The sequence below is a fragment of the Castor canadensis genome, unplaced genomic scaffold (genome assembly GCF_047511655.1).
Source record: "Castor canadensis unplaced genomic scaffold, mCasCan1.hap1v2 HAP1_SCAFFOLD_161, whole genome shotgun sequence".
Lineage (NCBI taxonomy): Eukaryota > Metazoa > Chordata > Mammalia > Rodentia > Castoridae > Castor > Castor canadensis.
In genome coordinates, this window is record NW_027395378.1 from 1 (window position 1) to 104733 (window position 104733).

The 104733-nt window shown below is 35.7% G+C and overlaps 1 protein-coding gene across 1 annotated transcript; it reads left to right on the top strand.

Annotated features, from left to right (window-relative positions):
- Positions 1 to 27337: 27337 nt before the first annotated feature.
- On the top strand, positions 27338 to 92873 carry LOC109675387 (A disintegrin and metallopeptidase domain 3-like). The gene is made up of 11 exons (XM_074064614.1): positions 27338 to 27558; positions 28260 to 28342; positions 39842 to 39897; positions 42099 to 42177; positions 58318 to 58394; positions 58822 to 58990; positions 68036 to 68101; positions 71569 to 71640; positions 71874 to 72040; positions 79876 to 79957; positions 92733 to 92873. The coding sequence occupies exons 1-11, from the start codon at positions 27369 to 27371 to the stop codon at positions 92871 to 92873; spliced, it is 1182 nt and encodes a 393-aa protein (XP_073920715.1). The 5' UTR covers positions 27338 to 27368.
- The last annotated feature ends 11860 nt before the right edge of the window (positions 92874 to 104733 follow it).

Sequence of the window (104733 nt, forward strand, 5' to 3'; positions counted from 1 at the left end):
ATTCTGATGGGAATTGCATTAAACATGTAGATTGCTTTTGGTAGTATAGCCATTTTTTCTATGTTTATTTTTCTAATCTGTGAGCATGGGAGATCTCTCCACCTTCTTTAGTCTTCCTTGATCTCTTTCTTCAGGGATTTATAGTTTTCCTTGTGGAGGTCATTCACATCCTTTGTTAAGGTTACTCCAAGGTATTTGATTTTTTTGAGGCTATTGTAAATGGAATTGTTTTCATATACTCTTTCTCAGTTTGTTCATTATTAGTGTACAGACAAGCTAATGATTTTTGTAAGTTCATTTTTGTATCCTGCCACCTTGCTGTAGTTGTTGATGGAGTCTAGGAGTTTTTGGGAAGAGTTTTTTGGGTCTTTAAGGTATAGTATCATGTTGTCTGCAAATAAGGATATTTTGGCAGTTTCTTTACCTATTTCTGTTCCTTTTATTTCTTCTTCTTTCCTAATTGATCTGGCTAGGAATTCCAGTATTATGTTGAGTAGGAGTGGGGATAGTGGGCATCCTTGTCTCATTCTTGATTTTAGAGGGAATGGTTTCAGTTTTTCACCATTAAGTATAATGTAGACTGTAGGTTTGTCATAAATAGCTTTTATAATATCGAGGTACATTTCTTCTATTCCTAGCTTTCTTAGAGCTTTTATCATGAAGTGGTATTGGAGCTCGTTGAAGACTTTTTCTGCATCTATTGATGTGATCAAGTGGTTTTTGTCTTTGCTTCTATTAATGTGCTGTATTATATTTGTAGATTTGCGTAAATTGAACCACCCCTGCATTCCTGGGATGAAGCTGACTTGGTCATGGTGTAAGATCTTTTTATGTGATGTTGAATTTAGTTTGCCATTATTTTATTGAGTATTTTCTCATTGATGTTCATTAAGGAGATTGGCCTGTAGTTCTTCTTTTTGGAGGTGTCTTTGCCTGGTTTTGGGATGAGTGTAATATTGGCTTCATAAAATGAGTTAGGCAGTTTTCCTTCCCTTTCTATTTCATGGAACAGTTTAAAGAGGGTTCGTTTTAGTTCTTCTTTAAAGGTCTGATAGAATTCAGCAGAGAAACCATCATGTCCTGGACTTTTCTTTTTTGGGAGACTCTTTATTGCTGTTTCAATTTCATTTTGTGTTGTTGATCTATTCAGGTGAAAATGTCCTATTGGTTCAGTTTTGGATGGTCATAAATATCTACAAATCTGTCCATTTCTTCAAGATTTTCAAATTTATTAGAACGTAGGTTCTCAAAGTAGTCTCTGATGATTTCCTGGATTTCCATGGTGTTTGTTGTTATTTCCCCTTTTGCATTCCTGATTTTACTGGTTTGGGTTTTTTCTCTCCTCATTTTAGTCAAGTTTGCCAGGAGTCTGTCAATCTTGTTTATTTTTTCAAAGAACCAGGTTTTTGTTTCATTAATTCTTTTTATGGCTTTTTAAATTTCTATTTCATTGATTTCAGTTCTTATTTTTATTATTTCTCTCCTTCTATTTGTTTTGGGATTTGCTTGTTCTTGTTTTTCTAGGAGTTTGAGATGTAGCGTTAGGTCATTGATTTGAGATCTTTCTGACCTTTTAAAATATGCACTCCTGGCTATAATCTTTCCTCTCAGAACTGCCTTTGCTATGTCCCATAGGTCTGGTAGGTCATGTTTTCATTTTCATGAACTTCCAGTAACCTTTTAATTTTCTCTTTTATTTCATCAATGACCCATTGATCATTGAGCAATTTGTTGTTCAGCTTCCAATTGTTTGCATGTTTTCTACTGTTGTTTCTGTTGTTGAGTTCTAGTTTTAATGCATTGTGATCAGATAGAATGCCTGGGATTATTTCTATTTTCTTATACTTGCTGAGGCTTACTTTGTGTCCTAAGATATGATCAATTTTGGAGAAGGTTCCATGGGCTGCTGAGAAGAAGGTATATTGTGCTGTTGTTGCATGAAACATTCTGTAGACATCAACTAGGTCCATTTGATCTATGGTGTGATTTAGTTGTAGGATTTCTTTATTGATTTTTTGTTTGGATGATCTATATACCAGTTATGGGGGGGTACTAAGGTCTCCCAATACCAGTGTGTTGGAGTTTATATATGTTTTTATGTCCTTCAGAGGAGGTTTGATGAAATTGGGTGCATTGATGTTTGGTGCATATAGGTTGATAATTGTTATTTCCTTTTGGTGTATTTCCCCTTTTATTAGTAGGGAATGTCTTTCTTTATCTAGGTTTGATCAATGTAGATTTGAAGTCTACTTTGTCCAAGGTAAGTATTGGTACTCCTGCCTGTTTTCTGGGACCATTGGCTTGGTAAATCTTCTTCCAGCCTTTCACCCTAAGCCTATGCTTATTTCTATCAATGAGATGGGTCTCCTGTAAGAAACAAATTGTTGGTTCTTTCTTCTCAATCCAGTTTGCCAGTTGGTGTTTTTTGATGGGGGAATTAAGTCCGTTAACTTTGCGGGTTAGTTGATAGGTATGTGGTGATTCCTGTCATTTAGTTGTCTTAGTTGTTAAATTGATTATGTGTAGCTAAATTGATGTTAATCTCTACTTTCTTGTCTTATCTTCTCCTGTGGTTTGCTACTGCCTGCCCTCTCATGGTTATGTTGGCTTTCACTTTCTGTATGCAGGATCCCTTGAAGGGTAGTGGTGGTTTTGTGGTCATATATTGTTTTAGTTTCTGCTTATCATGGAAGAATTTTATTGCTCCATCTATTTTGAGTGATAGTTTTGCTGGGGAGAGTATCCTAGGGTTGAAGTAATTTTCATTCAGTGCCCTGAAGACCTCACCACATGCTCTTTTTGCCTTTAATGTTTCCATTGAGAAGTCTGCTGTGATTTTGATGGTTTACTTTTGTAAGTTATTTGTTTTTTCTCTCTTACAGCCTTCAGTATTCTTTTGCTCTACTCTGTGCTTGTTGTTTTAATGATAATATGTCATGGGTTAGTTCTATTTTGGTCAAGTCTGTTTGTTGTCCTGGAGGCTTCCTGTACCCGAATGGGCATAGTTTTCTCTAGATTTGGGAAGTTTTCTGTTATTATTTTGTTGAATGTTACGAATTCCTTTTGTTTGCACCTCTTCTCCTTCTTCAATGCCCATGATTCTCAGGTTTGGTCTTTTGATGGAGTTCTTGAATTCTTGCATATTCCTTTCACAGGTCTTGAGTTGTTTAACTAGTAGTTCTTCAGTTTTTCCTTTAATTACCATTTCATATTCAAGTTTTGAGGTTCTTTCTTGTGCTTGTTCTAGTCTTCTGGAGTGGCCTTCCATATTGTTTTGCATTTCTGTTTCATTTTCTGTTTGTGTTGCTTTTTCTGAGGTTTTCCATATTATGAGTCACTTCCTCTTTAATATTGTCAATTTTCATCCTGAGTTTATTTATCTCTCTATTTATGGTGTTCTTTATTTTATTTTGGTGTTTATACAGTGCTTCTATGGGTTCTTTTATTTGTTTTTGTGTGTTCTCATATTTTTTGTTGTTGTTGTCTTTGAATTTCTTGAGGGTCTCCTATACATTTTGGTTGACCATATCCAGTATCGTTTCTATAAAATTCTCATTGATTACTTGCAGGATTTCTTCTGTCAGACTGTTCTTGTGGGCTTTGTTGGGTTCTTTGGCTTTGTTTATTTTATTTATTTTTTTTGGAGTCTGGATCTGGGTATCTGATTTCTTCATTTCCCTCTGTTTCCTGTACTAATTTATTATTGGGGGGGGGAAATGGTTTCCATCCTTTTTTGTCTTCACATCATTCCACTTGGTGCTGCTACTGTCCCTGTACTGTGTGTAATTTAGCATTATCTAGCTTGTAATTGTAAAAATAATATCTAGAATGGAAGGGTAAGAGGAGAAAGAGAGCAAAGAAAGAAAAGAAAAAAGGAAAAGAAAACACCACCACCACCACCAACAAAAAAATAGCCAAAGAAATAAACATGGAGAGATAGTGTACTAATTAACAGTGAACTGAACAAGCATTGGAGAGACAGAACAAAAAGAAAAGAGAAAAGAGATAAAAAAGAAGAAAAAAAAAGAAAAAAATTCCAGGTTCAAATGCAATAAAGTTCCAGTGTTAATAGTTCTGGTGTTACTCCTTCAGTATCCAGTCCTGGTGTTGGTGTTTGAGTAGTAGCTCTGATGTCTCATCAAACAAGAAAAGAGAAAATAAAAAAAATTATAATAATAAAAAGAAAAAAAATAATCTGAGAAAAAATAGAAAAGATATATAAAACTATAAAAGAATAAAAATTTCAGGTCCACAAACCATGCCGTTTCAGTCTTAGCAGTTCTGCTATTGCTCCTTCAGCATCCAGTCCTGGTGTTGGTATTTAAAAAGTAGCACTGTGGTTGTCTCGTCAGGTGGTTGGGTCTGGAGACAGCTTTGTGAACCTATATCTACTCTGTTTCAGGCTGCGGCTAATCTGCCACCTACTCCAGCTGGCTGCTGCTGCAGGCTTTATTAATTGCAGTTCACTGGGGGGGAGCCATCATACCCACCTACTCCAGCAGGCTTTGTTTATTTAGGGTTTTCTCGGGCACCTGCCCCTCCCCTTTCCTCCAGTGTGTAGTCCTACCAGCCTGCTGCAGTTGCAGTCCTTGCTTATTTAGAATTTGTGTGGGCAATGGAATTTTATGCAGCCATGAAGAAGAACGAAATGTTATCATTCACTGGTAAATGGATGGAATTGGAGAACATCATTCTGATTGAGGTTAGCCTGGCCCAAAAGACCAAAAATCATATGTTCTCCCTCATATGTGGACATTAGATCAAGGGCAAACACAACAATGGGATTGGAATTTGAGCACATGATAAAAGCGAGAGCACACAAGGGAGGGGTGAGGATAGGTAAGACACCTAAAAAACTAGCTAGCATTTGTTGCCCTTAACGCAGAGAAACTAAAGCAGATACCTTAAAGCAACTGAGGCCAATAGGAAAAGGGGACCAGGAACTAGAGAAAAGGTTAGATCAAAAAGAATTAACCTAGAAGGTAACACCCATGCACAGGAAATCAATGTGAGTCAATGCCCTGTATAGCTATCCTTATCTCAACCAGCAAAAACCCTTGTTCCTTCCTATTATTGCTTATACTCTCTCTACAACAAAATTAGAAATAAGGACAAAATAATTTCTGCTGGGTATTGAGGGGGTGGGGGGAAGAGGGAGGGAGCAGAGCGGGTGGTAAGGGAGGGGGTGGGGGCAGGGGGGAGAAGTGACCCAAGCCTTGTATGCACATATGAATAATAAAATTAAAAAAAAAGAAATAAAAAAAGATAAAAAAAAAAGAATTTGTGTGGGGAACTTCCCTTCTTCTACTCTCCAGCGGAGTGTCCTGCACATCAGCTACTTTTGCAAGCCTAGTTCTCCCACAGCTCACTGGGGGGCACTGCCAAACCCACCTCCACCATGCTTGTTTATTTACAGGTCATGTGGATGACTGTCCCTCCTTCTCCAGAGCTCAAGGTGCCCCACACTCTTTGCTACATGTCTTTTTCAATTCTTTGTTTATTATTCAGTTTTTTTTTTCATGAGGAGGAAGGTCAGTCTGTCCATGGGGCTATGCTGGTTTATCCCAGGGGTGGCTGTAGGAGTACCATGTGCCGCTTATTTGCTCACCTGTTGGTCTGTGTCTCCCAAGCAGGTTAGGAGCTGGCATCTGGCAGCACAGGAGCCCTCCTTGTTTCTCCATATGATGTGGTGTGGGAAAGCAATGTGCAGGCTGGGGGTTCAGGGGTGTTGGATTTTTGCCTCTTCTTGATGGTTTTTCCTGCCAGGTATGTCTCCAGAATCTCAGCAAGATTTTTACTTTATGGAGCTCATGCTATCTGCTTCCTCCCTCTAGTCACCATCTTGGAACCTCCCTCTGTCAGATATTCTTGTTTGGTAGGAATTTTTTTTCCTTTCAGCAATTTCAATGTATCATTCCATGTGTCTCTAGCTTGTCAGAATTCTCTTGAGAATGTTGCTGATGGGTTCATTGAGTTTCCTTTACATATGACATGTTGCTTTTCTCCTGCTGTTTTCAAGAGTCTTTTAGTTTTTTCAAGTTGACTACAAGCTGTTTTATGGATCTGTTTGGTTTGAACCTTTCTGGGAAACTTCAAGCTTCATTGATCTATGTGTCTTGCTCCCAAGATTTGGAATTGTTGATACATGATTTGCCTAAATATGCTTTTTTCTACTATTTTCTCTTTCTTTTCTGCTAAGATCCGGGGCATCAAGAGGTATGGCCTGCTGGAATGTGGTTAGGTCACCCTCAGAATGCATTAATGTAGTTTTCATAGAATCCTGGTTAGTACCTATGAGAGTGAGTTATAAAAAGGTTAAGCCCAGCCCTGATTCTCTCTGTTTTCCAGTCTCAAATTGGGCCTCTTATGCATGTGTTTCCACCACCAGTAATGCATCTGCCATGAGGAACCCCTGGAGTTTGAATAGATGCTAATATTGGACTTTCACCCTGCAAAACTGTAAGCTAAATAAACCTTTTATTCCTTTATTCATATGTGCATACATTGTTTGGGCTATTTTGATGGGGGAACTAAGTCTGTTAACATTCAGTGTTAGTATTGATAGATATGTGGTGATTCCTGTCATTTAGTTTTTGTTGTTTAAGAGTTTGATTGTGTGCATCTAAATCAATGTTACACTCTGACTCCTTGTCTTTTCATCTCCAGTGGTTTGGTATTGCCTGTCCTTTCATGGTTTTGTTTGCTTTCATTTTCTGTGTGAATTCCATGAAGAATCTTTTGTAGTGGTGGCTTGGTGATCATATATTGTTTTACTTTCAGCTTATTATGAAAGGGTTTTATTGCTCCATCTACTTTGTTTTTTTATTTCTTAAATTTTTAAAATTATTTTATTATTCATATGTGCATACAATGCTTAGGTTATTTCTCCCCCCGCCCCACCCCCTATCTTACCATCCTCTCCGCCCCCTCTCTCTCCCACACACCTCCTCGATACCCTGCAGAAACTATTTTGCCCTTATCTCTAATTTTGTTGAAGAGAGATATAAGCAATAATAGGAAGGAACAAGGGGTTTTGCTAGTTGAGATAAGGATAGCTATACAGGGAGTTGACTCACATTAATTTCCTGTGCGTGTGTGTTACCTTGTAGGTTAATTCTTTTTGATCTAACCTTTTCTCTAGTTCCTGGTCCCCTTTTCCTATTGGCCTCAGTTGCTTTAAGGTATCTGCTTTAGTTTCTCTGCGTTAAGGGCAACAAATGCTAGCTAGTTTTTTAGGTGTCTTACCTATCCTCACACCTCCCTTGTGTGCTCTCGCTTTTATCATGTGCTCAAAGTCCAATCCCCTTGTTGTGTTTGCCCTTGATCTAATGTCCACATATGAGGGAGAACATATGATTTTTGGTCTTTTGGGCCAGGCTAACCTCAATCAGAATGATGTTCTCCAATTCCATCCATTTACCAGCGAATGATAGTATTTCGTTCTTCTTCATGGCTGCATAAAATTCCATTGTGTATAGATGCCACATTTTCTTGATCCATTCATCAGTAGTGGGGCATCTTGTCTGTTTCCACAACTTGGCTATTGTGAATAGAGCTGCAATAAACATGGGTGTACAAGTGTCTCTGGAGTAACCTGTGTCCCATTCCTTTGGGTATATCCCCAAGAATGGTATTGCTGGATCATATGGCAGATCTATGTTTACATTTTTAAGAAGCCTCCAAGTTTTTTCCAAAGTGGTTGCACTGGTTTACATTCCCACCAGCAGTGTAAGAGTGTTCCTTTTTCCTCATATCCTTGAACACCTGTTATTAGTGGTGTTGCTAATGATGGCTATTCTAACAGGGGTGAGGGAGAATCTTAGTGTAGTTTTGATTTGGATTTCCTTTATGGCTAGAGATGGTGAGCATTTTTTCATGTTTTTTTTTGGCCATTTGAATTTCTTCTTTTGAGAAAGTTCTGTTTAGTTCACTTGCCCATTTCTTTATTGGTTCATTAGTTTTGGGAGAATTTAGTTTTTTGAGTTCCCTGTATATTCTGGTTTTCAGTCCTTTGTCTGATGTGTAGCTGGCAAATATTTACTCCCACTCTGCGGGTGTTCTCTTCAGTTTAGGGACCATTTCTTTTGATGAACAGAAGCTTTTTAGTTTTATGAGGTCCCATTTATCTGTGCTATCTCTTAGTTGCTGTGCTGCTGGGGTTTCGTTGAGAAAGGTCTTACCTATCCCTACTAACTCCAGAGTATTTCCTACTCTTTCCTGGATCAACTTTAGAGTTTGTGGTCTGATATTAAGATCCTTGATCCATTTTGAGTTAATATCGGTATAGGGTGATATACATGGATCTAGTTTCAGTTTTTTGCAGACTGCTAACCAGTTTTCCCAACAGTTTTTGTTGAAGAGGCTGCTATTTCTCCATCGTATATTTTTAGCTCCTTTGTCAAAGATAAGTTGCTTATAGTTGTGTGGCTTCATATCTGGATCCTCTATTCTGTTCCACTGGTCTTCATGTCTGTTATTGTGCCAGTACTATGCTGTTTTTATTGTTATTGCTTTGCAATATAGTTTGAAGTCAAGTATCGTGATACCTCCTGCATTGTTCTTTTGACTGAGTATTGACTTGGCTATTTGTGGCCTCTTGTGTTTCCATATAAACTTAGTGGTAGATTTTTCAATCTCTTTAATGAATGTCATTGGGATTTTGATGGGAATTGCATTAAACATGTAGATTACTTTTGGGAGTATCGACATTTTTACTATGTTGATTCTACCAATCCATGAGCATGGGAGATCTCTCCACTTTCTATAGTCTTCCTCAGTCTCTTTCTTCAGAAGTTTATAGTTTTCCTTGTAGAGGTCTTTCACATCTTTTGTTAGGTTTACACCTAGGTATTTGATTTTTTTTGAGGCTATTGTAAATGGAATTGTTTTCATACATTCTTTTTGAGTTTGTTTATTATTAGTGTATGGAAATCCTATTGATTTTTCTATGTTGATTTTCTATGCACCTACCTTGCTGTAGCTATTGATGTTGTCTAGAAGCTTCTGAGTAGAGTTTTTTGGGTCTTTAATGTATAGGATCATGTCATCTGCAAATAGGGGTATTTTGACAGTTTCTTTACCTATTTGTATTCTTTTTATTCCTTCTTCTTGCCTAATTGCTCTGGGTAGGAATGCCGGTACTATGTTGAATAGGAGTGGAGAAAGTGGGCATCCTTGTCTAGTTCCTGATTTGAGAGGGAATGGTTTCAGTTTTTCACCATTAAGTATAATGCTGGCTGTAGGTTTGTCATATACAGCTTTTATAATGTTGAGGTACTTTCCTTCTGTTCCTAGTTTTCTTAGAACCTTTATTATGAAATGGTGTTGGATCTTATTAAAGGTTTTTTCTGCATCTATTGAGATGATCAAGTGGTTTTTGTCTTTGTATTTGTTAATGTGCTTTATTATGTTTACTGATTTTCATATGTTGAACCACCCCTGCATTCCTGGGATGAAGCCTATTTGGTTGTGGTGAATAATCTTTTTGATGTGTTGTTGAATTTGGTTTGCCATTATTTTGTTGAGGATTTTTGCATCAATGTTCATTAAGGAGATTGGCCTATAGTTCTCCTCTTTGGAGGTGTCTTTGCCTGGTTTTGGGATAAGTGTAATACTGGCTTCATAAAATGTGTTAGGCAGTTTTCCTTTCCTTTCCATTTCATGGAACAGTTTAAGGAGGGTTGGTATCAGTTCTTTAAAGGTCTGATAGAATTCAGCAGAGAATCCATCAGGTCCTGTACTTTTCTTTTTGAGGAGACTCTTGATTGCTGCTTCAATATCATTTTGTGTTATAGATCTATTCAGGTGATTAATTTCCTCTTGGTTCAGTTTTGGATGATCTAGAAATCTGTCCATTTCTTTAAGATTTTCAATTTTATTTGAATATAGTTTTTTGAAGTGGTCTCTGATGATTTCCTGGACTTCCATGGTGTTTGTTATTTCCCCTTTTGCATTCCTGATTCTACTAATTTTGGTTTTTTCTCTCCTCATTTTAGTCAGGTTTGCCAGGAGTCAATCTTTTTTATTTTTTCAAAGAACTGAGTTTTTGTTTCATTAGTTCTTTGTATGGTTCTTTTGGTTTCTATTTCATTATTTCAGCTTTTATTTTTATTATTTCTCTCCTGTTTGTTTTGGGATTTGCTTGTTCTTGTTTTTCTAAGAGTTTGAGATGTATCATTAGGTCATTGATTTGGGATCTTTCACTCTTTTTAATATATGCACTCATGGCTATAAACTTTCCTCTCAGGATTGCCTTTGCTCTGTCCCATAGGTTCCAGTAGGTTGTGCTTTCATTTTCATTGACTTCCAGGAGCTTTTTAATTTCTTATTTTATTTCATCGATGATCCATTGTTCATTAAGTAATGAGTTATGTAGTTTCCAACTGTTTGCATGTTTTTTATCTTTACTTTTGTTGTTGAGTTCTAATTTTACTGCATTTTGATCAGATAGTATGCACAGTACAATTTTTGTTTTCTTATATTTGCTGAGGCTGATTTGTGCCCCAGGATATGATCTATTTTGGAGAAGGTTCCATGGGCTGCTGTTTACTTACAGTTCTGGGAAGGATTCCCTTCCCCCCTCTTTGGCACTCAGGGTGCCCCACCCTCTTTGCAACGTGTATTTATTGTTCTTATTTCTTATTACTTAGTTTCTCTTTTTTCCCCAGGTGGAGGTCAGTCTGTACAGGGGGCTATGATGCTCTGGCCCAGGATTGTCTGTGGGAGTACCATGTACCAGTTAGCTCACCTTGTCCATGTCTTCCCAAGCTGTCTGGCCACAGGCAACTGGCGGCCCAGGGGCTCTCCTGCTTTCTCTGTTTAACGTGAAGTGGAGATTCTCTGTACTGGCTGGAGGTGTGGAGGGGTTAAAGTTTTGCCTCTTCTGGGTGGTTTTGCCTGCAAGTGTGTCTTCAGCATCTCTCCAAGATTTCACTATAGGAGGCATGCTTTCTGCTTCCTCCCTCTAGCCACTAACTTGGAATTCCACCTCCATCTCTTTTGAATTGTAGTTTGCTCAGTAGAATATCCAAGAGTTGAAGTTATTTTTATCCAGTGCCCAGAACACCTTACTCCGTGCTTCTCTTGCTTTTAAGCTTTCTGTTGAGAAATCTGCTGTGATTTTAACTTTGTAAAAGAGAAATCTGCTGTGATGGGTTTGCTTTTGTATGTTACTTGTTTTTTCTCTTACAGCCTTCAATATTCTTTCTCTATTCTCTGTGCTTGTTGTTTTAAGAATAATATGTCATGGAGTAGCTCTTTTTGGTCAAGTCTGTTGGGTGTCTTGGAGGCTTCCTGTACCTGAATGGGCATAGCTTTCTCTAGATTTGGGAAATTTTCTGTTATGATTTTGTTGACTGCATTATGAATTCCTTTTGCTTGTACCTCTTCTCCTTATTCAATGCCTATGATTCTCAGGTTTGGTCTTTTGATGGAGTTGGTGAGATCTTGCATATTCCTTTCCAGGTCTTGAGTTGTTTGACAATAGCTCTTCAGTTTTTCCTTTAATTTCCATTTCATCTTGAAGTTCAGAGATGCTGTCTTCTGTTTGGAGTGGCCTTCTATTGTGTTTCCTATTTCTGTTCCATTCTTTTTTTCTAAAGTTTTCCATATCATAGGTCACTTCCTCTTTAATATTGTCAATTTTCATCTTATATTCACTTATCTCTCTATTTATAGTGTTCTCTGTTTCAGTTTGGTGTTTATTTAGGACTCCTATGAGTTCATTTATTTGTTTCTATGCCTTCTCATATTCTTTATTTTTGGTGTTTTGGAATTTTTTGAGTGCCTCTTATACATTTTGGTTGATCATGTCTAGTAACATCTCCATGAAATTCTCAGTGATTACTACAGGATTTGTTCCTTCAGGGAGTTCTTGTGGGCTTCATTGGATTCCTTCGTGTAGTTTATCTTTATTTTCTTAGAGTCTGGAACTGGGTAACCATTTTCTTCTATTCCCTCTGAATCTTGTATGAAATTATTTTTGTGGGGAGAATGGTTTCCAGTCTTCCCATCCCTCTACTTGGTACTGTGTAGCTATGCTCTTGATAGGCTATTGGTGGTTTCAGGCATCTGTTTTGTTTCCCTTGGTTTAATTTTGTTTTGTGGGTGTGTTGGGTTTTAGGTTAGTGTATGTATGCTATTTCTGTCCCTGGTCTATGTGTAATTTAGCATTATCTAACTCACAATAGTAAAACTAACAAAGCATAATAAAACAAAACAAAACAAAAAAGCTATTTCTTAGAGGTGGGGATAGAGGAATGTTTGAGTATATGTGTACATCTGCTTATGTCATGTGGATTTTCAAAGTCTTTTTTTTTTTAAACAAGTGATAATCCACAAAGTATATCTCTGCTTATAAATGTTACTATAGAAATCTTTATTCTGTATAGGTAGCCTATTTAATAGGGGATCTACTTAACTCCATGGGACTTTTAAAAAAAGAGCTATTGTAAGGAATTTACTTGGTATTACTGCTTTGCTTTAGCTTTTAAATACCTTGATTTTAAAGGAGAAATTCTATTTATTAATGAAAGTGTCATTTGGTGCTAAGCAGAAGAATCCACAGTTACAGCTGGGTGTTTAGAATTAGGTTATCCAGAATCCTGCATCCTTTTTTTTTTTTTTAATGTGACTGATTTGTGAATCCTTCTGTGATCTTTGCTTTTTGATGCATTATATGATTGCATTTGGAAGCCCTTACTGTTCTTTTCAGAAATACAGCTGCTTGCTCAGGTCTCCTTGAGCCATATTTATAGTTGGTCCCAGCATTCCAGATTTCTCTTAAATGGTTAAGGGAGTAAAAACTTATTGTGCCAGGCAGATGAATCATTTTCACTCACTGTCATCTGGAAACCATTTAATTTTTAGCGTGTGTTTGTTCATTTTTTTCTTTTTAAACAAGTACTTTGGTCAGTCTTTCTGGTGCCTATGGAGGTAGATTTTTCCAGCTCTCACTACTTAAGCAAAAGAGATTAGGGTTAGTTACAAGAAGGTATGACCTCTATTGTAGTTGAGATTTTGAACAAACAAATTATCTTTTTAATTACAACAGTTATTGCTGTTGTGCTGCTTCATTTAATGCACTGTGGAACAAAACAAAGGTGTGGATGGGATGTGATTATAATGTGAGGCTTTTAGCATTCAACAAGTTGAGGTTAAAAACATGAAAGGTGAGTTAAAATTTGTGTGTATGATGTGACTTAACTATGCAGAAAATGTTTAATTTGAATGTACCTGTTTTGTGTACTTCTGTTGTGTAACATCTCTCAGTGTTCAGGTTATCGAGAGAGAAGCCATGCTTTACTGCAGGACTAGATTGCTCCTTTGAAATACTCGAGCATGGTTTGAGGAAATCTGATGATAAAGAAGTATGCTGATATGCAATAATATACTTCCATTGCTGCATTTTTAAGAAGCTATATGAGAACAGTAGTTGTGTTGTCTTCATTTTGTTTTATGTGTTTGAGAGGTAGGTCTTAGAATTCACTTTTAAATGTTTTTATGTTCCAACCATGTGTGTTCCAAGGTGCAGTGCACTGTGAATCTTTTTTTTTTTTAATTTTTTAGGTGCTTTTATGTATAACTTTAATGATTCATAGGATATTAAATGAATTGTTTTTTGTACTTAACCATTGTAGTCCAAAAGATATGGGTACAGTTTACATGCTTTTCATAAGTTTTTTTTGTTAAGAAATAGCAAATGAATGAGTATAGAATTTCAAATAGTGATGCCCTCCTGAAACATGACCATTTGGAGAGGTCTGACAACCTAGTAAATCTCTGTTAGCTTGGGTGAAATTTGGTTAACCATGTTGGAAAATTTAAGTTCTATTTTTGTAGTAATATATAAAGAACAAGTCTCCTAGTACTGTCAAAAGGAATTGTGGTCACTACTTGCTGTTTTGAGCTTTGAATATCATTGTTTTTGTATTAAATATTAATTAGTAAATACAAAAAAAAAATAAAACAAAGAAAAAAACCCCAAAGAAATCAACAGGGAGAGATGGACATACACACACAAACAATCAAACAGGAAACAAAACAAACAAACAAACACACAAAAAATTCCAGGATCAGGAACAACAGAATTTCAGTCTTAGTAGTTCTGGTGTTACTCCTTCAGCATCCAGTCCTGGTGTTGGCATATAAGCAGAGGCTCTGTCTTGGTCTCACCAGGTCATTGGGAAGTCTCACCAGTTTTTTTTTTTTTTCCTGTCTTTCAGCAGCAGCTGCTTAGTCAGCTCCTCCCTCAATAATGTGTGGCTTGTCCTCGGGTTCTGGAAATCAGCTCTGTGGCCCACTAGCCATCCTGCTTTGGAGTTGGGTTTTCACTGTGTTGGTTTATTGGGGGCTTGTTTCTTTGCCTCGCCCCCTTTCTCTGGGGAAGGTCAGTGATCCTTCAGCCAGCCCCATGCTGTCAGTGTGTTATGATGGTTTGCTGATTGCTTTACAATTTTGCAGCATTGTTTGACTTTGGATGTTACTTACTGGCTCAGGAGATTAGCTTTGTGGACCACTACCTGGCGTATTTCAGGCAGTTCTTATCACCCACCCACTGTCAACCCTTCTGCCTTAACAGTCTTTGTTACTGAATGTTTGTGCACAGATCAGCTCCCTGCTCTTCCCCCCTTCTCTGGTGTGCTTAAAGCACCCACCCTCTCTGCTGTGTGTTCCTTTTCAGTTCCTTGTTTATTATTCAGTTTTTTTGTGTGTGGGGGGCAGGGGTCAGTCTGCCCAGGGGCTATGCTGGTTTATTCCAAGGGTGGCTGGGGAAATACCACATGATGCTTGGTACTCACCTATTGGTCTGCTGAATGTCTCCTAAGCAGGTTTGGAGCCAGTGTCTGGTGGCACGGGAGCCCTCCTGTTTTCTCAGTGTAACATGGCTTGGAGAAGATTTGTATGGGCTGGGGGTCCAGGGTGTGAAGTTTTGGGTCTTCTTGGTGCTTTTTTTCTGCCAAGTGTGGCTCCAGTGTCTCAGCAAGATTTTTGATTTATGCAGGTCATGTTGTTTGCTTCTGCACTCTAGTTGCCACCTTGGATCCTTCCAATAAACCTTTTTAAAAAACTAAATACCCTGTTGTGCTTCATCTGTTTTCCTGTTAAATTACTAGCTTGTCACTCCATGAATTATTGAGTCTTAATTGCTCACCATCAAAATTCCATTGTTTTCAGTTAGTATTCTTTGGTTTAAATTTTACCATGTTAATTTTTTTAGAAATAAAATTAGTTGAGTTCATGATCACTGTTGAGGTTCCTATTCTTTTTTAAAATTTTATTTCATTGTTTTTACATTTACTTTCACGTATATACATTATTTGCCTGCCTCCACCCCTGCTTCCAAGCAGAAGCTGTTCTGCCCTCATGTTCTCCAACTTTGTTGAAGAGAAAACATAAGAGCTAATAAGAGGTCTCTATTCTTTTAGCCTGCTTCTCTCCCTGTGCAAAATATCCACATTGCTTGGGACATGGGTGATGGATCCATTTTTCACTTCTTTCAAAGTGAAACCTTGTTTTAGGAGTAGTTGTTTGGCTGGTATATAGAGTCTGGTGTTCTCAGTTTGTCTCTCCCAGGGCAAGGCTTCTGTCTATGAATTTGAAGGAGAGAAATTAAAGTCCACTTTCTATTTGGAGTACAGCTTGTTTCCTTGGAGTTGGGGCTAAATGGAAAAAGCAACCTTATAGATCTCAGTCTCTCTTGTCTGGAATAGAGTTCTTCAGCAAGCTCTGGTGGGGAAGGAAGGAGAGAAATGCTGGGAGCCCATCCCTCTTAGAGAAAAACTGAGGCCACAAAAAAGGAGCTGGGACTCCACTCATTAACAACAAGAGTTTCTATCTCAGCTGAGGGAGTGTACAGATGATGACTCAAATGCACGGACTCTTGCAGAGACTAACTAGAGTTTCTTATTTATTTATTTATTTTTGGCAGTACTGGGGTTTGAACTCAGGGCCTAATGCTTGATAGGCAGGACTCTTACTGCTTGATTCACTCCACCAGCATTTTTCAAAATAAATTTTTATTATGATATATTTGCTATGCATAGGGGGATTCATAGTGACAATTCTGGTGAGACTTATCTTGTACATTATTTACATTGCCCCCATCGTCTCTCCCCCTCAACCCCCTACTTGCCCCACCTAAAGCAATTGCAAGAGGTTTCTTAGTTCTGTTTCATACAGGTATATGAAGTCTATCAACCATATAGCCTCACCTTAATCTCCTTTATTCACCCTCCCCCCTTACACTAGTGCCCCCCCACTGTACCTATTTTATAGTTCTGTTTTTCATTATTAATATTTAAGTTGATGTTCAAAGGAGTTTCTCAATGTATGCCTACTGTGGGTGTACTTTACTTTGGTCTGTTCAACCCCTTCCATTACTCCTCCTTACCCTTTTACCTCCCACCCCCCATTTTCAACAGCTTTCAATACACATCCTTATATCCTCTATCTTCACATATTATGTTTTATGATATTACTGATGCTCTGTCATTCTCTTTTCTTTTCCCTCTTTCCTTGAGTTCCATAGAGTAGTTCCATTATTACAAACATGTTCTACATCTGAGTTTATATATGGTCATGCTTGTTTTTGTGTGTATGTTTATCTTTTGGATCTATCTCCCATGTATGAGAAAAAACATGTGAACTTCGTCTTTCTGAGTCTGCTTACTTCACTTAACATGATGTTCTCCAATTGCATCCATTTACCTCCAAACCACATGTCATTATTCCATATGGCTGAGTAATACTTCATTATATATATATATATATATATATATATATATATATATATATATATATATATATATATATATATAATATATATATAATATATATATTATATATATATATATATATATATATATATATATATAAACCACATTTTCTCTATTCCTTCATCAATTGTAGGGCACCTGGGTTGTTTCTATAGCTTGGCTATGGGGTATACTGCTGTGATGAACATCATTGTAAAGGTGTCTCTATTGTATCTGTCTTATGTGCCTTTGGGTAGATGCTCAGGTGTGGCATCACTGGATCATATGACAGGGTTGTCTTTAAGCTTTTTGAGGAATCTCTGTAATGCTTTCCATAGTGGCTGTACTAATTTGCATTCCCACCAACAGTGTATAAGGGTTCCTCTGCTGTTATTGCCCTTGATTATGGCCATTCTAACTGGGGTGAGATGAAATCTAAGTGTTGTTTTGATTTGCATTTCTTTTATAACCGGGGAAGTTGAACACTTTTTCATGTATTTACTGGCCATTTATATCTCTTCCTTTGGGAATTCTCTTTTTAATTTGTGCACCCATTTCTTCAATGGTATATTGGTTCTTTGGGGGTTAAGTTTTTTTGCACTGCCTATAAATTATGGATATTAGTCCCTTAATAAGTAACTGGCAAAGATTTTCTTCCATTCTGTGGGCTGTCTCTTGAGTCTGGTGACTGTTTCTTTTGCTGTGCAAAAGCTCTTTAGTTTGATGCAGTCCCTTTTGTTCATTGTTTCTCTTAGATGCTGAGGCTTGAGTTCTATTTAGGGAGACATTCCTTTTACTATGTGTTCCAGTGTATTTCCTACTGCTTCCTGGAGTCATTTGTTTTCTTTGAGATAGGAACTTACAAACTTTTGCTCTGGGCTGGCTTCAAACTCTGATCCTCCTGATCTCTGCCTTCTGAGTAGCTAGGATTACAGGATTTCTCCATTTTCTGAAAGCCCAAAGGATAATTTACAGACTTAAAAAAAATTTCACCTACTATGGTTGTTTTGCTGGTGACAGGGTTTGTGTGTCTCTTCATGTCATCCTTCCAGCATATCTCTTCCTCACAAAATCTCAGAACTAGTAAGTGAAATCATCAAGGTTGTAGCACAAAAGATCAACACAAAAATCAATTGAATTTCTATTTCCTAGTAATAAATGTGTGAAAATAGAAATGAGACACTCAATATTACTTATAATTTATAATAAATTAATGCACTCTTCCGAATCCATATGTAAGAAATTGCAACATGGTGATCAAAGAAGTAGAAGATCAAATAAATGGCCATGTGTGGTGGCTCACAACTATAATGCCAGCTACTGGGGAGGCAAATATCAGAAGGATCACAGTTTGAGGTCAGTCAGGCAAAAAGTTGGCAAGACCCCAGCTCAATCAACAAAACAGTTGTAGTGTTTGTGTTTGTCATCCTAGCTATGTGGGTGGTGTAAGTAGGAGTATCAATGTCTGAGGCTGGGTGGCCCAGACAAAAACATGGGACCCTATCTGAAAATTAACTAAAGCAAAGAAAGGGTAAGGGAGTGGATCAAGTGGTAGAGCACTTTCTTAGCAAGCACAAGGCCCTGAGTTCATACCATAGTACTGCCGGATGCGATGCGGGTGGCTCATGCTTATAATCCCAGCTACTCAGGAGGCAAAGATCATGAGAATCATGGTTCAAAGCTAGCCCCAGGCAAATAGTTCACAAGGCCATATCTCGAAAAAACCCATCACAAAACAGGGCTGGCAGAGTGGCTCAAGTGGTAAAATCACCTGCCTAGCAAGCATGAGGCCTTGAGTTCAAACCCCATTGCTGCCCCCTCAAAAAAGAAAGACCAAATAAATTGACAATGTCCTTGTACTCATGAATTGGAGTACTAATATAGTAAACATCAATTCTTATCAAAGTGATCTGTAGTATAGGAAGGGACTTGGAGAATTTGGCAAGCTTCTTATAAAATTTATATATGAATGGATCTGGGTGTGGCTCAGTGCTAGTTTGAGCAAGCCCTAAAACCCAGAAAAAAATGGACTCAGCTGGGTACAGTGGGATGTGCCTATAAAACCAGTTACTTGGGAAGCTGAGGCAGGAGTACAGCAAGTTCAAGACCAGCCTGGATTACCCCATCTCAAAAAAAAAAAAAACAACAAATAAATGAAAAGAATCTAAAATAGCTAAAGCAATCTATACAGTGACAAAAATTAGGAATTATTCTACATAGTGTAAGTTTTTGTCTATAGCTATAGTTATCAAGACTGTGTGATATTGGGTAAATATGAGAACAATTTAACAGAATGGAGAATCCAGAAGCAGAGCTACTCAAATGGGTCCAACTTGTTTTTAAAGCAACCAAATGGGTAAATGATGGTCTTAAATAAAGGTGCTGGAGCAATTAGATATCCATAGTTAAAAGAGCAAAACATGGCCTCAAAATTTATATAAAAAAATAAAAATGATATAATGATACAATGCTAGTAGTAGTCAAAAGAATGCTAGAGATTTATGTCACTTAATTTTATGTTTTAAGAGGATTATTTCATAGTGATTATAATAGTCAAATCAAGTGAATTTAACAATCCTTTCAGTCCTAAAACTACTGCTTCTGTATTTTAAATTTCTGTTGTTAGTCATATAAGAGAAGCCACAAATACCTTTAGCTATTTTGATATCCTACTCTCAACCATCAGCAGAACAAGTCAACAAAACAAAAAGAATATAGAATTGCTAAATCTGCATTATTATCATGCCTTTTATGTATGAGAAATTTATAATAAATCTTGGTATTTGTCAGGAAATTTCCTCCTACTTTGTTCTCCTTTAATAGTATTCTGGTAATTCTTGATCAATTCTGACAAATGTATAATCAGGTTATAAAGTTCTGTGAAAATTCCTATAAGAACTTTGGTAGAAATTAAACTAAACTGTGAACCAATTTTGTGAATTGACACTTGAGGACATGTTTATGTCATTAGTCATAGCATTATATGTAAGAAATTGAAAATCAATTACCTAGGTTTCTACTCAAAGGAAAAAGGAGAAAAATGAAAAGAAGAGAGAATTCAAACCAAAGTTAGAAGAGCAAAAGAAATTTAAAGATTAAAAACAATAATAACAAGCACATTATGATTTATATCAGCACCCCTCCAAATAATGTCTAAATCTAACCAAAATATGTATATGATCAGCAGGAGATGATTATTCACATTTTATCAAAACTCTGATAAAAGGAATCAAAGAAATAAATAAATGGAAATATATAGACACCAATCATCAGTATTGGAAATGAGAGGATCCATCATTACTACGTCCATGGATAATAAAATGATGCTGAGTGAATATTATAAATAAATTTATTGCAATAAACATTTTAATTTACATTATATTGACATTACTGAAAGACACAAGCATTGCTCAAGAAGAAATACATAATTTTAGTGACCTTATATGTATTAAAGCATTTAATTTGTTGTTAAATACTTGCATAGGGAAAATAAAAAGACATCAAGAATTTTAAGGCTCACATAACATCACTGTTCAATTCCACTGTACACTAGGGGAAGAGATAATGTGAATTCTACACCAAATCAGTGAAGTATTTGAGGGGAATGATGCACTTCATTCATAGAGCAAGACCAGCATTATCCTGATATGAAAGCCAGGCAAAGAAACAAAAAGAACAGCAATGTACATATCCAGATCCTTCATAAACACAGAAAAATATTAGCAGAATACTGATAAAATCCAAAAATATAATTGAATTTTGATAAATCAAATATAATATATAAAAAGAATATAGGTCATGACCAAGTATGACTTCCAGGGAACAGAAGGTGAACTCCACTTTAGAAGTCCCTCAATATATTTTATCATCTTAACACATAACAAGAGTACATATAATCAGCTCAAGAGACAAAAGGAAATATTTTACAAAAGTCAATGTCCACTTATGAATAAAATACACACACTAGGAATAGAGGAGGATGTTCTTAATCTGATAAATTACATCTATAGAAAACATACTTCTATTCTGCTCAATAGGGAAAACAATGTCTGTCATCCTCTCACCCTGTAATTTGGAAAAGACAATGATGTTTGATCTTGCTATTTGTATCTAACAGTGTCCTGGGGTACCAGCCAGTTCAATGTGGCAAGGAACATTAATTAAGTTCAGATAACCTCATAAGGAAGAACCAAAACAGTCAAAGTATCGGGGATAAAAGCATCGATTTTTAAAAGGAACAGCATTGCAGAACCTAAAATATCCAAGTTCGAGACAATATAAATTTAGAGTAATCATCATAGTGTGTCATTTGTATAAAGCTAGATCTCTTGATCTAGAAGTAGAGCAGCACACATGATATCAATCATTTGCAATAAACAGACCAGACTAAAAACTCTTTACTCACTTCACATCATATGCACAGATTGACTCAAAGTGAATCAAGATTAAAAATGTTGGAGCAAATACTATGAAACTTCTAGAAGAAACACATCAAACTCTTAGGGAACTTGGATTATGCAAAGTGTTAAGGAAAAATTGGTAAGTTGGGCTTATTAAAATGGAAGTTCTGCTTAAGCAGCATTAAAAAAAGCAATGTTAAACATAATGGCAAACCACAGACTAAGAAAATTAAGTTCTATATTTAGTCAATAACTTATCAAAAAAACCTTTTTATAGATCAAAAATTTGTACACAAACAACCCAAGTAAACTGATTAACAATTTGAACAGATATTACTAAAGGAAATATATGGATGTTAAATAGATCACCAAAAAGTGATCATTAACCATTGTGTAAATGCAAAATTAAACCACAACAAGATATCATTATAACCCATTTTGCCTCAGTAAAAAATAATAACCATACCAAGTATTTAGAATAACTGCGAATCATTTGCTGGAAAGTAGATAAACTGTATAGTCATTATGGAAAGCAATTTGGAAGTTTCATATAAATTAAAAACATGTGACTAACTTTTTGACTCAGTCTTTCTACTCTTCAATATTTTCCCTACAGCAGAGAGATGACATTTAGCCATACAAACATAGTATGTGAAAATTAATGGTAACTTTATGTGTATAATAAAAATGACATACATGCTAATTGCCATGAACACATGAATGGATAAACAAATGATGTATTCATAAAATGGAATACTACTTATCCCTAAGCAGGAAGGAAGTATTAATACATACAACATGGATGAATCTTAAAATACTTTATTATACGAAACCAAGTAAAAAATCATATATTCAGTATGATTGACTTCACATACAATTCTAATGTATCTATATACACAGAAAGCAGACCAGTCAGTGGTTGCCTTGGGGTGCAGTCCCTGTGCAAGGAATAGATTATAAAAGTGCATAAGCAAACAACTTTGGGGGCTGGAAGTGTGGCTCAAGTGGTAGGAGCACCTGTTTAGCAGGTATGAAGCCCTGAGTTCAAGCCCTACTGCCACCAAAAAAAAGAGAAAACAACTTTTGGAGGTGATAAATATACTTACTATTTTGATTGTGGTTTCAGGACTCTACATGTGAAAACTCACAGATCTGTAGATTTTAAATGTTTTCAAATATAATATACCAATTATATGTTAATAACCCAAATGAGAAAATATAATAGGCAGAGTCTCTGAAGTCATCTAAAAATTTAATGCTTATTTATAATTTAGGTTTATATCCATCTTCACTTTTTGCTCTTGAGTATTTCTTTTACTTTCTTTGGTATATGCATTCGAGATTATACTTGTAACAGTATTATCAAGAATTTTAATTTACTTTGTACCCTAGGATATTTTTCAGAATACGTCAGTCTCTATATTTCAGAAAAGATGCCTACATTCTTTCACTAGCTACCTTAGTAGATTCAACTATGTGGTAGCTAAGATTCTTTCTAAGTTAAATGAGACATTATAGTTATGATGTGGAATAATAGCTTATAATTTCTTGACAAGAAACTTTTAATTTCGCCATTTGCATATTTTGGAGAAAACTGAAGCTCCATGTAAGTCCAGGTGCATTCTGTTCCACCATCCATAACTCTGACTTCACATAGCATTGCTTCAGCAACATTCTATTTTTCTCTGCATTTGCTATCAAGGACATGTGAAGAACCAGGGAGAAATATGCACATTTACTCCTATAAATTCCAAACTGCCCTTACATTGGCATCTTTTTCTCCCTTGCCTCAATTACTTATATGTCCCTTGTGTCCATAGCAATGCTTTCACTTCCTACTCACTAAACATTGTTGGAGAATTGGCACAAGTATGTATTTTATACTCTACTTTCTCACTGTTCATCTCAAACTATGTTTTCCCCTTGCATATAACACAGTTTGTGTGGCTAATTAATTGAGTAATTAAATATTTGTTCAGGCAGCTTGTTGTTATGACTCTGTATGCACAGTGAGAAAAATAGAAGTAAAAAATAACAAAGTCATCCTGTCTCTATCAATTTTCATTTTAATTGGGAAAATGGTACTATCTTTGTACTGTAGCTCACAGTAGGTAACACCTATTAACATTTGCACTGCTACTATTTATCATCTTCTATATATGAAATCTTCTGGCATAATATTTTCTTCCCTCTTTAGTTTTTAAAAGCTGCAATAGATTATTAATTTAATAATGTCTCCTCTCACATTTGCCTTAAGTTGCTTTATAATTTCGTATTTGATTTTCTAATACTTCATTCTTTTCTATCTTTTCTCTTGCTAAAGGTTTCTTCTTTCCTAAATCAGTCTTGCTAAAAATATTGGCTACTTCTTCCATCTATGTTGTATACCTCACTTTTCCTCCTAATTATTTGGATGATGGCTACTTTATCTACTCTTCTGACAGGCTTTAAAAACCTAGCAAAGGTCTTTTGAGAAATGCACCCTCCCCAGATCTCCCTCCAAGAAATAGATTGTTGCCAAGTGGATGAGTGGAAGATGACAGCCACACTAAATTCTTAGCTCTTTTAGGGGCTGCCTCAGCTTTTGAACAAACTACATGACCTTTTTGAGGGGGGCATCCACCTAATTACTGAGCAAGACAGGGTACCAGCCTACACTGTTCAGTTCTCTTTCATGAGCATTGGGGTTTTCCTGTCCTTGCTCTAGAAACTCACTTTCTCTGGAGCAGCCCTTCTGGGTTGGCAGAATCTCTGTAAGGTTTTGATTCTGGTCCTAGCCTCCCTTTATGCAATCCTGCTTCCTCCTTTCTGTTACAGGTGTTGGTCCCTTAAAAACCTTTGGCTCTGTAACTCTTCCTTAACATCTGCTTCTTGTAGAGTGCAATTGATCCGGATATTCTTTATTTCATTACAAATAATACAATAATCACTTTCTCCATTCTCATTCTACTTGATCTCTGAGAAGACAGGAAGTTGCTGATCAATCGCCACTCTGAAATTCTATTCTTTCTTCTTTCCTTTTGGTATTGGGGAGAAAACTGAGGGCCTGTACATGTTAGGCAAGTGCTCTACCACTAAGCCACATCTCCAGTCCCTATTTTATTTTTAATCACCAAAATATTACCGTCTTTTAATTCCTTAATGATCTTAATCTTTGTTAGTTTCCTTTCTTTCTGTATTCTTTCTCCTCTCAGTCACCAAGTCAACTGTATTACTCACAATTACACTTGAAATTGTTTTCTTTCCACATGTTCTTTTGGATAATCTTATTAATTTGCATTTTCCTGCAAATCCCTTTTTTATGTGTTCATGAATATGCATTTTCAACTGAAACTCTGGGGTTCTGGATTCCTATTTCCTACTACCCTTTGACTATCTAGACCTGCTGTTTTTGGAAGCACCTGAAGCAGCTGAGAGTTAATATATCTTTAGATGTACTTATTCCCTCCCATTCACTGTTCCAATCTCCTTGTTCTAAAATTGGTGTCCATATCATCAGCCTAGCTGCATAGTCATCTTAAGAACTGCATCAATCTCCATGTCAAATTATTCAGTTAAACTGTTTTTCAACCTAAGTATATCTTAGATATCCTTACTACTTAGAATTTTCTTCCTATTCTGTAGTGTAGAGTATGCAGACATTTCTTACAGGTCCTTTGTTCCTGTCTATTTTATTGGTTTTTTTTTTTGCTTTTTAGTTAGTATATTTAATAAACATTCATACATTTCAAGAATTGCTTAAATGCTGATATCCAGATTTAAGTATGATGACTTTAATCATGCAATTAAAGCTATTCAGCATAATTTGCTAAACTACCAACATTAAATTACAGTTACTTTGGAGCCTTAGTCAAATCGTTTAAAGTAAGCCTGTAACATACCTAAGGAACATCCACCTACATCACACATGCAATTTACTTCTCCACATACAAGTCTCTTCCTCTGGAAGTCACTATTCGAGGGCTTTCACATGGTCCAAAGAGAAGGGAAAAGGAATTTAACCAGGATATATGTAAATAAATATATATATATATATATAAACATATAAATATGCATATACTATATATATATAAAATAGAATGGAAGGGAATAGAACTCTATAAGGTCAAGCCTTTATGAAGCAGCATATTACTATATAAATGTCTTCTTTAGAATGGTATAATTTTTATCACTGATAGCACAGACTAAATTAAAAGGAAGTCACTTACTCATCCAGCTATGACTCACATCCCAAATGTGACATCCATTCTGTAATTACTGTTGATATGTGTAGAGAAAACTAAACTATCTTAACGTATTCCCACAAAAATTTGTACATTGTCCTTCCAATCAATTTATAATTTCTGGATATGACATAAATTGTACATGGCTGCCTTCCTGCGTGCGTCTGATCTATTTGGACACAGGCATAGTATCTCGTATATATTTTGATACCCCAGACCCAGTTGAATTCCCTATTTAAAGTATTTGAAGTCAGGCAATTCTACTTTTGGATTTTGGGGACCACCATACTATGTTCCTTAGCAGTCATAACATTTTACATTCCCATCGGCAGCACACACAGTGCTCCATTTCCCCGCACATCCTAGCCAACACAGTACTTTCTGGTTCTTCATCCTCCTTCTTCTTTCCCTCCCTCTTCATCCACCTCCTTTTTCTTCCTCTCCTTTTCCTTCTCTTTCATCATTGTTTTGTGATTTTGTTTGAGATAGGGTCTCAGTATGAAGCCCAAGCTGGTCTGGAACTTGCTATGTAGCCCAATTCAGCCTCAAATTCACAATCTTCCTGCCTCAGCCTTCTGAGTTCTTTCTTCTTTTCAAATAGTTAGTGGGTGAAGTTACTATTGATTACCTGGTCAACTTATTTGGTTTCATGACAATAGAGTTACTATTTTTCTCTTTGCAACTAATAATCTCTGGGGAGACATGTGCTGGGGTTTTTTAATTGGTGGGTAGTTTTTGTTATTTTGGGACAGGTTCAACTTGAGATCCTCCTACTTCAGTCTCCTGAGAACTGGGATTAAAGGCATGCACTGTACCCACTTATTGGATGTGAAGCACTAGCTCTCTGTAGTTTGGTTTGCATTTTCTTAGTGATTAGTGATGTGAGCACTTTTTCTTGTTCTTTTTGGCCATATGTACGTCTTCTTTGGAGGAATGCCTACTCTAATCCTTTACTCATTTTTTAATCAGTCTTTTTTTCTATTATCACTTGTTAAATAGTCAAAATAATTGAAAGCAGAGTTTTGAAGAAATATTTATATACCCAAGTTAAGAGCAGCAGTATTTACAGTAGCTAAAATGTGGAAGGAACTCAAGTGCCCAAAGATGGACGAATGATCAGAAAAATGCAGAAAAACATATAATGGAATATTATTCAGCCTTAAAAAGTAAGGGAAATCTGATATATTCTGCAGCACAGATGAGACTCGAGGATATGATGGTAAGTGAAATAAGCCAGTCATAAAAAGATAAATACTGTATGATTCAACTTATGTGAGTTACTCATTGTAGTCAAACTCAGATAAAAAGAAAATAGACTCGACAATGCTGGGGACAGACATAAAGAGTTATAGTTAATGGGCTTTTAATTTTTCAAAATGAAGAACTGTGTAGATGGATGGTGGTGATGGCTGCACAACAATGTGACTGTACTTAATTTCACTGAAATGTGACCTTAAATTGTTAAGATGCTAAAATTTATATTACTTATTTTGGTGACACACTTTTGTGTCACCAAAATAAATGTGCAAAATTGAAAATAGGTAAATCATGAAGTAAAGAAATAGTTATCTCCACCTTAATTGTATTGACTTTCCCCGTGTGAAGTTTATGTTGACTGGGAAAAAATTTATGTCTCCCTCTTCAATTAGTCTAAGGTTTTTCTAGGAAACAAAAATATACAAGAGTGAATAAATAGATTTTAATTGTTTTAGCCATTTCATAGTTGTAAATTTTGTTTCTCTGATATTTGATAAATCAACACACTTACATGTTTATATGTAGCTTTTTATCTGGACATTAATTTTCTAAAAAACAAACTTTTCTCTTAAAGAATTGATTTTTATTTGTGTGTGCATTTTCACCTGAGTCAAAGGAGAAAACTGGTGGTACATAGGGTAAAAATAGGCAATTGAGTAGTTTGAATTTCCACTGTTTTCTGTTTTCCTTCACTTAGGGAATCCGTCCGTTGTCCTAGAATAATGTAAGGTGAAATGCTGGCTCTGCCGGGGAACCTCAGCAGCAAACACGCTGACAGCGTGGGAAGCGCGCGGCTTGGTCCACAGCTGCCGCCTTCACCGTTGCACCCCAACGGCTGTCTCAGTGGCAAGACCGGGGCCCACACCATGCTGTCCCTCCTCCTGGTCCTGTCTGGCCTGGGCCGGCTGACCTCCACCGGCCTGTGTAAGTGAGGAGGAGGCCATGGCCGCAGGGCCCGCCCTGCCCTAGGCCACCAGGGCTGCCTGGGAGGGGACCTGCTGCCCACAGCCCCAGAGTCTGCACCATGGCGGATTCTGTCCTGCAAGAGCCGCCTCCTGCAGTCAGGGTGACAGTGTGTGCCTGTAGCTGTGTGCATGTGACAGTGTGTGAACGACAGTGTGTGCGTGTGACGGTGTGTGCACGTTTGCGCACAGTTCCTGCCTGCCCGTGACAAGTGTGTGCCTGTGAGTGTGTGCTCTGTGCAAGTGTATTTGTGATTGCACGTGCCTGTTGCAGAGTGTGGGTGTGCACTGTGTGTTGTGTGACAGTGTACATGATGGTGTGTGTGTGTGTGACTGTGTATGCATGTAGGACAGTGTATGTATGTGTGACAGCATGTGCTTGTGACAGAGTACATGTGTGTGATGGAGCGTGTGTGCCTGTGACAGTGGGTGTCCAGCAGGGTTTGGATATTTGACAGTACACACTGTCCTGTATGTGTGAGTGACAGAGCACATGTGCATGTGTGAGACAGAGTGTGAGTGTGCTTGTGACAGTGTGTGACAAAGAACACCTGTGTGTGAAACAGATGGTGTGTGTTATGTGTGTGTATGCCAGTGTCACCAGCAAAGAGTGTGCCACTGTCCATCAGGAAATGCTAACCCCGCTGGCTTTCCTCACTGCAGACTTTGAAACACCACTTCTACAAATCACAGTGCCACGGAAGATTGAGACAAACACCAAGGATGGCAAGGAGCCAGAAGCGCATGTAATTAAGAAATTAATTTTATTTTAAAATGGGTATTTTCCTCCAGCATAACCTTGGCCACACCTTGGTTTTGAAATTTTAACTTCAGTAACTCTGAAAGAATAAATTTCTGTTGCCTTAAGCCAAAAAAAAAAAAAAAGAAAGGTATTTTCTTCTTAATCTACTACTGGCCCAAATCAATTCATATACAGCCAATTGTCAAATTTTCTTTGTGTCTTAATTAACCACGCTGAAGTGTCTTTTAGTGTTAACGAAAGCAAGTATTTGATTTTTCTCTCATTTTCCAAGTAACATGTAACTATTTTAAAACAGAGACTCAGAAAAAAAAGTTCAGAATTCCTGTGATACAAATGATATGTAAAGTTTACTGGATTCTTTTAAAAAAGAATTTGTGTACATATATAATATATATTAGGGCCATACTTACATTTACCTTGTATCATGGTCTTAAACTGTCACTTTTATAAAGGAATATCTTCAAGTGTGTGTGTGTGTAAGTCCTTTGGAAGATGGAAGTAATGTTAATTTAATCAAAATACTAATACATACACATCATAATATTAAATCTAGAAAATACAGAGCTCTGAATGAAGTCAATGTCCCAGGCTCTAAAGATGGGAAATTTGAAGTAAGTGAATATTGAAGCATGTGCATACACATGTTTTTAATGACTCTGTGTGAGTGCATTGTTTTTTATTTATACCTCATTATAGTGCATAACATTTTTGATGTGTAAGTAGTTTTATAGACTGTCTTTGAGAGTCATCTCCATAGGACTAATGAGGAAGCAGTTAAAATTTTGGGAGGATAAGTAGTTCAAAATGTCCTCAGATCTTTCCAAGTGTGTCCTCTCACCTTAATTGTCATTGTTTCAAAGACTTAATTAGCTGCTCTTAATTATTTTGTCTATGATAGGTCATTTCTCTTTATATACAAAACCTAAACATACTCCTGGAATTTAAAAGTGGTTCATATCCAATCTACAAATCAAGTTGTGATTGAAATGAAATTTCAATAATATTGACCTTTCCAAATCATGAGCTTGGTATTATTTTTTGCCATTTATTTGTCTTATTTAATTTTTCTGTACTATATTTTGTAGTTTTTATTGTAGCACTCCTACATATCCTTTTGTGTTTTCTTATGCTATGGAAAATGGCATTTGTAAAGTTTATTTTTTAATTGTTCATTTCATTTTATAGAAATAAAATGAATGTGAATATATATATACTCTATGAATTCTGCAAATCATACTATCATTAATAATAACAATAGTTTTCTTCTGTTTCTTTTACTTTCTGTGTTTTACACTCTTTATTTGCAAATTAGGGCCATTTTGTTTCATTTTTCTAATCTCCATTTCTCTCTTTCTCTCTCCTCTTTGCCTCCCTCCTTCTTCTTCTCCTCTCCCTCTCTTTCTCGCTTCCCTCATTTCCTCTCTCACTCTCTTTCCTTCTCTCTTTCTCTTTTTCTCTCTCTCTCTCCCTCACCTTTGCCAGGAATCCATGGATTTTTCTTCTTTGTGTTTTGTTTTTCTTTTACTGTAAGAGCAAACTCAGCATGACAAAAATAAGTATGATACTGGCTGTAGGTTTAATAAATGACATAAGTTTATGGAAACTGTTATTTTCGAATAGGTTTGTATATACTCATGTGTGCAGGTGTGTCTTTTTCTTGGGTGTAGTGAATCAGCCTTTCATTCTGGAGATAACCCCGATTTTTTAGTGATTTATTTTATGTTCATGGGATTTAATTTGCTGTTACTTTAGGGCTTTGGAATTGGAGTCATGAGAAATATTTTACTTCCCTAGAGCATGGTTGTTGCGATATGTAGATATAATGCCTTATAAAATTACTTGGGAAGTGTGCTAACTTTCTGTGCCCCTGTGTTTTTGCAAGATTAGCATTTTTTTCTAAATTCAAATACTTTTACAATTCACCCTAGAGGCCCTCTATAACTGAAGCGTCCGTTGTGAGAAGATTTTAATTAATTAATTAATTAATTATTTTTTATCAATTTTACATTTACTCGCATGTGTATACATTGTTTGGGCCACCTTCCACCCTCACCCTCCCGCTTCTGGGCAGAAGTGAGAAGATTTTTAATTACAAAGTCAAATTCTTGCTAGAATTTGGTTTAAACCTACCAACTTTTAACCTATATATTCCCTTTGTTTATTTTACATTTTTCTGTTCTTCCATGTTTTCTTTTTAATTATTGCAACTTCTCTTGTTAAATGGTCTTTAGTCATTTCTCAGTGATAAAGCTCATTTCTTATAACTGGGAAGAGGAGAACAGCATAGAGAATCCAATGTCTGCATGTTGATTGTGCTAATTCCTACTGTATGTCACTATTTCTACTACCGTTCTGTGTCTCAATTCAGAAAATGAGTGTGTGCACACAGACACAGACAGCTGCAGGGTGTGGAAGCACATATATGTGAGGATGTGTTTCAATATGCATGCATGTTTATATTAAACTATAAATTCCTATTGATATTTTCAATATCAAACTACAAGAGAAGGTGGAAAAAACAGGTGAGGGGAGTAAGCATGTTATGTCAAAAATAAGCAACAAGATAGTAGGCTTGTGCTCTAATACAATAACTTTCATCAAACATAGTAAATATAAACTTTACAAATAAAATCAGAGATTATCATAGTGGATGACAAAACTGTTTAGAAAATTTGCCTTTTTGGTATGAGTCATGAAGAGGTTGAAAAATTGAACAGATTAAAGGAATTTTAAATAGAAATAAAAGAATATGTTTTGTTAAATTCCCCAAAATAGGGAAGCAAGATTAGATAAGTATCCTAGGGAATATAAGACAAAGCAAGAATACTGCCAGGATAAAAAATTAAAGGCATTATAATCCTAGAAATATTATATGCAGTAAGATTGCATTGACAAAATGAATCATGAAGGTACTAGAAGAAAATATTTAGTATATTGGTTGGGGCAAAGATCTTTTTGTTTTGATATAACCCTTAAGAGCAAAGAGAAAAAAAGTAAAAACTGACAAAAGAAACAAAAATAATTAACATACAATCTGCTGAGTAGCAGAAGATATTTGAAAGCTATTCTTCTGACAGGGAATTATTATCCAGAATAGATCCAGATTATATAAGGAACTCAAACAACAAAAACAAATTAAAATGCAAAGTGATCTAAATAAACATTTCTCCAAAAAAGATATACAAATGGCCAAAAAGTATGTGAAAAAAATGCTCAACATCACTAACCAAAACCACAATGATATGTCATCTCTCTCCAGTAAAGGTAGCTACGTGCTCCACTGTTAATAGGAACCTAAGGTCATACAGCCACTATGGAAAAAAGTATAGAGGTTCTTCAAAAAACTAGAAAAAGAACTACCATATCATCCAGCAATTGTACAACAAGGGGTCATATATTAAGTGAAAGGTGTCAAGCACAGAAAGTCAAATTCCATATGTCCTCGTTCATATTTGGAAGCCAAATAGTTGATGTCATAGAAGTGATAGTGGCTACCAGAGCCTAAAGAGGAGAGTTGGGAGTGGGGGATGAGACAGGATGGTTAACAGACATGGGGGTACAGCTGGATAGGAAGAATCTCTCCCATTGTTCTATTGCACAGTAGCACAACCATGGTTGGCAATATTTCAAAAAAGGTATTTAAGATGCCCCACTACTGACGAACGGATCAAGAAAATGTGGTATCTATACACAATGGAATTTTATGCAGCCATGAAGAAGGACGAAATGTTATTCTCTGGTAAATGGATGGAATTGGAGAACATCATTCTGAGTGAGGTTAGCCTGGCCCAAAAGACCAAAAATCCTATGTTCTCCTTCATATGTGGACATTAGAGCAAGGGCAAACACAACAAGGGGATTGGACTATGAGCACATGATAAAAGTGAGAGCACACAAGGGAGATATGAGGATAGGTAAGACACCTAAAAAACTAGATAGCATTGTGTTGTGCCCTCAACACAGAAAAAAAAAAAGAGGATTTTGTAGCCAGGGAAATTAAGCACTTCTTCTTCATGTATTTATTGGTCATTTGTACTCCTTTTTTTGAAAATTCCCTGTTCAATTCCTGTGCCCATTTCTTCATTGGAATGTTGATTCTTTAGGGGTTGAGTGGTTTGAGTTTCCTGTAGATTCTGGATATTAGTCCCTTATTGGATGAATAGCTGGCAAAGATTGTCTCCCATTCTGTGTGCAGTCTCTTGAGTCTAATGACTGTTTCTTTTGCTGTGCAGAAGCTTTTTAGTTTGATGCAGTCCCATTTGTCCATTCTTTCTCTTAGATGCTAAACTGTTGGAGTTCTCTTTAAGAAGTCATTACCTATGGGTATATGTTCCAGTGTATTTCCTATTATTTCCTGTAGTAGTTTCAAAAAGTTTCAGGCCTTATATTCAGGTTTTTGATCTGCTTTGAGTAGTTATTGGTACAGGGTGAGAAACAGGCACCTAGTTTTAGTCTTCTACATGTGGATATCCAGTTTTTCCAACAACATTTGTTAAAGAGGCTGTCTTTTCTCCATTGTGTACTTTGGGTTCCTTTGTCAAAAATCAGTTGGCTATAGCTGGAAAGATAAAGGTCACGTGTTTTCTCTCATATGTGGAAGATAGATCCAAAAGATAAACACAACAGCAAACATGATCATTTAGAAACACATATGTAGAACATGTTTGTAATAGAGGAGCTACTCTATAGAACTCTGGGAAGGAGGGAAAGGAAAAGGGAATGATAAGGTGTCGAAATATAATATACAATATCTGTGAAGGTAAAGATATAATGATATGTATTGACACCTGTTGAAAAATAAGGAGAGTAAAGGAAGGGGTTGAACTGACCAAGTATATTATACTCACAGCAGGAATACATCAAGAAACCCAATGAACATCAACTTCGAATTAATAATGAAAGACAGGGCTGTAAAATAAGTACAGTGTGTATGTGTGGAAGTACTTATAGGAAAGGGAGGGTGAATGAAGGAGATTAAGGTGAGGGAATACGGTTGATGGACTTCACATACTCATATAAAATAGAATAATGAAACCTCTTGCAGTTGATTTAATTGGGGTGGGAGGGAGTTGCAGGGGGAGAATGGTGGGGGCCATCTAACCAATCTACAATGTCAGCCTATTTGGAATGGTCACAATGAATCTCCCCTGTGCAACAAATATATCTTAATAAAAAATACAGAAAAATTTCATTAATAGTATAAAGATTTTGAACAACAGCAAAGAGGATTTTGAATGTTCCCAACACAAAAGACTAACGTGATATGTATACCAATTACCCAGATCTAATCATTACATATTGTATTATGTATTCTATCACACAATATTTTGTACAATTTGCATGTATCAGTTAAAAATTTTAAAGCTTCATGAATTAAAAACTATAGGAATAAAAACATAGATAGATCTATAATTAAATATAGAGATTTGAACACCTCTCAATAAATAATACAGAAATACATGGATGATTAATTGAAATACAACAGACTTAAAATGCTAATAGTCCTATCTTGACTTTAACTGACCTGTGTAGAACACTGGAAATTGGTATTAAAATGTTATCAAGTTTTTTTTCTGCAATTATTCATGTGGTTTGTTATAAGTCTGTCATCTGGGCATCTGTTTTTAAATGTTATCCCTAGATATTTTGATTCATGAAGAAATTCAGCATCTCACTGCACTTTATTATTGTGAAAGTATTTAAATACCTAATTTAAATAAGTTGTTCACATATAATTCTGTTAGTCAAATGGTTTAAAGGCTCTAGATAATATTTAAAGAAAAATGATTAAAAAATGAAAAATGATAAATATCCTTTTAGAGGATTTTATATAATAACTAATTTTCAGACTAAAAAGATATTAATATAAATTTGATGTAGGTAGGGGAGGAAAAAGTTTAAGAGAGGAGAATTATAGATGCCATCACTTAGTAAATATTAAAAATTTTAAAATAGCAAATAATTACAAAACATTATAACCACCTAGGCTTCCTCTCTATAGATAAAAAGATAACTTCATTCTAGAAAACAATAACTCAACCATACTAATGTAATTTTTAAAAATCAATAAATGTATTCAGAAAGAGAAAATAAAATCAGAAAGAATATTCCAGAAAATTACTCACACATACACAACCAAATGCATATGTAGTATCTGATTACAGAATGAAAGAACTGTCTCAATTTGATTTAAATGAATCCAAACTAAGACAGCAACAACAAAGGCCAAACAATAACAAAAACATACTTCATAGTTTGGTCTGAGTGTTTTTTCTCCTCCAAAATTTATGTTGACATGGGTGTGGTAGTGTGCTTCTATGATGCCAGCATTGGAAGGCTAAGGTAGGAAGGCTGCAAGGTCAAGGCCAGCCTGGAGTGTGTATTGAGACTCTGTCTCAAACAGCAGCAACCACACTCATGGTAAAACTTAATTGCCAATGCACTGATAAGAAGTGAGCCTTTAGGAGGCAGTTAGTTCCCGAAACCACATTTGTGAATGGGATTAAAGCCCTTATAAACATAATGTTTGGAATTTTTCCCTGTTTTTGTTCTTCTTTCCCTCCTTTCATGTAAGGACACAGTGTTCCTTCTCTCTTGAGGACATAGCAACAAGACACCATGATGGAAACACAGAGCAGCTCCTCATCAGACACCCTTGATTTTGAACTTTCCAGCCTCAGGCACTGTGAGAAATAAATTTCTGTTATTTATAAATTACCAGTCTCAGACACTGTGTTGCAGTAATACAAACAGACTAAGATATTGATTTTTTAAACATTTAAAACATTCCACGTAAGTCCAGAGTAAACAGGGATGCCTGCCATTTACATTTTATTCAACAATTAATGATATAGAAAATAAGGAAAAGAAATAGAAAATGCTCAAATGGTGAGATATAATCCAGTCATTTGTTGAATATTATATGATAGTTCAGATTGAATGTCTGAGAATTTCACACACAAATTGTTAGAGTTAATTAGAAAGTGTGGCAAAGGATACTCAGAATATAAAAATGCATTTGCCTCTGGTAATGGTGAGAATTTGCTAAAGGTGGCTATGGTTCCAAGCATTTATCACTAATTGCATATGTATTTGGGACAGTATAAAAATAACTTCTTTATATCTTTGATTTCTCCAAATGTAAGATGGGCATAATAACAATCAGCCTAACTAACATTTGTACGGTGACAATTGAGAAGGAATTTTATGAAGTGCTTAGGTCAGGTAAACAAAACTTACCTCTATATATTTATCCATAAGGTATAGAGAAATATTGAAACTTAGTCATCTGTCTTGAGTAACTGGGTATAGGTTGATGCCATTGTGTGATAATTCAGAATGTAGAAGGCAAATTATACAGCTTTATTCTGCACAAATAGACTAGAGTAGGACACAAGAAGAATTACTATGAAGGTTGTAGAACATACAAATACAGTCATAAAACCCATCATGAATAAATAAGACCCAGGAAGAGAGTCCTGGAAATTGAAACTTGCTTTTATCTTGTAGATAAAATTCTCTAAAATTTTCATGAATACGAGAAAGAAAACTGCTATGTTAAACTAAATTCCAAATATGAAGAGTAAGCTGGTACCAGTTTCAGAGAGAACAGAACTAAAGTAAGAAGCAGTTCTTGACTGTATCAAAAAGATGACAAGGCAAGAGACCCTAGGCTGTGTCCCTCCATGAAAACCACCAGTTAGAAAGCTACCTATTATGGTTTGGCTATAAAGTGCCCCTAAAGTCTCCTGTATTAAAGTCATATATTAAAATCTTGGTGGGGTGATAGTTGCAATTGGCTCATGAGAGCATTAACCTCATCAATACTTTCTCTTGTTTTGCCCTTACTGGCTTAATCCAGTTGATGAGTTTATAACCAAATATCCTAATAGGAGGAGTGGCTTAACTGGAGGAAGCAGATCACTGGGTGTGTGCCCTTGAAAGGTCTGTCTTGTTCCATCCCCCTATTGCCCTGAGGTGAGCAGCTTTGCTGGGCCATGCTTTCCCCACCATGATATTTTCTGCCTGGCTACAGCTCCACAGTGATGGGGCCGAGTGACCATGGACAGAAGCCTCTGAAAGTGTGAACCAAAGTGAACCTTTCCTTTTTTTTTTTGAGCTAGAATCACATAAGGTAGCCCAAATTCCCCTTGAATTTGCTATGTAACCCAGGCTGGCCTCAAATTCAAGATCCTTCTGCCTCAACCTTCTAAGTGCTGCAATCTTAGGGATGTACCACCATACCAGGCCCTTTTTCTTTACTTGTTTTCCTCAAGTATTTTGTCACAGGGACAGAAGTACTTAATACATTACCCTTAAACAGAAATAGCTCTAAATAGCTTTAAAGTCTATTTAAGAAGCTGCCATGATACAGTGGAGCAAAAACCTGAGAATAATGGTATTGATTATTAACAAATAATTGTATTTATTATATACAGAACTGGTGTGGGAAGAGCAGTTTCATTTTGCTTGCACCATCCACAATCCTGACTAAGAATCATCCTGTTCCATGAGTGCCCCATACAGGGTGAATAACTGATTTTCCAATCTTTGGGGATGCTGGAAAAGGACTCAATTTGGTTTTATCCTTCCTGGTTTTCTGGGGTGACTGGCATAGCTGAGACATCTGGACATGGATAGGAACACATGAAGGGAGGGGCTATCAGTGTTAGCTTATATTGCAGGCATTACTGCAATTGCAGTGGCCTGATCTACTGAGGACTCTGACACTCACCACTGAGGACTTCAACACCTTTCTACAGTTTACCTTACAAAAGATTGCCTAATGCTTGATACCACGAATCCTTGTTGTCTGATCCACAGAGGACCTCAGAAGGCACTAGGGAAACCAATAGCCCTGGAGCTATTGTGGAACTCCAAAGCCTTTGCTTCCAAGCAATGAATATTTTTTATTCCAGCTTTATAAGACATCGACCTTTTTTTGCTCTACTTTCTGGACACTTGTCCCCAACCAGTGGTGCTTCAGATGGCTTGACCCAGGGTCCCAGAGGGGCAAACATACACAATCACCAATGATCCAAGTGTTTCCAACACTGTGCACGTCTTCAGCTGGCTCATGCAGTGTGAACATTCATGTGGCAGTACTGTCCCCCGCCATCAAATATAGCCAGCATCAACTCATGTTACTAGCTCCACTGCCACATTTGTCCCCACTGCTGGACCTTGTGGCTACATGTGTACATGTTGCCAGCTTCTAATCCCACTATTACTCAAGTGCCTGCAGTCAGCTGTGCCATCATGCATGCACCTAGTCACAGCTCCTGAAGCGAAACAACTGAGCAGTACAAGACAGATCATCACCTCAATAGACACAAAAAACCTAGACAATATTCAATAATAATACCCCCAAAATTATGTATAAAAAGAATATACCGTGAAACAATAAGGGGCATGTATGATGAGTTTACTGCTCATATCATAATGTTGAAAAGCAGGATAATTAGGCAAGAAAAATAAATAAAAGGCCTTCACAGTGGAAATTAACAAATTCACTCTTTTCAAATGATCCTCTGTATAGAAAATGCTAACAATTACACATGAAAGGTACTGTTAGAAATGACAAAGCTGCCTAGCAAGCCGAAGGTACTGACTTCAAACCCCATGCAGAAAAAGAAAGTAAGGGCTGGGACATGACTCAAGTAGTAGCGTGCCTACCTGACTAGAAAAGAAAAAGCAAATTCAGTGAAGTTATAGTGTACAAAATCAATATAAACACTATCAAAGCCAGGGGTGGTGATGCACACCTATAATCCTAGCATTTGGGAGGATTACAAGTTCAAGGCCATCCTCTACTACAAAGTGAGTTCAAGGCCAGCTTGGGTTACAAGCAATATCCCATTTAAAACACACACACACACACAATCTGTAACACTAACAATGAACTATATGGAAAAGAAATTAAGAAAAAAACTGTAATTTATAATAGCTTTGAAAAGAATAAAGTACCTATGAGTAAATTTAATGAGGTAAAATTTGCATATTAAAAGCTATAAAATGCCAAACAAAATTGAAGAAAACAGAAGCAAGTGGAAAGATATCCTTTATTCATGGATTTGAAGAATTCATGTTGCTAAAATGTGCATGCTATCCTTAGGAGATGTACAGATTCACTGCAATGCCCCATCAAAATTCAATGGCATTTCACACAGAAATGGAAAAAGAACCCAGAATTCCTGTGGAATTACAAAAGACTTCAAATAGATAAAGCAAACCTGGGGAGAAAAGAAAAACTGGGACAATACACTACTTCAAATTATATTATAATGAATTCAGTACTTCATAAAGACATCTGCACTCCTGTGTTCATTGCAGCTTGATTCACAATAGCCAAGATGTGGAAATAAAAATGTCATTGTCAGATGTGTGGATAGAGACACGGAGGGAAATATATTTCATATCTCAACAAAGGATCTTTATTATGGATACAAGAATTGGCTTGTGGGTAAAGATCGATCCATACTTAATGCATTTCACTCAACAACAAAGCTCCATTTAATGGAAGGGCTTCTAATTAAATGATGGCTGTCCAGAAATCTGTGACATGTTGATGAGGCAGTTCTCAAAGGAAGATGGATAGCAGAATGGGGAATAAATCCTTTGATCAAAACAGAAAGTTGTGCTGTCTCATATGATTGCCAATTTATTTGTGCTGCAAGCTGAAAAATAGAAAAAAACCCAAAATTCAAGTTTCTATAATGATTATCATTTTCAAATGAAACAATTTTAAATTCAAATCTCATTATGGATTTAATAAATGGTAATGATGACTGCTCTTAGCTTTTTAATTTTTTCCCTTTATTGTTGTGCTGGGTGGAGGTACACTGTGGCATTTATACAGGTTCTTACAATGTATCAAAAATATCATACGTGTAATTCACTCTTCCATCATTCTCCTTTATCCCTCCCTCCCCCGATTCCTGGAATGGTTTCAACAGATAACATTTTTGCATTTACATACATATGTACACATTTTTGCATTGTATTCACGCCCCACCCCCTTTCCGCACACCCTCCCCCCAGCTACTGCTACCAACCTTCAACTGGCAGGACATCTTCTGCCCTCATGTTCTCCATCCAATTTTGCAGAAGAAAAAAATGACATTTTTGTTTGTTTGAGATAAAGGTAGCTACACAGCGAGTTTCCTTGTGATATTTCCATGTATATATGTATTTTAACTCCAGTTGGTTTATCTCCTCTAATTTTCTTCCATTCTACCTTAATCTCTTTTTAATGGTGGCTTCAGGGGGTTTAAGACTTCTAAATTCATTCTTGTATAGAGAGTATTAGATTCCTTGATTTAATTTGAATTTAATATGATTAATGCTGTCAATTATTTCAATTTTGAGACATGAATGATATAATCTGTGTTTATATGAAAAGTGCATATCTGTAAAAAATTATAGCTTTTACTTTTAAGGAATTGAAATTTCTTACAATTACTCTCTGAATACTTTGTGGCAGGTTACCTATCTGATCAGTTTTGAAGGGAAAACATACACACTCCTTCTTAAAAAACAGTAAGTAACCATTTTCCTACAGTTGTCTTTGAGTGTAAAGTCACTACTCTATGTCTTTCTTATCATCTCATGTTTTCTCTTCAACAAAATTGGAGAAGAGTGTGGAACAGGTTCTGCCTGGAAGCATGGGTAGGGAAGAGGTGGCCCAAACAATGTATACACATTTGAGTAAATGTAAAAATGATATAAAATAAAAAAAGTCACTGCCCTAAACTGAGTTTAAATAAAAGCATAAATGTTTCATTTACTAACACATCATATCTTGTTTGGGACTCATTTTAGGCTTGAGGTTCAAGCTTTAGATTTAGTGATCTAGTCAAATTCTAATTTGATGATAATAGATATTAATGTGTATCTAATAAATGACAACCACTCCACATAAATCCTTAAAAGTGTAGGCACCAATTGTATGTTTATTATTTGTCCATGTGTAGTTTTTTCACATCCACTTATCATTCTACATACTCACACGATGTTAAGCATCTGACTTAATATTACACATGCTAAGGCAAAGTTAAAATGGAAACCAGGCCTGAAAAATTTCTCAGTGAAGAGCCAGGTAGATCTTGGAAACACCCTTAATGTGGCTTAAACTAAAAATGTAAGCAAAATTTACCCTGGGCCATTCCTGGTAATGCATGCGGTGGGTGAAAAAAACAAAACAAAACAAATCTAATATCAGCCACCCAAAGCAGTGAAGTAACATGTAATCATGTGATTGTGGCAAACTGAGAAGGAAAATTTATAACTGCAGTCAATCACTTCAATATTCACAAAATTAACAGTTGCCCTTGACTATTGGAGCACTAAATCTTGTTTGGTTTTATGATTCCCAATTCATGAGTTACTGCCTCCTGAAATTAACCCTCTACATTCTTTTCAAAAATTGGTACTGCGGTTTTGAAATAAGGGCCTTGCACAAGCATGACACCACTTGAGCCATGCCCCCAGTCCCTTTTGCTTTGGTTAGTTTTCAGATGGAGTCTCACATTTTTGCCTGGGTCAGCCCAGGATTGTGACCCTTCAACTTCCATTTCCTGTGCAGCTGAGATTATAGGCATGGATAATCACCACACCTGCTTGCTCTTGGACATAGTCTTGCTAACATTTTTTTTTTTTTGGCCTGAGCTGGCCTCAAATGGCCATCCTGTAATCTCTACCTGTAATCTTTTTTCCAGAGCACTACTCTGCATTCCATTTCCACAGCCTTTGCAAGAATTCATTATCCAGGAAATTGCACCTAAACTCAGAGATTTTCATTTTCCTCAAATGAAGTGATTAATAACACTCCTCACTTTTGGCTTATCAATCAAGGAAAAGGAAAATTTGTCACAAATGAGAGAAAATTAAGCAGGTGTGACAAGAGAAGTAGTGAGGATAGAAAGCACTCTGTGAATGCTCCAGTCCCTATTCTAATCTGGTCTTGACCTTCCTCTGGGTGTTTGGAATCCTAGAAATATAACAGGTTCCCTACAATGTGTAATGATGGTAGCCGGCTGCTTAATATTCACTATCATAGAACGATTATACTTCCCAAACACATTCATCAGGTTTATCTACAAAAACGATTTGGTTTACAAAATTTGAGCAACACACAGGGTCTCCCATGGACCCCTGTGGACTAGCATGTGCTATACAGTTTCCTTTACTCTTTCTTTCCAAGGATTGGGATTCAGGGTGGAGCACCCCTTTTCCTGAATTCCAGAATGAGGTAGCAGGGAGCAAAATTGTCAGTAAAATTGTAAAGGACATTCATTGTTCTTTTGGTGGGCACAGAATTTCAAGGTAGCTTTTACCACAGTATAGTTTCATAAAAACTACTTAATGCATATAAATATAATCAGACCATTCAACTGAGCAGCAAATATTAAGATATTTATATCATGAGATTTGTTGATGACTGATGTAAAACAAAGTTTTTGAAATCTAGAAACATAAAATATTACTGTACATATGTGTGTGCTCTCGGTTTATTGCTTTGAATTCATCATCGCCTCCAAACTGATCCCTGCCTATACTGGAAATTATTTTTAGGTTTTTCCTTATGCATACAATATACTATTAGAAAACAAGCTAAATAATTTAATTCCATTTAGTTTTTGGATGTATTGGCTTATGAAATTAAAAGTAAATTTTGTTTAATTTCATTATTCAATAATGAATATGAAATTACAATGAAATGTCATTATTTTGTTTAATAGGTCATTTTTACACCCAAATTTCCTCACATATTCATACAGCAAATTAGGAGCATTGCAAACAGAGTCTTCGTTTATAAAGGTAAGTTTTGGTTTCTGCTGTGTAGATCATGATTTTTTAGTGGTTCGGGTGCCATTGTTGAAAGAACATGAATGCTTTGTAGTCCGAAGTTTACTGTATGAACAGATCACAAGCCCAAATGTAATGCAGCAATTACTATGAAATCATATTGAATAAGACAACTACTTTTAAGTCTGGAACTCAGGAATCATTTGTCCAAAAAGGAATTTAAACTAGGTCTGGAAGTATGTACAGAAGTTAGAGAGGCTGAAGAAAATGTGGGTCAAATGCTTAGACACAGTGAGAAGTTTTTTTTTGAGATGGTCTTGCTATGTAGCCCTGGTATGCCTCAAACTCCTAATCCTCCTGTGTGAGCCTCCAGAGTGCTGGGATTATAGGTATGCACCACTTCACAAGGTAAGACTAACAAGCCTTAAGTGATATATCATAGGCCTGAGCAGTAGATGACATCTCTCACAGGAAAAGTCAGAGTGAGAATGCAAAAGTCGATCATGTAGAGTCCAAGTAGGCTCAGGTGTGGAACTGTGGACATCAGGCAGGATCCAAAGGTGCTTAGGAGTGGAAATGATTGACAATATGTGAGGATGTACTATTTGGGGGAATAGATAATTGGGAAGAAGCAAATGAAAGTGGTCAGATTCTATTGTTATTTTGGAAATAAGAGATAATGAAATTAAAGCTACAGTAATTGGTGCTATGGCTCTGACATTGTGAAATCTCCAGTATAAAAAAAAAAAAAAAACTCCAGTATTGCTTTTTGCTCAGGATTGCTTTGGCCTCTCTGGGTCTTTTGTGCTTCCATATGAATTTAGGATTGCTTTTTTCTAGATTTATGGAAAATGTCATTGGAAATTTGTTCCTTTTTAAAACATTTAGATGGGTCATGTTCTTAAATCCACTTGGACACCTACTCTGTGTGTCTTTAAATTCTATCACTCTATCTGTGGTAATTATTTTTATGTTAGGGCTTTTATTTACCATGAAATTATTATTTTATCTGCGTTTTACTTTGTTTCTCCTTCCTTTGTTCTTCTCTTCCCGTTTTGTTCTAAGTTACTGAAACATTTTTAGGTTTTCATCCTGATTTACATTAATATTTTAAAATACATTGCTAATTATAATTTTCTTAGTTTTTGACTTAGAGTTGTACGGGGAGATACATTATGATATTTACCTATGTTCTTATAATATATCTTAGCTACATTTACCTCCTCCATTGTCCTCTCTCCTCCTCCCTTCTTAGAACAACAGGTTTCATTAATCTATTTTCCATATGTAATTACTTAGAATGCCTTACTATTATGGATTTTAAAGCAAAATACTGAAGTTCTACCTCCATTTGTCTTCTATACTTTTGTTATGGCTTGAATCTAAAATTGTCCCCTGAAGGCTTATATGCTAAAGGCTGCTAGGTTTTCAGAGGTGATTGGGTAATGAGGGTTTGTCTTCATCAGTGGATTGATGATTAATGGATGAGTTCATGGTCTAGTGGACTGTTAGGAGGTGGGCCTGTTTGGAAGAAGGAAGTCCCCTGGACAGGCATTTGCAGGGCGTATCTCATCCTAGATCTCTTCCTGTTGGTCTTGCTCTGTTTCCTGGCTCTCATGAGGTGAACAGCTGTGTTAACTCAAGCCCTCTCCACCATGATGTTCTGACTTGCCTCAGTCCAAAGCAATGAAGTCAGATAAGCATGGTCTAAAACCTTCAAAACTGGGAGTCAAACTATCTCCCCTCTTTTAAAGTTCCTCTCAGGGATTTTGTCACAGTGATGAAAAATGATGATCAAAGCTTTTAAAATATATTTACTGAAGAATTTATTGTATTAAACATTGACCATCACATGAAATTGTTATAAGTCATGATTTAGCCATCAAATGATATTTTGGAATCTCATGAGGGAAAAGGGCAGTGCAGTATTTGTACCCATTCTTTTTTCTTTAACTCTTTGTAATGTTCCAAGCTTAAAGCTATCATTTCCTTGTATTTTAGAGTTTCTTTTAGCCATTCTTTCAACATAAATATTCTATTGACACAATCCCTTAGTTTTCCTTTGTCTGAAAAAGGGTTTGTTTTTTTCTTCATTCTTGAAGGGTGAATTTAACAAACAGAATTTTTTTTTTTTACTGTATTATTATTCTAGAACTTGAAAAATGCAGTGTCACTACTTTTTGCCTCCATGAGGCACTCAGTGTCATTCAGATTGTGTTTCCTTAAAGATTTTGGGTCATTGTTCTCTGGTCACTTAAAGATATTTTTATTGTCTTCATTTAATTGTGATGCTTTGCTGTGGGTTAGTTTGGACTCTTTCCCTCTGGAGTTTTTTCAGCTTCTGGAACCTATATGTTTTATATTTGCATCAATTTTGTGAAGAATTTTTTTAAGCCATTGAAAAAATTTTCTTGTGGTAAAAACATTTAGCATAAAGTGTAGTCTTTTAACAAATTTTAATTTTATATTATAGCTGACTATAGGGACAATGTTATACTGCATACCTCTAAAACTTTCACTCATCATGCAAAGGTACAACTTTATACCTATTAAAAATACCCCTTTTTTGTCTCTCTCAGCCTCTGGCAACTATCATTCTACTTTGATTCCATGAATTTGACAACTTTAGATATTTCATGTAGATGAAATTACATAGTATTTGTCTGTAACTGGCTTATTTCACTTAGCATAGTATCCCAAAGTTTGATTTATGTTGTCACATATTAAAGAATTTCCTTATTTCTTTAGCTGGAGTGCTTTGCATTATATGTGCATACCACATTTTCTCTCTCCAGCTGTTAATGGGCATTTAGGTTGTTCCCACATCTGGTCTTGAGTCTAACAAAAATATAAAGGTCAATCTCTATATAAAAATATTTTATTTTGTCAATAACAAAGAGTAGGATCACAATCTGGAACACACATCCACAGGCTGGAGTAGCCTCTGGGGAACAAAGGAATAGTTGAGTTTCGTTGGTAAAATGGGAAAACTACACAAAGTATTTTGGTAGACTGCTGTTTGGCACCTGTGGTGTTCTGCAAGAAATAAGCTCAGATTTGTGAGTGGCTTCAGCAACTATGAAAATCTACTCTTAAAATCGATGTAGGTTGTTCTGTTAGACTGGTCTAACAGAACCAGGGAAGTCAGAGATATTTTCCTGTATAAGTGGCTACATATCTAAGTCCCCTCTTCATAGTCTTCCCAGCCCTATATTTCCAGTTTTCCCCAGCTCCATTTTGTCAGGGTTGACACAAGATCTGTCTCTGAAAGCTCTACTGATCAACATTCTGTAGTTAGGTTTTGATTGTCTCTTGGTACTTGAATGCATCTGTCCTGGTTGTTCCAGTTTCACACAGAGGGAAGTGATTGGTGACAAGAATCAGTGTCAAAACACTCTTACTACAGGTGAGCTACAAGGGTGGTTTGGAGGAAATGGATCCCATGGCAAGTCTACCTGAAATCCATTGTGAAGTTCAATTTTGTCAGTTTTGTAGGTGTTGGCTATAGTTTGGTAAATAGCTTGTTGCTTTAACTTAGTGTTCTAATCAGTGCATTATTGTGCAATATTCAGAAAAAACCTCATAAATAAAAATATTAATTTTACTAGCTTGATTATACATGAATTTTTTGTCTGTTTTTTGTTGGGAAATAAACAGGTGCTTGCAAAGCAGGTGCTCTACCACTTGTTCCCGTCCATTTTGTTCTATTACTTTAGAATTGGGGGTCTCTCGAACTGTTTGCTTGGGCTGGCCTTGCAGCTTGATCCTTCTAATCTCAGCCTCCTACATAGCTAGGATTACAGGTGTGAGCCACCAACATCCAGCAACACACATTTAAAAATAAGATTTACCTTTTATAAACTCCATTGATTTTTTTTAACTAAAGGCCTACTTGAGCCTTTAGTTTGTTCTATATTATTTTGTTTGTAAGTCTCTGACAGTCTAGTAATTCTATTTTAGGACAGAAATTTATATATTTTTTTCTTGTTTTATTTTTTTGCTGGGAGGGGCTACATTGAATTCACCCCCTCCACCATTCTCCTTCATCTTCCCCTTCCCCCAATCCTGGAATAGTTTCAACAGGTATCATTTTTCCATTTACATTCAAGTGTACACAGTATTTGTACCATACTCACCCTCTTTCACTGACTCCCTACCCCCTCTCCCTTCCCACCAGTACCAACCTCCCAGGCAGGACCTGTTCACAATTTTTTTATATAAATTTATGTTTTTGTTTTTATTTATGTTTATATTTCAACTATTTTTGTTTTTTAACCTTCTTTATAAAAATACATCTGTATAACATTTGGGGGGATTTTTCTTTTACTTACTGGCTTCTCTCTGCGTGGTTTCTATTTTACTTTCATATTTATTTTTAGAAATAGCCTATAAAGGGCTAGAGATGTAGCTCAGTGATAGAACACTTGCCCAACATACACAAAGGCCTGGATTCAATCTCCACCAACGAAAATAAGTAAGTACACAAATAAACAAATAACCCCTCAAGAACCTCTGAATTTGATTTTCTTTTGTCTTTTTTTTAGCCCAGGGCCTTGTGGTATGCTATGTAAATGCTCTAATACTGAGCTACATCCAAGCCCTTGATATTTTTTTAATCAGGTCTGATTGGATATTATAAAGATAGTTATTTTTGCATGCTTTGTAATTATGCACATTAATTAAAATTTTAATGTAAAGCTAACATATGGTGAAAATATAGGAAGCAAGCAATTTTGAATTGTCATATACCAACATTTTATAAGTATACATTTTGTAATTACTGGAATAAATAAATGCATAGAATTGTTTCCTTTGTTAATATGTATTGACATCTTTATCTCTTGTGACTAATTTTGGCTTGAAGTCTACTTTGTTAGCTATAAGTATAATAGCTACTTTTGCTTGTTTTTTTCTTCTGCTTGCTTGGTTAATAGTTTTCCATTATTTCACTTTCTTTCAGTCTGTGTGTCTTTGCCTCTGAATTGTGCTTCTTGTAGTCAACAAATTGGATCATACTTTCCAATGTATTCAGCCAATCTATGTCTCTGGATTAGAGTGTTAAGACCACTTACAATTAAAGTTATTATTGAGTGATATTTGCTGATTCCTGTAATCTTGTCAATCATTTCCCTAATTTATTTGAGCACTTTTTATTCTTTACTTTTGTCCTTGTTCATCTTAGGATTTTGCAGGTTTGCTGAGTTGAACTTGTTCAATTCTGTCCTGATGCTTATGTGTTAATGTGTTCTTCTTAGAAAATTTATTGTTTCCTGGGCTCTAATTCTGAGACTTTCTTCCTCCTCTGAGTGTAATACCCCTTTAAGTATCTTTCACAATGCTACTTTAGTGGTCATGAATTGCTTTTGCTTATGCTTATATTGGAAGACCTTTATTTCTCCATCAGCTTTTAATGATAGTTTTGGTAGATTCAGTTGTTTTGGTTTGGCTTTGAACTTTTTTTGATTCTCCTACCTCAGTCTCCTGAGTGCTATACTCATGCACCACCATGCTTAGAACCTAGTTTATTTTTGACAATTGTACCCAGAGTATTTATGAAAGCTCTGACAGTAGATGAAATTAATGATCACTTCAAATTCTTTCCTCGTCAAAGAAAAACTGTAACTTTACATTGCTGGGCTTGACATACAGGAAACACGGGATGCTGAATTGCATCTCATTTGTAACTTATGCTTTCCTGACTATGAATATCTGACAGAAATGATCATAAACCTGTCTTTATTAACTTTAATGCTGACAATATTGAAGATATGACTGCTTTAATTAAGCCAGCAATATTTTTCTAAGGTATGTGAAATTGAAAGCATTTGGATTAATTGCATTAATTGCCATTTTTCATGAGAAAACACTTGCCTTAAATATTTCTTTGTTTATTTTTAGGAGGTCTTGGGGATGAAACGTAGGGACTTGTGCATACTAGATAAGTGCTCTACCGCGAGCCCGCCCCAGCCTTTTTTTCCCTTAAACATTTTTCTAAAACTTAGTCAATAGAACTTTTTCATATATTTTGATAGAAAAACCGTACACACATAATATAAAGAGGTAAAAACAAAAAGATGGAAATTTTATAGTTTTACTTAAAAGGTTTGGTCACAAGTAAAATATAGTGACATGGATGTGCTTGCGTATAAGAAAAGATATTTGGATCTAAATTATCTCTCTTGACAAAATGACACAAGAGCAAACAGACTTTTCATTTGACCTATTAGGGAATCTTATGAAGATATAATAAGCTTTGAGGGAAAGTGGTTTGAAGTATGCACATGAAAAATAGAAATCTCTGAATGTTAACCATATAGTTACAGTTTTAAATTTTAGCTATGAAAAAACTAGCTCATAACTTACCAGTTGATATAAAAATGTGAACAACAAAAATGAACCACAGTTTTTACAGTTGTCAAACTGTTTGTATTGCTGGTGTTTTGGTTTTTTTTTAATCAAGTTGGTTAAGATCAAATGACTGCATCTCATGAGTAATTTAATGTAACATAGATTAACAAGAGTAAAATAATAACACAAGTTTTATGTGGCATGCAAGCACAGCCATATGGAAACAAAAATTAGATGGAAACTATCAAGTCAGATACAAACACACCGACTGGAACAAAGGACAGTTAACTGTGAAAAACATGACATGATCATGTGACAAGTTTTGAAAGATAAGAGTTGCTCAATATTTTCTTGGTCTTACCTTTTTATTCTTGAACAAAAAGACATTGCATTTCTTCTAGTAAAGGGAGAATGGCTTTTAACAGGGAATTTAATATTTTTCTTTAAAATATTAAAAGAAATTAAAATATTAAGAGAAGAAATTAGACTATTAAAAGAAAATATTAAAAGAATATTAAAGAAATAGCACAAACTGTTTTAAAGTATCTTTTCTTAAGTAGTTGCTATGCCAGTATAGCCTATTTTAACTTTATTTTTCCTCTCTGGAATTTTTCTACTATTATTACTTTTTCAGAAACAAGGTTTTATTTTAACTTTTTCCCTTTTTAAAAAATATCATATTATTGTCATACTGGAGGTACATTGTGACATTTACAAAAGTTCTTACAATATATCATAGTGAAATTTACCCCCTCCATCATTCTTTATCCTCCCACCCCATTCCTGGAAAAGTTTCAACAGGTCTCATGTTTTCCATTTTCATACATGAGTACATAACATTTCTACCATATTCACCCTCCTATACCCTTTCCTTATATCTTCCCTCCTCCCACTGGTACCTATCTTCCAGACAGGACATATTTTATCTTCCTGTTCTCTATTTTGAAAAAAGACATTTTTGATTGTTTAAGATAGCTATACAGGGAGTTTCATTGTGATATTTCCATATATATATATATATATATATATATATAATGTATATATATATATATATATATATATATACATTATAGCCCAAATTAGTTCATTCTTCCATTTTTCTCCTTTCTATCTTAGTCTTCTTCTTCTGGTGATATCAACAGGTTTAAAAATTCTAATTCATTCTTTTTTTTTAAGCAGGAAGCAACATTTTATTGTGCCAGCACAGACTCAGTGAACGTGTGCCAAAGGCTGAGCCCCGAGAACAAAGGGGTATCACCTTATGTGCCCTTGCAAGCAGGTTACAGAGGGAATAAAATAAAAAACAAGGTTTAACCCATATATGGTTACATGCAATTCTATAGGCTACTTCACCTAGTGTTAGTGCCCTTCTACCCCTACTCTCTATATTCATTCTTGCATAGACAGTCCACCAACCATATTCACCTTCTTAACTTCCTTTGTTTACCCTCCTTATCCCATTAGTGACCTTGCCTTGGAGTGGCCTGTTTTTCATAATATTGCTTGTATTTGTATTGGGCCCATATTCTACAAATGAACCTGGCTAACTTACTTAAGATGATGTTCTTTTGTTCCATGCATTTACCTTCAAATGATAAAATTTTATTTTTCTTTGTGGCTGAATACAATTCCATTGTATATAAATGCCATGTATTCTTAATCCTTTCATCAGTTGTGAGTCATTGTGCCTGTTTCCATAGTCTGGCCATTTTGAATAATGCAATAAACATGGGTGTGCAGTTGTCTTTACTGTAATGTGAGTCACATTCCTTCGTGGTATATCCCTAGGAGTGGTATTTCTGGGTCTTATGGTAGTTCTACGTTTAGTTTTTTGAGGAGCCCCATAGTGTTTTCCATAGTGGTTGTATAATTTACATTCCCACCAACAGTGTATAAGGGTCCCTTTTCCCCCCACATTCCTGCCAGCATTTGTTATTGTTTGTGTTCTTGATGGTAGCCATCCTAACAGGAATGAGGTGGAATCTTACCCTGGTTTTGATTTGCATTTCCTTTATGTCCAAGAATGTGGAATATTTCTTCATGTATGTTTTGGCATTTGGACTTCTTTCCTTGAAAAAGCTCTGTTCAGTTCATTTATCCATTTTTTTCATTGGTCACTTTTTTTTGGAATTTAATTTTTTTGAGCTCCCTGCATATTCTGGTTATCAATCCCTTGTCAAATGTGTAGCTGGCAAAGACTTTCTCCCATTCTGTGGCAGTCTCTTCAATCTGATGACCATTTCTTTTGTTGTGTAGAAGAGGTTTTAGTGTCATGTAATCCCTTTTGTCATTCCTTTCTCTTAGTTGCTGAGCCAATTGAGTTTTATTTAGAAAGTCATTGCCTATACCTCAAAGTTTCAGTGTATTCCCTGCTCTTTTCAGCACTAGCTTCCAAGTTTCAGGTCTTATATTAAGGTTCTTAGTCCACTTTGAGTTGCTACTTGTGAAGGGTAAAAGACATGGATCTACTTTCAGTTTTCCACATGCAGACATTCAGTTTTCTCTGCAACATTTATTAAAGACGTTGTCTTTTCCCCATTGTATGTTTTGGGAGCCTTTGTCAAAAATTCCATGTAGTTGCATGGACTCATATCTGAGGTTTCTATTCTGTTCCATTGGTATTATTTTCTGTTTTTGTGCCAGTACCATGCTGTTTTTATTGCTATGGCTCTAGTATAGTTTGAAGGCAGGTATTGTAATAACTCCAGCATTGCTCTTTTTGCTTAGCATTGCATTGACCACTCATGGTCTTTGTGCTTCCAAATGAATTTTAGGGTAGATTTTTCAGTCTCTGTGATAAATGTCATTAGAATTTGGATGGAGATTGAACTGAACATGTACATTGCGTTTGGTAGTATAGCCATTTTTGAAATATTGATTCTGCCAATCCATGAGCATAGGGGATCTTTCCAATTTTTTTCAGTGATTTGTAGTTTTCACTGTAGAGGTCTTTCACTTCCTTTGTTAAGTTTATTTTGAGGTATTTTTTGAGGCTACTGTAAATGGAATTGTTTTCCTATATTTTTTCTCAGTCCTTTCATTGCTGGTATATAGAAAGGCTACTAATTTTTGTGAATTGATTTTGTACACTGCTGCATTGCTGAAGGTGTTTTTGATGTCTAGGAGTTTTTCTGTGGAGTTTTATGGGTCATTTTGCTATAAAATCATGTCACCTACAAATAGTGATAGGTTGACTTCTTACTTTCCTATTTGTATTACTTTTATTTCTCCTTCCTGTCTTAATGCTCTAGCTAGGAATTCCAAGACTATGTTGAATAATAGTAGAGAAAGTGAGCACCCTGGTATATTTCCTGACTTTAGAGGAAATGATTTCAGTTTTTCCCCAATTGTTATGATGTTAGTTATAGGCTTGTTCTATGTATCCATTATTATTTTGAGGTACATTTCTTTCATTAGAGATTTTATCAGGAAAGGATGTTAAATTTTGCAAAGGATTTTTTTTGGGGCATCTATTGAGAAGATCATGTGGTTTTTGTCTTTGTTTCTGTTAATATGCTGTATTACATTTAATGATTTGTATATGTTGAATCATTTCTGCGTCCCTGGTATTAAACTGACTTGATCATGTTATATAATCTTTTGGATATGATGTTGAATTTGGTTTGGCAGTATTCAAAATTTTTGCATCTAAGTTTATTAAAGTCTGACCTATAATTCTCTTTTTTTGTGTCCTTTTCCTGTTTTTGGATGAATGTAATACTGGCTTCATAGAATGATTTTGCAGTGTTCCTTCCCTTTCTATTTCACAGAAAAGTTTGAGGCGTGTTGGTGTTTGTTCTTCTATAAAGGTCTGATAAAATTCAGCCATTAATCCATCAGGTCCTGGATATTTCTTTTTTGGGAGACTCTTTATTCCTGCTTTAATTTCATTGCTTATTATAGATCTATTTAGGTTATTTATATCCTCTTGGTTCAAATTGGCTTAGTCATATGTGTCTAAAAATTTATCTATTTCATCTAGTTTTTTCCAATTTATTTGAATATAGGTTTTTAAAACAATCCCAAATGATTCCCTGGATTTCCTTAGTGTTTGTTATGATCTCCCCTCTTTTGCTTCTAATTTTATTAATTTGGATCTTTTCCCTCCTCATTTTAGTCAAATTTGCCAGGGGGTTATCAATCTTATTTATCTTTTCAATGAACCAAATTTTGTTTTGTTGATTCTTTGCACTCCTTTTTTTTTTTGTCTATATTTCATTGATTTTGACCCATATTTTTATTATTTCTCTCTTTTTTCTCATTTTGGATTTAGCTTGTTCTTGTTTTCTAGGAGTTTTAAATAAAGCATTAGTTTATTTATTTGGGATCTTTCTGTATTTTTAATATAATCATTCATGGAAATAAGTTTTCCCCTTATCACTGCTTTTGCTGTGTACTGTAGGTCCTGGTAGATTGTGGTTTCATTTTCATTAAATTCCAGGAACTTTTTGATTTCCTCCCTTATTTCTTCAATGACCTATTTGTTATGGAGTAATGTGTTGTTCAGTTTCCAGGTATGTAGTATTTTCTGCTGTGTTTCTTTTGTTGTTGAGTTCTAGTTGTAATCCATTGTGGTCAGATAGTCTGCAGGGGGTTATTATAATTTTCTTATGTTTGTTAAGAGTTTCTTTGTGACCTAAAATATGATTTGTTTTGGAGAAAATTCCATGGGCTGCTGAGAAGAATGTGTATTATGCTGTTGCTGGATGAGATACTCTGTTGATAGCTGTAAGCTCCATTAGGTCTATGGTGTTATTCAATTCTAGAGTTTCTTTGATGAATTTTTTTGTTTGGATGACCTATGTATTGGTGATAGAGGAGTATTGAAGTCTCCCACTATCACTGTGTTGAGGTATGTCTGTATTTTTAAGTCTAATAGTATACGTTTGATGAAGTTGGGTACACCAACATTGGGTGCATATAAGTTAAGAATTATTTCCTTTTGATGTATTGCTCCTTTTTATTAGTATGAGGTGACTTTCTTTTTTTCTTTTGACTAATTTAAGTTTTTTTATTATCATATTATTGTACTTGGGGTACATTGTGACATTTACAAAAGTTCTTATAATATATCATAATTGAATTTATCCCCTCTATCATTCTCCTTTATACTCCTTGCCCTCTATTTCTGGAATCATTTCAATATGTCTCATTTTTATTTTATCAGATATACGTATAGCTACTCCAACTTGTTTTGAGGAGCCAATATCTTGGTAAACCTTTTTTCCACCATTTCACTTTAAGCCAATGTTTATTTCTGTTTGTGAGGTTGGTTTCTTGTAAATAACTAATTGTTGGGTCTTTCTTTTTAATCCAGTTTGCCAGTCAGTGTCTATTGATGGGGGAGTTGAGGCCATTAACATTCAGTGTTTATTTTGAGAGGTATGTGGTGATTCTTTCTATTTAGTTCTTTTGTTGCATAAAGGGGTGTGCGTGTGTGTGTGTGCATGCGCAATGCTATGCTACTCTGTAATTACTTGTCTGCTCTTCTTTTGAGATTTAATAAATTCCATTCTTTTATGACTATGTTGATTTTCATCTTCTGTGTGTAGATTCCTTTGAGTATCTTCTGGAGTGCTGATTTAGGGGTCATGTTGTTTTAGTCTCAGTTGATCATGAAAGGTTCTTATTCCTCCTTCAATTTTGAATGATAGCTTTGCTGAGTAGAGTATCCTGGGATTGAAATTGTTTTCTTTCAGTGCTCAAAATACCTAACTCCATGCCCTTCTTGCTTTTAAGGTATCTGTTGAAAAAATCTGCTGTTATTTTGATGAGCTTACGTTTATATGAAATTTGATTTTTTTTCTCTTTGAGCCTTCAATATTCTTGTTCTCTGTGCTAATTCATTTAACTATGGTATGCCATGGAGAGATTTTATTTTGGTTTTATCTGTTTGGTGTCCTAGAGACATTGTGCAATTGGATGGGTATCTGTTTCTCAAAATTTGGGAAGTTTTCTTCTATTATTTTGTTGATTATGTTTCATATACCTTTAGCTTACACCTCTTCTTCTTCTTCTTCAGTGTTCCTGATTTGTAGGTTTGGTCTTTTGATGGAGTTACTGAGTTCGTGCATGCTCCTTTTATAATTCTTCAGTCTTTTGCCTAAGTATTCTTCTGTTTTTTCTTTAATATCTATTGTGTCTTTGAGCCCTAAAGTTATTTGTTTCATTTGTTCTAGTCTGCTGGAGTAGTTTTCAACTCTGTTTTTCATTTGAATTAAAGAGATTTTTGTTTTGGGGGTTTATATCTGATTCCTTTTTTTTCTTTGAGACTTTCCATATCTTGGCAGAGTAGCCAGATTCCCCTATTCTTGCTATCAAGAACATAAAGTTTTCTTTTAGGCTTGTTAGAGCTCAGAGATCGGGGTCTATCAACTCTTGGTCATCTTGCCTAGAATTTTTATATTAAAAGCAGAGTTGTGATGGTAGAGAGAAGAATCAGGTTAACAAACAAGAAGCTATAGGGAGAAGAGTCAGAGGAAGGTATTTCAGCCAGCCTTGAGACCACATTTACAGTGAGACAATTTTTTGAGCTGTGAATGAACTTTAAAACTTTGATATGCTAATTGGTGTATATAGTCCATTAAATTGTTTTATGTTGTAGCTATGGCCTTTTAATTTAGTGCTAAAATAAATGAGCTTGGGGAGTTGGAAAGATATCTATCCAAACTAGAAACCCAAGAAAGCACTGAAACTATTTTGTCATGCCCTTGAATTATGGAGAGCCCATATTGTAAATACATTTACCTAGGTCATTTATTTTAAATAAAATACACAAAAGTCAAAATAAAAAAGTCAGGTATGCAACATGAAGATTAAAATATGTACTTACCACATAGGTTGGAAATATTAATGAACAGTAGGGGAGTGATCCATCTCAAAATAGACTTCATGAATAGATCACAAATGCAACCAGAGAACTCAGACCAAAAAAAAAAAAAAAAAAGGAGGGAGTTGGAGTGCAGAGATGTTCACTAAGGCAAGAGAAGTTGACTCATAGGAAAGGACTTTCTCAAAGGGCCCATATGGGTAACTAGCACCATAATTCTAAGGACTACTAATCAGTTGTGAGACTGTTGTGAATCCATTTTCTAAAATCATGTAATGTCAAACAAAAACATAGAGACCAAGACCAATCTTTTTTTTAAAAGTATGATAAATCAAAAATAAAATAAAAAATTTAAAAAACAAAAGTGGTTTGGGAATTTTAGATACCCACATGCTAAAGAATGAAATTGGGCCCTTGTTTTATAGCATATTCTGAGACTATATCAAACTGAAAGACTTATGTACAGTGGAGGAAAGAACACTGTGAAAGGCAACCTTCAAAATGGAGGAAAATATTTGTAAATAATTTATCTGTAAGGGGTTAATACCTGAAATGCATTTTAAAATCACACCTTTGCATAATAACCATATTAAAAGTAGGCTAAATATTTAAATAGGCATTTGTCCAAAAATGGACAACTAGAATAAAAAAGAAGGCATTGTTCACAGAGACAAGGGAGCCCAGCTTTATAGTGGATGAAACAAAAAGATTTTTTTGACAGTATTGGGGTTTGAATTAGGGCTTCACACTTGCAAGGCAGGCACTCAACATTGAGCCATGCATCCAGCCTTCATTAAAAAAATTTAAGCAACTTCAATCTTAAAAAAAAGACTAGTTTTATCTAGCTGCTGAAGCCACTCACAAATCAGAGCTCTCCAGCGCTCACAGCACCATAAATGCCAATCAACTTTCCTTCAAGACTACTTACATAGTTTTTCTTCTTTTCCCCAATAAAATTTCACATTTCATCTCTCAGACATACTAGAGGTCACCTCAGCATGTACATGTAGGATTTTTCGTGGCACTGAGGTTTGAACTCTAGGCTTCATGCTTGCTAGGCAGGTACCATACCACTTGAGCCACTCAGCCAGTCCTAGCACATTATTAATACGAGGGGATTTCATTGTGATAATCCCATACATGTGTACCTTGAACAAGTTTACTCCTTTCGTTATATTCTATTCTCCCTCTCCCTTTTCCTCCCCACACCACTTTTGAATAGACTGTCATTTCTCTTTTATATATTCTTGGCACTTTTATCAGGGATGAGTTGACTAGAATGTGTGGATTTATTTCTAGGCTCTCTATTATGCTCTGTTGGCTTGTGCATCTGCATTTATGCTGGAACCATACTATCTGATTACTGTAGCTTTGGAATGTATTTTGAAATAAGAAAATGTGCTGCTTCCAGCATTGTCCTTTTTCTTCAAGACTGATATTACTGCTCTTGGTCTTTTGTGTTCCCAATGTAAATTTCAGAATTGTTTTTTTTTCTATTTCTGTAAAAAATGTAATTGGGACTTTGATAGGTGTTGTCTTGAATCTGTAGAATGTTTGGGATTTGTGGACATTTTAGCAATATCAAGCCTTCCAATCCAGGGTCATATGATGTATCTTTTCATCTGCTAATGCCCTTTCATCAATAGCACCTTAGTATACAAGTCTTCCACTTCACTGAATTTATTCCAAGGTGTATTATTTGTTTTTGGTGCTATTATAAGTGAAAATATTTACTTATTTTCTTTTCCCAGTACTTCAATAAGCAAATAGAAATTCACTTGACTTTGGGATATTGCCTTTTCTTTTGAGACAGGGTCTCAGTGTGTCCAAGAATTCCTGATGCTTCTTCCTCAGCCTTCTGAATGCTGGGATTACAGGCATGGGTTACTATGCCTGGTGAAATGTTGACTTCTTATCTTACAACTTTACAATATTTGTTTTTAACACTGATAATTTTAGAATGGTGTTTGTAGTGTTGATTTCTCTATGTAAGTTCATGCCATACACAAACAAGGACAGTTTTATTTCTTGCATTCCAATTTGGATGTCTTTTATGTTTTTTTCCTTGCCTAATTGCTCTGGATAAGATTTACAGTACTATCATGAATAGAAATAGTGAGAGTGAGTATCCTTGTCATTATATATATATATATACATATATATATGTATTAAGTAGGGTATGGATTTAATGTGTGGATCTTGCTGTTTGGAAATAGTCAGTGGTGTAGGTGGATCAGACATTTTGCTGCCATTGTGTATAGATGGAGATGGTTGTCCTACCTGGTATCTTCTGACTGCCACTTGGGGTACATCTAGCCTGCGACTGGGTAAGGGTGAGGACTATGTATAAAAATTTTAAAAGTAAGTGACCATTGAGGATATGTATGCCTGGAAGGTAATAATGTATAAGTAAATTCATAAGGAGCAGTGTGATGACAATAAAGTTTTCATAGGGCAGGACCAGTGAAGGAACAGAACTTAAAATAGAAGTCGTTAGAATTTAAAGTGATAGGAAAGGCAATGCACTAAAAGAATGTTAGGGCAAGTCTGGGAAGGTCATTGAAAAGAGAGTTTGAACTCCTGATGATCACATATCTATCAAGTGAAATATTAAAAACAATCAAAGTGAGGAAACATCAATTAAGATACTTTTGCATAGTCCAGCAAAAATGAATGAAATATTGAGTTGAATTACAAGGTAGCAGGTATAGACTATACACTTAGGAAATGTGGCTGATTAAAGAAAAGATGTAGATAATTTAGAACTTTTGGGGAGATGATGGTAATCATGATTGTTCATAGAAGAGAAAGTTTAGAGGAAGAACCTGCAGATAGACAGCAAAGAATTTAATATCCAATAAATAGTATGATATTGGCTAAATATGAATGTTTGATGATATCTTAGAAGTAAGGATAAAATTGAAGACTTAATTTAGAAATTAATTATGATTACATCTTCTTATACTCCTTCTTAGAGTCATTGTTTTTACCAAGGACATGCTGCAGAGATTCCAAGATCAGTTGTGACACTAAGTACCTGCTCAGGACTCAGGTAATAGCATATTCTGTAGGTATGCATTGAGATCTTAGGTCAACCCTTAATTTTCAGAATCTTTTTGAAGGATAGAGTGATATGAAGACATATAGACTTTGTCTTTCAACTCATGTACTTTCCTTACCTCCTCCACTTCCTCCTACTCTTTCTCATATTTTCTTTGTCTTCTTTATTGTTTACAATCATAACATTTGTACAGAATGACCTTCAACTAACAAGAAGAGTATAGCCACAGCAGAACCACAACTCTTCTTAAATATTGTATAGAGGAAAGATAGGTATAAGATTTGGCTTGAAACCTAATCAAATAAGATGGAATGATTTGTAAGATTAGATTACAATGGGTACTATAAAATTTATATTTCTCAGGGGGAAATCTATACTAATTATATTTTTATTTCTTTTTTTGTTGGTGAATACTTAGGGGATTATTGCAATTAGAGAATTCCAGTTATGGAATTGAACCATTAGAATCTTCAGCTACATATGAACATATGTTTTATGAAGTAAAGAATAATAAAATTGATTATTCCCCCTTGAAAGAACACTACCCTAAGCTTGATCAGTCCTACCGGATTCTTGTGAAACCTGAAGTGAGTAACCACTTTTATCATCTTCCTTTGTGTTATCCTTGAAAAGTTATTCACATTGAAATTTTGAGATTTGCTATATTAGGTAAACAAACTTAAGCTGGTAATGTTGCATCAAGAACTTTTGTTGTAGGACCTTTATTTTAAAATATTGTATTTATTCAGACAGTACTGCAAAATGTCTGCACAACTACATTTGATCATATGATTAAATAATGTGATTGAATAAATGAATTTCTATCCATACATTCTCATCAACACTGGATCACATTAAAGGGAAGTAAACAAAATAACAATGTATGAAGCTTAAATGTAATATATGACAAATTCCATTTCGCTCTCCCCTTACTTTGCTGTTATTTTGGCAAAGGTATTGATATGAGTGCAGGTTAACAAAATTGACCTTTCAGAAACCATAACCATGATTAACTATTTTAATTTATAGAAGTGAAACTTCATTTTTACTGTAACTAAGGAGCAGTCACAAACTGTATGTTGCTATCTGGAAACTGTCTTCATGGTGTGATACATTACACATTTGAAGGAAATGTTTACCATGGAAATTGAGCATAATGCAGAAGGTAAATTTAAAAAACTTTAAAGGATTCCATTTTTCCCCTGTAGGAGGAGAAAAATCTAAAAGATGGACATGCTTAGGGAAAGACAAATAACAAACCACTTAGAACCATCCCCCTCCAATGAATCAACAATAAGAGAAGTATTGGAATAGGTATAGATAACTTACATTGCCATTTGCCTGAGTTTGAATTCCAGGATGATCAGTCTGTCAGTCACAAGAGCTTGAATGAGTAAGGTAACCACAGGGTCTGACAGCCCTGAAGCTGGCAGGTCCAGTGCAGTTTCTCTTCTCTGCTGTGCAGAAGTCAGTGTTCTGTTTGCTTCCCTCCACTATCTGGCATACTTGGAGGAGATGGCTAGGTTTTGATATTTGCCATCCCTCTCTATGGAAGGAAGGGGAACTAGGGAAATCCAGGGAACTGCAGGACCTGGATTCAGAGCTCTCAATCCCATCTGGCAGCAAACCACACTTAGCTAGGAGGCAGATCCAGAAGACAAGCGCCTTGCCAACTAAAGGCTCAGAGCTCTGTTTCCACAGCCATCCTTAGGCAATGGGGCTCAGTCCTTGCCGGATGGTGAGGCCACTGACCACCATGTCTATCACTGTTGCTTAAACTTCTCAGCAGGTCCATGTTAGACTCTCACTGTTTCCACAACCATCTCTTGTGGCTGTCTCCCACCCAGTCACTGTGGCAGGCTCCCAGAGCTGCAGTTGTGTAATCTAGGGGAAAAAGAAGCAAAGCAAACAAAAAGAGGATCATGAAAGTAAAAGGGGGACTACTAGGGAGGATGGAAGGAAAGGGAAAGGGGGAGAGAGAAAGGAAGGATACAAAGATACATAGCTTACTTCGCGTCTAAAAATATGATCCTAAACCAGAAATTGAGATAGGTTATCAGAAACTTGGTGTAGATTGTAGTACTTAGGAAGTGTGTATAAAGGCAGACATAGGAGGAGAATTGGGTGAAAATATCCTGAGAAAGTATTTAGCTATCCTCCCCTAACAACTGATTGAAAATTAGAGGTTATTTTGTTTTGGGAGTCCTTTAAGTGGTGACATCAGGCACAGGTGTTCTATAGTCTTTTATGACTGAGAGGAAAAACCTTACTAAAGCTATGTGATTAAATTAAATGTGTGACACTGGATATTGGGAACCAGTCTTATATCTTCTAAGAAGATATGGTTTTATTCTCTGGGAATAAATCCAGCTTAAGAGAAAATACCTAACCATATTGACAGCAAAGTTTTCCAAAAAGGAACCCAGAGAGATTACACTCTATTAGGACCTCAGCCCATAAACCTCAATATAGTCACAGATGCTGGAGAAAGCTGTTTGATGATAAATTCTTACCATGAAAAAGCAATAGTCACATGATGAAACAATATAATGTGAAAGACAGAGACATGAAAAAAATCAGTTAAAGTTTGAGGTTCCACCTGGTTGTTGCTGTTTACTTTCCTTTGTTGAGCCTACATTTCATAAGCTTTTCATCAGGTCAATGTTGGACACTTCTGCTTCAAGACAGAATTTATGCCATCCCTACAGGCAACTGGCTTGTCTGTTCTGTCTTTTTTCCATGATTATATATACTGCCTCATCTTGACTTATTAGAAAAAAACTACAAAAATAAATGTTTTGTGGTTTATTTAGAAATAATACAGAAAAGATTGCTGTTATTTTTGGTGAAAAAATCAATTTTGTGTAGTTTATTTCAATCTAAATAAAATGTGAATTTTCTTTAAAAAAAAAGTTTGAGGTTCCAAAGAATGATCTTTAATATAAAGATATGAGAAAATATTTTACACACTAAAGAATAGGATGCTATTAAAAATAAAATCAACAGATTCATAATAGTTCAAAATTTAAAAATATAATAAAATTTAAAACTTCAATGGAATGTTCACAAGATAAAACTGCAGAAGTCACATAGAAAGAAAGGGAAAAAGAAAATGACAGGGAAATTTTAGAATAGGAAAATTAAATTAGTAATGTAGATTTAAAAAACCACAAATTCCATTAAGGATTAAAAGGCAAAAATGTCACAAAACAATCCAAGAATAATTCTCAGAATTAGTTAGGGTAACTTTTTGGACTGATACTTAAAAAGCTGGCTTCTCCTACGTGACCAAGATGCAGAATCACATGAAATCTCCCATCAGCAATACAAAAAGTTGAAAGGAAATACCACAATTACTTTATAGGAAACAAAGTCTCTCCTACTACATAATTATGAACCCAGCCAAAACTATATAAATGAGAATTTTTGGTTCATATCTATTTCTTTGTGCTCTAATGAAAAATGTCCCTCTTAATGCATAAAACGAAGAAATCACAGTTAAACAGAAAAAACCCCACTCTAATTCTATACTGAATAAAAATAGTAGACAACTACAATTTTAATGAAATTCCCAAGGAATCATGACTGAATACAGTGAATTATCAGCAAATTTTAAATTGTGAGAACAGTTTTCTCAAACTATTTTCTTAATTAGAATCATATTATGTCAAATACCATTATATTTTGAAGCAAGCAATCTCCAAAGTTTAGTGGTTTAATGTAAGGTTTATGTTTTGTTCATATGAAGTCCAAAGAGGGTTCAACTCTCCTGGTTGATTCTCTTCCTAGCTTTGACTCAGGGCTTCTAAAAGTTGCCCAGTAGATTCTTTGAATCTGGTCAGGATTAAGTAAGAGAGAAAAATACCAGATTCAAATGGAATGATTTAACAATGTTGTTATTACATGCTCAAAAATACCATACCTTCCTCTCTTTACTTATATTCCATAATTCTATTTCTTTCAATAGTTAAAGGAATAAACACTATTACCTCCTTTTGAAAACAGGAAGCAGAAGCTAGGCACTGCGGCTTCCATAATTCTAAATACTCAAAAGGCAGAGATTGGGGAGGACCTCGGTCAGAAGCCAGCCCTGGCAGACAGTCCATGAGACCCTCTCTCAACCAATAAAAGCTGGGTGTGATGGCACTCACTTGTCATTCCAATTTCATAGAAAGTGTCAATAGGAGGATCATGGTCCAGCTAGAGAGTTTAAGTCATTACCTTAGGAAGTCCTCCGTTAAGTGGTGACAGTATAATACATATCCAGACAGTGTGAGCAGACGTATAATATTCAGTTCTCTTGTGGCCTCCCTCTACATAGCCTCTTAAAAGATCCTTTGCAGTGTTAGGAAACAAATATGAGAGAATTATAGAACAATTTTAAGAATTAAAGATACCATAGAATTAGTGAACGACAAAACAGACACTGCTAAAACCCAATCTGTGATATTAAAATCAGGTTTAAAGACATTGAGCAGAAAATGAAATAGAGGAAGCAATGAAAGTAGGAAGAAACTAAAAACATGAGGTAATTCTGTGTCAATTTAGCTGGACCAACAACCCTAAAGAGTTGGACAAATATTATTGTGGGTGGTTTTGGGTGATATTAACACCAGTGGACTTGGAGTGTATTAGATTGTTTTCCAAAACGTGAGACAGCATCATTTAATCAGTCGGAGGCTGGATAGAACAAAAGTCTGACCCTCTTCTGAGTAAGAAAGAAATCTCCAGCAGGTGGTCTTTGGATCCAACTGCAACTGCAATATTGGGTCATTCTGGGCCTAACAGCCTTAATACCTTGAATGAATCTTTAGGTCTTTCTGCATCTCCACCCTTTCTGCCCATTCTCCAGATTTTGGGCTAGTCAATTTCTTTTGATAAATATACGCATGTACTGATCCTGCTTCTCTGGAGAACTTGAGCTGAAAGTATGGAAAACTGAAAGTAGAAATTCAGAATACCAAAAGTTGTCATCATAAAAAAGTAAAAAAAATTTCCAACATTTTTTAGAAAAAAAATCTTTGTTGACATAAAGAAACCTGGAAAATGAAAAAAAATTCCAAGAAACCCTGATTCAATTGGCAACACCATGATATGATTTGACTAATATGCTGCATTTTATAAATAATAAATAATCCTATAGTCATCTTAACCTCAAAGAAAGTCACTCACAAAAGTAAAAAAACTGTTCAAATGAAGTGCTTTTAAAATAGTCAAATACTTTCTCTGGCTTCATTATGAAGGATAAAAATTTCCCAAAATTTTTTATCTAGCCAAGTTCCCATTATAATATAACAACATTTCTTTTTTTTTTCAAGAATTCAGAGGCAATAGATAATATCTACTGGATTTTGTGGCAAAAAATATTACTTAAATTACTACAGTGAAACAGGAATCAAATCACATAATTTAACAGATGTACCTACATTCATGGTCTATTGCCATTCTTTCATTATGCCTTTGTAGCATAAAAGCAACATAAACAAAATGTAAACAAATGAGCTTGTTATGTTCTAATGAAATATTATTTACAAAACACTGGCTGGTGTTGCTGACCCTTGGCATAGAAATTTGTATGGTCTTTTGGCACAGAATAGACACATAGAACAGTAGACCAGAACAGAAAAATCAAACAGAAATGGAAGAAAGGCTTCCAAACTCATTTTACAAAGCCAGCATTACCCTGACACCAAAATCAGATGAGGACAAAATAAGAAAAGAAAATTATAGCCTAATTCCCTTGATGAACACAGACAAAAGAACCTTCAACAAAACATTTGAAAACAGAATTCAATAGCACATGATCAAGTTGATTTCATACCAGGGATGCAAGGATGGTTCAACATATGCAAATCAAAAAAACAGAGTATAACACACAACACAATCAAGCACAAAAATCACATGATGGTCTCAATAAATGCAGAAAAATCCTGACAAAATTCAAAATCTCCTCATGATAAAAATCCCTGAAGAAAATCAGAATAGACACTTCATACTTCATCATAATAAAGGCCATATATGACAGACCAATAGCCAACATTACTGAATGTAGGAATATTGAAAGCATTTCCTCTAAAATCAGGAATGAGACAAGGTTGTGCGTCTCTACACTCTTAATCAATATGGGGCCTGAATTCTTAGACGAGCAATAAGACAAGAGAGAAATAAAAGGGATACAAATAGGAAAGGAAGTAGTCAAATTATCCCTACTTATTACAGAAGATATGATCCTATACTTAAAAGATCCTAAAAGGCTTCACCAAAAGATTTCAGATCTTATAAACACTTTCATCAAAGTAGCAGGATACAAAACCAACATACAAAACCCAATAGCTTTTCTATAGACCAATAATGTACATACTGAAAAAGAAATTAGGAAAACAATCCCATTCACAATAACCTCAAAAAATACCTAGGAAAAAAAGTTACCCAAAGATGTTAAAAACCTCTACAATGAAAAATATAAAACCTGAAGATGAAAGAATTAATATTGTTGAAATGGTATTATTACTGAAAGCAATCTACTGATTCAATGCAATTGCCATTAAAATTCCAATGCCAGTCTTCACAGAACTAGCAGCACAAAAGACCCTGTAATGGTTAATTTTGATTGCTGATTTGATTGGATTAAAAATCATGTAGGGTATTAGGAAAGCACATCTCTGGGTGGGCTTGAGATTGTGTTTCCAGAGAGGATTAACTAAGGGGCAGGAAGAAGTCTTGCCCTAAATATGGGCCTCACCAACCCATTGCCTGGTTGCACTGATGGAATTAAAGGGAAAAAAAGAAATCCTGAATACTGCAGGCATAGTCTCTCTCCTTTCTCTCTCCTCTCTTTCTCTCTCCACCCCCCTCGCTCCCTCTGTCTTCCTCTTTCCCTCTCTCCTGTCTACCATGGCTTGAGATGCTCTAATCTGCCACACCCTCTCCTCCATGATGGACTAAAACCTCTGAGCAGAGGGTCCAGAAATAACCGCACACAGCTATCGCTATCTAATCCTAAATAAAGGTGGCAAAAACATATGTTGTAGAAAAGACAGCTTTTTAAACAAATGGTGCTGGGGAAAGTGGATATCCATCCACATGTAGAAGACTGAAACTACATTCCTATCTTTCATCCTGTACAAAATTAATTTAAAATACATAAATATTTTAGCATAAGACCTAAAACTGTGAAACTAGTATAGAAAAACATAGGGAAAAACACTAGAAGACATAAGCAGAGGCAACAATTTTCTGAATAGGAATTTCTTATTTACAATAGTTTAGGAAATAAGAGCAAGAATCAACAAGTGGGATTGCATCAAATATAAGTTTCTGCACAGCAAACAACTATTTTTTTTCATGTGTGTTTAATGCTAATTTGCCACTTACCATTTTAATTTGCAATTGTAATATTTCTGGTTACTAAATGTGTTATTTCCTTTCTTTTCTCTTTTGTTCATTTCTTTGATATTCTCTCATAAAAAGTTCTTTATCCCCATGTGTCATTTTTCGCACCAACCCATTTTTTAGTTGTTTGTATTTTTCCTTTAATTTTTTATTTTGTAATTTATTATTGTTGTACTGGGGTTACACTGTGACATTTACAAAATTTCTTGCAATTTATCATAGTTGAATTCACCTCCTCCATCATTCTCCTTTATTCTCTCTCTATCCATACCAAGGGACTATTAACAGAGTGAAGAGGCAACCTGCCGAATAAGAGAAAATCCTTACCAGGTATTCATCCAACAGGGAATAATATCCAGAGTACATACAGAGCTCAAAAAATAAATGCCAAAAGAGCAAACAGTCCAATCAATAAAGGGGAAATAAACTGATACTTCTCAAAAGAAGTACAAATGGCCAATAAATACATGAAAAAATGTTCAACATCTTTAACCACTAGGGAGATGCAAACCAAAATTACATAGTTATAATGGTTAACACCAAGAACCAAAACCAAAAAATGTTGGTGAAGGTGTTACGGAAGAGAAACTTATACATCGTTGGTGGGAATTCCCACCATAGTGAAGTGGCTATGAAAAACACTGTGGAGGATCCTCTAAAAATAGAACCTACCGTGTGATTCAGCTATACTAGTCCTAGGTATATACCCAGAGGTAATCAAAGTCAGCATATAATTGATGTGCTTGCATACCTGTGATTATCATGGCACTATTTAGTCTATGGGAATCAGCCTAGGTGCCCATAAACTGATGAATGGGTTAAAAAAATGTTGCATATATACACAATGGAGTGCATTATTCAGCCATAAAGAAGAATAAAATCATGTCTTATGTAGGGAAATGGATGGCACTAGAGATCATCATGTTAAGTGAAATAAGCCAGATTATTCAAAAAAGACAAATAATTTTGCATATGTAGAATCTAGAGTTTTAAAAAATGACTTGAAAGTATAAAGGGGATGCTTTGGGAAGGGAAATGGGGTCCAGTAGTAAAGGGTATAGGGATAAAAGAGGATAATAGGAGGTGAATATGATTAAAGTATGTGATACACATGTTTGAAAATAGTACAATGGAACCCATTACTTCTTACAATTCACATTCTTAATAAAAAAGATCAAGAAAAATAGGAATGGTAAAATGAAAAAGATTAAAAATACCAAACATAGGCAAGGTTGTGGGCAATTGGAACTCCTATTAATTTTTGGTGAGAATGTATAATGATCAAATCAGTTAAGAAAGTCATTTGTTTCATTCATATGACTGTGCATGCCCATAATTACTATATGACTTACGTATTATTCTAGTATTTACCAAGAAAAATGAAGCACTATATGACTCTACAAAGACATGCACATGGGTTCAGTCCAGCTTTATTTATAGTTGCTAAAATGTATAAGCAATCTAAACAGCAATCAAGAGGTGAACACCAACTGTTATGTTTCTCTAAAATGGCATACAATTTGGCAAAACTAATGAACTACTAATCGTGGCAATATAGAGAAATGCTAAAGAAGATAGTATGCACAACATGACTCCATTTATCTGAACTGTAGACACTTCCTGCCTGTAAGTGGGAGAAAGTAAATTATTGGTTATCTTGAACTACGTGGGCTGTTGGCATGGAAGAGAGCAATGGAAATGCTCCTTTTCTACTTGGTGAAGATGGTTACACGAGGGCATACGCTGTGTATCTACATACATGAAGAGGGTAGATTTTATTGAGTTAACATAATCTAGCGACAGTGCAAAAATAATGAGAAAATGCAGGTAACATTTAGGAGAAAGATGACAGAAGTTTTTAATCCTCAAGCTTGGTGGGGTAGGGGACACGGGAAGGCCACAGGAATACTTGGAGAGGAAAGCTGCATGGATTCCTCTCTTGTTTCAGTGTCTTTTTTTTAATATTCTAATTAACAAGAATATGAAGTAAAATGCTTCTGAGTTGTTCTTATTTGAAATTTTACCTGCTAAGTGAACATTCATTTTCTTATTTTGTCATAACATAACTCTCTATACCTATATCTAAGTCTGCATCTCTGTGTTTCTGTGGCTCTGTGTTTATAAGTGTGTGTATTATCTCTGTGAGCATATAGACTATATCAATATGTATTTACTGAATGGTAATGATAACATAAAAAATTGAAAGCATTTTATTTAATTTTATATACTTTATTTCACAGAAATATTCAGATATTGCACAATCAAAAAGAACCATGAAAATGAGACTCTTTGTGGATAAAGCACTGGTAGGCATTATTGATCTAGTTTTTAATACCTTTCTTTTGCATTAAAGTATAGGGAAAGTATGACTACAGAACTTCCATTGTTTTCAATACAGATATATTTTACCTTGTTCAAAATATGTGCCACAGTACAGCAAGACATAAAAATGTGCTGTCAGTTGCCCTTACACTGATATAAAGGGACCAAAATTTATCCATTGCTTTCCAAATCAGTTTAGCATTATAGCAATAATGTACGTAAGTTCACAGATAAGGGTTCTAAGATACCAGAGTTCTACTGCTACACAGTTGTTAAATGTCTTCTGTTCCAAAGGAAGCTATTTCATTAAATACCAAATTGGAGAGCCTATTAAAATAAACATTCCTTATATGGTTATTTTATGTTTAATAATTGCTTGGCTCTTGTGGTGGGAGTTCCATATTTTAAAAACAGAATCATTCATTAGAAGGTTTAATTGATTTGTGCTTTTCATAAGTACTGAAAGCTGTGGATGTTAGCATTTGTTTTTATCTCCAGTATTGAGTTTTTTTCTGTTAATCTCTGTTCTAGTTCCCCACTCCAGTGGTTCTCTAGCGGTTTCAATTAGTGGTATTAACTTATCACAAGGTGGATTTAATGTTATACCACTTCCTGAAAAATGTAAAAGCCTTATGATGGTGAGATTCCATTTCATCCCAATCGGTCATTGTGATTTTGCTGTATTTTATGTTTCCATGTATCATAAACTACAAAATAATTATTCTAAATTCAGTATCAAATTATTGTTTAAAGAAATCAGAGAAAGGACAAATGTATTTAATTTTTCTCCACAAATATGCCATTTCCAAAGCTTTTTATACATTCTAATATGTCTGCATTTCAATTGCTCTTGAGCCTTTTGGATTCTCTCCAGCTTTCTTTAGTAATTGTCTTACTGTCACCATTGCTTGTTAAATGTTCTATTTTGAAATAATTCGGACTTTCAGAGAACTCTATTATCATCTTATTTATTGTTTTATTGTGCTCCTTCATCTCTTCTGCTGTCTGCATTGGAGTTTGAAAGTAAGTTGTAAATCATATTGAGGAACTTATGCTGAAATGCTTGACTATGTATTAACCTAGGATAAAAGTGTTATATCACAGGCAGAGTGATCAATCTAAGTAAAAATAGCATTGTTAAAACACTTTTACTAAACTCATTGTGACTTAATTGCATTGTGTTTGGCTAAAATGTGAGCTAAGGGACAATATGTTTTACAGTCAAAGAATAATTCTATAGCTAAAATGAGGCAACTTATATAAAACACACATATATATAATTTTATATACAAGTTTCTATATGTGTACAATTATACCCAGTATTTGCTTAGATTTTTCAAATCCTATACATCTTTACTATTAATTGACAGTAATCTAGGTTATTAAGGGGATTACTTGCAATCTCACCAATACTTATGTTTCTGTCAGTTAAATCTTGCTTTATGTATTGTGTAGTCATATTTTAGAATGTTCCCATCTTTCTGGTGAATTGAATGTTTTATTAATATTTTGTAAAAATTGTGTCCTTTCTTCACCTTTAAGTTTTATTTTCATCATTTTATTATATGAATTAATATCATTATCACAAAACTTACACTTTTTCCTCTAGGGTCTTCTAGGTCATGTCTCTTCATCCTTTCACTCTAAATATTTGCAAGGTTCTTATATTTGGGGGTATTATCTACTTTGCATATATTGGATTTTGTTGCTTTTGAAATTTAGTGTTTGGTCTGTTCGTACTTTGTGATTGCTGATATATTTGCATTCATTCCCATAATCGTCTTCTTGCTTTATGTTTCTGTTTGATTTTTATAAGCTTAGTCTTGAAAAGGAGCATGTTCACTCATCTCTCATATACAGCAATGTGGAAGTGTACAACATGGGTGACTGGGAAGCTTGCATAGAGTGAAATAGCACAGTGCATAAACCATCTCTAGAGACCTTGATTTCAGGGTTATTTTGTGTTAGGAGTCTCCAGCTGACTTCCTGGCAATTCTTAAAGGTCCTGAGCTGCTTACTTTTATGTTTCTATTAAACACTTAGAAATGTATGCACATACACAATTATAAACGTTTTAGAGGCAATAATACAATTCTTGTTTCCTTGAATAAAGACATATTCTTGAAATTGTTTATTGTGATGGTACTCAGGATTCAGTGTTTAGAAAGTACTTTGTTTATCTAGGATATATATGGATTCTGTTTCACTGGAATGATGACAAATGATGACAGTATAGGATAGAAAAGTTAATTTAGTCATTCACTTAAACAGAGATTTGATTCCTTGCTTTTATCCTATCATAAGCAATACATTCTTGAAACCTACCACATTGGCCCCTAATTTCTGTATCTTCACAGAGGAAGATAATTTTTTCATTAGTATTTTTAATCAGGATATATTCATTGTACAGGAGGAATTCATTGTGACAATTGCAAATAGGCTTCTATTGTACATTGGCTAGATCACCCCCTCCATCCCTCTCCCTTGGCGCCCTCCCTGCCCCACTCAAAACTGTTGCAAGAGGTTTCTTTGTTCTATTTTTATTCACAAGAAGTCCATCAATCATATTCCAAGAGGAAGATAATTGCAATTCTCTTATTTTAATATAGTTTATTAATTTTCAAAGACTGTAGGCTTATGTCTAAAACATAGTAAACATTTGATTTTTTTCCTTTTTTTGCATTACTGGGGTTTTGAAGTTAAGGGCTTGTATTTACTTGCCAGGCAGATAGATACTCTACCACTCGAGCCATACCTCCATCCCTTTTGGGCTTCAGTTATTTTTCAGGTAGGGTCTCCCAAGTTTTCCCAAACTGGCTTTGAACTGCAATCCTCCTAGATATGCCTCCTGAATAGCTGGGCTTATAGGTGGTGTACACCACCACATCCAGCTTGTTGGTTGAGATGAGTATCTTGCTATCTTTTCTCCCAGGCTGACCTCAAACCGATCTTCCCAATTTCTGCCTTCTGAGTAGCTGGCATGTACCCAGCAACATTTGGTAAATCTTAATTTTACTTTTGCCTCTTGAACTGAGAAGCACATTATTTTAGCTTTTATATTTGTAATGTGGTAGTTTAGAGCTGGGTATGGTGGTGCATACATGTAATCCCAGTTACTCAGGAGGCAGAGATCAGGAGGATCATGGCTCAAGGTCAGCCCAGGCAAAAAGTTAGCCAGTTGTGGAGGCACATGCCTGTGATCTTGGCTACATGGGTGGCATAGGTAGGAAGATAGCAGTCTAGATCTGTCCTTGGGCAAAAATTCAAGACTTTGTCTGAAAAAATAACTAAAGCAAAAAAGAGCTGAGGGTGTGACTCATGGTAGAGCACCTGCTTAGCAAGTACAAGGCCCCAGGTTCAGAACTCCAGTACTGCCAAAAAAAAAAATAATAAAAAATATGGTATTTTAATCATTTACACTAGTGATTAAGAAACAAAATTTGTTTTTCAGTATGATTATATGGGCTCTGAGATTGGAGTTGCAACTCAGAAAATTGTCCTGATCTTTGGTCTTATCAACACTGTGAGTACTGATGTTTCATATTTAAATAATAATTATTCATATTAATGCATTAGCATGGTTTGACTAAATAGATTTTGCATTTTTATAAAAAGTATACTCCTGCCATCTACTTTCATCCATCAATGGATTCATCTCCAAAAAGTAGTAAGTAGAATATACTAGTATTCTGTATGGAGATAAAATATTGATGGGTATCTAAGACTGCCTACTGAGCATCCATCTTCTCTTTTCAGATGTTTTCTCAGATCAACATGACAATTATGCTATCATCTTTGGAGGTCTGGTCAGATAAAAATAGGATTTCAACAGATGGGGATGCTGATGAAGTGCTCCAAAGGTTTTTGAAATGGAAACAAAAAAGTTTCTCTCAAAGGCCCAACGATATGGCATACTTACTACTGTAAGCATTTATTCATACTGATAGGGGGTTGGTCAAATTATTTTATATGTTATCTATCAAAATCACGTACCAAGTTGCTCCTGTATAATTATAAGACACATTTGAAAAGACTGGGGTAAATATTGTTTTGGCAAAGTGCGAAACATAAAAATCTGATAACCATGTAACACAAATTAAATCACAGTAGGCCATTGTTCCCATATTAGATCAGTAACTTATAGAAATAGTATTGTAAGCTGAGAAGTGGAAAGAATTGAAAGAAACACAGGACCTCTATGATGGCAACAACTGACTATGATGCTGAGTGTAGCACAAAACATTAAAATAGTAAATAACTGAAGCAGACCTCTATCCTCTCCCTTCTTGCATTTCTCCATTGACCTAAGACATGTTTATTTAGCTCCTTGTTCTGTATCTTTCAAGAGTCTTTGTGTAAATTTTTGTTTTACTTATTTGATTATATGTAAAAAGCAAAAGTAAAATAATAAAGATCTTAAGCAATATGGAATGAACTATACGTCTGCTGCTGCCTCCTGTTGAATGTAAGGTCAGGTTTAGGGATTCAAAAACAAAGCTAGTGGGCTAAAATATGTGAGGACACATTCTACATGAGATCTCTGTTTTTCTTGGTGCAACTGTGGATGTTCTCCTTCCTCCTTTTTCTCTCCTCTGGTCCAACACCTTGTACACATTTTTAGCATTCATTAACTATGTGCAAATCTTGGCAATAAACTACATTGACTTTGAGATTTTAGAATTATGTCCATTCAGTGATAACAACAGTGAAGGTTGTTTTTTGTGAGAGAAATACTAAATGTTATGAATAATGCCATATTAACAAAATATTAATTATTACCCTAAAGAAGAAACCTGTATTATCTCAGTTTCTGTATTCCATAAGAGGTTACAATGATTCTAAAAATAAGGAATAACAGGGTGAAGATTAAGTTTTTTGGAAGGATTTTTGTAGTGCTAAGTTTGGGGCTGAATATCTTTTTTAAAAAGTTTTTTATTTTATTCATATGTGCATACAATGTTTGGGTCATTTCTCCCCCTTTCCCCCACACTGCCATCTCCCTTACCCCCACCCCGCTCGCTCCCTTACCCCCTTACCCCTCACTACCCGGCAGAAACTATTTTGCCCTTATCTCTAATTTTGTTGAAGAGAGAGTATAAGCAATAATAGGAAGGAACAAGGGTTTTTGCTAGTTGAGATAAGGATAGCTATACAGGGAGTTGACTCGCATTAATTTCCTGTGCATGTGTGTTACCTTCTAGGTTAATTCTTCTTGATCTAACCTTTTCTCTAGTTTCTGGTCCCCTTCTCCTATTGGCCTCAGTTGGTTCAAAGTATCTGCTTTAGTTTCTCTGCATTGAGGGCTATAAATACTATCTAGTTTTTCAGGTGTTTTACCTATCCTCATACCTCCCTTGTGTGCTCTCGCTTTATCATGTGATCAAAGTCCAATCCCCTTGTTGTGTTTGCCCTTGATCTAATGTCCACATATGAGGGAGAACATATGATTTTTGGCCTTCTGAGCCTGACTAACCTCACTCAGGATGATGTTGTCCAGTTCCATCCATTTACCAGCGAATGATAACATTTCGTTCTACTTCATGGCTGCATAAAATTCCATTGTGTATAGATACCACATTTTCTTAATCCATTCATCAGTAGTGTGGCATCTTGGCTGTTACTATAACTTGGCTATTGTGAATAGTGCTGCAATAAACATGGGTGTGCAGGTGCCTCTGGAGTAACCTGTATCACAGTCTTTTGGGTATATCCCCAGGAGTGGTATTGCTGGATCATATGGTAGATCAGTGTTTACCTTTTTAAGTAGCCTCCAAATATTTTTCCAGAGTGATTGTACTAGTTTACATTCCCACCAACAGTGTAAGAGGGTTCCTTTTTCCCCGCATCCTTGCCAACACTGTTAGTGGTGCTGCTAATGACGGCCATTTCTTTTGTTGAGCAGAAGCTTTTTAGTTTTATGAAGTCCCATTTATCTGTGCTATCTCTTAGTTGCTGTGCTGCTGGGGTTTCATTGAGAAAGTTCTTACCTATTAATTTCAGAGTATTTCCTACTGTTTCCTGAACCAACTTTAGAGTTTGGGGTCTGATATTAAGATCCTTGATCCATTTTGAGTTAATATTGGTATAGGGTGATATACATGGATCTAGTTTCAGTTTTTTGCAGACTGCTAACCACTTTTCCCAGCAGATTTTATTGAAGAGGCTGTCTTTTCTTCATCGTATATTTTTAGTATTTTTGTCAAAGTCAAGTTGGTTATAGTTGTGTGGCTTCACATCTGGGTCCTCTATTCTGTTCCACTGGTCTTCATGTCTGTTTTTGTGCCAGTACCATACTGTCTTTATTATTATTGCTTTGTAATATAGTTTGAAGTCAGGTATTGTGATACCTCCTGCATTGTTCTTTTGACTGAGTATTGCCTTGGCTATTCGTGGCCTCTTGTGTTTCCATATAAATTTAGTGGTAGATTTTTCAATCTCTTTAATGAATGTCATTGGAATTTTGATGGGAATTGCATTAAACATGTAGATTACTTTTGGGAGTATAGATATTTTTTCTATGTTGATTCTACCAATCCATGAGCATAGGAGATCTCTCCACTTTCTATAGTCTTCCTTAATCTCTTTCTTCAGAAGTGTTTAGTTTTCATTGTAGAGGTCTTTCACATCTTTTGTTAGGTTTAAACCTATGTATTTGATTTTTTTTGAGGCTATTGTAAATGGAATTGTTTTCATATATTCTTTTTCAGTTTGCTCATTGTTAGCGTATAGAAATGCTAATGATTTTTCTATGTTGATTTTATATCCTGCTACCTTGCTGTAGCTATTGATGATGTCTACAAGCTTCTGAGTAGAGTTTTTTGGGTCTTTAAGGTATAGGATCATATCATCTGCAAATAGGGATACTTTGACAGTTTCTTTACCTATTTGTATTCTTTTTATTCCTTCTTCTTGCCTAATTGCTCTGGCTAGGAATTCCAGTACTATGTTGAAAAGGAGTGGAGATAGTGGGCATCCTTGTCTAGTTCCTGATTTTAGAGGGAATGGTTTCAGTTTTTCTCCATTAAGTATAATGCTGGCTGTAGGTTTATCATATATAGCTTTTATAATGTTGAGGTACTTTCCTTCTATTCCTAGTTTTCTTAGAGCTTTTATCATGAAATGGTGTTGGATCTTATCAAAGGCTTTTTCTGCATCTATTGAGATGATCAAGTGGTTTTTGTCTTTGCTTCTGTTAATGTGGTTTATTACCTTTATTGATTTTCGTATGTTGAACCATCCTTGCATTCCTGGGATGAAGCCTCCTTGGTCGTGGTGAATGATCTTTTTGATGTGTTGTTGAATTTGGTTTGCCATTATTTTATTGAGGATTTTTGCATCAATGTTCATTAAGGAGATTGGCCTATAGTTCTTCTTTTTGGAGGTGTCTTTGCTTGGTTTTGGGATAAGTGTAATACTGGCTTCATAAAATGTGTTAGGCAGTTTTCCTTCCTTTTCTATTTCATGGAAAATTTTAAGGAGGGTTGGTAACAGTTCTTCTTTAAAGGTCTGATAGAATTCAGCAGAGAATCCATCTGGTCCTGGACTTTTCTTTTTGGGGAGACTCTTGATTGCTGCTTCAATTTCATTTTGTGTTATAGGTCTATTCAGGTGATTAATTTCCTCTTGGTTCAGTTTTGGATGCTCATATGTATCTAGAAATCTGTCCATTTCTTTAGGCTTTTGAATTTATTTAAATATAGGTTCTTGAAGTAGTTTCTGATGGTTTCCTGGACTTCCATGGTGTTTGTTGTTATCTCCTCTTTTGCATTCCTGATTCTACTAATTTGAGTTTTTTCTCTCCTCATTTTAGTCAGGTTTGCCAGGGGTCTGTTGATCTTGCTTATTTTTTCAAAGAACCAACTTTTTCTTTCATTAATTCTTTGTATGGGTTTTTTGGTTTCTATTTCATTGATTTCAGCTCTTATTTTTATTATTTCTCTCCTTCTATTTATTTTGGGATTTGCTTGTTCTTGTTTTTCTAAGAGTTCGAGATGTATCATTAGGTCATTGTTTTGGGATCTTTCAGTCTTTTTAACATATGCAGTCATGGCTATAAACTTTCCTCTCAGGACTGCCTTTGCTGTGTCCCATAGGATCCAGTAGGTTGTGTTTTCATTTTCATTGACTTCCAGGAACTTTTTAATTTCCTCTTTTATTTCATCAGTGACTCATTGTTCATTAAGCAATGAGTTATTCAGTTTCCAGCTGTTTGCATGTATTTTGTCTTTACTTTTGTTGTTGAGTTCTAGTTTTATTGTATTGTGATCAGATAGAATGCATGGTACAATTTCCATTTTCTTATATTTGCTGAGGCTTGCTTTGTGTTCTAGGATATGATCTATTTTGGAGAAGGTTCCATGGGCTGCTGAGAAGAATGTATATTGTGTAGAAGTTGGATGAAATGTTCTGTAGACATCAAGTAGGTCCATTTGATCTATGGTATATTTTAGATCTAGTATTTCTTTATTGATTTTTTTGTTTGGATGACCTATCCATTGATGATAATGGGGTGTTAAAGTCTCCCACAACCACTGTGTTTGAGTTAATATATGCTTTTAGATCCTTTAGGGTATATTTCATGAAATTGGGTGTGTTGACATTGGGTGCATATAGGTTGATAGTTGTTATTGCATTTTGGTCTATTTCCCTTTTATTAGTATGGAATGTCCTTCTTTATCTCATTTGATTAATGTAGGCTTGAAGTCTTCTTTGTCAGAGATAAGTATTGCTACCCCTGCCTGTTTTTGGGGGCCATTGTCTTAGTAAATCTTCTTCCAGCCTTTCATCCTAAGTCTATGTTTATTTCTGTCAGTGAGATGGGTCTCCTGTAAGGAACAAATTGTTGGATCTTCATTTTTAATCCAGTTCGTCAAACATTGCCTTTTGATGGGTGAATTAAGTCCATTAACAACAAGTGTTAGTACTGATAGGTATGTGGTGATTCCTGTCATTTAGTTTTCTTAGTTGTTTGAAAGTTTGGTTTTGTACCTAAGTTGAGGTTACTCTCTACTTTCTTGCTTTTTCTTTTCCTGTAGTTTGGTGTTGCCTGCCCTTTCATGGTTAAGTTGGGTTGCACTTTCTGAGTGCAGAATCCCTTGAAGAATCTTTTGTAGTGGTGGCTTTGTGGTCATGTATTGTTTTAGTTTCTACTTATCATGGAAGACTTTTATTGCTCCATCTATTTTGAATGTTAGTTTTGCTGGGTAGAGTATCCTACGGTTGAAGTTATTTTCATTCAGTGCCTGGAAGATCTCACCCCAAGCTCTTCTTGCTTTTAATGTTTCTGTTGAGAAGTCCACTGTGATTTTGATGGATTTATTTTTGTATGTTATTTGTTTTTTCTCTCTTACAGCCTTCAATATTCTTTCTCGGGTCTCTGTACTTGTTTTAATGATAATATTCCATGGGGTAGTTCTGTTTTAGTCTGGTTTGTTTGGTGATCTGGAGGTCTCTTGCATCTGTATGGGAATAGATTTCTCTAGATTTGGGAAATTTTCTGTTATTATTTGTTGAATATATTATACATTCCCTTTGCTTGCACCTCTTCTCCTTCTTCAATGCCCATGATTCTCAGGTTTGTTCTTTTGAGGGAGTCAGTGAGTTCTTCCATTTTCTTCTCACAGGTCTTGAGTTGTTTAACTAGTAGTTCTTTGGTTTTTTCCTTTAATTACCATTTCATCTTCGAGTTCTGAGATTCTGTCTTCTGTTTGTTCTATTCTGATGGATTGACCTTCCATTTTGTTTTGTAATTCTGTTTGTTCTTTTTTCTGAAGTTTTCCATATCCTGAGTCCCTTCCTCTTTAATGTTGTCTATTTTAGGCCTCAGTTCATTTATTTCTTTATTAATTGTGTTTTGTTTCAGTTTGGTATTTATACAGTGCTTCTATGGTTTCTTTTATTTCTTCTTGTGCTTTCTCAAATTCTCTATTTTTGTTGTCTTCGAAGTTCTTGAGTGTACATTTTGTTTGACCATATCCAGTATTATCTGTATAAAATTCTCATTAATTACCTGCAGGATTTTGCCTTTTAGGTTGTTCTTGTGGGCTTCATTGGGTTCTTTGGTATAGTTTATCTTCATTTTGTTGGAGTCTGGATCTGAGTATCTGTTTTCTTCATTTCCCTCTGGTTCTTGTACTAATGTTTTGCTGTGGGGAAACTGGTTTCCCTGTTTTTTCTGTCTTCCCATCATTGCCCTTGGTGTTGTTATTGTCCCTGTACTGTGTGCAATTAAGTATTTGCTAGCTTGTAATATTAACAATGGTGATATTTAGGATGGAAGGGTGAGTGGAGAGGGAAAGCAAAGAGGTTAAAGAAAAGGGAAAAAACAAATAAACAAACAAGTAAAAAACCAAAACAAACAAACAAAAGTTTCAAAGATATAAACAGGGAGAGATAGTGTACTAATCAACAGTAAACTAAACAGACATTAGGAGACAGAGAGAGGGTTGAAAAAAAATTCTCCAACTTCAAATGCAATAAAGTTTCAGTCTTAATAATTTTGGTGTTAGTTCCTCAGCCTCCAATCCTGGAGATGGTGTCTCAGAAGTAGTTCTGTCATTGTCTCATCAAAGGGGAAAAGAACCAATAAAACAAAACAAAACAGCACCACAAAGTGTCCCAAGTTCAAATGCAATACAGTTTCAGTAAGTGGTTCAGCATGCAGGTGTATTCCAGTTGTCTCATCAAAGGAAGAGAGAAAAAAAAAGAGTCTGGAGACAGTTCTTTGAATGGCTACCTGAGGCTGCGGCTCACCTGCCCGCTGTGGCAGCCTGCTGTTGCTGGAGTCTTTATATATGCAGATATCAGGAGTGGGCTTAATACTCACCTGGCCCCGCAGACTTTGTTTACTCAGAGTTCTCCTGTGAGCTACCACTTCTACAAGCTTTCCCCTCTCCAAACACACTGGGAGAGGTGACACTGCACCAGCTTTCTCAGGCCTGTGTGTTTATTTACAGTTCACGTGGGAAGTGGGCCTTCCCCCTCTCCTGTGGAGTTTTCCTCCCACTACCACTTTTACAAACTTTCCCGCTCCTGATTGCTGAGCGTGTGCCGCCACTCCTGCCTTCTCTGGCCTGGCTTGTTTATTTATAGTTCTGTGAGGGATTTCCCCTCCGCCCTCTTCAGCACTCAGGGTGCCCCACCCTCTTTGCAACATGTCTTTTTGTTATTGCTTATTATTCAGTTTCTCTTTTTTCACTGGGTGGGGTCAGTCTGTCCAGGGGGCTATGCCCAAGGTTATCTGTGGGAGTACTGCGTGCCACTTCACTCACCTTGTGGTCTGCATCTTCCCAAGTGGTCTGGGTGCTGGTGTCTGGCGGTGCAGGAGCCCTCCTGGTATCTCCATTTAATGTGAAGTGGAGATGCTCTGCATGGGCTGGGGGTGTGGAGGAGTCAAAGTTTTGCCTCTTCTTGATGGTTTTTCCTGTAAAGTGTATCTCCAGCATCTCTTGAAGATTTTACTTTAGGAAGCACACTTTCTGCTTCCTCCCTCTAGCTGCCATCTTGGAATCTCTCTGGGGGCTGAATATCTTATGATGTTAAGTAACCTTTAGAACTTAACTTCATACGATCTATGAAAGAAAATGCATTTGGATTTTAAAAAATTATTAGTAAATGATTAACAAAATAAGATATAATATATAATTTGAAGTATTCATGTTTAAAGAAAGTATAGCTTTCCTAAGAAGTCCAATTTGTAAAAATGTCATTATCAATATTTTGAAATGCATTTATTAACAAGAAAACATTTTTTATGTAGTTATAAGGACCATCCTGATTATGTGGGAGCAACATATCATGGAACAGCCTGTGATCCAAGGTTTGCAGCAGGAATTGCTCTGGTATGCATTTTATTACCCTCTCCTCAACAATGTAAGTTTTAGAAAGTTTATACCTATCTCAATAAACAAAAGTCCATATAATGTACCTATCACAGTGTCTTGGCACATCTTCATCCTTCAAAAACTGAAGCTCTATTTTAATGAAACAAACTGTCTTTTGTCCCTAAGAACCACTACTGTACTTTCTGTTTCTATCAGCTTAACAACTTTAGATTCCTCCTAAAAGTGGGATCATACAGTATATGTCTTTTTTGACTGGCTTATTTCATGGAACATGATGTTTTCAAGGTTTACCCATATTGTAACATGTGACAAGGCTTCCTTATTTGTGAGGCTGAATAATATTTAGGTCACATTTTCCTTAATTCATTCTGCAGGTGGACATTGAGACTATTTTCATATCTGGTTATTATTCATAAAGCTGCAAAGAACATGGGAGTGCAAATATTTCTTTGAGGTCCTAATATCAGCTATTTTGGATATATACCCGGAAGTGACATAGCTGGATCAGGTTAATTCTAATGTTAATATTGTGAGGAACACTGACTTCTCTGTAGTGGTGTCACCAATTTACCATCCCATGAACAATTTATATTTTGTTAGCCACATCCTCACCAAAACTTATTTTCTGTTTAATTTTGGTTCACAGAGATATCCTCACGGGTGTGATGTGACAACTTATTTTGGTTTTGATTGGCATTTCTATGACTTGTGATTATGAAGTGCTTCCTCATGCACTTGCTGGCCTTTACAATGCATGCACCTAGAGAAATATCTACCCAAGTCTTCTGACTATTTTTAAAGTGGTTTATTTGTTGTATGTTGTTGAGTTGGAGTTCTGCATATTCTAGATATTAGCCTCTTATCAGATACATGATTTGCAAATAATTTCTCCTGTCTGGTAGATTGCCTTCATTTTGTTTTGATTATGCAAATTGAAGCAGAAAAAATTTAAAGTTTAATGTGCTCTCATTTTTCTATTTTTGCATTTGTTCCTGTGCTTTTGGAATCATATTCAAGAAATCATGACATGTCCTCTGGGAGTTTTATAATTTGGGATGTTTTATTAAAGTCCTTAATCCATTTTCAGTTAATTTTTAAATGTAGTGTAAACTAAGTGTCCATTTTCATGTTCTCTTGCATGTGGGTGTCCAGTTTTCTCAAAAGCATTTTTTGAAGAGCCTCTTTTCTCCCCAGTCAGTGGTATTGATAACTTTGTTGTAGATAATTTGAACATGTGCGCAGGATTTATTTCTAGGGTCTCTAGTCTATTCCATACATTTTTGTCTGTTTTAATAGCAGTACTATTGTTTTGATTATTATGTTTGTAATATGTTTTGAAATCAGAAAATGTGAGTTCTCCAGTTTTCTTCCCCCTTTTCAAAATTGATATTGTTATTTGGATTTCCTTGAGATTCCATGTGGGTTTTTGAATTTTTTCAGTTTCTTCAAACAAACAAAAAGTGCTCTTGATGTGGGAGAGAGTGCACTGAATCTTCATAATGCTTTGGGTAGCAATGAAATATTAGCAGTATTAATTCTTCCAATTCATGTATATGACATGGCTTTCCTTTTATTTGTACCTTCTATAATTCATTGTAGCAACATTTAACAAGGTTCAATGTACAAGTCTTTCACTAGTACTAGTTTCAACAGTTTCTTTTTGTGGAATATTTAGGTTTTTATATAAGAGCCATGCTTTCTGAAACAGGTAACTGAAACACCTGCGTCCTCTAGGAATAAATCTCTCTTCTTCAGGTTGACTAATTCATCTAAGGTACTGTTGAATACTGTTTGCTAGTTTCGTTTTGGAGGTTTTTGCATCAATATTGACGAGGGACTTTTAAAAAATCTTTGTTTCTTTAAATTCTTTTCTATCATATTTCTATTCCTTAATATTTGATCTAATATCATTTCTTCCTGCTTGCTTAAGTTTAGTTTCTTCTTTTCCTTGTTTTTTGAAGTGGAGCATTATGTTGTTCATTTGAGATTGCTTTTCTTTCTTTTGCTGTTTTGGGGATTGAACCCAGGCCCTTGTATATGCCATTCTTTCTTTTTAATGTATGCATTTGCAGCTATAAGCTTCTCTATTAACCCTGTTTTATCTTGATCTCATGTTTTAGTATATGGCATTTTCATTTGTCTTAAGGTATTTTCTAATGCACACGTGTTTTCTTCGATTCATTACTTGTTAAGTCTGTTCTAATGTTCTTGCATATTTTTGAGTATTCAAGTCTTCATTCTCTAATGGATTTTTTGTTACATTTAATTGAGAATGCAAAAGATATTTTGCATAAATTTAATATTTAAAAACCTTTGGCCAGGAGTGGTGGTGCCCATCTGTAATCCTAGCTTCTCTGGAAGCAGAGGCAAGAGGATCACAAGTTTGAAGCCAACCATGGCATAAGTTAGTGAGCTCCTATCTCAAAAACAAAACAAAAACAAGAGTTTGGGTTGTTGTTCAAGTGATAGAGCATTTGCCTTACATGAGAGAGGCCCTGTGTTCTACCTCTAGTGCTACAAAAACAAAACAAATCAAAAAGTTGTTCCATGGGCTCATGGTCTATGCTGGACAGTATTCTGTGTGCACTGAAGATTAAGTGTCTCATTTGTAAGCTCTTCTGCATAGCTCTCACAGGTACAGTTGATAATATCGTATTGTTTATTGACATTTTATGTTTTGATTCTCCTTTCCTTGCATATATATTCCATAGATTTTTTGTGATTACAATTGAAATTACACAAAATATCTTAAAAATTTAAGTTCCTTGTGAACTAGTAAAGTTTAGCTTCAGTTACATACAAAACTCCATTTTACAGACCTGTACTCCATTTCATATTGTTTACATCACAATTACATAATTTACATTGAGTACTCATTTTGTATATTTTTCCTTTTTGTCTTCATTTTTGTTCTTCAAATTCTATACAATATTTATTTTTTTATCTTTTTTCATATTTATTAACATATATTCATTGTATATAGGGGATTCATTGTACCAATTCCCAAGAGCCTTACATTGCACATTGGTTAGATTGCCCTCACCTTCTCACCCTGCAATCCTCTCCACACTCCACTTAAAGCAATTGTAAGAAGTTTCATCATTCTGTTTCATGTATGTGTATGAGGCCCATCAACCATATTCCCTCATCTTCATCTCCTTCAATCTCTCTCCCTCCATGTACCTATTTTGCTTATTGCACCTACTTTACAGTCCTGTCTTCATTTTTAACTCCAAAGTCAATGTATCCCAGGTGTGAAATGCTTCACTTTGGTCAGTTCAACCCCTTCCATTGCTCTCCCTTAACCTGTTCTTCTCACTCCCCATCATTCAACAGCTTCCGTTACCTATCTTTGTGTCCTCAGAGAGGTAATGCATTTTGATATTGTTGATGCTCTATCATTCTCTTTTCCTTTCCCTCCTCCTCCAAGTGCCATAGTGTAGTTCTACTATCACAAACACGGTCAACATATAAATGTGGATATGATCATATTTGCTTTTGTGTATGTCTTTTGGAACTTCTACATATGAGAGAAAGCATGCGGCCTTTGCTTTTGTCAACCTATTTTACTTCTCTTAATATGATGGCCTCCAATTCCATCTACTTACCTTCAAACCACATAGTTTTGTTCTTTTTATATTTAGTCATATGGGTATACATTGTTTGGGTCACCTATCCCCCCTGCTTCCAACCCCCCTCCCCCTGCCCCACCACCCTGCTTCCAGGCAGAACCTGTTCTGCCTTCTCATTCTCCAATTTTGTTGAAGAGAAAACACAATAGACAATAAGAAAGACATAATATTTTTGCTAGCTTGAGACATAGCTACACATATTCCAACCATTGCTTTCATGCACATGTGTATTACAACCAACATTGGTTCATTTCTACCAGACCTCTTCACTACTTCCTGGCAACCTTCCCACAGTGACCACTGCCAGTTTAAGATTACTATATTTGCTCCTGTATGTGAGTACATCAACCACATTCAAGTTTTAGGTTTCCTTCCCTTTCCCTATTCTTCCTGTATGCATTCTCCCTTAGTGAGTGACCCATGTCCAATAAGATTACTGCAATTGTTTTAGGTCTATAATCCACATATGAGGGAGAACATATGATTTTTAACCTTCTGAGCCTGGCTAAACTTGCTTAATGTTTTCCAGTTTACTTGTGAATGTGAAAATTTCATTCTTCTTTGTGGTTGAATAAAATTCCATGGTATAGAAATAACATATTTTCTTTTTTTTAAAATTTTTTATTCATATGTGCATACAATGCTTGGGTCATTTCTCCCCTCTTCCCTCACCCCCTCCCTTAACCCCTTGCCCCCTCCCTCTCTCCCCCTACCCCCTCACTACCTAGCAGAAACTATTTTGCCCTTATCTCTAATTTTGTTGAAGAGAGAGTATAAGCAATAATAGGAAGGACCAAGGGTTTTTGCTAGTTGAGATAAGGATAGCTATACAGGGAGTTGACTTGCATTGATTTCCTGTACATGAAAATAACACATTTTCTTATCCATTTGTCAGTAGTGGGACATCTTGGCTGTTTCCATAACTTGGCTATTGTGAATAGTGCTGCAATAAACATGGGTGTGCAGGTGCCTCTGGAGTAACTTGAATCACATTCCTTTGAGTATATCCCCAGGAGTGGGATTGCTGGATCATATGGTAGATCTATGTTTAGATTTTTAAGAAGCCTCCATATTGTTTTCCAGAGTAGTTGCACTAGCTTGCATTCCCACCAGCAGTGTATGAGGGTTCCTTTTCCCCTCATCCTCGCCTACATTTATTGCTGTTGGTGTTTTTGATGATAGCTATTCTAACAGGAGAGAGGGGGAATCTTAGTGTGGTTTTGATGTGTATTTCCTTTATGGCCAGAGATGGTGAGCATTTTTTCATGTGTTTTTTTGCCCATTTGAATTTCTTCTTTTGAAAAAGTTCTATTTTGCCCATTTCTTTATTGGTTCATTGATTTGGGGGAGTTTGGTTTTTTGAGTTCCCTGTATATTATGGTTATCAGTCCTTTGATGTATAGCTAGCAAATATTTTCTCCCACTCTGTGGGTGGTCTCTTAAGTTTAGAGGCCATTTCTTTTGTTGTGCAGAAAGGTTTTAATTTCATCTAGTCTCATTTGTCTATACTTTCTCTTAGTTGTTGGGCTGCTGGAGTTTTACAGAGGAAGTCCTTGCCTATTCCTATTGCTTACAGAGTATTCCCTGCTCTTTCCTGTACTAACTTCAAGATTTCAGGTTTGATATTAAGGTCCTTAATCCATGTTGAGTTGATACTATTACAGGGTGATAGACATGGACCTAGTTTCAGTTTTCTGCAGGCAAATAACCACTTTTCTCAGTAACATTTGTTGAAGAGGCTGTCTATTCAGCATTGTATGTTTTTGGTGCCTTTGTCAAAAATAAGATGGGCATAGCTGTGTGGATTCATATCTGAGTCCTCTATTCTATTCCACTGGTCTTCATATCTTTTTGTGCCAGTACCATGCTGTTTTTATTACTATGGCTCTGTAGTATAGTTTGAAGTCAAGTATTGTGATACCTCTAGCATTGCTCTTTTTGCTCAGTATTGCCTTGACTATTCATGGTCTCTTGTTTTTCCAAATAAACTTTAGGGTAGATTTTTCAATCTCCATGATGAATATCATTGGGGTTTGGATAGGAATTGCATTGAACATGTAGATTGCTTTTGGTAATACAGCCATTTTTACTCTGTTGATTCTACCAGTCCACGAGCACAGGAGATCTCTCCACCTTCTGCAGTCTTCCTTGATCTCTTTCTTCAATGGTTTGTAGTACTTCTTGTAGAGTTCATTTACATCCTTTGTTAAGTTTATTCCTAAGTGTTTGTTTTTTGAGGCTACAATAGATGGAATTGTTTTCCTATATTCTTTTTCAATTTGTTCATTGCTGGTGTATAAAAAGGCTACTGATTTTTGTAAGTTGATTTTGTATCCTGCCACATTGCTGAAGCTATTTACAGTGTCTAGGAGTTTTTGGATGGAGGTTTTTGGTCTTTGAGGTATAGGATCATGTCATCTGTAAGTAGGGATATTTTGACAGTTTCTTACCTATTTGTATTCCTTTTATTTCTTCTTCTTGCCTTATTGCTCTGGCTAGGAATTCCAGGACTATGTTGAATAAGAGTGGGGAGAGTGGAGATCTTGTTTCATTCCTGACTTCAGGGGAAATGGTTTCAGTTTTTCCCCTTAGGTATGATGTTGGTTATAGGTTTGTCATATATAGCCTTTATAATATTGATGTACATTCCTTTTATTCCTAGGTTTCTTAAAGCTTTTTGCCATGAAGTGGTGTTTAATTGTATCAAATGCTTTTTCTGCATCTATTGAGATGATCAAGTGTTTTTTGTCTTTGCTTCTATTAATGTGCTGTATTATATTTATAGTTTTGCATATGTTGAACCACCCCTGCATTACTGGGATAAAGCCGACTTAGTCATGGTGAATTATCTTTCTGATATGATGTTGGATTTGGTTTGCCATTGTTTTAATGAGGATTTTTTTGTATCAGTGTTCATTAAGGAGATTGGCCTATAGCTTTTTTTTTTTGGATGTGTCTTTGTCAGGTTTTGAGATGAGTGTAATACTGGCTTCATAGAATGAGTTAGGCAGTGTTCCTTCCCTTTCTATTTCATGGAAAAGTTTAAGGAGAGTTGGTATTAGTTCTTTTCTAAAAGTTTGGTAGAATTCAGCAGAGAATCCAGCAGATCCTGGACTTTTCTTTTTTGGACTTTGATCACATTGGGAGGCTCTTTATTTCTGCTTCAATTTCATTATGTGTTATAGATCTGTTTAGGTGGTTAATATCTTCTTGGTTCAATTTTGTTTGGTCATAAGTATGTAGAAATTTGTCCATTTCTTTAAGATTTTCTCATTTATTAGAATATAGTTTCTCAAAGTAGTCACTGATGATTCCCTGGATTTCCTTGGTGTTTGTCTTTATCTCCCCTTTTTTGTTTCTGATTTTACTAATTTGTGTCTTTGCTCTCCTCATTCAGTCACATTTGTTTAATTTTTCAAAGAACCAGCTTTTTGTTTCATTGACTCTTTGTATGTTTTTTTTTGTCTCTATTTCATTAACTTTGGCCCTTATTTTTATTATCTCTCTCTTTCTACTTGTTTTGGATTTAGCTTGTTCTTATTTTTCTAGTAGTTTAGATGTAGCATTGGTCATTTATGTGAGAATTTTCCATTTTTTTGATATATGCACTCATGGCTATAAATTTTCCTCTTAGGACTGCCTTTGCTGTGACCCAAATGTTCTGGTAGGTGGTGTTTTCATTTTCATTAACCTCCAGGAACCTTTTAATTTCCTCTTTTATTTCATCAATGACCCAATTGATCATTAAGCAATGTGTTGTTCAGCTTCCAATTGTTTGTGTATTTTCTGCTGTTGCTTTTGTTGCTGAGTTCTAGTTTTAATCCTTGTGATTGGATACAATGCAAGGGATTAGTTCTATTTTCATATATGTGCTGAGGCTTGCTTTGTGCCCTAAGATATGATCAATTTGGAGAAAGTTCCATGGACTGCTGAGAAGAATCTATATTGTGCATAAGTTGGATGAAATACTGTATAGACATCAGCTAGGTCCATTTGATCTATGGTGTGATGTAGTTTTAGAACTTTGTTATTGATTTTTTGTTTGTATACCTATCTATTGGTAATAGAAGGGTATTAAAGTCTCCCACTACCACTGTGTTGGAGTCTATATGTGCTTTTAAGTCCTTTAGAGTATGTTTGATAAAATTGGGTGCACTGACATTGGGTCATAATTGTTATTTCTTTTTGATGTATTTCCCCTTTTATTAGTTTGAAGTATCCTTCTTTATTTTGTTTGATCAATGTAAGTTTGAAATCTACTTTGTCTGATATAATTATTGCTGCTCCTGCCTGTTATCAGGGTCTTGCCTTGGTAAATCTTCTTCCATCCTTTAACCCTAAGCCAGTGTTTGTTTCTGTCAGTGAGATGGGTCTCTTGTAAACAACAGATTGTTGGATCCTCCTTTTTTTCCAGTTTGCCAAATGGTGTCTTTTGATGGGGGAGTTGAGTCCATTGACATTCAGAGTTAATATTGATAGGTATGTGGTGATTCCTGCCATTTAGTCATTTTTGTTGTTTGAGGATTTGATTATGTGCAACCTAATCAGTGCTGCTCTTTGATTCCTTGTCTTTTCTTCTCCTGTGGTTTTGTTTGCTTTCATCTTTTGTGTGTAGAATTTCTTGTAGAATCTTCTGTAGTAGTGGGTTGGTGGTCATATATTGTTTTAGGTTCTGTTTATTGTGGAAGATTTTTATTGCTCCATCTACTTTGAATGATAGTTTTGTTGGGTAGTGTATCCTAAGGCTGAAATTATTTTCATTCAGTGCCTGAAATAACTCAGTCCATGCTCTTCTTGCTTTTAAGGTTTCCATTAAGAAATCTGCTGTGATTTTGATGGGTTTACCTTTATATGTTATTTGTTTTTTTCTCTCTTACAGCCTTTAATATTTTTTTTCTATTTTCTGTGCTGCTTGTTTTAGTGAGAATATGCCATAAGGATGTTCTATTTTGGTCAAGTCTGTTTGGTGTCCTGGAGGCTTCCTGTACCTGAAAGGTCATAACTTTCTCTAGATTCAGGAAATTTTGTTATTATTTTATTGAATATATTATGGATCCCTTTTGCTTGACCCTCTTCTTCTTTTTCAATGCCCATGATTCTCAGGTTTGGTTTTTTGATGGAGTTGCTGAGTTGTTGCATATACCTTTCACAGCTCCTGAAGTGTTTGACTAAGAGTTCTTCTGTTTTTTCTTTAATTTCTGTTTTATCTTTGAGTTCTGAGATTCTGTCTTCCATTTATTCTAGTCTGCTGGAGTGGCCTTCCAGTGTGTTTTTTGTTTCTGTTTGATTCTTTTTTCTGAGGTCATTCATATTTTTGGTCAACTCCTCTTTTATATTTTTTCATCTTTAATTCATTTATCTCTTTTTTATAGTGTCTTTTGTTTCACTTTGGTGTTTGTTTAAGTCATCTCTGAGTTCATTTATTTGTTTCTTTGCTTCTCATGTTCTTTATTTTTGGTGTTTTGAAATTTCTTGATTGCATCTTGTACACTTTGCTTAACTATGTCTAGTATCTTCCCCATGAATTTCTTAGTAATTTCTTGCAAGATTTCTTCTTTGAGGGTGTTTTTGTGGGCCTTGCTGGGCTCCTTAATGACATTTATCATTGTTTTTTTGGAGGTCAGGAACTGGGTGTCCATTTTCTTCATTTCCCACTGAATCCTCTATTGAATTTTTTTTTTGAGGAGAGTGGTTTCCATCCCTTCTTCTTCCCATCTCTCCACTTTGTGCTATGCAACTATGTTCTTGATAGGCTAGTTGGTGGTCTTAATTGACTGTTCTGTTTCCCTTGATTTAATTTTTGTGTTGTGACAGTCTTAGTTGTTAGCTAGGTTGGTATGTTATTTCTGTCCCTGGTCTGGAGGTGTAGTTTAGCAATAACAAATTCACAGATTCAATGCCAGACTAGTTGTTTATATATTATATAGAACACCTTTTGGTGATATTATTTATAAACATTGGGATTTAGCAGGGGAGTAATTCTTGTTAAGCTAGATATACAAATTCTGGAAATTGGTGAAGGTGGCATTAAAGGGGGAGGTGGGAAGTGGGGTGGGTGAGTGGGGGAAGCAGTGCAGGGGCTGCTGGGTTTTGTGGCTGTTGTGTGTGTTTAGGTGTATTTCTGTTGTTGTAGGTTGCTTATGTCAGGGATTGCAGGGGGTTGGGATTGTAGGGGGTTGGGATTGTGTAAAGTTGGTACAGTAGACTATTCAACAGATGGTGAGTGTGTAGGAAGGAGGGTTAATGTGGTGACAGGTTGGGGGAGGATTGGAGAGGAAGATAAAGATGGGAAGAGAGTGAATAAGAAGGGCAAAAAGAGTAGTTGGGAGTGAGAACAATGGATTACAGCACAGGAGAAAGAGGGAGAGTAAAGGAGGTAAGAATAGGGATGAGAAGATAGTGATGGTGAAGTTAATAATACAGAAAGAAAAAAAGAAAATAGAAATACAAATAAAATTAAAAAAAAACAATAATTAAAAAAATAACAATAAAACCACTAGGTTCCAGAACAGTAGAATTTCAGTCTTAGTTTAAGTTCTGAAGTTACTCCTCTGGCATCCAGTCCTGGTATTGGCATATAAGCAGAAGCTCTGATGTGGTCTCACCAGGTGATTGGCTTGTGAGTAGTGTTTTGTTCTTCTGTCTACCAGTTTAATTGAAATTGTGAGATGAGGTAGGTTTGCCAGATCATGCAGGGTGATCAGAGCTGTTGTTTTCACCAGCCAGCAGTTGTGTTATCCTTCTGCTGCAGCTTTGTTTGGTCAGCTCCTCCCACAGCAAGGTGGGGCAGTTTGGTTTTGAATGCTGCCCCTGTGGCCCAGGAGATCAGCTCTGGGATCCACTACCTGCCCTGCTTTGGGAGGTCGTTTGTCACCCTGTGTCTGCTCTCAGCCTTTGTGGCCTTTTCTGCATTTGTTCACTGAGAGTTTGGTGCTGAGAGTTTAGCACCTTGCCCTGCCTCTGTTCTGCATGGCAAATACAGCATTTCACCCACACCTCCACTGTTGGTGTTAGATTACAGTTCACTGTTTGTTTTTCAGTTTTGTTGTGGGGAGATCAGTCTGCCCAGGGGCTGCGCTGGTTTATGTTCCCAGGGGATGGGTACAGGAGTCACATGTGTTGCATGATGCTCAGCTGTTCTTTCTGCCAACTCACACAAAAGAGGGTTTGGAGCTGGCAGTGGCAGTTGGGAGAAATGGTGCCAAATTTTTTCAGTGCAGCATGGTGTGTGGAGGCTTTCCATGGACTAGGGGTTCAGGATGTCTCAGAGTTTGATTCTGATTGATGCTCTGTCTTCTGCTTGATGAAAGAAGGAGAAGAGAAGGAAAGAAAAAAAGAGAGAGTGAAATGCCTTGGAGGTGGGGGGATGTTCCCTGGGAAAGACCCACCTTGTTGGCTGTGCCACAGGTTGCAGCTGTCAGGTACAATTAAAGGCTGATTTAAGGGTCAGTCTTTGAATTTTTTTCTGCACCTAATGTGATGGTGGTTATTATTTTGGCTAGAAGCAATCAGAATTATCCAACTGCAGCTCCGATGTCTCAAGGAGGTTTCTGGAATCACGGAGCTTAGGCTTTCTGCTTTGTACCCTAGTTACCATCTTGGATCCCTCTATACAATAATTAAAAATGAATTTGTAGCTTGGCACCAGTAAATAGTTCAGGCCTGTGAGCCTGACTACTCAAGAGACAGAGATAAGGAGGATCATGATTTGAGGCTAGAAAGGGCCAAAAGGAAGACCCTATCGCAAAAATACCCAATGCAAAAAAGGATTGGCAAAGTGGCTAAAGTAGCACCTGCCTAGTAAGCATGAGGCCCTGAGCTCAAACCCTAGCACCAGAAAATATGAATTTGTACATCACCATTATGAACATTTGTCCATTTTTTCCTCAAACATGGGTTATGCATCTTCTGTCTCTCCTCTTTCTGGGACTTCCATTATGCATACATTTATCTCCTTGATACTGACTCATATAACCATATGTTCTCTTCATTTATTTCAATGTTGTTTACATTTTTATCTTTGACATGATGATTTCAAATACCATGTCTTCAAGTTCACTGGATCTTACATTGACCAAATGTGTTTTTGAACTCCTCTACTAAATCTTTCAGTTCATTTATCATAATTTTTAGCTCCAGAATCTCTGTTCATTTCATTTTAATTTCTTTTAAACAAGGGTGAATAAAGCAGGAGAGTTTATTGAAATAGAAAAATGGCAAAGAATAGAGTTCCCAGAGCTGGGAGTGGTTCTAGGAGAGGGTGCCCAATTTCATTTTAATTTCTATCTCTTTATTAATATTTATAAATTTGTTAATATTTATGAACCAGATATATGTTTCTGACACATCACTCAAAAAGCAATTAATGTAATTCATCATTTTATTGGCTAAAGAAAAAAAATCATAAGATCCTGTCAGTAGACATAGAAAACCATTTGACCAAATACAGGACTACTTATAAGCACTCTCAGCAAATGAGAATGTAAGGGAACTTTCACCCTGAAAAAGAGCACTTACCAAAGGCCAACAGCTAACATCATACTTGTGATGAGGCAATAATGCTGTATGGCTAAGATCAGGAACAAGGTAAGAAAGTAGCTTACCACTTTGGAGTCCAGTATGTTGGACTTAGCATGAGATTCAGCAATTATCCTTCTTGGTATTTACTTAAATTGAAAGCAAGAAATATGTACACAAAAACATGCACACGAATGTTCATAGCAACTTTATTCATAATTGTCACAGATGACATATAATCAAAATGTCATTTACTAAGTGAATGGATAAATAAATTTGAGTACAACCACACAATGGAATATCATCCAGGAATTTAGGAAAATGAACCATTAAATTACAAAAAGACATAGCGAAATCTTAAATAGATAGTGCTAAGTATGCACTATGTATACATATGCATATGATGTACAGCAGCAGAAAAACTATAGGGAGTAAAAGTGCATTAGTTACTGGGGATTTGTAGAAATGCTATTGGCAAAATACTATATACTATTTTGCTCTTAGAAAAAAAATTGAATAAACTATTTTTGAAGTCAAAATTGGTATTGCCAAAAAAAGCTTGACAAGATCAACTGGGTAAAGAAATAACCCAGGCAATAATTTTGTTCTTTTTATCTATTTAGCACCCAAAGGCTATAACTTTAGAGGCATTTTCAGTTGTTATAGCACAGCTGCTTGGAATTAATCTTGGATTAACATATGATGATATCTACAACTGTTACTGTCCAGGAAGTTCATGCATAATGAATCCAGAGGCAATGTAAGGTTTTTATTTTTTTAAATCAAACTTATATCTACTCTTGGGAAATATTTGTAACATTCCTTGATGTATAATGTCTCACAACATGAATTGAGTAAGGATATTATTAATAAATATATATGTACTTATTTAAGGCATATTAAAGAAAATGAGTTTAGGATGTTACAGAAAATGTACTTCATATATATGTATTTCAAAGTTAGTGCATGGAGAGGAAGTCGATGTTGAAGAGGATGTTCTGGGGTTTATTGGAGTCTTGTTGGAATTGTTGATGCCCTTTTCATAGTGAGAAGATACAATGATACTCAAATAACAAGAAGCTTGAAAGCTCAACAAAACCAGGTGTGAGAAGATTTGGCATTGTTGTGGGGGTTGGTAACAACAAAAGAAGAGAATAGAAATGGTTGGGACTACAAGAAAGAATGTTTTAAGCACAGGGAAAACAAAGTGAAATACATTGAAGACAAAGAATCATGAGTCAGGGGAAGCACAGGAAATACAGGAAAGCACTTTAATGTATGGAGAAGTGAGGGGTGGAATTTTATAATAAATGTAAGAAAACACAATTAGTCCATTTATGCAAATAATGGTAAAAAGTGTCCTATAAAATGAATGTAAATTATAAGAGGGAAAATACATAGTAATATCATTAAAAGTTGTAATTAGGAATAGGATATTTATATGAAAACCAAAGTACTTCTCTCCAAACATTTACAAACTCATAAGGAAAAAAATGAATTAATAATAAAATAAAATAAATAATGGAACAATGGAGATTACTCTGGTCAATGTAATTTTATCAGTAATAAAACCAACTTATCGAAGTGATTTCTAGCAGTAATATAAGAAATTGAAATTGTGTGCCACTTTTTAGGTTGCAATGAAATAAACAGAAAATACTCCTGTGGCAGTGTTGGCGAGCTGCCTCACCCACGGGTAATCACTAATGACAGATGTCTTAGACCTAAATTGAGGGACTTTGTACAAAATAATTGACTTGTGATTATAAAACTTTTCATGGTCATGAAAGCTTAACAAAACATAGGCAACTCTAAGGAGACTGTTGCCAGACAATGGTAATGTTCTAGTGTTTGTGCACATTTGAATGGATTCTGAGGATTAAATAGTACAGATATATCATTCTTTCCTGATTTTTAAAGGTCTGGTGTGGTTACATAGAATTCATTTCTACATAAGAACTGCTTGGTAAAGAATGTAGACTCATTAAGATTCACAGGACTCTAGGAAGCAAAATTTGTTTTGGGGCTACATTTTCACCATTATGCAAATTTTAAGACTGTTATAGAAAATTAAACAAAAACTAAACAGTATACATAAGTGTATAGAAATACAGTTGCTATGCTTAGTGACGTGAACCTGTAGTCTTTTAAGAGGCAGGAATATCACTTGAGCATAGGAGTGATATAAAGTTAACCCCTCCCCCTGCCATCTAGAAAAAGTATAGAAATATAAAACACAAAAAAGTTACTAACAATGAAACAATAGAAGGAATGAAGGGCTTGTATGTTTTCTACTCCTCACTATGGAAATAATTGTATTTGATTACTTTTGTTACCCCAAACCAGAAAACGATTTCTTTTCTCAATGACACAATTACCTTTAGTTCCTTAAAGTTTTTACTTGTTTCTTAGCATATTCCATTTCTTAATGATCATCTGAGCTTCTTAGCATAATGATTATGCTCACAGTAATAGGATATTCTCAAATAGAGCTCACAAGACGCCATGCACTGTTGAGTGGAGTATCATGTGCTCTACTTTCTACATGTCTATTATAACAAATTACTATAAAACGAACTTTTTGCTTTTGTTTAATAACTGTGTAAAAGCAAAGGAAAATCTTCTTTTCTTCTTGACTCTTCTTTAAGTGAAGCAATCCAGAAGTCACAGCACTTTTTTGAAAAGTGTTATTTTGATAATGCCTTTGTTTCATTTATCTGAGGAATATAATTTAATTTTAGACAATCCCATGGTATAAAGACTTTTAGCAGTTGCAGCATGGATGGATTTAAGCAGATGGTTTCACAGCCTGAATTTGAATGTCTTCAGAACCAAAAAGTTTCAGAAGTGATTCTCCAACCAAAGCAAGCGACTTGTGGTAATGGAATTTTGGAAAGTGGAGAAGACTGTGATTGTGGCCCACCAGAGGTTAGTGATAAACCTTCATAGCTTATCCAAAGACTGATTTTTTGTGTTTAGCATGTAGTCTTGTATGTATAGATTTGATAGAAAATGGGAGGGCATCATTTTTAAAGATACTGCACCATTTTGTTAAATATCTAAGACAGAGTGTCAGTGTGGTGGTACACACCCATAATCCCAGAGTTTCTGGCCAGACTGGGCTCCATGGCAAGACCCTGTCTACACAAACACACACACACACACACACACACACACACATGAGGGAGAGAGGGAGAGAGAGAGAGAGAGAGAGAGAGAGAGAGAGAGAGAGAGAGAGAGAGATGAGGCATGGAATAACTGATTTATCCTGAATTTGGAGCTTTCAAAGAGCTTAAATTGTGGGCAAAATCATACTATACGGATAAAATACAGTGGTTTTACCTATATAGTTTGGCTCTAACATATAGTGTTTCATTGTACAGCCATTAATAGCAATATTTTGTACTAAGAACACCAGTAGTATTCATAATCTAATGTAATTATCACTTCCAAATTCCTCCAAAGTGACTGCATTGGTTTACTAAGATATAAATGTTTTCATTGATGTCCTCATCTTCTAATTTCAGTCACTGCATCCATGGAAACTTCATTATTTTAATGAACTGGATTATTCATAGCATGTCCATTGTCATCCGTGATAATACACATGACCCAACAATGATGCATGCACAGCTGAACTATTCCTTATTTTTCTTCCTTTCTTCCATTTGAGACATAAATAAAATCAAAACTGTTTTGTTTAACACTTTTGTTGTAATTTTATTATAGACTTCATTAGCATTTAAAATATAGCATAGGAGTGGAGGAGTGGGTCAAGTGGTAGAGTGCCTGAGTCCCTGAGTCCAAACCCTAGTACTGCCAAAAAATATATGTGTGTATGTATATATATATACACATAGAGACATATATGTATAACATAAACTTCTGGGGCTAATGTTTTCATTGCCTTATTGCTGATAATATCTTGACCCTATCAAAATCAAATGCATTGTTCTGACCAAGTGTCTTTTCTGTGGGTTTCCTGTAAATAAGCTTCTACCGTTCCAGATGTATTTTCCTAAGTGAAGCAGAAGGTGTTAACTATCACACATACTCCTTCTGGTTCAGCTGATGGATAGTCCAATGCAATCAGACTATCTAAAACACTGTTAGCCACAGAAATTAAAGAACTCTACAGTGAAACTATAGATTTTGCAATAGAATCAGCTCAAATCTCTCAGTTCAAATCTCTAATGACAAACTCATTGACATTTATGCCAGGCTGTGTAAGGAGTATTCTACAAAAGGAGGATCGTTTCTAGAGACACAAATTCACTGGCAAATTCCTCTGTATTCCATAGTCTTGACCATTGTTCATTTTTAACTGATTATAGAGTGATAGTGTTACTTGTACAACCCCTAATCCACACTGGCTTCTTATTTTCTACTTATTAAGACATTTTAATCATTAAATCCTCCAACAGATAAAACTAGATCCTAGAGGGATACCATAGATCATTCCTTGTGGAGGAGCTTTGCATGTTTGGGTCACCAATGGGTAAACACTGGTAATGTTGGCCTAAGAAACGTTGCATGGCCAGAGACTGCTGAAAATAAGGATTAGAGTTATAAATCTATCTGAAAACTGTTGAATTATCTTTCTTTTGTTTTTCTTATTGAATTTCTGTCCTAATTGGACTATAAAACTCTCAATACAGGTGAGATTGTCAAATGTAAGCAAGTCAGGGCTGGAGGTATGCCTCATGCTGTGGAGTGCTTGCCTAGCAAGTGCAAGGCCCCGAGTTCAAGCCCCAGTTTTGCAAAAAAGTAATTCCAAATTTAAACAAGTAATCTGAATACATGAATCTAAAAGCCTAACCCTATAGAAAGTACTAGATGATGGACTTGGGATATCAGTGAAATATGTTATAAGGTAAACCAGAAATTCTCTAAGATTATATAAAGACTTAGATTTAACATGAGATAGCCATCATTCAGTTATGATCCCAGTGGGGACTGTCAATTGTAGAATCTTACTTACCGCATTATTTTGTCTTATAAAATAATGGAATTAAAAAGAAAGAAAGTAGGGAACAGATAACAAGGGAGAAAGGTTTCATGGTGATAGAAAATAGAAGTCTTAATCTGTGATCTTGGGAACAGTAGGATGCTTGCTGCTTCTGAAAAGAAACCTCTCTGGTTAGTTTTAATTTGAGGTCTCCAGTGAGTGTACAGGTACAGGCTCTCTTGACTTGAGAGATGTGGAGCCAAGACTGAAAGCTGTAAAATGTTGATGCAGAGAGGAACTCAATTGGTATCCTTTTTTAGTGGTGCTGGGAATTGAAGGAATATCCCTTGATTTCTTAAATTTCTTCATGATAACACATAGCTACCTGTTTTTATAAACTTCTGACTTCCAGTATTACAATGAGTATGCCTCTATTTTCTGTTGTTATAACTTAGTATATGAGATTGGGTAATTTGTAGAGAGATTTATGTTTTTCATAGTTCTGGAGGCTGGAAAGTGCCAACATCTGCTCAGCTTCCAGCGCTGCTTCAACTCTAGGTAGATGAAAGGCAAGTGGTCTGATTACATGAGCACACATTACAAGATGAAATTATGATGGCTACAAGTAATGAGGCAATAGGAGTTTTTGTTTTTTTTTTAGCTCCATCACAGTTTTATGAGACCACATTTTACATGGGGTCTATTGTTGACTGAGTACGTGACTATTATATAGAAGCTTTTTGTAGACTAGCCAAAACTTATTACGTAGCATATGATATTTTGAAAATAAATAAAGTCATAAAAATCCTATGCCTCACTTGATTGTATTTGCCTTTAGAAATGTGTTTATAAAAAATGCTGCAACCCTACAGCTTGTACTCTGATTGGAAAGGCAGAGTGTGGCACTGGACCATGCTGTAATGCAAAAACTTGTGAGGTAAGGCTTTAGCAAACTATATTATTTCCAGTTCGTGATTTTTTGTGTTCTTATGCACTCCTTTTGTAACTTCTTTTGAACACATTTTTCAAATATTTTAATTCATATTCTCTTTGAAGGGCTTTTTTTAGTCTAGTTCTTAATTGTGCATGAATATTTCTTTTTTGTCCTTAAGTATTCCTTATAGCATCTTTGTAGAGGAATTATGCTATTCCACAAAGTGCAGACATTAAGGATTTTTAAAAATTTTGTGCTGGAAATCAAACCCAGGGCCTTGCACATGCTAGGTAGGTGCTCTGTTGCTGAGCCACACCTTCAGCCTAAGGATATTTTCTATTATTATATCATGTCATTTGTTTCACATTAAGTAGTAACTTCTGATGGCGAACAACAGAAACTCAATTCATACACAAGTGATTTTCCATTCAGAGGATGTCCTTTCAAGTACCTTTCAAGCTTCTTCTGGGATCTGTTTTTCACTGAGTGGTTTCAGTCTCTACTGAAGATCCACTCAATTCATTCTTACAATACCAGTTCTGTATTGTTTGAGAGCTATGAGTTTCTCTTGGTTGTGCCTGACTGTTCATGATCAAGTAGCTTAAAAAAAACAACCATACCCACACACAGCAGACTGAAATATTCTGACAAGCGAAGAATAATAAGAGCTCTCATTTTGAAAATGGCAGAAAAGGAATCAATGTAGTAGATTCAGTAATAGGCAGTGTATTGAACTCCAAAGTGTGGCTCTGGCAAGTTGTTCTTTTCTGTTCTGTCAACTAATGATTAAAGCCAATATCTATTTGTTTCAAGGTGCATGAATGTAGAAGCTGGGCTAGAGTTTGTAGTTCTCAGCAATAAGCCTTGTTGCTTTTCCCTCTGCCAGAATGCTTGTCTTTCTCTACAAAGCAGGGAGATTGGGTACTAAGGCTTTTCTGAACAGCTCATTGCTGTCTGCCTACATCTTTAAATAGTAGTTAACTACTCTTCTTAGTAGGTTCCTTTTTAAAGATGGACGCAAATGCCACATTTGGTAGAATGAAAATTCACATTACAAGTCATTTGGAAGGGTCTACACTAAATATATCAGTCCACATTAATTTTATTGTGCATTATGATGTAGAATTTGACTTATGCTGTCATTCAAAGCCTTCCACTGTCTTATACTCTGTTCTCACCTTTATTTGCCATAGGTGTAAAAGGTTTTCTATTTTTTTCATCTTCTTTCAAATAGGTGAGCTTCTACCAAAGTGTGTGTAAAATGTGGAGATTGTATCCAATTGTTTTTGCCATAAAATTTCAACTTAGACATAGCTCCATGGGCAAATATATGAAAGACAGCTGATTTTCTACTCCTATTCATGATGAACATGCTTCTAAGCAGTACTTAGATAATTTAAAAAAGAGTCGATACCACATTATACCAATTGTTCTGTTGTATTCTGATCAATGGTCAAGCATAGAAAAATAAATATTTAAATATTTTTAGGTAAGGAAGTTTGTGGATCTTTTTTTTAATGTTTTTATTAGTGTATGATAGTTATACAGAGGGTTTCACTTTTCCATTTTTATAGCTATATCATCTATCTATCTATCCATCTATCTATCATCTATCTATCTTTATACATTGTACCCTGATTTGGTCCATCCCCGAGATTTGTTTAAATAAATTTAAGTAAAAGATGAATATGCAGCTTCAAGGATTTTATCCTAGGTATCTCTGTGATATCCTTGCTTTTTTGGTGATAATTGTCACAAAAGCTTTCTCCATTTGTGGTATAGATAGGTCATGGCATTCTCTTACATTTTCAGTCCATACTGTATAATATTTCAAAAGAGTAAAGAGGTCCTATGCTGTTCAATGTATCAGTCCTTGATAGTAAATGAAAACCTGACTGACCTTGACAAATATGTATGTTTGTTGTTCTTTGTCTCACAGATCAATGAAAGAGGAATGCTATGTAGAAAAAGTAAAGATATGTGTGATTTTCCAGAATTTTGCAATGGAACATCAGAGTTTTGTGTACCTGATGTGCAGTCTGCTAATTTAGAACCATGCAATAATAGGAGTGCCTTTTGTCTAAATGGAATTTGCCGAGACCCGGATAGACAGTGTGCAGACTTATTTGGAAAATGTACTGGTTGTATCTTTTTTTTTCTGGGGTTTATTTTAAGCTGCAATTATTTTAAAGTCAATAATCTATTTTATAGCTATACAAAAATGCTGTTTTAATCTACATTTGTAAATAAGATTACCAACTAAGCAAGTTTTATCTATTTCAAATGGAAAAATGGACAAAAAGAATAGGATATTAGTCAAATTTGGGTTATTAATAGATAGGGTAGCCAATCAGGATTTTATTTAAGAGAACAGATAACTGGTTTCTCAATAGTTTCTGTTAGTATGGTACAAATTTTTGTACTTTGAGTAGTTTTTAGTTGTTTTTCCTCATGTTGACAATAGATGGCACAAAAAGTTTATAGTACATAACACTGACTGGGCATTGCTGTGTTCTGCAGGTCTCTATTGACTTCCCACACTTTTAAAAGTTTTAAATGATTTTTTGGTAGTATGGGTAATGGAACTTCTTTTCATTTTTGATTTTTTCAGATGCTAAGGGCTCTAATTATTTGTGTGCACAAGAAGTGAATATTCAAGGTGACAAATTTGGAAACTGTCATGGAAATTGTAATTTTCAGTATGTATTTAGAAAATTCTACATTTTGTTGTGTTTGTTCTGTGTGTTTATTGCAAAGATTCATGTAAATAAAAACAAGAGATGAACGTAGTATTTATAGGTAGCATGGCTGTTTGGCTTCACAAGGTGGTGTATTGATCAGAGTGACACTTTGAATTATTCTTATACTTTGAATTGTTATTAACCTAATATATGGTACACTTAAGTGACAAGCAGATAACTTTTTCCTTCCTTACATTGCCAGGTTTATACTTTGTGGAAAGATAGTTTGTCACTGGACAAAATCAGAAATCATACCACAGACAGTATATGATATCCAGTATACTTATCTTGGAGGCCATGTGTGTGTGTCTGCACATTTAAGAAAGAATGATAGACAAGACAATACCTATGTACATGATGGTACTATTTGTGGTCCAAATCAAGTAAGTACAATTTTTCCTTGATATTATACGTGGTAGATTTGTGTGCAAATGTTTGTATTTGCATATATAAGAGACACCTTGTTAAATGCAAATGACTAAAAATACAAATTAACCAATGAAGAATTAACCAATTTCAATAAAGAAAATGGAAGCTGGAAATTCATTCAAACGTCAAGTTCTATTACAAAATCAAGATAATTAAGAAAATGCAGCATTGGTATAAGGGTAGATAAAATAATCTATAGACTAAAATAGAAAATATTTCAGAGGAATTTCAGATCAAATGTTTTAATAAAGATACTTAAAGAAAAGTTAGGTGAAGTGTATTATACACTCAAAACTGGGCACAGTGGCTATAATCTAGTTACTCAAAAGGCAGAGTTTGAGAAGATAGCGGTTCCAGGCCAGGCTGAGCAAAAAAAAAAAAAAAAAGTTAGCAAGATCCCTATCTCAACCACAAATCAGGTCTGATGATGTACACCTGGCATCTCAACTATCCAAGAGGTGTAAATGAGAGGATTTGATCCAGCCTGGCTTGGGTATAAACATGAGACCCTTCTGTATAAATAACTAAAGCACAAAGAGATGGTGGAATAGCTCATGAGGTAGAGAGCCTGCCTAGCAAGCACAAGGCCCTAGGTTCAAACCCAAGTACCACTAAAACAACAACAAAAAAAAACCGTTGCTATGAGAGTGGAGTCAACCACTGTGACTCTACCTGATAACGTGGAAAAGTCTTTGAAATTTGTTGATGGGGCAGTTTTTTAAAGTCTGCAGTGACAGGTAGAGAAACTGTTAAGTGCCTAGAAGACTAGACTGGTGATAGAAACGTAGATAGTAAGACTATCCTGATGAGGTTTTAGATGGAAATGAGGATTCTATAGGAAATTGGACTACAGGCCATCCTTGTTACACTGTGACAAAGAATTTTAGCAATTTTGCCCATTTTCTGAAACTCTGTGGGGTTGGATAATAAAGCTGATGGGCTAGTTTGTCTGGCAGAGGAAATATCAAGGCAGCACAACATCCAAGCATTGGCATCAGTATTATTGGCTGGGGTTATATATGGGGTTATGAAGGTTTCTACCAAGACCTTAAAGGAAACCCCAGGAGGCCAGTGTGTGGGTGATTCCATTTCCTACAAGCAGCCCCTGACAAGGTGATGTCAGGATTTTAAGAGTAAAACTAAAAATTCAGTGGAAACTCCAGAAAGTTAGCGATGCCAGGTATGTGGAATTCCTGTCAAGGGAGGCTTCAGGCAGTGTGCAAAACTGTGCAGGAGAGAACGGCCAGATGAGCTGAAGTCAGCAAAGCCAGACATGGGGATACCCAAGTCTTTGTGGGGCCACATCTGCCTCAGTGTGCCCTGAAGGATGGTCTGGTGACTCTTTCCTGTTTTCTTTTTCCCCCTTTGGGAATATTAATGTTTGCTCTGTACTCTTGTATCTTGGTATTACATCATTTTCTTCCTGATTTTTACAAGGACTCACAGATGAATTTTTCTTGCACCTCAGAGGAGACATTGTGGCTTAAAAAAAAAAAGACAGGGTCTTGCTTTGTATTCAAGCTCAGGCTGGCCTCAAACTTGAAATCCCCCTGCGCCAGGCTTCCATCTGCTGGGATTATAGCATACACCACCATGCACTGCTTCGAAAGAGACTTTAGACTTGAACTTTTAACTAATACTCACCCAGTTAGGACTTTGGGACTCTGATGAAGGGACCAAATGCATTCTCAATTTGATGTGAACATGCTTTTTGGAGTCAGGGCTGGAATGCTGTAATATGGAGCTGGACACATGCCCCAAAGGCCTATGTGTCGAAAGCTTGATCCCCAGCCCATGGTGCTACTAGGGGGTGGTCTAACCTTTAGAAGGTGGGACCTATTGGGCAGCTTTAGGTCAATGGAGGTTTGCCCTAGAAGGGAATTTTGGGAAGAGACCCTGGTCTCTTTCTCTTCTTCTTTTTTTGGCCATGAAGTAAGTAGCTTTGCTCTCCCATGTGCTTCCTAGCATGACCAATAAAACATGGACTGAAAACTGAAATTGTGAACCAAAATATACCTTTTCTCTTCATGAAATGATTATCGGGTTATTTGCTACAATAACTGAGAACTGATTAATGCAATATAAAATCATAAAGGGTGGAGAGACAAAGACAGGCCAGCTAGGGACCTCAGAACCCAACGAACAATATAATAGTGAGTTTTCTTTTTTTCCGCATCATATATCCTAAACCAGGTGACAGAGAGGCCAAGTGGCAAAGACATGCTTAAGAAAGTCCTGTCTCCTTTACTTTATCCAAATTAGACAGGAAAATAAAAGTGACAGGGGCCTTCAACCCTGCCAGAGAGCAAGGAGCAGACCCCCAGTGGAAAGTTTGTTTCCTCTTACCCTAGGAGCAATTTGGAGCCCACTCCCACCCCTGGTGTTAATGGAACTGTAGTTCCAACCATACTTGGCAAAAATGATGCAGTGTCTCTTTTCTTCTTGACAGTTTTTAACAAAGGAGGACTGCCAAAACAGAAAATTTAGCAATATTCAGTGCCTCATAAAATAATGCCCAAGGTGTCCAGGTTTCAGGCAAAAGTCACCCCTCATACACAAAACAGAAAAGAATTTCAAATTGGACGAGAAAAGGAATCAACAAATACCAACACTGAGATGACATACATGTAAGAATTCTCCTTCAGAGAATGTGAAGCAGTCATTGTTAATGTGTTTCAGTGAGCAGCTGCATGCTTGAAATCAGTGAAGCAACTCAAATTTCAGCAAAGAAATAGAAAGTATAAAGAAGAGCCAACTGGAAAACTCAGAACTGAATAAATACACTAACAAGTTTGTAACTTGATGGGCTCAGGATCAGAGTGGAAGGGATAGGGAAAGAATCAGTGAGTCTGAAGACAAAACAATAAAAAAGTAACAAATATGAATAATAGAAAATAATGGAAAAAATGAATACTGACTTAGAAAGGCATGTAACATTGTCATTAAAGACGTCATTAAAGATGAAAAAGGATTTGATGAAATAACAACTGGAAAAACTGCAAATTAGGGAATAAACTTACCAATTGAAGAAGCTGAATGAACTCTGTACTGGAAGAACCCATTGAAATTCATAGCAGTTTCAGCATAATAAAATTTCTGGAAATTTAAGTACAGAAAAAGTCTTAAAAGTATGATTTACATGTCACAAAAGGTTGTCATGTTATTTAACTAAGTTTCTACCATCCCACACAACATGGGGATTCAGCCAATGTCCCATAGGAGAATTCAGCCATGCATTTGAAAGGCGACTGGCCAGTGTTACCCATGGCTAAGGGAACAAAGCAAAAGAAGTTAGGAAAAATAAGCAAGAAAGAAAAAGAAAGGCAGGGCAGGGAAGGAGAGAGCTGAAGAGAGGAAGAAGAAAGGAAGGAAGAAAGTAGGGAGGGAAGGAAGGGAGGGAATCAGGAAGAAGAAAGAATGAAAAGAAAGTGGAAGCGGGATGATTAATACCTCACTTTTGAAAGGTTCTTCCAGTTTGTAATTTTAGTTAATACTCATTGTATTCAATGATCTCTGATTCCTTTTAAATATGATTTGAGTTTTCTGGTAGGTGTAGTAGAAGCTTTGGGCTT

What these genes read in the sequence shown, in the direction of transcription:
- LOC109675387 (XM_074064614.1), top strand. Translation starts at nt 27,369, where the DNA reads ATGCTGGCTCTGCCGGGGAACCTCAGCAGCAAACACGCTGACAGCGTG. An exon ending in GCTGACCTCCACCGGCCTGT is followed by an intron (nt 27,559 to 28,259) that starts GTAAGTGAGGAG and finishes TCCTCACTGCAG; the next exon opens with ACTTTGAAACACCACTTCTA. An exon ending in GCAAGGAGCCAGAAGCGCAT is followed by an intron (nt 28,343 to 39,841) that starts GTAATTAAGAAA and finishes ACTTTGTGGCAG; the next exon opens with GTTACCTATCTGATCAGTTT.